General features: G+C 42.0%; 1 protein-coding gene across 1 annotated transcript; it reads left to right on the forward strand.

Moving 5' to 3' along the window:
- Positions 1–29,843: 29,843 nt before the first annotated feature.
- Positions 29,844–110,186, forward strand: Hhip (hedgehog interacting protein). The gene is made up of 13 exons (XM_070022136.1): positions 29,844–30,128; positions 35,428–35,620; positions 41,957–42,113; positions 42,819–43,020; positions 81,802–81,953; positions 82,306–82,479; positions 83,035–83,178; positions 87,526–87,647; positions 90,219–90,342; positions 91,358–91,488; positions 92,157–92,238; positions 106,983–107,131; positions 109,851–110,186. Exons 1-13 carry the CDS (start codon positions 29,844–29,846, stop codon positions 110,042–110,044), a joined length of 2,109 nt encoding a protein of 702 aa, XP_069878237.1. The 3' UTR covers positions 110,045–110,186.
- The last annotated feature ends 33,993 nt before the right edge of the window (positions 110,187–144,179 follow it).

The following is a 144,179-nucleotide window of genomic DNA, read 5'->3' on the forward strand; positions in this document are numbered from 1 at the left end:
AAAGTCCTGAACTTCGAACCATCTAGTCATGGTGACTTTTTCTGCTGAAGGACTGTAAACCCAACCCCTCCTAAATTTCTGCTGTTTACTCAATAGTTACCTTATTTATTGGTTGGCATCCCAAGCAACCTTACCTTTGATCTTAGGCTGATAACTGGTTCACTGTTGTTTTGTGTTCCCAGTGTGGACAGGTACCTTGAACCAGATTCATACTCCAAAACAACATCTGCTGAGATAAATATAATGGAGCAGTAAAACAAACTGAAGTTGCTAATTATTTGGGGTTTAACTCAGGGGAGACAAATAAGGAGATCAAAGTCTTCTTAAAGCTGGAGGTCTGTAACTTGCCTGCTGTATTTTGTCCACTGATGGTGGGTGCCACTGGTGCTTGCCCATGCTCCCCAGCAAAGCCTGTGGACCAGCACAGCCTATCCACCGGCAGACGGAAAGCAAGTCCTTGCTCTGGGCTCTCGGCCAGGGGGGCAATAAGCAATGTTGGCTGAAGAGCAGAGCAGCTGCTGAGATGCAGTCATAACTCATAGTCCTGCCCAGTGAGAAATGAGCCCGCTTCCCCCCCAGGCAGCCCACGCCCTTCTCCCTCTCCCAGCCTGCTGAGCTTCCTTTTAGGCCAAAGCACCGAAACCACCCAGCCTGCCCAGCAGTGGGAAGACGCTGTTGTTCCTTCAACATATACGTGCCAATCATTACATCAGAGATGGAGCCTCCATCAGTGGACCACCTTCCTGGAACCATCCAGACTTGCTCAGTGCTTCCTCTCACACAGTTCATGTTGAGTCTTTCTGATGCTCTAATTCTTTCAAGTCTCTTCTGAAAACCCTGTGGTATGACAGATATGTACATTAGAACACTGAGGGCTGAAAGAGACATGGAAAGGTAATTTATGTCAAATCTATTTCAGACACTGACACATTTAAACAAGGTGTTGAAGATTAGACTCTACCACCTGTAACCTATATTGCTTTAAACCCTGGGGAAAGAAATTCCATGACCTTTCCTAATAACCCGTGTTATTGATAATGATGAGGCTTTGGCTTCATTAAAAAACATAACCCCAAGAGTTTAAAAAGTTATAAAGGGCTTGTGTTAAGGAATTAATGTTACATGGAAGTAAAGTCATAGTATTTAAGTTATTTTGTGTTCCTGGCTACAAATGTCTTCAAGATGATTGGTATTGGAGTCTGAAAACAAAATGACGAGGATATGGCTCAAACTAAAAAATCATGAAGCTTATTGTTTTGTTTAAAAACAAAATACTTGTTACAATTTCTATCCTCCTGCCCTACAAACATACACACCTGTGTCTCAAGTTATGTTAATAGCACACTTGCTTCGTGGGCTAGCTCATGGTATCCATAGCATTATTTGTAGGTTTTCGTCAGAGTCAATAGATATCATTCCTCTTCCTGTCTTAAACTCACAGTGTTGGGTTCTCTTCTTCCAGGGAGTTTGCTAAGCTATCTTTCAGGTTCCTCTTCAGAAAGTTTTTTTCCAGTCCTGGAGCTTGAACTCAAGCCTGGGCACTGTCTCCAAGCTTCTTTTTGCTCAAGGCTAGTGCTCTACCACTTGAGACACTTTTTCTGTTTATGTGGTACTGAGGAATGGAACCCAGGGCTTCATGCATGCTAGGCAAGCACTCTACCACTAAGCCACATTCCCAGCCCTTAAAAAAATATCCTTATGGAAGAAAAATTAAATGGGCATGTATATATCTATGAAGCAGAGTCACTGTCCCTCTTTCTTTGAATGATGGCTATAATCCAAACTATTAAAAAGTCAACATCCAAAAGCCCAGAAAATAACAAATGGCTGGTTGAGACTTGTGTCACAGAGTGAGGGGCCATGGAACCCTGTGCAGAGGACTCGCAGCGAAGGAAGGTGCAGTCACTGCCACCAGCCAGCCCTCTTCAGCCAGACCGAGGTCTACGCCGCCCTCTCCCTCTCCAGCAGCCTGTGAAGGGACAAGGCTGAAGCCTGACAGTGCTCTGCGGGGATGGAGAAGAGACCACATATTCACATGAGCGTAAGGACCTGAGAAAAGTATCATCAAGAAGGAGGCATTTTAACTTAGTCTTGAAAGATCTTAAACATTTTAGTATCCTTCTGATGACTTAGAAAGAAAGAGCAAAGACTCAAGACATGCTGAAGTCTGGAAAGATGTTTAGGAGAAGACAACGAGCCCGATTTACCATGGTATCAGCCAGGCTATCCTCAACCACTCCACCCTCTGAGGCACTCCTATGCCTGCTGGACACTAGATCAGACATCATATCCAGATAGAACCAAGCCCAAAGAAGATGAGGGACCGCCTGATTCATTGAAAACTAAGGCCGTCAGCAGCGTTGATTTCCTCTGGCAGTATCTCCAGTGGCCAGGGGACCAGATCTAGTTTCCTGAGCCAGCTTCTTTCATAAAGGGTTCCAGGGTTAGATTAGCCTGTCCAGGGGGCAGTCACCACAATGTATAATAGTTAGGAACTAAATAGGTAGTTCCCAAATGGTTAGGAACTAAATAGGTTGGACTAGGCCTTCTCAATAAAAGAGAACACCACCGATAAATTCAAAGAACCAAGATAACTGGTGTGAAAATGAGAATTTGAATACAAATAAGACTCTGAAAAAAAAATAGAAAGAGGAGGTAAGGATGGAAGAGGAAAAAAGTAGTAAAAGCTATCATTTATCCAGTCTCTTTTGACCCCAAATTTACACAGATCATATTTCATTCTGGGAGATACTATTACTTTCAGTTTACAGACGACAAAAGTAAAACTGATGGCGAATGTCCAAGTTCACATAGCTAATAATTAGTGGAATTTGGATTTAACTGCAACTCAATTTTGATTCTACAACTTGTATTTCAAGGGACATAGAAGTCTAAGTAAGCTGAGAACAGAAAACATGGGGAGAAAGCACTGAATAAATCAAGTAAGGAGGTCATTGGGCCTGGTTTGTGGAGGAATTTAATAGCAAAGCAAGGAGTTTGGGCTTTACTCTATGGCTAAAGGAGATAAGGAGATAAATGAACATCTTTGAGTAAAGAAAATCCAGACTAGAAGTGTGACGTGCTTCAGAGGGAGTGTGGCCATAAGTGATTTGTAGGATGGATTATGATGCAAAATCAGACAACTGAATGACCTAAGAGGCAGTGGCACCAATCTGAAAAATCATAACAAAGACTTGAATTAAATTAATGACAGTGGGGTTAGGGGAAAATAAAAGATGAATTTGTAGGAATCTGGCAACTGAAACCTAGGATATGGGGGATTAGGGAAAGGCAGGGATGGAGTGACTCAGAACTTTGAAGTCTTGGAAGCTGCACCAATGGTGGCATTATCCACATTCGACAGAACATCAGGGGGACTGTATAGATTGGGCAAAGACAGGCAGGGCATTGTTACTCACTTTTTAAAATCTGTCCTTGACAGACTCAACTTTCCAGGTTCTGACCTGAACATTTAAAACAAGAGAGCACAGACCAAAGCTAGGAAGTGCAAGAAAAGAAACACCCTAGTTTTCATTTATGTTTTTAATTTCTCTTTTCTTAGTTCTTTCATTGTATGGCAACTCTTCTATCAAAACAGGGAGCAAAAGGAAAATGAACTCCAAGACATGGAAACAAAAGGGTTTTTTGTTGTTGTTGTTGTTTTCAGTGTACTATGGGATTTCTTTTTTCTTTTGTGTTTTTTTTTTTTCTTTTTCCTATGGTCCCCTGTTGTCACTGTATTTGATTTGATTTTGGTACCTTGTGTCTGGTATATACATTTATCTGAATTAGGGAAGGGAAGGAGAACAGCAAAATGGTGAGACAAAGGACAAAGGGCAAACCAATGCAATAGCGATACTCACAAGACAATATATTGGAAATGAACTGTACAACTTGGGGGCAGTTTACAGGGGAGTGAAAGTGGGAGAAAAGAGGGACAATAAAATTTAAAAAATGAAACTAAATGTTTCCAGACAGTGGAATTAACTTTAAAAAGTGGAACAAGTGTGGAATTTCACATGCATTTTCCTAGCATTTGGGAGGCTCAAGGCAACTGTGTTACAGAGGGAGAACTTGTTTCAGAAACACCCCTCCCCCAAATAAAAAGGAATAAAGTATTCAGAGAAGATAGAATTTCAATAAGTCCATTTTGCTTTTTATGAATAAAAGTTTTGACAGCAGAAGGAATTTGCTTACGGAAACCTGAGATTCACAAAAATAAGTCAGTAACAATCACATGATAGGCAAAAATGTTTTCTTTCTTTCAAAACAGTTGATCCTAAAAGGCCCTTTTCAAAATTTTTTTCTGTACTACTTTTTTTCCTATTTTCTTTTTTTTAAATTAAATTTACCATATTTAAATAGTTGTATGAAGAGGGTTCATCTTAACATGCTAACTTCTGAGTATCATGCATCTTGACCAGTTCCATGGTTGAGGAACACCCTCCCAACAGTAGGACAGCTCAAAGTTCCCTTTAGTAGCTCCTAGTTCTCTTAAGCAAAGCCCTACATGTCATGACTAGGTTTCCCTAAGACTCAATTCAGCTCGCTGGCCTGCTGAGTTTGGCCGTTGTGGGGGAAATCCACTTCAAAGTTCACCTCTGTTGGTACAATGGAGTCACAGGACTGAAATCCACCCCTCCCTGGCTGGCTACTTGCAGTAACTAGAGGTCATTCTCAGGGCCTGTCCTGTGGCCCCCCCTTGGCAGTTCACAACACCTCTGCTTTCAGTCAGGCCAGTCAGGGGGCATCTTTATGGCTCCTCCTTTTATTGCCAGCCAAGAAAACTCTTTGTTTTTACAGAACTCATGTAATTAGATTGGGCCCACCCAGATAATCCCTATTTTACCATCAACTGATCAATAACCTTAATTACAGCTTCCAAATCCCTTTGTCATGTGAAATAACATAATTACAAGAAAAAAAAAAGGCACTGCCATCTCAGAATTCTGTCTACAGAACATGTTGTGTTATAGCTACTAATATCTAATTTCAGCTGGTATTTGCATTCTTGTTTTTAATGGCGCTGATAAATTCTGAACAACTTAGTCTGTTTAGTTATTCTCTAATAACTTTCTCTGTCTTCAGGGAAAGATATTGTCATGTTGAGTGCACTTTATACACATGTATTCTATAATTAGGTTTAATAATATGTTCTACTTCTACAGAGTATCATCAAAAGCTCAAAGTTTACAAGCACTAATTACACCCCAGTGTATTGGGGGGGGGGGTGGCCACTCTGCTTCACACAGGAGAATATTAAGATTCAAAGAACTTGAAACTTAATCCCTAAATCACCCAGTTAGCAGTGAAAAAAGAAGAGCTGAAGTCCAGTGGCGTTTCTTCCTCTGCCCAACTGCCTGCCTGTTGGGTGTCTGAGTTGACAACTGAGATCTCCAAACCAGGGAAGTGGAGGAGGCAGGCATGGTCACCCAATCTCTGCCATGAAATTCTCACTTGACAAGTGATAAAAATGAGGTTCTGCTAGACATGGTGGTGCAAGATTATAATCCCAGGATTGCAATCCTGTAAATGCAGGAGGATCCTAAAGTCAAGGCCCGCCTGACTGTATGATGAGATCCTATGTCAAAACAAAGCAAATGAATTTGTGGTTCAGTAGAGTGGGGTGGCTTAAACTTTATTCCAGCATGAGCTTGGAGATAAGCCAGGTATGGGGTGCCCAGAGCACAGCCTTTCCCAGGATCTGGCAACCTGGGTTTCTCATGTCTATTCCCCACTGCCTCCCTGGTGATAAGAGGAGGAAGTAGAAATTAATCATCAAGATGTTGCCATTGATTGTAAATATGAGTCTTGGGTTTGGGGTGAGAAAGGGAGAAATGGCCTTGAAACGAAGGTCAAATGTATACTCATCCAATGCATTTCTAGAGATCCAAGCAGAAATGCTGTCTCGTGCCCACCCATGTCACAGAGGGTAACAAGCCCTTTCTCCATCAAAGGTGGCTGCACTTGCAAAGAGAAGTTGATCCTACTTTTCCATTTCCCCCTTTTGGTTTCTCTTAAAATCGTTTTGTAATTTCAGAGTTCTGCATACTTTCCCTATTTTGAATTTCTAGATCCTGGTCTCCAAGTGAAATCCATGAAGGGCAAGAAAAAAAAAATGGAAAGACCAGAAACTTCTGAAGCTTTGTGAGTTTATCAGTCTCTTTACTTTTTGTTGTTGTTTACAATTGTCTGCTAAAAGGAATAGTGATTGATTATAAGATACATTGTATATTTCTTTCTTTCTTTTTTTTTTTTTTTTGTCAGTCAGCTCTTCAGCTCAAGGCGAGCTCTCTACCATTTGAGCCACAGCACCACTTCCAGTTTTCTAGTGGTTTACTGGAGATAAGAGTCTCACAGACTTTCCTGCCCTGTCTGGCTTTGAACCGTGAATCCTCAGATCTCAGCCTCCTGAGTAGCTAGGGTTATAGGTGTGAGCCACTGGCACCTGGCTTACATACTTCTAATATTATACTTCTAATATTATCTTTCTCAAATAAGAAAGTATCTCTTCCTATTGAAGATAACTTTTGACAGCACACACTCACTTGCTCTTGCAGTGGAGAAGCGGCAGTGGGGTCATGGGGTAACTACTTTACGTTCTCCTGTCAAAGGATGCTCAATACTCAATCCAGAAAATTGTAAAGCAGCACAGAAACGGCAAACTTTGCAGGTTTTCTTTGTGTGTGCCTGAAATCTTAAAGTGACTGTGACATTTCTTTTTTGCGTGTGTGATGCCTTAAACATTTTTTTAAACTATATTTAAGTAGTTGCATAAAGAAGATACCATTGAACAAAGCAGTTTATAAGTATAGTGCATTTTGATCATTATCGCTTCTTTCATTTCTTGAATGGAGTTTTGTGGCTTCCCTTTACACCCACAAATCATGATCTACAGTTATGATCAGCTCAGCATTAATACTGTAAATGCTCTATGTTAATTCAGAATAATTATGACACTCAACCATTTCATCTAAGAGGAAAGAATGCTTAGAATTTCCTTCACAACTTTCAAAGTCATTGTACATTTCCCCTACAAAGGTTTTCCCAAGACATACGATTAGTGGCATCTAACTGTTCAACTATTCCTTAACGGCATCTCTACTATAGTTTACATGCTTCTGTTGGTTCATATGGTGTAACTCTTGAAAAACAGCAAAAAAGGCAGTCATAAATAATATTCAATGTTGGTAGGTGAAAATGGAACTAGAAAACAGTCTCACAGACTTTCCTGCCCAGACTGGTTTTGAACCACGATCCTCAGATCTCAGCCTCCTGAGTAAAGAATTGTTTTTTATAAGTTGAAAGAGTATAGTTCAAAATAATAATAAAAATGTAGTATAAAAATAATAGAAATGTAGTATAGTGACTCCATGAACCAGTAACATAGTCATTATCAAATATCATGTTCTGTGCATCAATTATGGGCCATATTTTTATATGGCCGGCAGCACAGGGGGCTCATCTGCACCAGCACTACCACAAACCCATGAGCATTGCCTTGCACTGTCACCTTTGGATGGCTAGATCATCACTAGGCTATAAGAGTTTTAATTTTGGGCCATGACAATTTTATGGGACCAACATCACGACTGTTATAGAATGGCCTACAACCATGGCAATGAGCAAACGCCCACAATAAGAAGTGGTGTGTGTAGACCTGAGAACTGCAATGCTGAGCATAACAGCCAAACGCCAAAAAATAACTACTGCATAAAATCTTGTATATAAATTAAACAAGGAAAATTGGCTTATGGTGTCACAAGTCAGTATGATAGTTACCTTTTTAGTGGGACAGGAAAATAATGACTGGGAGATACACAAGAAGGATTTCTGGAATGCTGGTATGTTAGTCTTTGAAAGATTATTAAGCTATACGCTTGAGATTTGTGCATGCATTTTGTGCTTCAATAAAAAGCTTCCTTAAATATATGTATATATATCATCATTTAGTGACATGTACTGAAAAGAGACTTAAATGATTTTCTTACAACAGCATATACATGATGTATGAAGGAAATTATGGCACAGGCTTCCAACCTGGCAGAAAAATGAGTCTCTTTTTTTCCTCTTTCAAGCAGGCACTTCATATTACATCAAGTACAAATTGTTAATGGTGGAATTTCTCTTGGACAGAGGAAGGAGGGGAAAAAAAATCAAGAATTCCTCATTCTAGAGGAATGTGATGGCTAGACTAGGTTTAGGAAGTTTGAATTATCCCTTCCAGGTCTTACAATGCAGTTTTGCAGAAAGCATCATAAATTCTCATTAAAAAAATAAGATTAATGAGATAGCCTGTAGATGTTTAGAATGATGAGATAAAAGCCAAAGACTTGTCCTAGAGACGAATTCCTGAAAAAATATAAGCCCAGACTGAAAAACATTCCAGCGTAGTAGCTAGTACAGTCCTTGTGGCCATTTCCCCTTCTCTGATTCATGGGCCTGCCTATAACCTTCAAGAGACATTATTATTTTTAGGGTGAGCTCCCATATGCTATGTTATTTCACAAAGTTGTTCTGGCAAGTTCATGGGATGGCACACCATCAAACAGAGGTTTGTAGGATGGTAGGATGGAACTATACCACACATCTACACTCCAGTTCTGTCTGCTCTGGACCAAGTCAAAACATATGCAATGCCTCCCCGCGCCCCCTACATCTACAGAGCAGCAGACAAGCTTCTGGCCAATATAGTTTTCCTCTGGTACTGCAGGGACTCCAAGTGAAATATGAAACACACTAGGTGAAAATCTTTGATATTTTTGCATTTGGCATACTTATGAAATATGATGCATGTGAAGTCAAAATACTTAAGAAGAGAGATTTTTATGGAATGTCTCTTACTTAAGTGTGTTTGCCAAAATAAACACAGTGTATTTCATGTCCAGCTTCATGCCCTACTTAATAACTGTTGTCCCTGTTATAATTAAAAGTCAGCAAAAGTTTGGGCAGTAATTTCTCAATGTCCTGAGTTTTAAGTTATGATTTTGAAGATTCATTTTAACATATATGCTGGCTGGGGATGTAGCTCAGTAATAGAGTACTCACCCAATAGTCACAAAGCCCTGGGTTCAAAATTCAAAGCACCACAAATAAATAAAATAAAATGTACATGATGTCAATGGCAAATATAAAAATGACAAAATATATAAAACATAAAGATGCAAACCATAACGATCATATATAGGGAGCTAATAAACAAATTTCTATTTACATAGATAGAAATTTCTAAAGAAAAAATATCCTTAAGAAGTTATAATAGCCAGGCACCGGTGGCTCACACCTCTGTAATCATCTACTCAGGAGGCTGAGATCTGAGGATCATGGTTCAAAGCCAGCCTGCGCAGGAAAGTCCGTGAGACTTTTATCTCCAATTAACTACCAGAAAACCAGAAGTAGCACTGTGGCTCAAGAAGTAGAATGCTCACCTTGAGCTGAAGAACTCAGGGCCAGCACCCAGGCCCAGAGTTCAAGCTCCAAAAAAAAAGAAGTTATAATACAGTATGTTAGCATATACTTCCTCTAAATAGCTGTCAAAGAAAACCAGTAGAAAGTTATGTAACTGAATTTTTCAAAGGAACCAGACAATGTATGATTATATCAAATAACTTTCTAGGGAATACATGCGTAATTTATCTATTAAGAGCTTACATTTCCTTTTCTTGTAAATTCTATGAACCTGATAACATGAAAAGGAAGTAACTCTCAAAATGAGTTCAAATATTAGGAATAGAAATATGTAAATCATTTAATATATACAAAGGGAGTTTTTCCTCATGTCAAAAATTGTTTTTAATACCATTTTAACTGAAAAGGAAGTAACTTTAAGAGAAAGTAGCCATCAAAATGAGTTTGAATACTAAGAATAAAAATATATAAAACACTTAACATATATAAAAAATGTTTTCTTATGTCAGAAGAGTCTTGCATTTGTTTTGTTTTGTTTTGGCACTGGGGTTTGAACTCAGGGTTTCATACCTGCTTGGAAGGCATTCTAGCACTTGAGCCATGCCCATAGCCCTCTTTGCTTTAGTTTCTTTCCAGATAGGGTCTTTTTTTTGTCTATTCTGGCTTTACCAAGGATCCTCCCATCTCTGCCTTCTGCATGTTGAGGATTACAGATGTGTACCACCATGGCAGCTCATTTTTTTGAGATATGGTTTTGCTAACATTTTGCCCGATTGCCACTCAAATCATGATCTATGTCCACCTCTTAAATATCTAGAAGTATAGGCATAATCCACCAAATCTGGTTCCAGAAAATATTCACAAAAGTGTCTTTATATAAGAAAATGATGCATTATTTAAGTTGAAATACTAGGTTTCCTTGGACCTTAGTTAAAAATTGTGTTACATGAAAAGATGCTCATGTATTTCATTACTGCCCCGTAGGTCACAAAAAGCTGAAAGCAATCTTTGGGAAAAGAGAAATAAATGAGACGCTGAAACTTTAAGCTGGAGAAACTAGCTTATCTACACCAGCTAATAAGAGTAGACACATTCCTAATGTATGCAATGGCAAAAAAAAAAAAGAGAGGCAAATAAAAATAAGATAGAAATAACCTCAGAAAGTCAGCACAACTTCAAGAATTAGAATGACACAAATGAAACCCACCCACACTGAGATTATATACTATAGTCCCACTGGAATAGCTAAAGCAAAGAAGGCTGATCAGTAACTGTTGACAAATATGAAGAGAAACTGAAATACATTGCTGGTAGGAATGAAACCCAAAACCATCTTATATGTGCACTAATCACATGACCCAGTAATTCACACCTAAGGTTTTACCTAAGATGATGAAAGTTTATGTGCATAGGGATTCATGGCAGGTCTGCTTGTACTCAGCACATCTGCATGAATCCCCAACAGGTGAATGGATGAACTATGACAAACCAATGTATCCATATAATTAAACCTTACTCGGCAATAACAAATGTCTGATTATATCAAACACCATGGGCTAAGGTCCTCGCATGACACTATGTGAAAAAGAGCCAGACACAAAAGAACAGATACAGATAATCTCACTTACATTAAAAAAAAACTCTAAAAAAATTAATCTACAATGACAGGAAACATTACTGTTTTGTCTAGAGCAAATGTGACTGATTAGAAAGGGAAAAGGAATAGAATTTGGCGGGGTGAAGGAAAATATACTACACCTTGATTATAAGAGTAGTTGTAAGCTGCACACCAGTGGCTCATGCCTGTAATCCTAGCGACTCAGGAGGCTGAGATCTGAGGATCATGGTTTGAAGCCACCCTGAACAGGAAAGTCTGTGAGACTCTTTATTTCCAATTAACCACCAGAAAACTGGAAGTGGTGCTGTGGCTCAAGTGATAGAGCACTAGCCTTGAGCTGAAGAGCTCAGGGACAGCACCTAGGTCCAGAGTTCAAGCCCCACAACCATTAAAACAAAAAAAGTCACCTTAAGCCTAGCCCAATTTGGATTTCACCTCTTCCTACCTATGGAGCCCACAGACTTACAATCACCTTCACCTTGAACAAGGCCCAGCCTCCCACCACCACAACCACGCCTTTCAACCAGCCACTTTTACATATCTGACCATTGTCCATGCTGAGAGAAAAATGACAACATGTGTGGGAGAGTCTTCATCTTACACAATCTGCCTACCTTAAAAAAACAGCTGTGCCTACCTTAAAAAAACAGCTGGAATAAACAATTGCAACAGTTATTTACCTACTTTGTTACTATATGCTTTTCTTTCTATAGTACTTGCAGCCCTTTTCCCAATATGCCATTTCATTGAAAGTTATCATATACATTTGTTTTCTTTTTCCTTTTACAATAAAATATAAGCACACAAAGGCAGGAATTTTTGTTTTGTTCACTGACATAGTCCCAGTCTGTAGTCTGTAACTGTGTCATAGTAGTAGCTGATATAATTTCATTAAGCTAGCTTTCTGTATCATTCAATGGATAGAGGCCATGGCTACTCAAATGAGTTAACTAACGTTACTGAATAAACTGAAGGCAATGGTCCTACCTGACTACTGGACTGCTTCGTAAATTAAATGGGATGGTGTGGTTCAGGTACTTAGAACGCATTGCCTGGCATAAAGGGAAAACACACTATCAGCTAGAAACACAAAGAACACAAGCAAAGTTGAACCCTGTTAAGAAGGACAAACTCCAATGAAGCATTTCTTCTTTCCAGTGGTCCTTCGGTCTTTATTTCTCTTCTCGCTTCACAAACCCATTCTTATGAGCTAATGCCTTGTGATGGGGTGAAAAGCTGACGGTTCTCAAACCCTGGTTAGGCTTTCCGTAGTTCTTTCTTCTACAGTGTTAGTGAGAGCGAGTCACAATTCTAACAGGGTCTGAATTATATCCTGGCTCAACTTGAAGACTGGCCTCCATTTGAACATTGAAAAAGATTAAGATTACTTACTTCCTGAATGCTAGCTTACAAAGGAAATTTCAGATAAGAAATGGCATGAAGCATTCTTTCTACTACATATATATTTAATATTTAGTATATAAAAATAATATATAAATGGCATAAAGTAATATGTATTAAATATGAATATTATGTATGTATATATATATATTTTTAAAAAACTTGGTACTTCCCTTAATTGGAAGTGGATGAGAGGATAGAAGAAAAAAATTGCAAAACAATATGGGTTGTACAATCATAGTGAAAAAGGCAACAGCCCAAATAGGGGAGTCATAGACTCCCACTAATGCTTGAAGCAAAAATAAATAAATAAAAGAAATAAACAACAACAAAAGCCACCATTGTGCTTAGAAAGTATCAAAAGGAAAACAGAAGTCTTTGGTATTGTGTGGATACAATATAAAAGGGTTCAAGTTAGCCAGAAGAAAAGTAATTAAATCATACAGCTACTCCGGAGCGTGCCCAGTGGCGGCAAGATTAAATTTTCTCTTTTCATATTAAAGCACCCTGAGGAAAAGAAAACAATGAGGACCGAGTCCGGCAAAGTTCACGAGCTGTTATTCCTTCCAAGTTTAAATGGATAGATGGAGAAATGGAATGGCCCCTCTTTTCAATGAGTTAAGTGTAAATTAACCTGAAAGAAGCAATTTCGTCTTGTCAGGGTGCTGCTAATTTAAACAAGATGACCGCCGCCCCGCCCCCCGCCACGCAGGGTGCGGCCCACGCCACGCAGGGTCCGCCCCCCTCGCCCTACGCCACGCAGGGTCCGTCCCACGCCACGCAGGGTCCGCCCCCCTCGCCCTACGCCACGCAGGGTCCGTCCCACGCCATGCAGGGTCCGGCCCACGCCACGCAGGGTCCGCCCCCCTCGCCCCACGCCACGCAGGGTCCGCCCCCCTCGCCCTACGCCACGCAGGGTCCATCCCACGCCACGCAGGGTGCGCCCCACGCCACGCAGGGTGCGTCCCACGCCACGAAGGGTCTGTCCCACGCCACGCAGGGTGCGCCCCACGCCACGCAGGGTCCGTCCCACGCCACGCAGGGTCCACCCCCCCCCCGCCCTACGCCACGCAGGGTGTGCCCCACGCCACGCAGGGTCCGTCCCACGCCACGCAGGGTGCGTCCCACGCCACGCAGGGTGCGCCCCACGCCACGCAGGGTGCGCCCCACGCCACGCAGGGTCCGGCCGCAGCTCCCCGGGGCCTGCGCAGCCCTCGGCCGCTTCCCCGAGGGGCAGAACCCACGACGCCCCGGGGCGCCGCTCAGGACCACGGCCTTCCCCTCGTAGCTTTCCGGCCGCCCTGAGGGGGCGCGGTGTGTGGACGTCCACGTGGACGGGGCGGGGGCGCTCGTGGAGCGTCCCCTCGTGGGGACGGTGCCAGCCGGGGCAAGTCACCCGCCAAGGCGGCGGCCGGTGCTCCTCCCTCCGCTGGACGCGCGGGCAGAGCTGGCCCTGGGCCCACCGGAGACCATCCGGAGAACGCGGGCATTCCACGCCACACTGAAGTAAGAAGGTCGGGTCTGGCCGGCGCCATCTTGGCCACAGGGCGGATGGTAGGGTCGGCCATCTTGTCTCCGCGCTGGAGGAAGGAAACGCCTGCCTCCCAGGTGATGGGCGGACCCGGAACCCGGGAGGCAGGGGCGGGCACTTGGCTGATAGGTTACTGAATCTGTCAGTCCCAGGGACTGGGAATTTCCGGTGGGCCCGCCCCCTGCGCGGAGCCTGTTCAGGCCCGGACCAGCACAGGCGCCATTGCGCCCTGCCACGCGTGTCTCCACGATCGTGTCCTGTCTGCTGGCTCGTCTCCGGTCGCCATGGCGTCCCGATGCAGCGCGCCATCGGGGCTGAACTGGTTCGTTGGTATTGTGTTTGTTCTTTCTTCCCTGTCTGGTTTGTTTCCTAACCGTGTTAAGTAACTCTGGGGCCGCAGGTCTCTGTAAGGGCGCAAGGCCTGCAGCCTGCCACCGGATACTAAAGACTCCAGTATTCCATCTTCCCAAGTAACTGCACCTTACCACAACAGGAAGGATGAAGAGCAGCCCGGGACACACGGAGAAGGTGAGGCGCGGGCCCTCGGATCCCGGACTCCTCCCGTCTGGCTGTCCGTAGGGCTCCCTCCTCCCATCGGGCTCAAGCGCCACTTGCCCATCCTCCCCTCGGGGAAGCCGCCCTGCTGAGGTCTCAGCTCTGTCGGGTCTGGTGTGTTTAGGTGGAGTTGCGATGCTAAGCTCCAGAGGAGACCGCAGGCCACAGGCCGCAGGCATCTCCCCTGAGGAAGACAGACAGGGCAGCTCCATCGAAGAGAAGCGCTCCGAACTCGGGCTTGGCCCATGCAGAAGAACTTGAATTCAGGGTGATTCGCATTTGACCCCCAATTAACGATTTTCTTATCTCCTTTCAAACACATGGACGCTTATAAATTGGTTCCAACGGCAATTCTAAGAAAGAGCATAAAATGCTGAGTACAGGAAGCGTTGGCCGCATACAATACCACCTTTTCAAGTTTAAAAAATAATCATCATGTGCAGGACTCTAGTAGCTCACTCTTAACATCCTAATTATACAGGAGGCTGAGACCCAGTGGATCATGATTTGAAGCCAAGTCCGGCAGAAAAAAGTCTAAGAGACTCCATCTCTAATGAACCAGCAAAATGCCAGGCTAGAGGCATGCCCTAGTGGTAAAGCATTAGTCATATACAAGAAAGCCACATAGACTCTGAGTTCAAACTCCAGTACCAGCACCAAATGAAAAAAAAAAGTCTAGCAATTTTCTTATAAGTTATCCATCCATTACTCTTTAGCAGTCAAATAAGTTTTCAGTAAAATAGGGATCCACATCATTGGTTTTCATGTTACTGGTTTTTATCGCAGAACAAGGAATAGAGGATTATTTTGATTTGTGTTTCCTTGGGAGTGTTTTGCATTTTCTACACTGAGGCCATATTTCTTTTGTAATCAGAAAATAAAATTAATAACTATTAGCAAAATAAGTTTATTGACATTATGCTGTGGGGTGTTAGGTAGTACCATTATTCTGAGAAAAACCATAATTTCCTTTCAGAAGGAAAAACAAAAGTTTGTAGAAGAATTATATAACCAAACTCTGGTTAGCATCTCACTGAAAGAATTCTCTTCCAATGTCTTTTATGACCCCAACTATTAATTCAGCACATTTCCATGTTCTCTGCTCTGGGTGGCACATTAATTTCCTCCACTGACTTCCAGGGCGTTCTGTGGGTGGACAGGGCTTCTGGCGAGAGGAACCAGCCCGGCCTGGGAGGCCATCAGCATCTTCCTAATTCTTTTCATTGTTTGCATAGCACAGAAATATGATTTATTTTGGCCAAGGAAGCATTTGTTTATTAAATTCTTAAAATGTTGGTGGCCTTCAATTATGGAGGACTTCATTTAGAAGAAAACACATGCTGGGGGTTGGCAGAGCCCAAAACATTTAAAATACTAAAAGGGATAGCGATCAAAAGCATTTGATGTCTAATGTACTGCATGAGGACAGCAGTCAATGAAATTGTGTTGTGTTCGAGATTTTGGTTAAGCAACTACTGTTTCACTGCTGCCCTCCTACAATGAGGTTGGAAGTGAGGAGAGCCATGGTAACATGTCATTACAAGGTCCATGTCTCCATCTCTGTGACTCAGAACTCAAATAGGCACAATAAAACACACTCCAAAACGATTAGTCACATTTGTCTCACATTCAGTCAGGTCACTTGTCCCACTTGAGATGTGCATACATTTGTTACTTATTTCGTTATTGCTGCTGAGGATGTTTGTAAATGGCAGTCTATTAAAAAAGTATTCCATTAAAAAGTATTCTACATATTCACAATATAATTTTTTTAAAAGGCCTCAACTTCCCTTGGGAACTTCTGATTTATTCCTATTCACTCTGACACTCCTGGTGTGCAGAACAATGTAAAACCAGATGCAAGCTGTCATCCACTAATGAGTGAGAATAAAATCATGAGATCCTTCTGGTTTTTTGTGGGGGAGGGAGGGAGGGAGGTCCGGTCGTGGGGCCTGAACTCTGGGCCTGGGCATTGTCCCTCAGCTCTTCAGCTCAAGGGAGTGCTCTACCACTTGAGCCACAGCACCACTTCTGGCTTTTTTCTTTTTGCTTATGTGGTGCTGAGGAATCAAACCCAGGGCCTCATGCATGCAAGGTAAGTGCTCTACCACTGAGCCACCTTTCCAGCCCCTCCTCGTTTCATAGTGTTTCACCAACTCCATAAGGAACAATGAAGGATCAATGAGCAGTATTTCTCTGAATTTATGATATAATAATTTGTCCTCTAAAAATGTCATAGTCACTTTTCTTTATGGACACTGACACCTATCTAAATAGAAGGTGCAAAACAGTATCGGCTAAGAAAGTGTTAACATTAAGGGGCTCTGAGCCACTCATAATACACAATGCCAAGGTTGACTCACTTCTCCAGATTCTCACTAATACGTACTATTAACTAAGTAATATGTTATGGAATGGACATGTAAATAATTATATGCCCCAAAACATGATGTATAGCTACTACAGTGCAAGTTCATGATGAAAGTATTAGAATTATGGAGACAGGATAGGAACTGATGGCTCACGTCTGTAATGCTAACTACTCATGAGGCTGAGATCAAGAGGAACATGATTTGAAGCCAGTCTGGGCAGAAGAGTTGGTGAGACTTCCTCTCCAATAAGCAAAATGCCAGGCTACAGAATGAAAATGCCATGGTCACCATACTTAGGGCCATGAAATGAAATCTCATAGTGCTTTTAATAGCATATCTCATAACATTGCTTCAAAGATTAGTTAAGGACAATTTTATATACCTTTAGTCATTTTTAAACCTTCTTAGGAAGGAGGTGTTTAAGTCCTTTGCCCATTTTTTAACTGGTGTGGCTCAAGTGGCACAGTACCAGTTGTGATTTTTTTAAGCCAAATTATTCTGTCCTGTGAGTTTAAGCCTCAGTATTCCCCCCCCCCCCCCCCCCGCCATCTTCCAAAGGTAGACAGAATAACACAAATAACACATTGGTAGCACATACCTTAATCCCAGCATCAAGAAGAAACAAATTCCCCTTCAGACATAAGGGGCTGAGGTGAGAGGATTACTAGATGGTAGTGGGCCTGAGTTACATAGTAAGACCTTGTTAAAAAAAAAAAAAGAGGAAGGAGGGGGGATTAAGAAGGAAGAGAGGGAGGGAAGAGAAGGTGAGAGGAAGGGGGTAAGGAGGGAGGGAAAAGGAAAGGGAAAAAGACAAGAAGAAAAAAAAATTCTTTTTCAGGTGGGTCACTGATAATCTGTACAAGTGATACTGCTTTATTCTGCAACTTCACAAACTTACTGATCTGAACCAGTTTTTGTGGAACCTATAGTTTCCTACATACAGGATCATGTCATCTGCAAATAGAAATTATTTTACTTTTTCTTTCAATTTGGCTTCTTTTTTGTTTCTTTTTCCTATCTGGTTGCTCTGGTGACTATTTCCAATACTGTGAGGAATAAAAGTGATGCGAGCAACCATCCCTATTTTGTATTGGGTCTTCATGGAAATGTTTTTAGTTGTTCTACATCAATTATGATGGTAGGTATAGTGTTGTTTTAATAAATGAACTTTTGTGCTAAAGAGCATTCCTTGTGTGTCTAAATGCTGAGAGTTCTTTTCAAGAAAGCATGGTGAGTTCTGTCAAATGCTTTTTCTGCCTCAATTGAGATGATTATGTAGATTTTATCTTTCATTCTGATGATAGGAACATCATACTGATTTATTGGCATTTGTTAAACCAGAGTTGTTTGCCAGTGCCGGATTCCTCTTGGCCATGATATAAAATCTTCATGATGGGTTCAATTCAGTTTGCTAATATTTTACTAAGGATTTTTGTGTCAACATTTGCCAGATATTAACATATTTAAATTGAACAATATACTACTGAAAAGCCAGTGGGTCAAAGAAGAAATCAAAGGAGAAATTAAAAGATACCTTGAGACAATTAACCATGAAAACCCAATGTAACTAAACCCATGGGATGTAACAAAAATCCTAGGGAAACATTTTCATAAATGTCTACATTAAAAAGAAAAATAACCAAAACAAACAGCCTAACATTTTGACTCAAGAAGCTAGAAAAAGAAAAAACTAACCCCAAATTTAGCAGAAGGAAGGAACTAATAAAGATCAGAACAGAAATAGAGAACAGAAAAACCATAAACTGTATCAATAAAACTGGCTCTTTGAAAAAGAAATCAACAAACCATAATCAGACTAAGAAAAAAAAGTCAGAAATAACAGTGGAGCCATTACAACAGATGCCTCAGAAATAAAGAGGATCCTAAGAGACTATTATAACATTATTTGACAACAAACTATAATCAGGAGGAATTGGATAAATATCCACCTATTAAGATTATATTGGGAAGAACTAGGAAGCTTGAAAAGACCAACCATGAAGAGACTGAAGAAGCATTTCAAAATTTTACAACAACCAAAAACAACAACAGAGCTCCGGAGCACATGACTTGATTAGCACCAATTTCTTAAACGCTTCCTCCTCCCAAAAATAGAGCTATAGAGAATATTTCCAAACATGTTTTATAAGATTAGTACCACCTTGATACCTGAGACAAGGACAAAAAATTCCAAATAATACAAATAAAACCCTATAGTTCATATATTTTAAAAGCCATTTTGCATTATTATGTTAGCATTTTGTAAGCTGTATATATGGGTCTATAAGCCTTCTTATTCCTCAAAATAAAACCATAATTTTAGCTGGGTGCTGGTGGCTCGTGTCTATTATCCTAGCTAATCAGGAGGCTGAAACCTGAGGATCATGATTAGAAGCCAGCTTAGGCAGGACAGTCCGTGAGACTCTTCTCTTCAACTAACCATCAGAAAATCAGAAGTGGAATTGTGCCTCAAGTGGTAGAGTGCTAGCCTTGAGCAAAAGCATTGTATCCAGGCTCAGAGTTCAGGTCCCAGTATCAGCACACACACACACACACAATTTTTAAAAAGTTAAAAATACTTTCAAAAGTGCTCTACTGAAAGGGTCTGACATGTTCAACCTTGGTTGTCTTTTTGTGTACATAGTAAAGAACACTGATGAAATTACTTCTCAAAACTTCAGTTTTGGATTATGCAGGTTTACTCTGAAGTTTAGAGGCCACACATTCTATCAAGGCTGGAGAGTGTGCCCATCTTGTCGGTTAGCCAACTACACTTTTGAAACTATCTGAATCGAGTGGTTAAATCACATATCCAAGAATTACTTTCAGTTACAGTGAATAGGGACAAAGAGCCACTTTTTTTTTTCAATAGCTTCTTACTATTAACTAAATCTTGGTTTTTTCGATGTACTATTTCTGGCATATTCTGTGGACAATTTAAAAAGCCACCAGCCCGCCTTGCTCCTTGGCCAACAGGGAACTCATTTGGCTCTGGCCAGTTATTCTACAGCTACCAGGTACCAAGGGTGTTGAATTTTCCAGACCCTGTGCTAATACTGAGAACACGATGTAAGATCATCTCAGGCCTACCTACAACCTAAGGGGAATCAACAAGAACAATAGTACCATGGAGACATGTATAATACTGTGAATTCCACAAGAGAGAGACTTAGTCTTGACTTGGGTTGAAGGAAAGGCTTTCTGGAGGAAGTTGTGTGTAATTTAAAATCTAATAGCAGTTGTGTTCCAAGATTGGTCTTCCTTTGATTCCCCAGTGGAAACATTTTATCTGGATACATACATATTCTGAATACTCTCTATCTTCAGTTAAATTAAGTCAAATAATTAATGTTTAACAAATGAAATATGAAGAGGAACTCATGGTGCTTCCGAATTTTACAGTCATCTTCCCTTTCCTGATTTTCTGCTGTCAGGATTGCAGTTGTGGTAAGACATGCTGGACCAAGGCTATTGGCCACGTCTGTATTGATACAGAGCTCTATGGCTTACTAACTATGTGACCATGGGCCCTTTTCTTTCTTTCACTGAGGTTTTGTTTCTTATTTAGAATATGTATTGATATCACTGTTGTGGTTAGAGGTGATACTAGGTACAGAATAATTATCACTACATCTACCAGGAATAAAGGCTTGAATCTCACTTTTCCTGTTGGCTTTTCACTAGAGAAGCTGGCCTTTCCCAAAAATAATGGACCAAACAGATTCAAAGACTGGAAAGAAATGTCACATAGGATGCTGACAAGAGAAAGCTCTTTGAAGAAACAAAACTATGTAATTCTAGGTAGCATAACACAAGAGAAATTGAGACACGACACTCCACTATGTTCCCTGTTGGCCTAGGAGAAGGTGGGCTGGTGGCTTTTTAAATTGTCTACGGAGTATGTCAGAAATAGTACACCTGAAAAATCAAGATTTGGTTAATAGAAGCTACTGAAAAAAAAAATCGCTCTGTCCCTATTCACTATAGTTCACTGAGGAAAAGCTTAGTTGTAGACAGAAGTAAAGCTGACTACCACTGATAGAATGCTTCCCTGAAATGAAAAAATATGATCTCAAGTTGCCTCTGAGGAAGTACTAAATTGACCTTCATCCTTCCACAAAATCAGCACATGTTAAAAAAACTCTCTTTCTCAACTGAGTATAGCTCTGTTTGGAGACTATGTCATGACTCCAGTGGTAGTCTCGGCTTCATGCACGGGATCTGTGACTTTTTCAAGATGGAAACTTACTCTTCTCAGGAAGTTTCTTAGTCTTAAGCCTTTTTAAAAAAAAAAAACAACAATAAACAATGAGCATGTGACGATTAAGATAGAATTCTTTTTCATAGGAAAACAAAACATGTCTCAGTGTGCTTTAGATTTCTACTCATAAGAAAAGAACCCTTGATGTCTTTCTTTACCCTTTAATAAAAAGGAAAATATATTCTGTCTTAAAGGATATGGAGCCCTGAGTTCCATTTGAGTTAATATATACTAATAACTATTCAAATATACTTGAAATACATGTTTTTCTGATATTTTAAGTAGATAATCGCCTCATAGCTAAGGAAAACAAATGCAAACACCAATGGTTGAATCAAGTGAAACTTATGGTCACATGAAATTTTAACATAAGAAAGCATTCCCTTATATCCAACATGTATTCTAAGCTTACATATATAAAAATATCTGTACTGTCTATAAAATAACCCAGGTGTTTGCAACCATTAACAAATGAAAATGCTTGCAGAACCCCAAGGCCTTGGCCAGGGCTAAAATTTAGACCTGGTTCCAATAACAACAACAACAAAACAGAACCAAGAATTCCTGTATTAGTATACTAGTTTGAAAATAAAAGAATATATGCAATTCATGAATTTTAGAGTAAGGGAGACTTGTGATCTTGAATTGCACCATTACAAATAATTGCTCATTGTATTATGTTCTATTAAATAAGACATACTGTTGCCTTAAATTTAAGCATTCCTTTAACCCAAATATTTTACTGCTAAGGTTTTGTTTTAATCTGTCAGAAAAGTCTTTCAGAAATGTAATTTGTCTCCTAGACTAAGTAGGTAAATACTATTTCAAAATAACATTTAAGGGTCTTAAAGATTTTTTTATAATATAACATGTTCTTCAATGTTTTCTAAATGACGCTTGAAATATTTAGTTTACAACAGTTAAGTGATCATATATTTAAGTTTAATCTAACTGAATTGGTGTGCTTATCTCTCATAATTTAAAGAAGTGTTTTGCCAGCCTGTCAAGTTGCCAAAATCACACACATCTTAGACTTTTTGAAGATTAAGTGTATCTTGATTAAAGTAGCTTGCATTGAATAAGCAAGTCTTGATATTTTATACTACTCTTGAATTTAAAACATCTAGAATTAAAACATTTTTCATTCAAGCATAAGTAAAGACGTGTTTTGGCGGTTCAATTTAGTTGCCACACATTTAGTTAAATAATAAAAACACGTATTCATTGAGGACTTAAACTTTCCTACAGGGTGGTCTTGATATGAGTCAAGCCAAGAAATTAATTCTTAGTTTCCAAAACACCTAACGCTTACAAAAGTAATTCTATAGGTGTGTGGGCTTCAATTCTGTGAATTTCTCATATCTTCCATATTGTATTAATTGTTAAGAGTTAAGCATTATTCTGTAGGGCTGAGATAGAGTTAATTTAATTGACACAGTTGTGACCACTCTGTTCATGAGGTAATGTCATGATACAGGCTGTTTTCCATTATTTTATAATTAAGGACTATTCCTGCACACCCACTGTCCCATTAGCTCACCCTTTCAATTCCATGAAAAGAAAATGGATTTGTAAATCATAGTGTTGCAGCAGATTCACATATTATAGGAAATCAACATTTTCTAAAGAAAATCTTTAGCATATGCTGTAAAAATCACAGATTACGTAATGACCACTAAAAGAAGGCTATTTCTTTTCATGTAATATGGACTGACAAGATGCCATACGAGAAGACAAACTTCCTGCTATTTTGAGAAATCTACTCAAGCAATTCTTGTTGCAGGCACCAGGGGCTCCAGCCCAGCCCAGCTCCCTCGTGGATGGACTCCAATGTGCAGAGAGCAAATTGGTTAAGTGGGGGCATCCACAGAGCCTTGGGGAGATCAAGCTAAATGGACAGAGACTATAGTGACGATGGCAGATCACAGTATCTGCACCTGGCTGCAGATGATGGAATTTTCCATTGTGATTCACTCATGATTCAGGACCAATTGTAGCCATTTAGCAAATATACTTATCTGTAAGAAATTCTCATAGATGCCATCTACCAGCTGGTATTGATGTTCTAGGAGTTTTACATCTAACAATAATTTTTTTGAGTTAACACAATATGTATAACACAATGAGACAAATATTTCATAGTCTTCTTTGTGATGAATTAGTTACAAAATAGCTTTCATAGTTGAATTATAAGTGGCTTAAATATAAATGGAAGATAAATCAGTTATAGAGTTTGTATGAATTAAAGTGTAATTGTATTCACATAGTAAATTTAAGAGAATATAGTATGAGAATGAGTCTTGAGGACAATACAACCTAAGTAAATGTGCCACTGATGGACTTAGTCATTGCCTCTTATCCTATGTCCTTCTCCTAAGTTCCTTTCCCTGGGCTCAGTACATGGGCCTTCACCTTGAGCAGAGAACATTGCCACTGCAGGTGGGCCAAAGACTTCTCAGGATGCTCAGGTTCTGGATGGCAGACATGTCATTGCTGTTCGAAAACACCTGCTTCTGCCTGCCCATCAGCAGTTCATCAGTTCCTTCCTCCATTCTCATCAATGCCAAGACCACATTTTTGTAACAGCTCTACCCTGAGAAGAATACAATTTCAGAAAATTCAAAAACACTTATAAATGGAAATCTTGTCTTTCCTATAGAGTTTGGATTTTATTCTGGACTAAAAATTCCATGGAAGGATTCCTGCAAGAAAGTCACATAAAATGACAGGTGGTAGTGGGTACAATGGAGTAGAGTCAAGGAAATGAAATAAGTATGGAAACAGCAAGAAGTTGGTAAGAGATGCCAGATCCTTAATTATGTACCTATTATGTACCTAGACAATGATTACTAATAGCAGTTGGAATTATTGTATGCAGGGTTCTAGCAATCTTTGTGATGACTAGATTAACAAAATAGTACAAAAAGACTCAAAATCTTATTACAAAAAGAAACAGCCATATACTACACATTTCTTTGTATGGGGTAGGAATTACCAACAAAACATGAAAAATTTCAATTCAAGCCTCTACGTTTTCAAAAGATACAGAAATGGAGAAACAGTTTAAAGACACAGAGTAAATCCACAATGTAAAGCATTCTACAGAGCAGTGACCTAATTTGTTCAGCAAATAAATGGAAGCGAAAGTGAGTGGGGAAATTCTCCAAACTAAAGAACCAAGGAAAGTGTTGTCAACCAAATGCGGTGTGTGGTCTCACTTAGTTCTGGATATGAACTGAGTGTAACCGAATATTAAAAAAAAAAGAAAAGAAAACCAAGGAAATGTAAACACTTACTGGAAATATGAACACGGTTTTCAGAAATCGTATTTTATTATGGTAAAGATTTTGGGTCTATGTGTTTGAAAATCTTTATTTGGACAAGAATATCCAAATGTTGGCAACTGGTGAAACTGAGTGACCAGAACATTTTGTTATATTTAAGTTCATCTGCAATAAAAAGTTTAAATGTTGGATGAAAGAAGTAATAGCTGAGAGAACATGAAGAGATGAAGTTAGGAAGTATGACAGATAGGACGTAACAGCCAATCATCTGTAATGTGCAGTGAAGATGGTTCCGAAATCTACGAATTGATGAGTAGAATCCTGAAAATGCTACTCAGGTGCAGAAGGTGCATGTGTAGGGACAGATTTAGAAGTGAGATGACAGGCTCAGTTTGGGGTTTGCTGAGTTTGAATACTCTTGGCTATATAAGCAGAGATGTCGAACTGAAGTGTAAAAACACACATAAAGATTTAAAGAGGAAGTAGAGAGTGAGAAATCACATCCAAATGAACAGAAAAAAAACCTGTTAAGATTGGAGCTGACAAAAGAAGGAAAGACAAAATTAAGGGAGGAAAAACTGATCAGTAGTGTCGATGAAAGAAGAAAATGAGAGTTTCAGGAAAAACATCATCTCCAGTTTCAGCAAAAAGCATCATCTCCAGTTTTATAAAATAACTGGCAGTTGATGCCAGTTCAGGACTGCCAGACAAGGCCATGAATGAATCCACTACTACTTGTTCTTGGGATCCTAATTATCTCTCAGTATAAAGAGGAAGGGATAAATACAGAGTAGGGAAAAGAACAGGAGGGAGTTTGCCCGTGGGCGAACTGCTTCCACTTCTTCCTAAGGTGGAAAGCAAATGGGTAAGTCCAGTGCAATGGTGCACAACGGAAAACACGGCCCCAAACAAACATGGAGCACCCAAAGCCAGAAGGGAAGCATTCCTCCTTTCAGGACTGGAGATAGGCCAGGGAGGCAAAGCTAACACTCACCTGTCAGCGTGATGGGAGACATAACTTGGCAGATGCCTGGAAAAAGGGAGCATTTATTGACAATATTCCATGGCTTTCATAAATTTAGAAAATAAAGAGTGATCAGCCATTATTATCTGTGTTTAAAAAAAGAAAAAAGTAGAGCTGGGTGCTGGTGGCTCACGCCTGTAATCCTAGCTACTCAGGAGGCTGAGATCTGAGGATCCAGGGTTAAAGCCAGCCCCGGCAGGAAACTCCATGAGACTCTTATCTCCAATAAACCACTAGAAAACCAGAAGTGGCGCTGTGGCTCAAACAGTAGAGCACTTGCCTTGAGCTGAAGAGTACAGGGACAGCTTCTTGCCATGACTACTACCACCACCTCCTTCTCCTCCTCCTCTTCCTCTTCTTCCTCCTCTTCCTCTTGCTCTTCCTCCTCCTCCTCCTTCCTCTCCAGTTCTCTGACACGCAGTTCATTATCCAATTCCTTATATTTAATTCACTTTTTTGTAACAGTGAACAGCTCATTTCTGATAATACTTCTGGCCCCAAACCATCTCACTCAGTGAGCTTAGGTCTATAACAGAGCTCATGGAATACTACAGACTGGGCCTACGCTACCTCTTTGCTTCATTCCTGTCATTTTCTCAGTAGGCTCTGCTCTGCCATGCAGGCCTCTTTGCTAATCCTTGAACATACCAAGCGTGCTTACCTCATTCCCTTTGGCTGGCGCATCCTATGCTTACAGATAGCTGCGTGCACATTGCTTGTTGCTTGAGGAGGTGTGCCTAAAGATCCTCTCAGCAGACACCTGCCCAGACAAAGTCGATAAAATGTGATTTCCTTCACCCCTGTTCCCTCTTTCCCCATGATTCCTTTTCTCACCATCTGGCACATTCTGTATCAATTTGCCAATCTTTAGAACAAGTGTTTGTTTGCTCCCTTCTGTGTTCCTAGTCCTCAGAGCACACAGGTGCTAACTTTGAAAAGAAAGAATACCTATAGATAAAGTCACAGTTATTATCTATGTATCTATAGAAAATTTATAAAAGATCTATCTACTATGTCTATACCTACTTTTCTGTCTCTATTATAATCTCCCTATTTTATCTATCTATCTATCTATCTATCTATCTATCTATCTATCTATCTATCTATCTATCTATCTATCTATCTATCTATCTATCTATCTAATCTATCCATCCATCTCCCCTTTGACCTAATGAATTGGCTCTCCTCTATGGGATTACACTGTAGTCCAAGTTCAGGAGACCTGAACCTAGGTACACTTTCAATTGTGCCTTCCCTTCTATTTAACAAAGATTTAGAATGTAAACTTTAAGCCTTCAAAAATTGTCACACCAAACAAGGTCAGCCAGTCAAAAGCATTTATTGAGAGGTTGATCACTGTAACCACACAAACTGACCTAGACTCAGCTGGGGTGTAATTCTTAACTCCTACTGACATTCAGTTCACACCTATTAAAAGTCTGATGGTTTTCCACAATGCACAAAGGAAAATCAATGTAACACATACATGCTTGCTAAATAAGATGCAGTGGTCAGAGGGCCTCTCCAAAGGAGAATAATGGTTAGAGGAGATTGTGTTAAGCCAAGATTTAAAGAAAGAGGCAAAGATGGATGGGGATGGAGTAGGAAAGAAGAAAGAGTACTTACAAAAGCAAATGACATTTAAATGACAACTGACTTCATTAGCTACCTGCAGTTCATAAACTACAAAACTATGAATTTGACCTCTGATCTCTCTTTTGTTCCTTTAGGTACTTGATTCTGTGCCCTCTCTTGAATGTATAGAAATCTATTCTGAACTCAAATGCTTCTATACCTTGAATGGCAGGTGGAGTCACTTCATAAACTCTCGTGTGATTTTCTCCAAAGACTTGCTTCAGTCACTTAATCTGAAGTAGAGGTGTTTTGTTACTCTCTATCTTGGCAAACCTTTCATGGTCCTGATCACAATTTATCACATAAATTGATCTGTGATCTTCTCAGGTGTCTTCCTTATCAATTAACTATCTGGAGACAGGGGATTGGTACCATTTTCCTTACTGTTTACAATTTATTGCTCAGCACCATGACTAACACTATAATCTACTGAAATGGAATTCAATAGTACATATTCTGGGAAGGCCATATATATATAAATGGTGTCAAAACCCCAAATAGCTTTATTTTAAACCTTTACCAAATTTGAATTGCCCTAAATTCTTTTACTTTTTAAAGCTGTCCTACTTTTAATGTATAGAAATATATAGCCATCTTACTATATATACACACGTTTACTCACATAAATAACTCCCATACACGGTGATATTTTTAGCTTTACCTAGGAGGTTAATTTCAACTTATATCAAACACTGCATTTTTGATCATTTGTTCATGAGGATCATTCATTCATTCACCTGAAGCCAGGCAAACAACTCTCCTTAGCTCCGGTGGGTGGGGTGGTGCTGTAGGGCTTGTCTACAGTGAAATGAGTGCAGCAGTGACCTCTGGTGCAGCTCTATTCTCGCCAAAAGCCTGCAATTCGCTTCTCCAGAAGAGTCTGACCAGACTAGGATCCCATCTTCTGACCCCTTCTGGAAGTCCGGCTAAGGATGACTTTCACATCCAAGCGAGGGGACGGCCCGGGTCCCCAGTGGCAGTCTCCAAGGGAAAGTCCCAGGGTTCATCCTAGGAAATGATCCTGCGCCCGTTCTTGACTCCTAAGAAATTATACTGTTGAGCTAGCTGCGTGTGCTTTCATGTTTCCTTTGCGGAAGTTGGTGTGCTGGGTAGCGCTGCTCTTCAGAAATTCTATCCATGGTGCTAGGTTCACGCGTGGGCCAAGGCTTTCACGAGGAAGGCAGGCGCACGACGAATGTGCACGTGCTGAAAGAGGATTTTACACGGATCTTTACTTGGGGAAAAGAACACAGCTGATGGGGGGGTGACTAGTGGGGAACACTTCAGACTGGGTTCTGGGGGTCGCGAATCAAAGGCGACCGTGTAAGTGGCTGGAGCCTGGGAATCCCGCCCCGGATCCACGTGTGCTCGGCGGTAGCGTCCTCCAGTGATTTACAGTGGAAGTGGCCCGGACAGGAGAAGCTGTGGCCGGGGTCCGGGGCCCTGCGGCGACACAAACACCCCGGCAGGCAGTTCTTCCCAGATACTCTTTAAACACCAAATCCATCAATAGTAAATAAGAAGTAAAACCTCAGCCACGCGCCCGAGCCCGGGACCCGGGTCTGGAACGTGAGGGGGTGGGGGCCGCGCCCGGCGAGGCCGCCGCGCCCGCGGTGCTCGCTCGCGCCCCGGGCCGGGGCTCGGACGGCCGCGGGGTGTGCGCGGCCACCGACCGCGCGGGCAGCTCCTGCGGCCGGGCAGCACCTCGGTGCGCACACCCCGGCGGCGGGAGATGCACCGTGGACGCTGACAGAAGCCCCCCCCCCACGCCCCCGGCAGGGACAGGTGTCCGCGGGCGCGGCTCAGCCCCAGGGCGGTGGTGGGGTTCTCCGAGGAGGCGCCGGCACCCCGCAACCCTCCGGGAGGCGGACTGGGGAGGGGGGACCTGCTACCCCGAACCCCCAGCGCCCTCCCAGCCCCGCACGCGCACGGTGGTGTTCGGGCAGCCCCACGCCAGCTCGCGCCGCTTGGGGTCCGCCCGCAACCCGCCCCCCCCCGGGCTGAAGATCAGGTCCTGGGGGACCCCTCCCTCCTCACCTCGGGCAACCCCGCTCTCCCCCGCTCTCCGGGCCGGGATCTCCAGATCGCGCCCCCCCGCCCCGCCTCGGGCTTGGCCTGGCCGGGAGGGAGAGCCGGGCCGGGGACACCCCCGACGGGGCGCGCGGGGCGCGAGGCGCGCGCCCCCGCCCTTCCCTCCTCCCACCTCCCTCCCCCCCAGCCCGGGCGGGGGCGCGCGGGAAGCGGTGACGTCACGGGGCGCGCGGTGGCGGCGCCTCCCCGCGCGCTGGTTAAAAAGAAGAAGAGAAGAGCGGACGAAACATGAGAGCCGCGCGCGGAGCCGCGCCGCCCGCCCAGGACCCCGCGGCGTCTCCCGCAGCATCTCCCGCGGCGCCTCGCGCGGCGTCTCCTCCAGTATCTCCCGCGGGCCCCGCGTGCGCCCCGCCGCCGCCGCCGCCGCCGTCCCCGCCGCCCCTTCGGTGCCTGCTACCGTCTCACCTAACCGCTCCCGGTCCCGGGACCAGGGGACCTCTATGAGCCGCGGCTCCCCGTCTCCTTCCTCCGCCGCCCGCCCCGCCGCCCCCGCCGCCCCCCGCCTCCCGGCGGCCGCGCCGAGCCCCTGACCCCCGCGGCCGCCCGACCCCGCCGCGCGCGCCGTGTCCCGCGCACACCCCGCGCCGCCCCGCCGCCGCCGCCGCCGCCGCCCGGGGGTCCCGCGGCCGCCCGCGGGGGTCCCCCCGCGCCCGCGCGCGGACCATGCTGAAGATGCTCTCGTTCAAGCTGCTGCTGCTGGCCGTGGCGCTGGGCTTCTTCGAGGGGGAGGCCAAGTTCGGAGAGCGGGGCGAGGCGGCCGCCGCGCGGCGGAGGCGCTGTCTGAGCGGCGGCCCCCCGAGGCGCCTGAAGCGGCGGGAGCGGCGGCTGCTGGCCCAGCTGGAGCCGCTGGCGGGCGGCGGCGGCGACGTGCTGTGCGGCGGCTTCTACCCGCGCCTGTCCTGCTGCCTGCTCGCCGACAGCCGGGGCCTGGGCCGCCTGGAGAACAAGGTAGGCGCGGGCCGGGCCCGCGGGGCCGCTCCCCCGGGGCGCGCGCGCGCGCGGCTCCGCTCGCTCGCTCGTCGGGGCGGCCCGGCTCCCACCTCCCGGCCGCGCGCCCCGGGGTGCGGGCGGAGGCGCCGGCGGCCGCGACCCCCGCGGGCGAGCGGGGCTGCTGGGTCGCTCATCCTGATGAGGAAAAGAGAGGCGGGAGCCTCCGCGCGGGGCGCCGGGCCGCGAGGGACCCGCGCCCCCGGGGGGCCGCGGCTCCTGCGCGCGCGGGCAGGGGGCGTCGCACCCCGCTGGGGGACCCCCTGCCCCCCTCGGCTCGAGGGGGGACCCCACGCCCCTTAGCACCCAAGACCAGGTCGCTCGCTCCCCCGTCGGGCTGCAGCGCCGTGGGGTCCGGCTGTCCGCGCCGGCCAGCCGTCCAGGGGCCGGCGTCGGGGCGGGGCGGGGGGGGGAGGACGGGGAGTCCCCCCCGGGGTGCGCACGGTGCGGGGTGCGGCACCGCCCTGCGGGGTGTGTGTGCGCGCCGGCGCGCGTGCTCACAATCAAACCATCAGGTGTCCCTGCCCTCCCCCCTCTCCCCATTTTAGGTTTCTTGGGACGTTGCAGTTGTCAAAGACCTGAGAGACTTGGAAAACTTGTGCTCCAGTCTGGCCGGCCCAGGCACTAAAAAAATACCCGGCTGAATCTAATTTTTATGCTCAGTTCACGGTAGATTTCCCTCCATTCTCATGTAAACAGCTCCGACGAATCAACATATGTGTCTGGGTGGTATCTCACTTTGTTTTGTAACAAAAAGCCATATTGCATCATTTAATTTGCTCAAGTCATGCAAATAGGGAAAAAAATCAATAGGACAAAAAGGGGTCGACTTCTCCTCCTCCCCACTAAACTGCTGCCCACACACGGAGCCCTGTTGCTTATGGCAAAAGAATAACAACAACACCATTGTATTTGTTAGTTGGTTCTCTAATGGGTGAAACTAGAGAACATCGTTCTCTTTCAATCCCCGGCTCTGTCCAAATGTCCATGCCTTTTGAGGGAGCGTTTGTCCAGCTCGCTCTATTCCCAGATGAGTGAGAACTGTCTTGCCACAGGGCTTCGGCTGCAAGCCACCCTTTATTCTTACCATATGCAGCCGCCGCTGTGAGACCCGGGGAACGGATACTAAAAGCGTTGTATTCCAAACAATGTCATTAAGCGCCAGGATTCTAATTGAATTAAGTTACAAAGCCAGCTACATTCAGATTTCTTAAAGGTTTTTCCCAGGAGCCCCCCAAGAACCCGGAAATTCAGAGAAGGTTTAGAAACAGTTGTCAGGAAAGGTCCCCGGGTGTCTCTGGATGCCTGGAATCTTCCAGGAAGATGCAGAATGAAAACTTTGTTCTCAAATAAATATAGTTGGGAGAAGAGGATGGGTGGTAGGACGGGCAGGGGGAGGGGAGGTTAATCCCTTAAGGGAGCCTATATTTGATTTTCTCTTGAGGAAATAATTTTTTAAGGAAGCAATCTGCCATGACAGCTATCCAAATTCCTTTCTGTTTTATGTGTTTCCAGTAGCCAACAACCCCTACTCTTTTGGAAAGTGTGTCTGAATTAAGTTAGGTCCATTAGACTTTCTTGGTTCCATTGCAAGTGGTTTATAAACGAACAGTACCCAAATTGTTCAAAACAGAGATTCGATAGAGTTGTGCAAAGGCATTCTTGACTTACGTGAGTTCTCAAATTTTAATAGTTTTTAAAACATGTTATTTTATAATAAACATCAGTGTTTCCCTTTTTTTCCATAAGCCTTCCTGGATTATAATATATGTTAGGGTCATATTTCATAATGTGTGTACAGGAGAAATGACGATCATTTGAAAGAACCCTGTTTTGTTTGTGAAAGAAAAAAATACGGATTTTTTTTCATTTCTGCAGCTTTTCTAGAAACTGCAGTAGTAGCTTTTTCCTCAGGAAAGAAATTTCTTAGACATATAAATAGCATCAAACTCCATAGGAATACTGGGCATGCTTAGCTATGCAAAGAAATCTCTACTAACATGTTTTCTTTAATGAGCTACCACTGAGTTTAAGTCCTTGGACATGGTATAGTCTCATGTTTTACATCTTGGTGTATTTCCATCATGTTACGTATTCTAGATTGTTAACTAACTACCATTAAAAAACAAGTTCTGCCAAAAGTTAGGACAAACATAAGTCTTCACAATATTTTTTGCAGCTCTTATGTGCAGCTTGTGACAAGGATCTAATTCCCATTAGCTAAATGGAATCTGGAATCAACTGAAACACTCTCATTTCTAAAACTTGTAGCCAAACAGGCACAGAAGTTCTCTCTACCTTGGGTGGTTTTGCAGCCAAAGCTGTCAAGGAATGGGTGAAAAGTAATTGTTTTCAAGTGTGCCCTTTTACAATCATTTGTTTGCTCTGGCTCTTTCAGGGACAAAGGCTATTGTTGAACACATCCAAAACTAAACAAATAACTCATCCTGGGGTCCCTTTAACAGCTGCCTTAGTACAATGATCTATTTACATATTAGCCTAAAATTGAAACTGAACTCTGTAATGACATAATCCAGCACTATAGTCCGGAGGGGCATGTGTTCTACCCAACAGCTGAACAACCTTGTAGGCATATGATGTTTTAGAAATAACTTGTGTGTGTGTGTGTGTGTGTGTGTGTGTGTGTGTGTGTGTGTGTGTGTGTGTGTGTGTGTGTGTGTGTGTGTGTGTGTGTGTGTGTGTGTATGTGTACCAAGCCATTTTAAGGCAATATCTCAATGGACTGTCACAGATTTTCTTCTCCTGTCCCTTCATTGAACCCGTGTGGGTTACCTTGTTTCATTCCTTTATAAATAAGGAGAAATACAGAAGGCTTCTGTTGCCTGTTTTACTGTTTATTGATAAGCTATCTTTGTAGGCTAGGCCTTTATTCTGTATTCTAGTATTTATCTCACCTTTCTTCTATGCATTTCACTTTCATAGTAGGCAGTGATTAAAGGATGACCTGCCAGATGTTCCAACTTAGTCATCAGTAGCCACAATCATTACTAAGCATGCTGTAATGATGTTTCAAAGTTTTACATGATTTCCAAAGTATATTTAGTTTAAATCACCATAATTTGATGTTTTTTTTGTATTTGGCTTTTAAAAATCAAAACAGGAAATTAGCTTAAATTTCTTCCTAAGATTGATGGCATTGTCAGACATAAAGTTGAAGATCTGCATGAACACAGACACATGGCCAAAAACAAGAAAAGGAAAGGAAAGAAAAAAAAAATCACTGCCCTCCCCCCCACCCCCACCCCCCCACTACTCATCTGTCTAAACCAGTGTTGCAGCTTGGGCTGAGTCAGTTTAATTGACTTCAGTAAGACCATTGGTTCATTGAAACCAAAGCCAGAATGATGGCTCTATCTATCTTCAAATAGGTATGCGCTGCAGCCCTCACACGAAGCAGAATGTGACCATCCTGCTGAGCCGGAACAGCATGCAGCGTTACAAAGAATAATATTATACTTTATTTCTGATACTCGATTTGCTGAATCCTCCTTCTGAAACTTTTGATGGGAGAGCTTGTGGCCAGGACACATTCCAAATTGTAAAAGATCAAATTCTTTAGGCACTAACATCAAGCTCCTCCTGAACAGCAGCTGGCAGAATATATAGGGATCATGTTGTGTCAGTTAAAAAAAAAAAGGAAGCATCCATTTTCTCCATAAAAACAAAAGTTATTACAATCTAATTTCAGGCAGCAAGAGGCGGTAGCTTCAATGATCTGCAGTTGTTTTATTCTGAGTGGATTGCTTTCTGATAAACAAACAGAATCAAGATGAACTTTATTAATATTGAACAGGTCTGTTGAGATTTGCCAGAGTATGGAGAATAAAAGATATTTGAAGTATTCTTGGAATGCAAATTCTAGCTGTCTGGTGTATGTTTCAGTTTACAAAATTTGAAGTATTCACCCAATTGTCAATTAAATAAATAGCTAAAATAAAAATAGGACCATAACTAATAACTTATTTTGAACATTGTAGGTAATTCTAATACATCAATCATATGGTTGGATCTTTTGCCCCCTGAGATAGTATAATTTCTACTGGACTTTAAAGTACTGCATATCAGATTTCAATATGCTTGTATTCAATGTTTTTTTTTTAAAGTTGTCTTGCTCTTTTGGATCCAGTTTTTTTTAATGATCTCTGTAATATCCCCGTCCAAAAGCCATGTGATTTCTTCAAACTAGAAACTTAACTTGTAATAAATATTATCCTTAAGCAATGGTCTGGCACTTAAAACTTTTAACTTTGGTACATAGTTCCAAAGAAGTCATTTAGTAGAAACAAAGTTGGATAAATGGGGAAAAAGATAAATTTAATTCACTTTATATTATATCATATTCTGAAAAAAAGAATCCATGCTTGAGATAGCATGTTTTCTTCCTCAAATATTGAGCTGACATTATCTTCTCTATGTATTAAGGAAACCCCTGATCAGGTTTTCAAAATCGAATATCAAGGCCTCTTCTACCTATGTATTGCTGACATCAGTGAATCATAAGTCCCTAATTGGTCTTACTGAAATAAAAGACATATCGTTGAAAAAAAATAAAACTAAAAGTATGCCTTTTCCTTTAAAATTCACTACTATACAAAAGCACTTTCATTAAACTCTTGTGTTTGTTCATGTTTATAACATACCTGAGCAGCTAGTTAGAAAATTTTTTCCTGGCTATGATATAATGAATAATAAAATTTGGTCTTAAACCTATTTAATTCAGCTTCGGGTATTTTTATAGAACATGAAAGGCAGTTTAGAAAACTTTCCCCCTGGAGTTTGCAGATTGAAAGTTAAAAATGTAATTCACATATAGGTTTGAGACTATCATATTAGGAATTTCAGGTATGAAACAGATTTTCACCTAAGACAGAAATAAACCATATCTTTAAAAAAACTTGTGTTAAAATTGTTGAAGGTTAATAAAATTTAGTATATAAGGCAAAAATGAAGTGATAAATAATTAAGCGGTCTACATGGAATTGTCTTTGAATTTTCCTCACTGGAAAACCAGATTCATAGACTTTAATTTGCATGGGTCCGAAGCATGTGTGTGTCCTGAGGACCATACAAGATCCCTGGAGTCCTTATCAAGGAACCCTGTATAAGGTGGCACAATGAGTCTTTCCAGAGAGTTTCATGGTCTGAAGAAAACTTCCCGACTTAAGTGATTTCCAGACAGCCTGTCATAACCTCATGCATCAAAAAAAGATGTTCAATTTTGATTTTTTTTGGCTTTCAGATATTTTCTGCTACCAACAACACAGAATGTGGGAGGTTGCTTGAGGAAGTCAAGTGCGCACCCTGTTCTCCGCATTCTCAGAGCCTGTTCCACTCACCCGAGAGAGAAGTCCTGGAAAGAGACCTAGTACTGCCCCTGCTCTGCCCGGACTACTGCAAAGAATTCTTTTATACTTGCCGAGGTCATATTCCAGGTAAGAAAAAAAGAAAAAAAAAGCATAAATTAAATTAATCATTGCAATATACCCTGATAAGACAGCTGGTATTAAATGCTTATTGCTGAGCACTCACCTCTCAGAATCCCTGCTTTGCTTTCTAAGTAACTTTTATTGCTGTGAAAAGTACTCTAATATCAAAAAAGTACTATAATATCAGTCTACAGTATGGGAGGTAAATCAATACTATAGAGCTGAGCACTTGTGGCTTATCCTGTAATCCTAGCTACTTGCGAAGCTGAGATCTGAGGATCCTAGTTCAAAGCCAGCTCTGGCAGAAAAATGTTGTGAGACTATTATCTCCAATTAACTGGCAAAATGGCAGAAGTGGAGGTACAGCTCAAGTGATAGGGTACCAACCTTGAGTGAAAATTTTAAAAAAGCCAAGTGAGAGCACAGGGCACTGAGGTCAAGCCGCGGAACTGGTGTGCATGCACGCATGCGCGCGGGCACACACGCACACTAATATACGGGGCAGACTTTATACACATTAGCTTATCAGTACAAATTTCTTTTTTGATTTTTTTTTTTGACCTAAGGACTGAACCCAGAGCCTTGAGCATGCTAAGCATGCTCTCCACCTCTACTCAATACAAATTTTTTGTTGGAGTCTTCCTTCCCTCCCACGGCCAATATTAACATAGTCTCTTCTACACAGCTGACATGTGACTGGAAAAAGCCCACTGACTTCTAAGAGTTCTCTACAAATTGAATATGCCTAGGAATCTCAAAATGTCACATGTGACACAGCCCTTTCACATAAAATGCCCAGTGCTAAGTCTCAGAAACCTGTGTGAAGGTTGGAAGAGTGGACAGAGGATAAAATCCGAGTCCCTCCCTTATTCAGTGAGTACACAGAGAAGGCTTTGGATAAATGCAGAAGCGTGTGCCCGTGGTCTCACAAACACACCTGGCCATCATCATATTTCAGACTCTGATAAACATATGCATCCCTAGGCTGTGATTAAGTTTATCATCAGAACCTTGTGAATGTGGGTTGTTGTTGCTTTAATTGGAAAAATCAACACAGGAAGAAACAAATGTAATGAGACAAATTATGTTTAGTTAGGCAATGTTACACAAAGCAAACTTTTATGAACTGTTGCATGTACTCAACAGATTTTTTTTGTTTTTCAGTACTGATACTGGGGCTTGAACTCAGGGCCTGAGTGCTATTGCTTAGCTTTTGTGCTCAAGGCTGGATCTGTACTACTTAAGCCACACCTCCACTTCTGGCTTTCGGATGGTTAATTGGTCATAAGACTCATGGATTTTCTTGGCCAGTCTGGCTTTGAACCAGGATCCTCAGATCCCTTCTGCATAGCTAGGATTACAGGCGTGAACCACCAGCACCTGACTAGAGATTATTTTTTAACTGCTCTATACATTTTAATGTTTTTTTTTCCCCCTGACATTTTTATGGTCAATAGAATTCTCTTATAAGTGCTTTTGTAATAAAGAAACATTTTGACTAGTAGCTTCCTCCCTTTGGGTATAGCACGAGGTATACCTAAATCCACGGAATGGGAAAATATTATTATTGTTTTTATAAACTACAGCCACGTTCCTAAGACTTTTCTTAACCCAGCTGTTTCTTCCTCTTGACCACATTCCCCAAAGCACGGTGGAGTAGGTCAGAGTTGCTCAATGGCCTGCAGAGAAGCGATAACAGACTATAAACCAGAAAGGTTCAAGTCTGCTTTTCCTGTCACACCTTGAAAGGGACACCAACCCTCTTCCGCTTCCCTTTAGCTCCCCTTGAGAAACCCCCTGTGCTCTCTGCTAGGCATGCGGGCCCCTTCACGGGACGGGGGGGGGGGAGCTTTCTGTATTTCGTTCTTTTAGCATCCTCCCCCTCAGAAAACCCCCACGGCATCCCCCCCCAAGAGGAAAGCTCAGCCGACAGTGCAGAGCGAGTCCTGCAAGCAGGCCTGCCGCTCCCCGGGTCAACATATGTGGTGACGAATGATAAATTTATTTTTCTCCAAAGTTTGTATATATGTAAAACTGCTGAAGTGCATCAAGATGTCAAGTGCTCTTGGTGGCCACCCAGGCTGCCTTGAAAGATAACCAGATGAAAGCTCTCCTCTCGAAGCAGAGAGTGCCCGGTGCCTTCTACACAATGGAAGGCATAGGCCTTAGCCACAGGCAGACAGGGCTGTCCTTCCTAGGCTTACACCAATAATCATTTGAAATACTTGTCCCCATGCATGTCCCCAAGGTGAGCTGCAATAAGGTACTCTATGCATCATTTGATTGATACCCATATTTGTGTGTGTGTGAGAGTCTGTGTGTGTGCGTGCATATGCATGTGTCTGCAAGTGTGCCAGGGTGCTTTTCCCTCAAGACTGGCATTCTACCACTTGAGCCACAGCTCTACTTGCAGCTTTTGCCTGCCCCAGCTGGTTTGATCCTCAGATCCCAATTTCCTGAGTAGCTAGGATTCTAGACATGAACCACTGGCCCCCTGCTTTGTTAGACAGATTGATCCTTGAAAAGCAGGTTGCCATTTTCTACAGTAGAATGCACAAGGTGGGACTCTCTACCCCCTCCCACCTTTGCTGCACAGAAAAGTATCTTTAGACTTGTAGAGTGCTAGTTTTTCAGAAATGGGTATATGAGCAAGTTTGTCAGAATTTTACCTTTCTAAGTCCGTATAATAATATGGTTTACTTTTTTTGGTAGTTCAAAATTGTGGAAAACAGCTACTTTGAAATTTTTTTTTTAGAAGGAAAGTTGTCAACATATCTCACTTCCCTTACAAATGGCCTCTTCTTTCTAGAAATCAAATCCTTGAAGAGAAGGAAGGCATCCTGGGGGTGTTTTTTTTTTCTAAAAGAAAAAATTTTTTAAGAGAATTGAGAGAGAGGGAGAGTCATTTTTCCCTCTGTTGCTCAGTATGTGAAGAAATAAATATATAAATGACCTCACCTGTTGCTTTTCTTTCATAGGCTAACGATAGCCCGGCCATTTCCAAATACTCTTATAGCCTGAATTTAGTTCATTTCTAGACATATTAATTTAGAAACAATCATGAGTCATTTATTTCCCTCCTAAAAATGGGAGAAGAAATTAAACAGCAATATAAGTAAGCATGCATAAGAATTTTATTAACCTCACTATTCTCTAGTTGTTAGGGAACTAGCATTTCAACATTAGCAAAACAAAACAAAATGCTGAAATGACATTAAGGTAACACAGGAGCTCTATTCTTAATCCCCCCAAGTTTTTTTCTTTCACCTGAATGAGCAGAGTAGAAACTCTGTTGTTCATTAAAAGGTGGCGTAATACTCTCAGTGGAAAGCATGCTAATGGCCACCCATTCACCAGCCCTCCTCCTTTCTCTCTACCTGTTATCATAATGGTTTTCGTCAGTCATCTCTGCAGCCCTGGTTTATTGTAGTGTGAAAGGTCTGCACCCAATTAGTTCAATTGGCTTAATCCTGTCGCTAATGAGGCCAAGGTCAAGAGTTTGAGTCTATTGAGTTTCTGGAACCCACAATGGCTCCTAACTACATCAGATCCCTTACACAGATGTCCTGTTAGTCCCAAGGACAGCAAGCCAGTGGGCATGGACGGACACTCCATTAGAGCGCGCTCTGTGTGTGTGCAGCCCCTTTTGCACAGGGGGCTCATTTCCCTCTTTTCCTTTTCGTGGTGGACACACATATAAGGAAGAGAGATAACTTCTCTAGAATACACGTTGAGAAGGGAAAATTTATATTACAGAATGCTCCCTAGGGATAACTGCTTTGCATGTCAGTAGTCTGTAGAGTTTTCTGTGGTATAGCGGAACTAGAATCCCCACGTCAGGAGCCAGTGGCTCACACTCCTAATCCTAGCTACTCAGCAGGCTGAGACCCAAGTCAGTCCTGGCGGCAAAGTCTATGAGAATCTCATCTCCAACTAACCAGCAAAAAGCCAGAAGGGGAGCTGTGGCTCACGTGGATGTGAGAGAATGCTAACCTTGAATGAAACAGCTAAAGAACATCACCCAGGCCCTGAGTTCAAGCCCTGGTACTGGTGCACTCAGACAGCAACAATAAACAAAAACCGCTGCAATACTTTGTGAGTATGGACAGTTCACACCCATCACGTTCTACTAATCTGGAACGGGCTGAATGCTCGCCTCCAGCCAGCCACTCCTCAGGGAGCCTGTGGAGGGCTGCGGAAGGGTTCATCTTCCCTTGCAAGACATGTTGATCAGTGCCTTGAAATCAGATGCTTTTTGAATCCTCACTACAAGATGGGTCTGTTTCATCACTGTCCACAGCAAAAGCAGATCCTTCAAGGGAAAATGACTAATGCTACTTTTAAAAGGATTTACTTCATTCCATAAATCATGGTTGTAAGAAAAAGGTGCACATTTTGTAGTAAAAGCCTCCGGCACTAGCTCCCTCCTTCGCATTGCAGTTCCTCGCGTGGGCCTAGGGTTTGTGAGATGAAAGGAAGGATTCCTTATTAATGTTTTTTGTTTGTTTTTTTGTTGGTCGTGGGGCCTGAACTCTGGGTCTGGGGGCTGTCCCTGAGCTCTTCAGTTCAAGGCTAGCGCTCTACCACTTGAGCCACAGCACCATATCCAGCTTTTTCTGCTTATGTGGTGCTGAGGAATCCAACTTAGGGCCTCGTGCATGCAAGGCAAGCGCTCTACCACTGAGCCACCTTCCCAGCCCCATTTTTTGTATTTTTATGATTTGTCAAGACTACCTCCTGGGCCACAAGCTTATGGATATAGATGAATGTGTTCTCAAGAGAGACTATTTGAAAGTGATTTCTTATTTCCTTCTATTTGTCCCCAGCTATAAGAAATCCTTTTAAAAATGATATCAGCATCTGGGTGCTGGTAGCTCATGCCTATATTCCTAGCTACTCAGGAGACTGAGATCTGAGGATCATGGTTCAAAACCAGCCCAGGGAAGGAAATTCCATGAGACTCTTAGCTCCAAGAAACCATTCAGAATCCTGGAAGTGGCACTGTGGCTCAAGTGGTAGACCACTAGCCTTGAGCTGAAGAGCTGAGGGACAGCGCCCAAGCCCAGAGTTCAAGCCCCACAACCAACAAAAAAAAAAAATGGTATCAGCCACCAGCATTGCTCATTGATTGCTCCTGAGGTGGTACTGATTGACAGACTACAATGTTGGAATGTACAGATTATGTGCTGAAACAAACTTGAACTTTCCCTCCCTTAATTTTACTCAAGGAGACTTGTTTACCACCAGTAGGCAGTTGTCATCCAAGTGCTTAGCCATTGAAGAATGGAAGGAGAAAAGTTATCTCTTGTAGTAAATTGCTCAAGACAAATAAATGATGCTACAACCTTTGGTCCTCTCTCCAATTTCGAATGCTTGAATGTTTGTTCAAAGAAAAGTAACTTTCCAGTTCTTGGCCCCTTCCTAGGGGTGTTTTAGTTCAATGATATGTCAGCTTCTCTGCTTGAGAAGATTAGATAGGGTAAGTTACAAATTGCCATTTATGAAATAGAATTTTCGAATTGCAAAATCATCATTATCTATACATAAAGTACAGGGAAAAGGTTTTTTACTTATTTAGAAACAGAGGCCTTAGTACTAGCCTCTACTTACCACTTGAAGGTCACACAGGGAGTCAGTCATTTAGTATAAAGATTTTTAAAAATATCTTTAGTTGTTCAGAGGCATTTCAGTTCAACGTATCAGTTTAGGGGTGCAACAGGTCTTGACCAGTGCCACCCTTCATCATTCTTTACCCATCTGTCCCCACCCCACTGGTCCCCTCAAGTTACCTGATTACATTTTCCTATGTGTCCCTTGAATAGGATGATTCTGTTTTCCCTCCTTTTCTCTCTCTTATAGGGCTCCTTATTGAATGGCATCTGAGGGGCAACCCAATACGACTTATAAAATATCCCACATTGGTCCTTGATAGCCTCTTCCTTGATTGTAACTTGTCTTTTTCAGGAAGTAATTTAGTAGGGGAAAATGCCAGAGAGGGAGGAAGTCAGCTCACCGCTCACTGAGGAAGCTTGGAACGACAGTGCAGTAGTTACCAAGCATCCCATAGCTGGTATCACGTGCATTTCCTACCAGCCTGGGATATGCCGCGCACAGGCCACTTTTTACTGCAGTTCTTCATCTTTTTCTTTCTGGTTAAAGAAGAAATTATCTCCCCTCCCCCCCCCCAACCCTCATGCAATTCCAATTGTCCATCCATCCTTCTATTTCCATTACTTATTATCCTAGCATATTTAGATACTTTTTAAAATAAGACACCAAATGAGGTAGTTCAGCTGCAGTGCCGTATTTCTGATGAGTCTTTTCACCATTTTTTTTTTTAAGGTTTCCTTCAAACAACGGCTGAGGAGTTTTGCTTCTACTATGCCAGAAAAGATGGTGGGCTGTGCTTTCCAGATTTTCCCAGAAAACAAGTCAGAGGGCCAGCCTCTAACTACTTGGATCAGATGGAAGAATATGACAAAGCCGAGGAGATCAGCAGGTCCATACATATAAATGTTCTTGATTCTTGAGAGAGAAAAAAGTGACAAAACTGTGGTTTTAAAAACAGTCCCTCAACTGTGCGTGCTTATTATGTTCAGCAGCTAGCTCTATTCCCCAGTCGCTTGGTGCTTTCTTTTGGGTAGTTTGCTTTTCTAAAATCATAGCTTAAATGCTTTTAATACTTAGACCACTAATCCCATGTTACGAGCTTGGCTTCTCTATGACTCATATGAATTTTATGGGCATAGTTTTAAGCTTGAATTTTATGATTGTTGTAAGCTTATGGTGCTGTGGAAATATTCGGTACAATTATTATTAGCAAATCAGATTTTTATAAATAGATCTTAGAACCTTCTCAGTCCCTTCTTGTAAGGGGTTCATTATTGTCAGTAAAAGCCCATTTTAATTATAGCCACTGCAAGATGAGATAATGAGCCGATGAAAATGTTAAATACTCATGTTTTGGATCCTCACTTTGGCTTTCTGAGAGAAAGCCATTTTACTGTTTTCCATTAAAAAGTTGAAAAGGAATCACAAGAATCACACAAAGGTGTGAGTTGGGTGAGCTACTCTGTGTCTTTGCAAAACCATTGGTTTCTAGAAGAAATGGATTTTGGGAAGGATGATGAGCGCCTCCCCTCCCTCCTTTGTCTCAACAAAGACACACAAGCCTTACTGTTGGTGTCATTTTCCATTCGTTTAGGAAGCACAAGCCCAACTGCTTCTGCGTCCAGGAGGTGGTGAGTGGGCTAAGGCAGCCCGTGGGTGCAGTGCACAGTGGGGATGGCTCTCACCGGCTCTTTATTCTGGAAAAAGAAGGTTACGTGAAGATTCTGACCCCTGCAGGAGACATTTTCAAGGAGCCTTATTTGGATATTCACAAACTTGTTCAAAGTGGAATAAAGGTTGGCTTTTCAATTTTTATTTATCTTTGCAGTGGCTATGTTGGTGTTTTGTTTTAGAGTTCATTTTCCTCATGAAGGTATTTCTCTATAACAAAAGAAAGAATGTTGAAGGAGAAAGGTAGGCAACGTAAAAGAACAATTGGGGTAGCCACATTCAATGTTTATGCTATTTTCTAGCAATTGGAAAAATGCAATTTGGTGGATATTTTAGCATTTTTTCCCTAGGCAATTTTCAAATTTAAAATGACTTGACTTTGTAAAGAGTTTGTTTAGATATTGTTTAGTGGGCATAACATTTGATGGAACATCACCATTTGTTAGCACCAGAAGGTTTTTGGTTATTTGACAATTCCACATTGTTCTTTACTGTATCTATTTTTGAATCTGTCATGTAAAAATGTTTCTCACGCTGTGGTGTCCATGTACAGTATTTTGCAGGTAAGTCAAATACTTTTATCTACAATAAGTCATTTATGTAGTATGTGAGCACACCTTTCCCCTTCTCTTCCAACCTCTCTCAATTTGGCTTATCATGCTAAATAATCTAGACATGTGAATAAAGATTGTTTCCCATGAGCGAAATGGCAATAAGCTACACGTTGTGGCCTTCTAACATCCAGACACATTTAACAGCTCATGAATATTTTAGAATGGAGAAATGGGGAAAACTATCTATTCTGTTTTTTTAACTGGAAAACATTAAAGGAAGGATGTATCTTTTGTAGAAATGAATTCCTTTGTCTTTTGTATTCTACTTAAAGGTCTGATCACCAGAGTCAGGAGAAACAAGTCAGGAAAAAAATACAGAGATGATCCTAAGACCTAGCTAGCACCTCTACATTAGGGAACAGTAGAATGAGTCAATTAGAATGCAGATAATGCCGTAGAGTTTGGAACACCCAGGCTCAAGCTGGTGAAGTGGTAGTGTCAAACTCAGCCATAAGAGAAGTAAATATTTTAGCTGGGCTTGGTAGCTGTACACCCAGCATTAGGAAGTTAAGGCAGGAGAATCAGAAGTTTGAGGCCAGCCTGAGTTATATAATAAGACCTTGCCTCAAAAACCCAACAAAATAAACAAACAGACCTCTTATGGCAAAGGACTTTGGCAGCAAAAGACAAATCATTTGGGGGGGGGGAAAAATCTTCCTTAATTCAGTTTAAACATTCTCCCAGTAAAACTTCTCATTAGAATTCACAGCAAGGAATCAGAGTGAAGCATTGATATTTTGCATATCAGGGTTCAATAAAATACCTGCTGAGTTGCTTCCTGATAAGTCACTGCCAGGTGTTAAAAGCAAAGTTGAAGATACAAGTACAATTCCCTAGCCAGGGCCCAGGAATGTGCTCTCTGAAAAGAACAAATGAAGGAAAAGACCATCCTCTCTGAGCCCAATGATTAACAACTACGTACACTTTGATATAGTTCCTTCTTGTTTTTATATTAAAACTAAATAAATATTTTTCTTACAAAAACATGCAAGCACATGTTAGCAAATGGGAAAACAGACAAGCACCTGTTACTATTTCTATTTTTGAGGGTTTTTCTTTTTCCTCTAAGAAACTTTCAAACAAAATTAAGATAAAAGTCACACATACATGATATATGTTTTCTGTGTATCTCTTCATAAGTGTTTCCCTTTGTATGTGCATGTGTATGTGTGTGTCCCTTCATGTATATTTATGTGTGTTCTCTTCAGCCTCTTCTTTTCACTTAACAGCATACCTTGAGATCTCCCACATTTGTAAAATTTTCTCAAAAACTTAAACTTTAAATCTTTTGAAAAAGGTGTTACATATTTCCTTGTTGGGAAACATTTAGGGTGATTCTAGTACTTTGTTCCTTACTTTTTATCCGTAAAAGCATTATGGAGTTAAAGGATATATACTTTAACACACATAACCAATTTACTTTTTTAAATGTATTTTTAAATACCTGAGAAAGTAACAAACAGCTTTTAAATATTATTTGAGTAAAACGCTAGTATCAAAAAGATTTGTGTGGGTCAGGCATGGTAGTACTCACTTGTCATCCATGTACTCAGAATAAATCAGAGAATCAAAGTCCAGGATAGTTGGGGTAAAACCATGAGACCCTATTTGAAAAATAACTGAAGCTATCATTATTAAAAAGGATTTACGTGGCTCAAATGGTAGTGTGCCATAACAAGTATGAGGCCCTACAAACCTGAGTACTACCAAAGAAGGAGGGAAAAGAGGAAGAAGAGAAGGGGAGGAGGAGGAAGAAAAGGGAAAAGGAAGAAGAAAAAGAGGAGGAGGAGGAAAGGAAGGAGGGGGAGAAATAATGCAAAAACTAATACATGCAAAAGGGGCTCGGGGTTCTGACAAACTACTTAAGAAATAATAAAACTGATTTCTTACTTCTACTTTAACTTCCTAAAGAATGGCTGGCTGCCTTTTGCTTTAGAGTCTCTCTCCTTTACTTTGCACCCATCCATTGGGCTCATGATTGAAAGCTTCACTGGGATAGTTGGTCCTGACATGGAGACATTTCATCACATAGTAAAATTGTACAGCCCCAGGGTATGGCAGTCCCATTTTCTGTGGTATGTTTACACTGCAGGCCCAAGCAGCGCAGTAGAATTTGGCCAAACCCATAAGAAATCCTGTAGAGTCTGGTGTCCTTTTTATCCAGAAGAACTTTAGGGTTTCTGGAGCGTAAACTTCAAAATCCATTATTCTAGTAACTGATAGGACATATTTTCAAGTGTAATATTTAAATTCTCTTGAGTGTTCAGCACTAAAGACGTCAGTGAGTGAGGAATCTGCCGCAAAGGTGTGAGTGTGTATTCTGAGACCACATCGTGGCTGCCTCATTCTCTTTCCAATGCTTAGAAACATTGAAAGAGGAGGCCCCTGCTGCTGGCTCATGCCTGTAATCCTAGCTAGGCAGGAGGCTGAGGTATGAGGATCGAAGTTTGAAACCAGATGGAGCAGGAAAGCCATGAAACAATTTATCCCCAATTAATTCCCCCCCCAAAAGCAGGAAGTAGAGCTATGGTTCAAGTGGTAGAACGCTAGCCTTGAGCAAAAAAGCTCAGGGACAGTGCCCAGGCCCTGAATTCAAGCCCCAGGGTGCCTCCCCCTCCCCCCAAACAAACAAAATAGAGACTTCTGCAGGCAAAGGAGCAGATGCCAACACACTCATGAGCTGATACCACTGATTGTGGCAGTATAGGCTCAGCAGGAGAGCAAGCGAGAGCACTCCCATGGCTAGTTTACAGTGAGTGATTTCTCTGGCTTAAATATATATATATGTGTATAAATATATATTTATATATATTTATTTACATATAAATACAAATATATATATGAAGTCAGAATGTCCATAAAATTATTTTTGTGTTCACCAACTATTATTTTTCATAAGAGATGCAAGTAAGAATTTTCAAAAATTATTCTACATATTTTTGCCTCTATTCTTGAGGTTTTAACATTCTAAGAGAAGGCATAAAGTTGCTTAACAACTTTATGGGTTGCAATAGCCAGCTCACAGAATTAATAACACATACAAAATCCAACTTCTACATGCCCAAAATGAAAACTCTATAAACCACAAAGGAGATCCTGACAATTATATAAACCACAGTAGAGATTAATGACTAGTAGGAGTCAATTAAATCAGACATAAAGAAGAATCTATGATTGTAAGCATTTCTAGAGGTACTAGCTTTTAAAAATCTGGAATGCTCTCTGATAATTGTCCCTTATGAATTGACAGTGATTTTTTTTTGGTGGACAAAGGTCTGCAGTTGACTGATCTCTTAAACTTCTACCAATCCTGAGCTGTAACTGCTGAGTGGAAGGCCATTGGCAAACAGCCAGGCATTAAAGAACTTGGACATGAGTCCTGACTGAAGTTAAAACTATGATGTCTCATTTTTAAACAGCAAAACCAGACTGTTCTGTCTAAAATTTAAGAGATTATAGTATCGTGTGGGCTTAACATATTGTAAGAATTATCTGGAAACTTGTAAAGCATACACTAAGGAATAAAGTATTTCTCTGGTGTAAGAAATAAGCTGTGGAGGGCTGGGAAGGTGACTCAGTGGTAGAGTGCTTGCCTTGCATGCATGAGGCCCTGGGTTCCATTCCTCAGCAGCACATTACCTGAAAAAGCTGGAAGTGGCGCTGTGGCTCAAGTGGTAGAGTGCTCACTTTGAGCTGAAGAGCTGAGGGACAGCACCCAGGCCCAGAGTTCAGGCCCCACAACTGACAAAAAAGAAAGAAAGAAAGAAGCTGTGGAATTAAAATTAAAAAGTAAATAAGAAATATGTTTTAAGAAATATGTAGCAATTAGCCAGACATTGGTGCTCACACTTATAATTCTAGGTACTCAGGAGGCTGAGATCTGAGGATTGTGGTTCAAAGCCAGCCCAGGCAGGAAAGTTCATAAGACTCCTATCTCCACTTTAACCACCAAAAATTTGGAAGTGGGGGTGTAACTCAAGTGGTAGAGTGCTAGCCTTGAACAAAAAGGCTCAGGTACTGTGCCCAAGCCTTGAGTATAAGGCCCAGGATTGGCCCCAAAAGAAAAAAAATGTAGTTATTTCCTATATTTTTGGTGGCTAATTGTTAATACTGACAGAAAAGAGTGGCCCAGCGATCAAAATGGTTAGCAATGTCTTCATTGTGTGTGCGTGTGTGTGTGAGTACACACACACACGCACACACACACACACACACACACACATCATGCTGTTTAATCTCAAAAAGAAAACATTACAAAAATTGTAGTATGGGGGCTGGGAAGGTGGCTCAGTGGTAGAGCACTTGCCTTGCATGCTCGAGGCCCTGGGTTCAATTCCTCAGCACCACATAAGCAAGAAAAAAGCCGGAAGTGGTGCTGTGGCTCAAGTGGTAGAGTGCTAGCCTTGAGCTGAAGAGCTGAGGGACAGCGCCCAGGCCCAGACAGAGTTCAGGCCCCACGACCGGACCCCCCCAAAAAAAATTGTAGTATGTATCTTGAGGGGAAAAAACATCTTTAGATACTTGGTGGTTTGAAATATTTAAGTTGAGTTTATATCCGATTTTTTTTTTTTTTTACTCAGAACTTCTAGCAAGTACTAGAGTCCACTTCTTCTGTCTAAAGTCCTTGGGAAAGAGAGACCAGTGGTTCATAAGAATGGCTGTCTGGTCAATATAATATCCTGGGAGTTTTCAAAAACTCAAACTTCGTTAAGTCAGAATAGAGTTGGGCACCAGGCCTAAAGCTTTAGACAGTAATTTCAAAGCATAAATAATTTGCAAACCTCCAGTTCAGACTGAGCCACTTCTTGGGTCAGTTACACAAAGAACAAGACACATTTTCTCTGCTTGATCTAAACCATGCCGTTGCTGGCATGACCACTGAAGTACATGGCTGCTCACTGGTTGTCATTTGTCCCTGTACCTTTAGTTATCCACTTAGCTTGTACTTATTATTTTGAATAATTTGAGTAACGAGATGAATTCACTGTGGTAATGTGAAGGCACTTGATATAAAGTTTTGAAAACAGTGTTTTGATAGTGAATTCTAGCTGGGCACTGGTAACTCATGCCTGTAATGCTTGCTACTCAGGAGGCTAAGATCTGAGGATCATGGTTTAAAGCCAGCCTGGGCAAGGAAAATCCACGAGGCTCTGATCTCCGAATTAAAAAACCACCAAAAAGCAGGAAGTGGAGTTGCCATGCCCAGGCCCTGAGTTCAAGCCCAAGGCCAAGAAAGAAAAAGCAGGGGACGGAGGGAGGGAGGGAGGGAGGAAGGAAGGAAGGAAGGAAGGAGAAATGAATTCTAATTAGTAAATTGCTTTACCCATTGATTTTGCTCCTTTTTATTTTTTTCCCACTTCAGATTATGGTGCACAGTTTGTTGTCAAAATTGTTAATTGTTTTATTCTTAAAACACCTGATTTGCTCTTCTATCAGGAAACTTCTCAGTAAGCACCAGCATCCTCTAAGGTATGCTTGCACAATTTCCCCCGAAGTACTCCCGATTACTCAGGGCCCAGGAGCCATCTCTAGCCTTGCACCTGCCACCCCCAGGGACGCCACCCCTGCAGGAAACTAGAAGCCCCATTTCTGGTCCCCGGGTTCTCACAAGTGGGCCCAGGACAGAGTGCGCCTCCCTCCCCGCCCCTAGCTGGTAGCACGCAGCAGACAGAGCTGAGAGACTTGTCTATCATTGGAGTAAGTGTCACTGGACCTCTGTGCTTCTCTATCTACTTGGATCCTCACTTCAAAAGATGCTTTTTGAAGGAGTCCTTTCACCACGGGAGGAGAGGACAGAAGGCTGAAAGCTGCCGCTTGTCCGGGTGACTGAGCGCATTGAGGTAGGGCTCTTGAGAGCCAGCAGTCCGGCTGCCCGGCAGCCCCAGGGGCATTTGGAGAAGGCTGGGGGGTCTGCCAGGGAGCCCAGCCTGGGAAGCCTCTGATTTCACAGGCCTGTAAATCACTCACATCATTATGACCATTGAAAGTTTGGTGAAATCCAAGGAGTCATCGAGCAGAAGGTCTATTTGTGGTGAACTTTGTCAGAGACCTAGCCTGTCATATTTTTCTGATTCTGACGTATAGTCCTAGGGCAGCTAATGAAATGGTGGTGGTGTGATTTTGCTTGAGTGAAAGGAGTCAAAGCAGACGCGAGAAACAATTTGCTTTTCCAAAGTAATTTTAGAAACCTAGCATACATACATAGATATTAGGTATGTATGTATACGTACAGGGTGAAGAATCTTGGAATATATAGGAGATAATTCCAAGAAAAATTGTTGGAACTAAAGTTAAACATGCTTCAGATTGAAAGAAAGCACATGTTTGGCTGAAAAGTGAGAAATTATATTTGTAAAACCTTATAATAGAAGAAGCACTATTCTCGAGGGTTTCTGTATACTGCATACATTTAAACAGTTTTGGACATACCAAGTTTGCACTGAGAAGTGATTAAACTTCATCAGAAAGTGTTGTGATGCAATGGTAATAAACATTAAAGAAATTTGAAAAGTGGTAGAAATTATCTTCCCCTCAAACAAACCAAAAAAAACACCTTTTTGTTTTGATAGTTTATAGAGTTTTGGTTCCAAACATAAACATAATTTAAATCTGAAAGTAAAGTTTGTGACTGAGGCAGTTTTTACTATCAAGGTAGAAGTGGAAGAGTTTGAATACAGTTATCTTTGAGTGCTGCTGAGACTTCTCTAGAAATGACCTGTAGACCCCATCATTTTCAACTTTAGTTTTTCCAGCTGAGTCGAGAAAGGCCTGCGTCTCCTCTGCATTAGGTCTCATAAGTCATGGGTGAGGTGAAGAAAGTTCTTACATTAATGTCTTTATATTTATCCAAGACTTGAAGAGCAAAGGAAATAGAGGCAATAAATCTGAGAAATTTTAGGGTAATCATGTAGTTGAAGTGAAATGTGAAGTCTAGAGAAGACCCACACCACCTTTGGAAAGCGTTTCTCCTGACATGTTATGCACTGGCTCCTACCTACTATGTGACCAGACCAGAGAAGTCCTGCCAATGTCAGCTGTCATGGAGCTCTGCTGGCCATGTTGCCTCATGACAAGAAAATATCAGGCACCACAGAGATGTCTCTAAATAGGGCACACATCGAAAGATACATAGTATTCTTTTCATGCAAGTTCAATTGTTAAGAGATACACTGGTCTGTCCTTCCTTCCTTCCTTCCTTCCTTCCTTCCCTCCTTCCTTCCCTCCTCCTCCCCCTCTCTTTCCCACCCTCCCTCCCTCTTGAACTCAGGCCTTGAGCTTGCTTTTGCATAAGGCGCTACCACTTGAGCCACAGCTCCACTTCTAGCTTTTTTTTTGGGGGGGGGGTAGTTTATTGGATATAAGAGCCACAGACCTTCCTGCCTGGATTGGCTTTGAGCTGAGATACTCCTCTTGCACCCTCCAGAGCTGCTAGGATTACAGGCATGAACCATTGGCACCTAGTTTTATTTCTAATTAATCAGGACCATCTATTTTCAAGCAGAAACTTTGCTAAACCATTATCTAGAGCACTTCTGTAATCTTTATAGTAACCCCATGAGGAAAGAGGCATTTACACCAAAATGCTGAGACGGTCCCCAGAAACCAAGTTAATGGATGCACATTGAGCAAGGGGGCGGTTCTTTACCATTTACAGATTGAAATGTGTCCCCAAGAGAAACCACACCTTCCTTTTGCATCACCCTTTGACATCAGGTGTAAGGCATCCCTGCCTATCTCAGGATCAGAAAGCCCTTCCCTACAAGGGCCTGGAGTTTCTCCCACCGCAAGCCTCCTGATGATTAAGCACAAAGCAGTTTACCCAGGAATTCTGCCTCAGCATTTAATCATAATTTGCTTGCTTTCATAGTAGTTTTTCCCAACCTGGATATTATAGTAATGTAGGTCTTTTTTGTGTTTATTTTGGAACATGGTTTATGTCAATCTGCCATAGAGTTAATAAATTGTAGGATTTGCAAAGGAAATATAGTGGTGCTGAAAACTTAAGAAGGCACTTTTTTTTTTTTAACCCATGAGCAACTGTTGGTCAAAGTACAGATTCAGAATGTCAGAAGTTGGAAGGGGCAATTGGATAAATCTGCTATAAAATTAATTTGTAATGTCATGTTCCTAAGTGCATTACTCAATGAATTAGTTCCCTAAAATGCTGAGCAGTAAAACAAACCATGAAGTCAGACAAGAACTTTTTTAAAAAGGTGCTAAAGTTGAACACAATAGGAGGTAATAATAGGAAATGTGCTGAGTTCTGTCAGAAATAAGAATGAGTAAAGGGATGCTTTAGTTCCTACCCTCTTAGCCCTCAGGCCAGAACAGACCCTCTTCCCATCACATTAGCTCAGGATTTCATAGACAGTCTCTGAAGTCTCTGTGCACATCTGCTCTTGGGCTTATTTCTACCTTCCATGACCAACCTGGAGAATTTGCTTATACAGCATACAGCTCTCAGCAGTTCTTTCTTCCTATTATTTATATGATAAAGATGTATCCCATAATTTTACATTACATATGTATTAACTAGATATACATAATAAAATGCACATATTATATGTACAGTAGACATGTACAGAGATATTTCATCAATTACTATAATACATTTAAACAATGTCATAGACAGTATATATCCATGGACATTTAGTTATTTAAGAGCATATAAAGTCTATGATTATACCAAGTTGTCATAAAATCAGAGGGGTCTAAATTCGAGGCATATCTCAAAGATTCTTAAAAATTAGAGCACTGGCTAGAAATTAAAATGATCATTTCACTTCTCAACTCAAATATGCTTATTTATCAAGAACATCCAGGGCACATGATCACATCAAAAGCTTGAGAAGAGCCGAGCGCCGGTGGCTCACGCCTGTAATCCTAGCTACTCAGGAGGCTGAGATCTGAGGATTACGGTTCAAAGCCAGCCCAGGCAGGAAAGTCCTTGAGACTCTAATCTCCAATAAACCACTAGAAAACCGGAAGTGGCGCTGTGGCTCAAGCCATGGAGCGCTTGCCTTGAGCTGAAGAGCGCAGGGACAGCGTCCAGGCCCAGAGTTCAAGCCCCACGACCGACCAAAAAAAAAAAAAAAGCTTGAGAAAACGTTTTCTTTCTTTCTTTCTTTCTTTCTTTTTTGGGGGGTCTGGTCGTGGGGCTTGAACTCTGGGCCTGGGCACTGTCCCTGCGCTCTTCAGCTCAAGGCTAGCGCTCTACCACTAGAGCCACAGCACCACTTCCGGCTTTTTTCTTTTTGCTTATGTGGTACTGAGGAATTGAACCCCGGGCCTCATGCAAGTACCACTGAGCCACCTTCCCAGCCCAGAGAAAACTTTTTCTAAATCATAGAATTTTCTAGGCCCACAAGATTTTTTGACCCCCGGTCAGTGACAAGGCCTGTCTGTCATCACTGTGGTGCTCAGTTATCACCAAACGCAATAAAATTTTAATCCTTTAACAAAGTTTCATTTTATTCTATCTGGATGTGCCATATACAACTTACTTATAAGTTTATCCTGTCACTGACTTTAAACAATGTTTGGACCTAAAGTCCAAACCAAGAAAAAGCCTATTGAAAACAATTTTCTCAAAACAAATAGGTTCTGATTACTTTAGCATCTCTCTATGTAGTAGGACAAGAATAGACATGATATGAATTTCATCTAATTCCATCAGTGGTAGCAGTTGAAATTACTTCATCATTGAACTCAATCCAGCAAACTGAAGCTAACTCCCCCCCCCACACACACACAGAGGCAGAAAGGATCTTAAAATTTTACATATTGCCACCAAAATTCTTAAGCAAAAAACATTCAAATATTCAATTATCAGATTTTCTGGCTTGTCTCATACAATAACTAAATTATTTACTCTTTTTAAAAATTCTGTTAAGCTGTTTCTAAATGACCCTCTTAGCCTAAAGCACCTTTGATCTAAACACCACAAACCTAAATAAGAGACATCTGCCTCAGGCATTTCCAGATAGGGTGAGCAGGCTGCTCCTCCCCTACGAGGAGAGTTAGAAACTCTTCAGAGGAATTTTTGTTGTTGTTAAAAGGAGGGGAAAAAAGGAAGAACGAGTAGAAAGTATGAGTGCTGTGAATGAATAGAAGATGTGGTTGAGTGCTACTCTGAAGATGATAAAACTAGACAAATGTAACTGGGAATAAATTCCTAGCCCTCCTAAGAAAGATCTGATGATGCCCACCCCCCAACCCCCAGAACAAAACATCTTTGGCGATGGATCTGAACACACCTGTTCAGGAAAAGTGAGACACAACTTTAGCCAATTTCTGCCCTCCCCCACACAGGTCACCAAACATCTGTCATAAGTTATCAGTGACTACCACAGACTAGACTCCAGCCTGTGACCTGAGGTTGAAAAAGCCATGTAGCTCATTCTTTCCTCCAGTGCTGGTGTCTCCCAGTGTCATCATGAATGCTTCTATTTACAGCTCTAGGGATCTTGAATATCAGATGACCCCAGGACGTTAATAATATATTTACACCCAAGTCCTCTGTGTGTATAGCCCCAGGCCTCAGCCACTTGCTGTGGTGGGACTGGTTCTACCAAAAAGGCTTTAACTCAATAGCTGGCATACTTCCTTAATTGCAAACTACACCTGTTGTCTCTTTGTCTGAGGAGGTTTACTGTTGTTTTAAGATTCTTGGCTGGATTAAATGTCAGTATACATAAAACAATAAGCAAACAGAAGGACAAAGTCTCCTAGATGTGTCTGCGTGAGACTCTTCCCTGGGAAGAATGCCTAGAAGGGCTGTTCAGTCACTTCTGCCTGCAGCTTCAGTGGGCAGGATCTTGGGTTCCAGATGGATCTGCAGTCCTAAACTTAGCACCAGGTTAGGGGTGGGTGAGAATGAACCGCTGTGTGGCTGAAATCATCCATCAGCACCTGTCCTTTGCCAAGACAAGGGCACGTGTTTTGGCACATGTTTGGCTGTGTGGCATCACCTTGCAGCATCTCTACATGCTCATTGTGAAGTCTAGAGGAAATGACAGCCTTAGTGCCCCCTGGTTCCAAAATTCTGTGAAACAGGAAGTCATCCAGGAGCATTGCGTCCAAGAGAAGAGGTCAGAGAGACCACGGTTTACCCAGCTTCAGGGAGGGTGGGGCTTACTCTGCTTTATTCTGATTTTTGTTTCTTTTGTAATGATGCAGAAATCCAGTCAACCACTGTCAACGAGAGCTCACTGGGTACCTGGTGTGCTCTGCCACATGGGCCACAGCTCCACTTCTGGCTTTTGCTGGTTATTTGGAGATAAGAATCTCGAGGACTTTTCTGGCCATCTGACTTTGAAACCTTGGTCTTTAGGTCTCAGCCTCGGGAGTTGCTGGGATTATAGGTGTGAGCCACGCTTCAGCTATGCCTTAGACTTTTTCAACAAGTTCAGGAACAGTCAGGCTGACAGAGACTTGGAGCAGCAAGGAGGGAAGTGGGGCGTGGGAGGGTCACATGCAGACTTCTGCCTACTTCCAGCTCTGCTATGAAAGTCTGTGTGCCCTGGAGACAGCGCCTCACCACTCCAGGCCATTTTCACCTGCAGAGGGACAAGGTCAGTAAAGCCAGAGGCTGCGTCAGCTTCTGCTTTCAGTGGGTCCCTACGTGAAGGAGTAGTTAGAAGTTTTTCTCATCTTTTACTTATTTATTTATTTAGGTCAGTCATGGGGCTTGAACTCAGGGCCTGGGCACACACTGTCCTCAAGTATTTTTGTTTTTGTTTTTTTTTTTTGCTCAAAGCTAGCACCCTACCACTTTGAGCCCTAAGAATCTCATGGACTTCCCTGCCTGGGCTGGCTTTGAACCCTGATCCTCAGATCTCAGCCTCCTAAGTAGTTAGGATTCTGTTACAGGCATGAGCCCCAAGCACCTAGCCTATCTCATCTTTGTAAATTGCGAGTTTTGAAACTCAGTACTTTGGAATCATAATATAGTTAATGGACTGTGGGGAAAGCTTGTAAATTACTGGAACTATCCATTGTAATAAAGAAGAAAAGTTTTTGCAGTATCCAGTTGTAAATGCTAATTCATGAAAATGGTAACTGCAGAGACCGCAAAGTGATATATACACCTATGTTACTCTTGTGAAAATGCATGTTTAAAAAGATAATGAGGGGGCTGGGAAGGTGGCTCAGTGGTAGAGCGCTTGCTTTGCATGCTCAAGGCCCTGGGTTCGATTCCTCAGCACCACATAAGCAAAAAAAAAAAAAAAGCCGGAAGTGGCGCTGTGGCTCAAGTGGTAGAGCGCTAGCCTTGAGCTGAAGAGCTGAGGGACAGTGCCCAGGCCCAGAGTTCAGGCCCCACGACCGGACCCAAAAAAAAAAAAAAAAAAGATAATGAGATCCCTTTGCATAACTACTTAAAGATACTAAAAAATGATATAAATAAAAAAATGGAAGCCAGATGTCGGTGGCTCATGCCTGTAATGCTAGCTACTCAGGAGGCTGAGGTCTGAGGATCATGGTTCAAAGCCAGCCCGGGCAGGAAAGTCTGTGAGACTCTTATCTCCAATTAACCACCAGAAAACCAGATGTGGTGCTGCGGCTCAAGTGGTTGAGTGTTATCCTTGAGCTGAAGAGCTTCGGGGACAGTGCCCCACGGCCGACAAAAATTAAATAAATAAATAAATAAATAAAATGGAACAGGAGGTCAGATGACAACTTTTCAAAAGAACACTTACACTTGGATTGAGTGTATAAGAAAGGGCAAAATCTAGATGTCCTATAGTTACGATTTAAACGACCATGGAGTATAAAACTATAGACTTCAAAAAAGGAGGATATGGAAATATTATTGAAAGGAATTTTTAACTTTAAATGATAAAATAATGAGCTCATAATTCATTCTCAAAAGTAGAGCAGTCTCAAATATACTCAATAGCTCTCATCTTGACTGTTGGCACTGGAACAAATAATCTCATCTAACAAATCCAGCTTTTCGTGTGTTTGTTAAGCTAGCAAAGAGCTGTCTCCTTTTCTACCTGCGTCCAAATCTACAGAAGTGCCTTTGGTTTTGCACAGTGTAAATTAGATGTGAGAATCTGCATGAGGAAAGAGGGCAGCACTCGATCATTCCCCTTGCACACGTGGGATTTCTGTGCTCTGTTTCCTTGAGAGAATTCCCATGGTGCCAATTAACCTAACTTATTCCAAAACAATTCTCTGTTTGGAAAGAATAATTTTCATTGTGGGTGTTCCTTGAAATTGTATGCCTCGTCCCCTGTTATTACGGCGATGTGTGCTGTGCAATTGAAAGCCCCAGCTTGCTTCCCTGCTCTGTCGATGAGGCTGTATCCCACACACAGTGTCAGAGAATCTGTTTTAATTTTATCCTATGCACAGATAGTTTAACTTCTCACAATTTTTTTCAACGAGCGCCGAGCCAGCTCTCCTGAATGTGAAACCAAATATTTCATGTCAGAATAATTTAACAGAAATAATGAAAAGCGGGAGATTGGTTTTAATCAGGAAATAGTTCTTCTTGCAGCAGTTTTGTTAAGCCAACTCTTTTGGCTTGATTTAAATGGCATCTTCATTTTCCTTTGAAATAATGTGAATGCACTTTTCTCCAGTGTAAGAGAGCACTGGAACAGAAAAGATAGAAAGGATATAACTAAGTTGGTAAATGCTCTCTGTCTCTCTCTCTCTCTCTCATTGGGTTTTGAGGTTTCTGGAACATTTTGTAAAAACCTAATAAATCAATTAACCAATGTTCATCCTAAGATTCAATTTGGTGAATAAGAATATATGTGCTTTTCATCAGGGCACACATCTTTGTAAGTCTGAAACCACCACACACAAAGAATTTAATTCTGACAGACATTTGTTCTCAGCATAAATACTTTGGGGCCAGTAGTTGTCCCTACTTAATCATGCTTCTTAAAAGTAAATTCCAGAAAACTCAAGGCCCCCGGTGACCCCTGGTAAGGTGAGTTGTCAGTAAATTACTTTTATGATGTGCCCTAGGGAAGCAGGTCTGCTAGAAACTTCGTAGGGAGCTGGCCCCTCTTGCCGGAGGGTGATGACCTTTAACTTTCTCTAACCTTTGCACAGCTAATTCTAAATTTCTGGGAGGCAGTTAGTCACATTGTTGAATATCATATTAAACGAGACTTCTCTACCCAGAAGACTGTTAACCACACATTTGTTCTTTAACTAACAGATTTTTAGCATGCCACTAAGCATTTTAATTCTACAATTTAATTTTAAATAGCAGACATCTAATGAATTGAGAGAGAAATGAGTTCAAAACAGATCATGGTTCAATGATGACTGTTTGAGGTAACATTTGAAAAATGCGGTGGAAAATTTAAATCTTCTAATTTTTGCTAATTTGAATTTATTGTGGCACTTGAAATTTTATAGGAAACATTAGAAATGAATGAAGATATTTTCAGAATTCATTCATTCACTTATTTTTTTAACCAAATATTTAGTTATTGAAGGGAAGATTTTTAAGGCATGTTGAGAGAGTAACAAATCTAGGAATTTAGATACACTTTTAGATGAAAATGGTGTATTTATAGAATATGAAATACGAAAGGTTATTAATCATCCACTAATGTGTAGGTTATATATATTAGACCCTAATTTCTGTCTTTAGCTCTTATTAGTTTTGGCGGACATGAAAATGGGTTAGTATTTCAAATTCATTCATAATGAAAAGTGTTCACAGGCTCAGCTGAATTGTCTCTAAAGTTTATCATATTATTAAAAAAATACCTATGTATACATATAAAACACTGTGTGACTCAGTGAAATATTACTGAAGATAAGCCTTGCCAAAAGTTACACACCTAATTTTTAATCAGACAATGTTTAGAGATAAGAATGCATAGACTAAATGTCGACTTCTATAATCTCTTTAGTTTATGCTTCATATGTAGCATAAACAAAGCCAGGCAGTCTAAACTTCTTATTTGATATCAACATTTTTCAGAAGATCAGCAATAAAGCAGTCACAGAAGCAGAAATACGTCAGTAATTTTTCATTGGCCAAAGAACAGAGATCAGCAAATTCTTGCCCATCAACCAGTGTATTCAATGGCTCAACAATGTATTCAAACATGGTGGATATTTTAAGTGAACCCTGATGGTTGGCAACGCAAAGAATTATCGGCAGAGTAGAGACAATCTTTAAATGATATGGAAAATATTACATTGGTGGCATTAGTGCTGTGAGTACAGTCATGGCTTACAAATAATGTAGCACAAGATCCTTTCCAACCTTAAGTCTTCCCGCATCCCCTGCAGTCCCCCAGTTGTTTATCTTTGGATATTGAAAAGATAATTGTAAAATAGAATTTAGATATCAATCTTTGATAGCCCTAAAAAGATTTTACTCAAGAAAAGGGCAAATCAACTCAGAATCTTTTTTTGCTGTTGTTTTTGGTGCCAGTCCCAGAGCTTGAACTCAGAGCTTTGAGCCCCAATGTCCTGCTTTGTGCTGGTTAGAGGGAAGAGTCATTGGGATTTGTCTGCAAACCTCTCTCCTTAGATTTCAGCCTCCTAAGTAGCTGAGCTTACAAGCATGCGCCATTAGCACCCAGCCAAACTCAAAATCTGGAAACTATAGTTAAGTAAAATAGTTAACTCTCATGGCATGAATATCCAACCTTCCTTAAGCTATTGGCTTATTTTAATCTCACACAGTGCATTCAGCATTCATTGTGTACAAATGAAGACAGACTTGTATGGCCAGATGTTTTATTTGTTTTTGTTATGTCAAAAATTTCAAATGAGAATACTTGGATAGTGTTTAACTATTACAGTGAGCTCTGCATTGTCATTCCCTAGAGACTTGCTGTTCAATTATCATTAAAACCTAGGCCATGAGGTACAATCATCCTGTGGGACAGGCATAGAAAGGGCTCACCTCTGAAGCTGTTTCTGGAGCTCAACCCAAAACACAGGACATAGAATGTGACAGGCTGCTCCCCACAGCAAAATCTGAGTGCTTTGATCAGAAGTAGAGAAAGAGACAGTGGCCAGGGAAAACAATAAGGATATCAGAAACTTAAAGGGGGGGCGGGGCAGACTGTAAGGACAGTATGACCATCCCCTAGTAATGTGTCATGCCCCTGTAGACCTGGTCTGTCTGTCTATCTCTCCCTCCCTTGCCTCTCTTCTTTCTTCTCTCTCTCTCACCCTCTCCTCTCTCTTGCTCTTTCCCTTCCTCCCCCCCTTTTTTTTTTTTTTTGTCATCAGTCGTGGGGCTTGAACTCTGGGCCTGAGCGCTGTCCCTCAGCTCTTCAGCTCAAGGGAAGTGCCACAGCGCACTTCTGGTTTTCTGGTGGTTTATTGGAGATAAGAGGCTCACAGACTTTCCTGCCCGGGCTGGCTTTGAACCACGATCCTCAGATCTCAGCCTCCTGAGTAGCTAGGATGACAGGTGTGAGCCACCGGCGCCCGTCCCCACCCCCTCTTCTGTCTGTCACACCCCTCTTTCTCCTGCCAGTACTGGGGTTTGAACTCAGGGCCTTGTACTTGCTAGGTTATGGCTCGCTAGGTCTCCAACCCTTTCTATACTTCTACAGATTCTGTCTCACTCTTCTTGTCTGTGCCGCATTGGGAGTGCAGTATTTCTCCTTTATGCTTCTGCATAACTAGGATGACAAGTTCGTATCCCTGTGCCCAACTTTGGACTGGTTGAGATGAAATCTCCCTCTCTTTTTGCTCAAGCTGGCCTCAAAGTGCAGTGCCCCCTCTCCTCACCTCCCAAGGAGGAGGCCTGAGCCGTGGTGCCTGGCTCCCAGCTGCTTCCTTCAGAACACATCCCCAGAGCTGCTGTGACTGCTGTGCTGATCATGGGAGCATCTCCTTGCCAGGATGGCAAGAGAGCTTCAGAACTCAATTTAAAAACCAAAACTCAATTCAGACCAGCCTAATAAAAGAACAGAACAGCTCCGGTCTTTCCTGGATGGCCAGGTGCTTCGCCCTGTGCACAGATTGTAGCTGCTGTGGCTTCTGTCCTCAGGCGTGGCAGATCCAGGGAAGGAGGGCAGCCCCTCCCTGAGTACCAGTGCAGGACTTGAAAACAGTGTCCCAGGCTTAGGAACACCCATTGTAGGCCACACAGCCTGCACCACCACGAGAGGGTGGGCTGGGTGACTCTCCAGGAAAACCCAGGAAGTGGTTACCTGGATCCCAGGCAGTGGAACAATGCAGATTCACCACTTACTGGGCTGACAGCCACTCTGAGTCAGAGCCTGCACGTTCAGTGTTCCTTCCTGCCTTCCTTCCACTCCAGGCTCCTTTACTGAGCTTGCTCCTAAAACATCGTTTTGAGACTTTGAGGGGTTGTAAAACAACCTGCTGACGCTTTCCATCGGCCTAGTATACAGGTGACCTCCCAGTAGTCTTGTCATCTTCACAAAGTACTCTTCTTACAGGTTTTTATCTGCCTTGTGTTTTTTTTCCCTTTTCTTTTTTCTTTTGTTGGTTGTGGGGCTTGAACTCAGGGCCATGGTGCTATCCCTAAGCTCTTTTTTGCTCTACCACTTTGAGCCACAGCTAGTTAAGAGGGGACTTTTCTGCCCCAGCTGGCTTCCAATCACAATCCTCAGATCTCAGCCTCCTGAGTAGCTAAGATTCCAGGTGTGAGCCACCGGTACCTCGCTGTCTGCCTCATTTTTAAAGACATGTGGAACCAGGCACTCACATTGGATGCACAATCAGATGTGCGACATTATCACTGAATCTCTAACAGCAGGAAGGTCAAGAGGGATTCGACTTTTCAGTTGTAAAAAACGGCTTATCACCTTGTATGAAATACATGTACACACTGCAGTCTTCTCCCTACTTTTGAAAGACTTTGTGAAATATCTATTTTACTTCCATCCATTAATCACATTTACTTATGAGTCACTGTAGACTTCGCAGCCAAATCTGCAAGAATAACAGAAGTATGTAGCAAACTGCCCCCAAATGTGTTAATGGAGAATATGAATTATCTCATGATAACAGTTTGTAGTACGGTGCATGTACTTCTGGAATATTTCGTACCCTACAGCTTTAAAGTTCACACTTTTTATTCAACACTGTTGAGCTCCATTCTGTGCAATTTAATTAACTTTGGTAAGCAAGTATGACATGTTTTAATTTGTCTTGAGTCATAATAGTATGATTAATGGGCTGTAGACTACTTAATGTGAAAGATGGTCATTATTTCTTTACATTTTGAAATATGTAAGATGTTCCTGAGTATCCCCATGAGCCTGGAAGCATGCCTTTGCTACATATTTAATGAGCATATTAAAATCTGTTCTCATTTATTCACTTAAGGAGAATACAAGAGAAAGTTTGAAAAGCACGAATCTTGACCCTACCCAAGAAAGGCGTGTGTTTTTATTTTATCTCTCTAACAATGAGGAAATAAAAAATTTAACTAGTTATTTGTTTTCTCCCTGACAGCCTTTGTCACATTTAAACATGTCCTTAAAATTAATGCAAGCTAAAAAAATTAATGCAAGCTATAACATAAGCATTCAAAAGGAAAAAGCGAATTTATTCTTAATAAAAACACAGAACTAGTTTTGTCTTACATGAACTGGTTTTAAAGAGGAGCCTATTGTGTATGGAGTGACAGACTTTTGCTCTCATCCTTTCTGCCTAAAAGCATGTCTCTGCCCTGGTGGTGCTTTCCTGAAGTGTTTAATTGTTTTCTTTAAGGTCTCCTGTATCATTGTCTGTCATAGCCATTCCTTCCAAAAGCAGTATGTAATTGGCCCACTTAGAAGGCAGGAGTAACTTGACTTTCTTCATGTCCACCACCTTGACCCCATGTCCTGTCCATTCGGCCCCGTGGCCATGGCCAGTGATGAGGAGTACATTTTTTAAAATTGGTTCTTTACCATGCAAACTGCACTGGGCTCCAGAAGCTGGCTACCATTTTTACACTTTCTGTTGGATCAAAAAATTGGCAAGAGTTATAGAATTCAGATCTCTTCCAGAGGCCTCTGTAGAGGAGCTAACAGATGTCTCCATGTGCTTTGTAGTTCTGCACACAGGGCTGTAGGGTGGCCGTTCACTGACTCACTGGTTTGTTCACTATGAGTTCATTCATTGGGCAAATGTTTATTGCACATTGTCTTACTGAGCCAAAGGAAACTAAGGAAAGTCTTGAAAATCTATCTTTGTATGTTGATAAGGGATAATAAATGAACTGTAAATGTTCAAGGAGATTTGTAGTAGGAGAAAGATGACTTGCATCCCAGATTAATTGTTTCGCAGTTTCAAATGCCTTCCTATTTATAGGGCACATGTAGACTCTGACGCTGACTTGTTGTCTACACTGGCTTGCAAAATACATGCATATATTTCCCACTTACCTCTAGGAACAGGAACTTCTTGTTAACAGAATATTTTAACTCATCTCCTTTATATGAAGGCCTTTAAGACTAAATAAGTTGCAAAGTTCAGAGATTCTCATATTTGTGTTAAGCAGATATGATCCATATATATCTCTATATGTGATATAATGTGTATATAGGTATATATACACACATACAACAATACACACACACCATATCCACAATACACAGCCCCCTTTGTGGACGCCGCAAGCTGTGCTGGGAGCAGGATCTGGATGCATGGAACAGCCTCAGGCACAGGTAGGTGGTGAACCTCAGCAGGGCACAGCCACCGAGGGCTGGCTGCCCGGCGATGCCCTGCAGCAGCTCACCAGACACAACTCCTGTCTTCTAAAACACACAGCGGCAGCAGGAACTCCCTGCAGACCTGATGGCTGCACTCAAACTGGACCTCAAACCCCAAGGCCTTCCCCACGCTAGGCAGGCTCTGTATCACCCAGCAGCATCTCTGGTTCCTGTGAGGACTTACGCTTTAAATACAGATTCCTGGGCTGTCCTTCCAACATATCCAACATGGTGAGATATCGGAGAGCATTTCATTATCAAAGCATTATTTTTCTATAGAAAATGATCTGAATTTTCAGGCTAAATGGAACCAGTAATGATGATAAATTGCAACACAACCATTCAGAAGTAGTTGTGTTGGTAAATTAATCACACTAAATCTATTTTTATAAAACCAAACCTTTTGCTTTTTTTTTTTTTTAAATGGAGGTCTTGGGCTTGAACTCAGGACCTGGTTGCTATCACTGAGTTTCTTTGCTCTACACTAGTGCTCTACCACTTGAGCCATAGCTCCACTTCTGGCGTTTGAGTGGTTAATTGGAAATAGGAGCCTCATGGACTTTCCTGCCTGGGCTGGCTTTGAACAGCAATCCTCAGATCTCAGTGTCCAGAGTAGCTAGGATAATAGATGTGAGCTACCAGCACTCAACATAACTTTTGCTTTTTCAATGTATTTTTAGAGTTCAAAATTCTCCAGAGGGGCTGGGAAGGTGGCTCAGTGGTAGAGTGCTTGCCTTGCATGCATGAGGCCCCGGGTTCCATTCCTCAGCACCACATAAGCAGAAAAAGCCGGAAGTGGTTCTGTGGCTCAAGTGGTAGAATGCTAGCCTTGAGCTGAAGAGCTGAGGGACACTGCCCAGGCCCAGAGTTCAGGCCCCATGACCGACAAAAAAATAAAAATAAAAATCTCCAGCGCTCACGGACCTCTTGTGCCAGGCAATGTGCGTTCACATCTCATTGTCTAAGCAATCAGATTTCAACATCAGCTTTTGGGGACAGAGCTGGGAAAGCAAAATTGAGCAAAAATAGCTTCTGAGCTTCAAATAGCATTGTATTGCATTGTTGTACCATGTGCTTGAGTTACAAAACCAAAACTTCTAGAAGTGGAAGGGGCCTTTGGAATCATTTAGCCTAGCTCTTTCATTCTACAATTGAGGAAACCAAAGGCTGGAGAGAAAAATAATAATTTCTTGAAGGTTGGCTAGCTACACTGACACTGAATTTTGGTGTGTGTGCACTTAATTTTCATTGTGCAATAAGTCTGCTGTTTGGGTTTTAGTCTTCCCAGTAGAGCCAGAGCTCTTGTGGTAGTAAGCGTTGGGTCAGAAGTATGGGAGGTATGGAGGGTGCTGGAGACTTAATTCACTAATTCTGGTAGCAGAGTAAGCAGCAGGGCAGAAAAACGCTCCATAACATGCTTGGAAAGCTAGACAGCATGACTAAGAAATCCATTCCAGACCAGCAGTACCTGTTGGGTGCTCAGGTGCTTAGAGCCAAAGGAAATACAATGTTTTTCCATGAAAACAAAATGAAGGTTGACATGGTTTGCCAACTCATTCATCCTGGTCCAGATTTATTTCCGTCAAAACATCCCCAAATAGCATAGTAAAAAAAAAAAAAAAAAAAGTATTGCAAGGCATTAGGATACATGGGAAATTTCCATATCTCCCACACAATTTTCCTGTCTAGTAGAGAAAGAAAGCCATGCATTCATTTCTTAGTAATACTGCACTATTACTGTATCTCAATATTACTCAATATTTCATCTCTGTGTGTAAAACAAAAGAGGAGACTTTTTTTTAAAAATGACACTCAGATTAGTTAAAATGCTATTACCAAAAGAAAGGATTGTGAACTGTATGTTTAAAGATTAATCATCAGCCAGTGTTTAAAATTAGCATGATGTCTGTTAAAATAAAAATGTTCCTGAGAAAAATGATACCTCAAATACAGATTTTGATAAAGAGAAAGCTTAGGAAGCTTTAAATTCTGACAGAAAGGAATAGACAACTGTTATGCAGAAAGACTTGGACTTAGAAAAAGTTTATGGTTTTGCAATCTGGCCCACAGCTTCTAGAATCAAGATCCATTGTTAGGTCATAAGATTTTATGTTCTCCTTCAATATTTCTAAAACTATTAATCTCATTGACTGCTGACATCCAATCTATTCTTCTTAATTTCTTTTTAAAATTAAAAAATGCTTAGGTTGAATAGTGATGAAAGTATTTTTAATCTCAGTCCTCAGCCTTCATTTTTATATAGAAAATAAAGAACAATGGGCCATGTCTGAATATAAAAGATGAGCCCTGGTTTTTAAAAAATGGACTAATTACAACCCTGTCCTTTTGTTTTAAGAACATTAAGGAATTAACAAAATACATGTGGTCACAGTAGTTGATCTTTTGAAATTAAATTTAAGATTATAGTCAAATAATTGAAATGTAAGACTTAGGATAAATTATACTAACTACTTCCACATACATGGATATTGTATAGTTTACAGGCCAAAGTGAAGTATAGTTAAGACATACTAGTGTGATAATGCTTAGAATAGGGGTTGATAAACTACAGGATGAATCTTGACTACTGCTTGATTGTATAAATAAAGTTTTATTGGAACACAAACAACAGTTTGTGTATTATCTGTGTGTGATAATACACAGTGGTGTATTATCTGTTGTACTACAACAGCAAAGTTAAGTGGCTACCACCAGATTACATGTCCCCCAAAGCCTTAAGTATTTACTATTTGGCTCTTTAGGAAAAAGTTTGCGGATGCTACATTTGGATAACCAATTCGTACTTCTCAGTACACTCCTGCGGCCAGTGTTGCTTTAAGTCTTTGTAAATACTAAAATATGATTTCTGCAAGGGTATTTTAACAAAGTTAAAGACATCTTGAATTGGATTTCTCTTACTGCACATTTTCGTTTTATTTGAAAGGATCTTAATGTTTTATAGCTTATATAACCCAGATATTTGATTTTTTTTTTTATTTTTTTCTGGTCATAGGGCTTGAATTCTGGTCCTGGGCGCTGTCCTTGAGCTCTTTTGCTCAAGGCTGGTGCTCTACCACTTGGAGCCACAGCTTCACTTCTGGTTTTGAGTGGTCAATTGGAGATAAGAGTCTCAGACTTTTCTGACTAGGCTGGCTTTGAACCACAATCCTTAGATCTCAGCCTTCTGAGTAGCTAAGATTACAGGCTAGGATTACCATGCTGGCACCTGGCTTTGATATTTGAAATATTTAGAACGTCTTTACAAAGGACTATTTTTAAGAGTCCAGTAGGTGATACTAGTCAAAAGAAAATAACCTGGGTGCTTTGGAGTGCAAACTGTAACTCTCTACTCTAAATGAGTTGGGTATGAGTGTTGCCAGTCCTTGGCACCCCTAAGCATTTAGGCATTGTATACATCTTTCAAATCCACCTCTTTGTTTTGAATATGCTATTTATTGGTTTATTTGTTTAATTTTTTACTATTGTCTTCAAATAGCCACACAAGGGGGTTTCAATGTCATGTCCACTTATATGTACAATGCATCTCAGCTGAAGGCATCCCTCCTTCCTTCTTCCCCTCCTTGAATATTGTTCTCATCCACCTCACCTCCAAGAGACATCAGTATCTTGGTCCCCTGGCTGTATCACTAATCTGTCATTCAAGTGCGCCATCTGTATGCCCTACAACCTTATGTACTGAACGAGGGTCTTCAGATCTGCTGTCTATGACTTGTGTCATAGAGTGGTTACTGTGCTACTCACTGCCTCACCTTGCCATCTGTAGCTTCTCAGGGGACCCATGACCCACCGGAGGAGATACCGTCATGTCCGGAACGCTAGCTTTTGCCCCATTCATTATACAACATGAAACTGATGTTTTTATCCAAAAGTACACTTAGCGAATTCTTTTTGCTTGTGCTTGATAACTGAAGTATACATCAAGATAAGCTTCTTCTTAATTTGTTATTAAGTTAAAATATTTTTGCGAAGGTAGGAGAATCTGCAAAGTTTGACTAAAACACAGACCAAAATTGTGTCCAGGAAAGCCAGGACACCTGATCACTCTACTTTTTGCACACTTAGAACCTAACCAATTTTCTTAACTACATTTGAATAGACATTGAAGATGGCGAGGAAATGACTTAAGACCAACATAGTTTAGAATGGAAGGATTTCGGGTTACTTGGCAGAAGCCTCACTGGCCGATCCTCTTCCTCCTTGCTCTACTGCCTCCATAGTTCCTTCCTCTCCACTCTGTCATCAGGAAGAGTGGGGCCTGGTATGGGCTTAATCCCAGCTACCCAGGAGAGTGGAGGTAGGAGGATCACAGTCTGAGGCCAGCACAAGCAAAAACTGGAGACTCCAGCTGGAAAACTACATTTTAGTTTTGAGGTAGGAGGGGTGACTCAGTAGGTAGTGCTTGTCCAGCAAGAGCAAGGCCCTGAGTTCAAGCTCCAGTCCAGCCAAAAATGAAACAAATCAAAGTAGGTCACTGCCACTATAGGTAATGGGGTCAGGGGCAGGTAAGGGGAGAATCTACACACACACACACACACACACCAGGTGGGTAAGGGGAGAATCTACACACACACACACCAGGAGTAAGAATGGGCCAGTGTAGGGTTGTGTAAGGATTAGGAGGTGATGCTGAGTACCAGCCATCTTGTTTCATGTGTTTCCCTTTTAGATCAGTTTTTGCTTTTTAAAAAAAAAAAATTTCTTTTTAAGCATCATGGGGCATGCACCGATCTTGCAGTAGCAGTAGGGCTGTCCTTGTACAGTAACACTTGAGCACATTTTAAATTCTGCAGTTCACTATATTAAGCCTGGACTTTCCAGTCCACCCCAAGTTTCCAGTAAAGTTCTGTTTGACCTTTGTATAAAGACCACCTTTACTAGGTGACTTATTTTTGCTGCTCTCTTGGGTGGTCGAATGAGGCAGATTTCCCTGTTGAACAACATACAACCTTCTTTTTTGCCAACTGAACGTTACACTGGATGTGGCTTGGAGGAGCAGTTTCTCAATACTATAAACAACTGCTTTCTTGGAACAGCTTGTTGCTGAAGCATAGAGGTCACTCTTGGACTCGCCCTGCATAGCGTATGAATTGGTTCAGGAAGTGAGTGTGGCTGGCCTACCAAACGGCAGTGCCATAATATAATTAAGTTCAGTAGCCTCCCTAGGGGCTTGAGGCAGTAGTGTTATGACACCAAGCTTTAAAAAGAGGACTTTTTGCAGAGCCAAGAAATTACGGAGACTCAGTCTTTGGGACAAATGTGGCAAGGTTTAAAAAAAAAATCAGAAATATATTAACGTTATTGAAGAATTAAAGCTGGCTCAAATGGTGCCTCAGTACTGTTAAGTCAGTATTTCTCAAAAAGGACAGAGTGTCTTGATACCAAAGATGCTATTGGAATTTGGATGGGGGAATTAAAAGTATGTTAGAAATAAAGGAAATTAGAAAATGTTCCTAAAAGGAATTACTGGACAGAATTTGTTCTCTGCCTATTCAAATTAGAGTGTACTAAAAATTTTCCTACAATAACAGAGAGCACTAAGTATAGACAGTGATGTTACTGGGGTTGTTAAAAATGCAGATGACTGAGTGGAAAGGAATGATAAAGCTCTTCACTAGCACATCACAACCACAGCATTCTTTTTTCCCCCTAGTTCTGGGGCTTGAACTCAGGGCCTGGGCACTGTCCCTGAGCTTCTTTGGCTCAAGGCTAGCATTCTACCACTTGAGCCACAGCACCACTTCCAACTTTTTCTGTGGATGTGGTACTGAGGAATCAAACCCAGGGCTTCATGCATGCTAGGCAAGCACTCTACCACTGAGCCACCTTCCCAGCCCAAGCCACAGCATTCTTAGCAAAGCAGAATCAGTCAGCAGAGGCTCTCTGATACGGTCCTACCCGGGGCTGTCAGTCATAGAGACAGAAGATTTGAGAACACAAGTGTAATTATGTGTCTAAAAGACAAAATGCAGACAATGCTTAGATCTGTATTTGGTCCCAATTCATTGCTATGACAGGTTGACTTAAAATGATTTATCAAGTACCCATGGCAAGAATGATTCTTTTTTGGTGCTGTGCTACAGCCTTGTCACTCTATGTCATTTTTAAACACACCCAGTCGGCTTCCCATTGGTTACAACTTCACAGTGCAGCAGGCAGTCCTGTTTATGTTTTTTTGGGTCCAGTCGTGGGGTCTGAACTCTGGGCCTGGGCGCTGTCCCTCAGCTCTTCAGCTCATGGCTAGCACTCTACCACTTGAGCCACAGCGCCACTTCTGGCTTTTTTCTTTTTGCTTATGTGGTGCTGAGGAATTGAACTCAGGGCTTCAGGCATGCAAGGCAAGTGCTCTACCACTGAGCCAACTTCCCAGCCCCAGTCCTGTTTATGTTTAACTGTCCAGACATCAGCCTGATATCAATGCAGTCACTCCAGGGATAATCTCATAGTTGTTGTTGTTGTTTTGTATGGCCTGCCCAGAAGCTCTATTGCCATAAACATTGCTTTCCTGTAAGGAGAATGCCTTAGGGTGGAGAAGGAATTGGAAAGAAAGTATGAATTCAGGAAATGATTCTGGTCCAGCAGATTGAGCTGTAGGTAGTATCTGATAAATTCATCTTTTATACAGCAAGTCCTCTACTTTGGTTTAATAAAGTATACATCAATTCATCGGCTCTGGGTTGGTGTGAGTGAGTTTAATGCTGCACATGCATAATGCTGCTACTTGCTTTGGGTCTACCGACCTCACAGAGACTGTTCCAGCTTTCTGGAACATTTGTTAGATGTGCCTGTAGTTCCATGAGCCTTACACAGGGAAGAGGAAGCCAGAAGCTTCTAAGCCTTTGCTTCTATGTGGATTTGGACTAAATTAAGCAGTCACTCAGATCCCTCATATAATTCTATCACCCTCCCAGCCCTGATCTGTAAGAGCTGCTGACTGACACTGTGTCAGTGTCAGTGTTAGAGATACTTTGTAACCTTTCCACATCTTTTTCCTACTGGCCTGTAAACCATCCCAATATTACCAAAGATAAAGTTGCTACTTTGATACTTGCCTATGCCTTCTACCTTGTTAGGGATGAAGATTGCCTTTGTAAAGTCCCACTATATTTAAGAGGCGGAAAGAACCAAGATTAGTGCCCTAGATGTGTGATTATAATAATCAAGAATGTGGCTTAGTGGTAGAGTGCTTGCCTAGCATGCATGAAGCCCTGGGTTCCATTCCTCAGTACCACATAAGCAAAAAAAGCCAGAAGTGGAGCTGTGGCTCAAGTGGGAGAGTGCTAGGCTTGAGCCAAAGAAGCTCAGGGACAGTGCCCAGGCCAAATTCAACCCCAGGATAGTGTTCAGGCCAAGTTCAGCCCCAGGACTGGCAAGAGAGAGAGAGAGAGAGGGAGGGAGGAGGGTGAGGAGAGAAAGAGAGAGAGAGAGAGAGAGAGATTATGTATCCATGAATCATCCAAAATCTTAGCTTGCAAACACATTTGAAGAAATTTTGTTCCAGAATCAGGACTGATTTTAAATTGTGCTGTCTTGTACAAGCATTGCACAATAACTAACACAAAGCTAGACATACACCATGTTTCTGCTCCAGGCAGCTTCTATTCCCCAAAGTGGATCAATTTTGGAATAGCACATTGCTGAGAAAGTCTTTGCTTGGTTTGCCCATGAGTAGCAATATGAATTGGAAAGGAGTTAAGGGTCACTTGCTAGAAGGTCCCCAGTGTGATGCTGGTTGTCAGGGGACCCTTCTGGAGAACTAACTGAATATTCTTTTCAGTTCTTTCTTTCCTTCCTTTCTTCCTTTCTTTTTTTTTTTTACTTCTTCCTTCCTTTCCTTCACCTCTCCCTCCCTTCCAGAAATCTTCTCTTCTTCTTCCCTTCCTTCCTCTTTTACTTTCATACGTACCTCTTCAGTAGTTTTTAGCCAGTCAAGAGGTGACATGCATAATTCATGCAACACTTAGGGAAAGGCTCACCTGTGCAGAGAGAAGGTTTTTCCCCACCCTGGTTGAACAGGAAGTTCAATGTTTCTACCAAAATAAATTGAGAGACTAAATGCTGGAAGTTACGCATATGTATTATCACTTTTAATGAATGTATTTGAGGCTCTTGTTCCCTCTTGTTAATCTCATCTCCAAAAGAAACATGCCCGGGGCAGCTTGTTAAATACAGAAAAAAGATATGAAAAACAGACGGGCACTGGTGAAATGTGCCACGTGAAACAGTTGCAGAGGGGAGACATAAGAAAATGGATCACCCTAAGAAAGTATTCGCAGGAATAGAAAGTTTGAAATTTTGTCCTCATACGCACAAAATTTCTCAGTGCCCTGCGTCTGCTATTCTTTCTACATTGTCAATTATTTGTGCGTGGATGAAGGCCATGGAAATTTTTATGAATTTAAAGAACACCAAAACCTGTAACTATAAATGTCAGTGGAGGGCTCGTTTCTTCAAGTGCCATATGTCATATTAACCATCACCTATGCTCCATATCATATGAGTAGGCAGATACTATTTTGGAGCCTTAGATACAAAACCCATTTCACTGACAAATGCATTACTTCTCAAGAGAAAGAAAGAATCTTTTCAGAAACTTCTGTATCAGATGATGGAATTGTCTCTGCCAATGTCACTAAAACCTATTTCTACATCAGCACATGGGTAGTTTATAAAGACAGTTTGACTTGACTTGAGAGAGTTTATACTAATGTATTTTATTTCACACCAGTGGTGTCCTTTGTACCAAATAAGAAACTTCATTAAATTTAATCCAAAGCTTAAGCAATGGAAAGGCACATAGATGATGTCGTATATTATAAATATTTTTTGTACTTGCTAGTTTATTTCAAAGGAAATTATTCAGATGACTTAATGATGATGGGTTTTTATTAATGTTTTTGCTCTGAAATTCGAGGCAAGTAGTTACAAAAAAAACAAATTGTCTAGTGTTATCCTTTAATATGTGATGTTTTCTAACCACATTAATACTGAGAAATGCTTCCAAAACTACTCTATGACATTAGCTCCTTTACACATTTATCATGGGAAAAAAAGATGATGGTAAAGCATAGTATTTCCTAAAACTCAGAAGAGAAAATAATTACCTTTAATTGTTGTCTGAAGTTGGATTCATCTCCAACTTGAAAAGCAATTTTACACTAATATATTGTAAATCACTACTAGACACTACTGGAAAAAGGTATTTTGCAACTGTTTCTGACAAATTCTAGCCACATATGTCTTTGTTATATTATGTTTTTACTGAAGTCTTTAGTACCTTTTCCAGATAAATGTTTTTAAATTATTTGTTTGATACCATTATTTTAAAAGAGAAAAGCATGAGGTAAAGGCGTATATACTACAAGAAATAGAACATGCATACTTTATGAAATAGGACTACAGGTCTTTTGTATTTGAATGCCCCAGGTTTACCAGTGTGAGTTCTGGATATACCCAGTCTAGGTTCTGGGCAGAGTCAAAGAATAATAAAAAGTTTTTCCACTCAAAATTCTTTCTTTATAGAGGAGGGAGTGTAGTAGGTAGAACCAATATAAAATGGTGACAGTAGTATAAGGTCCTAGGAATACACAAGAAATGCTGCAAGGAAGAGAGAGAGGCGTGCTAAACTTGAGTCAAGGAGGACTTAGTAGGAGAGTATGAATTGGGTCTTTAAAGATCAGTAAGTTCTTCTTCCAGAGAAAGTAGAGGGAAATGGCCTTCCAAGCAGAGGCACCAGAATGTGACCGTGGATTCTAGATAGAAAGGTTAAGTACGTGAAATAGAACCCTGGAAGAGGCTAGAACCATATTGGGAGGGTCTTGTATTCCCGATGAAATAATTTGGGCTTATTTGATAGGTACTATGAATCAAAAAGTTTTGCTTTGTTATTAAAGAGATAAAATGATACAATAAATAAAATGGGGCAAGAGATGGACTAGTGCCTTATCAAACATGGTATGAACCATGACGATGGAAAGCTAGTAACTTGGGAAATTGTGCTTTCTGTGTTTTCCACTTTTTAAAAAGCACCTGCAAAACAGAAGTTATATTGCCTTTACAATAGGAAAAAAACCACTGAGTGTTAAAATTATTTCCCCTAGGTCAAATAGTTTGTAGGTCATAAGAAGAGGAGGATTCAAACTATCTTGTAATTCCGTGTGAGAACCAACTTGCTTCTGTTGTATTTACCCATTCTCTCTAGTTCTGACAACAGAAGCATCAGAGAGCGAGAGTCACACACTCCAGACTTTGTGTGTTCCCTTACTTTCCTCTTTTCTCAAAGAATCAATGCTCAGTACCCCGATTGTGTCTCCAGGAGGGACAATATGCTCTCTCTCCCTGGAACTGACTTTCTTCCAGCTCCTTCTTATCTTGAATGTACATCTGCAGAATAGAGGTCTTCCTTGACCCCCTAAATTAAATCACACACACACACACACACACACACACACACACACACACACACACACACACACACACACACGATTCTTTCCCATAACACTTTGTTCTTTAATGTTACAGTCCTCTCCAAAACTGAACTAAACATTGATTTATGGTCATACTTCTTTTAAAGTCTCCTTCCCCAACTAGAACCCAACAACACAGACTATGGCAACTGGGAATCATGTCTAATGTGGACTATCGGGGGTCATTTCACATTCTTTCCTCACAACTGAAGAGGCAGGAAAGGCTTCCATTTGAAAGTAATGAAACCGGCAGACAGACGTTAAGAATCTATATGCTAGCAAGTAAGAAGCCAATGTGCAGACTGGGGTGGCCTAAAGCCCTGGGTGCATGCTTTCAATGCCATGATACAAATGAATGGGAATCGGATGCATGATGACACAGAAACAACTGGTTTACCATATTTCACCCACAACGACTGAGTTGAGGGCTGAAATGTGAGAGCAAGCTCCGTGATGAGTAAGAACGAGGGTTCATGATGCTGCAAGTGCTGGAGGGAGGCGGAGGCTGAGAGGTAGAAAACAAAACGTCTACAAATATTGCATCCAGTTTAGAACTTGACTCCAGGTGATGATCCTGGGATTTAGAACAGGAAGCATTTCTTTGCCGTCCATTTTGTCCAAATGGAAATGCATGTGGAATCAGGAACATTCTAGAGCACACTGGCCTGTGTTTCATGGTTTGGTCCTTCCTTTTATTAACTAGGAATACAGAATTCAGCCCTTTGGTCCAAAATCATATTACCCCTAGATAGTCAAAGTAAAATTTGTACTCAATATATTAAAAACTGTGGGGATCAGGGTTCTGCTAGAAGAATTTCCCTGGAAAGGCGAATGGATGGTGCACGGTGCTATTCTCCTTAAGATAACCCCTGGTGGATTTAGGAAAGGTTACAGGTGCACCTCATTTTCTTTTTCTTTTTAGAATGTACCAAGTCCAAAACCCTCCTGGAGTCATTCTTTATGAAGCCTATTCTGATTTGATAACAACTCCCCTGTCTTTAATCTACTTTACCTAGATTATTCCCAGTCTACGACATTAGTAGAGGTCCCACATTTATTTCGTCTTCATGGAATAGTATCAAAGTTTCCCTGATGATAGAAAATGGGGATGTGCAGTTCTATAAACATTGGTCTGTAACTAATGATACTTTGCAGGAAGAATGATTTTCAAAAAGTGGAGAAATGACTCACGTAAGCAGAGTGCCAGCCTTGAGTGAAGAAGCCAAGCAAAAGCTTGAGCCCCTGAGTTCAAGCCCTAGTACTGGCACTAAAGAAGAGAGAGAGAAAAAAAAAGAGAGAATTTTTAGTATGAAAACAAATGCTTGTATTTAAGTATTTCAGATGCTGAGTTGCTAAGAATCTTATATTAGATCATTTTGTTAAATAGTGGCTAATGAAAATAGGAAAGATTCAAATAACCTGATTTTTCTGTTTTGGTGAATTCCAAGTTTAATTGACACATAAATCATGTTAATACAAACCCCAACTCAAGAAAATAATTTTTAAAGTACCATAATTTTTATATGACCTTGAAGTCCCAGCAATCTATTGCATAACTTTTCAAGAGAAGTCACATGAAGGGAACCTCATATTTCCTTAAATTTATTAGTGCTCCTTGGTGGTCCAGGCTGCTCAGGCTTTTCTTTCTTTCTTTCTTTCTTTTTTCAAGGTTCCTTTTCAAAGCAATAATCTTACTTAATTGCTTAATGTGTGCTCTCATATACGTCAATTTGAGCTCCTATTTAGAGTAACAATAGGAAATTCATAATGGCAAGAGTAGCAAAACGTGATGGGTGTACCCGTGTCCTGTTTCTACATAATGATGTGAAGATAATGCTTTTATCTGCATGACCACCATATTAGCCACACATCATAAAAAAACCCAAACTTTATAAAAGCAAGGGGTCAAATTCATTAAAAACAATTTTGTACCCTTTGCTGTAGTTAAAAGCATTTATGGTTAATATTATGACATTTTTTTTTCCTTTTGTTGAAATGATCCTAGATCCATTTTCTAGCCAGGAAAAAATATTTTTCAATGTACAAAGGTATAAATCAGAGGCAAGTAGGAAGGAAAGATACTTTATATTCTTTAGTTTTAAAGACACAATAATTAGACTATACCTCAGAGCTTTTAACTTTAACATGGGAAATGAACTTCTGCGAGTCTATTTTATTTCATTGGTTCTTCACTATAAAAATATAGTATTCCAAATAATTACATAAAATCGACTTTTATACTTACAAAAGTTAATATGTAGTCTTTGGTTTGTTAAAATGGTTACTAATAAGGTAAGAGGAATTCTTAATCTTTATTATTTTAAAAAAGTCTTCTAAGAAAAACATTTCTAAGTTGCAAGACAACAGAGCATATAATTATCAATGATAAAAAGAGTAATCATTACCATTAATGTGTTTTCTAAATTACTCTATTTGTCTCGAGGAATTATTTAATTTTATAACAAGATTTCCCCAATATTTGTAGATTTGGTAATATGTTAACGACTTATACTTTTAGAACTATATTTAAGAACTATCCATAAGGAGTTCTTGAGAGTTCTTGAGAGGGTGAGAGGAAAAATACGTACATGCATCTTGATCAGCATTCAGTCCTTTGTTGTTTATATAAACATGAGCTATATTCATTAGTACTGCTGTGATTTTCACAGCTATTTGTCACTATGTGAATGCACATTTTTTTCTATCATCAATCTTGGGAAGTACCTTGTCTGTAGGGTTTATTTTTGGTGTAGGACAAATGTCATTGTGATTTGCCATCAGTACTCTCAGAGAACACACAAACGGTGGATTGATTTGTTTCTTTGATCTCCTCTTTGCTTGCTAAATAAATTGCTTTATGTTTAACTTGGGAATATATAAACATGTTATTTTTTAAAACTGAAAGGGAAAAAAAGCAAGTGAATTCCAACCATAGCCTAATGTATATGGTTCAACTCCAGAATAATTATTCCCATTACATTAAGCCTTGCAAATTATTGATAAACTACTCACCACACACCACACACACACACACACACACACACACACACACACACACGCACACACACACTCACACCAATATCTGGAGAAGATACATTACACACAGATAGTCTTCAAAACTATGTTGTGAGCCTGGTGCTAAATATAAGTTAAAATCTTCCTTGCCATGCCTGTAATTTTCTGAAGTCCTAAAGTGCTTGGGATGGCAGTGACAGGAGAGGACTCCACAGAGCGGGAATGCATTTCTCATCAGATCCAGATGCACACTCACATTCTTCCACAGTCACATTCCCTTCTTCAACGTCTTGCGACTTTCTCAGACAGCTGGATGTGCTGATGGCACTCATCTTTGTCAAGCTTTGTCACAGCCCTGGCTTCAACTCAAATAGTACTTGGAAGGTCTTGATGTCATCTCTCATTATCGTCCTTAGCTGTGTGAGCATCTTAGGAGATGACTAGTTCTCAGGCTTTCAAGTATAACACCCCCACTCCCACATTCAATAACCCAGCAAATTCCATGCAAAGATCTTTGGGTGTTCTGCTCTATTTTGAGGCTGGTGTACTAAACTGTATAGATGTTAAGTCTAAAATCTAGCAAAAAAAAATGTTTCTTGCTTTATGTTTAATTAATCAGTTAACTATTTTAACTCTTGGCATAATTCACAAAAGGATTTGTGGTACACTGAAAGAATATGATTTTAAAATAGGAGGAGAAGGAGCAGAGCACAGTAATCACGGAGGGAAGGATTAAATCTGGAAGAAAACTGAAGTACTCTACAGTGGCCTTCATGGGCTTTGAAGAACTGATTATACACATTGCCAGCTAGTGGCATCCGGCTTGTGCTTAGCTTTTTTTTTTTTTTTTTATTAATACCTAAGTTTCCTCCCCTCTGAAACAGTAAAGAGCGTTGTTACGTGGAAGCTAAATTACTTGACAGATTAGGCAGGGTGTCAACAAGAGTAAGAGCATCCTCAGGACAGAGGGATGAGTGAGCCTCCCTTAATCCTGAAGGAATTAATGTAAGAATGGTGTGGCGGCGTTTTGTAATTGTCTCTAAGACATACTTCTATTCTAAGGCACGTTTTTAGCATTTCCTTCACTGTCATTCACCTGTCTATGCTTTGCATAACGTGAAAGGAAAGAAGAGACTTGGTGACTCACCAGGTCCACTAGGAGCCTGTTGTTTAGAAATAAGAAAATGTCATGGTAGAACTGTCAGAAATAACGCAATACTAGACTGTATCTGGTGTCTATTGCCGCTGCAAGAATCTACTACAGACTTCAAATAAGATTTGTTATCTTAGTCTCTAGGTCAGAGACTAACATGAGGCCCACATGTTAAAATACAAGTCAGCAGAGACTCGTTCCTCCCAAGAGGCGGCAGGCGGCAAGCCAACTGCCTCTCCTTTTCCAGTTTTGTCTCCTGGTTCTGTCTTCTTTCCTCCACCCTCCAAGCCAGGTCTTGTATTACATTTAAGTCATCTCTTGGGGAGGAGTTAGTCTCTTTGACTTTGACTCTATGAAGGGCATTCTAAGGAGATGAGAGAGAGAAGACCAGACAAGTAACTACCTATTCAACATGCCCAAGGAGGGATTCATGTGTAGAGATACTATATTTAAGCCTTCAGCACTACAGTTTTGAGAAGTCATTTGTGGTTGAGGTGGGCCTGTCCAGAGCTGACACAATATTGGGAGAACTGACTAGAGGAGAAGGGAGGATGAAGTGGTAGCTCATGATGCTAGAAGGGCGGGCTGTGGTCGCAGAACTGAATTGATGTATGGTGTTGCCCAGCTGGCTTCCAGTTCAATTCTAGCAGTGTTGTCTGTGTGTCCCAAGAAACACAGTGTCACACAGTGTTGAGTGTGAATAATGAAGTATGACATGAATATTTGGGAACATCAGTGCTTTCCACGTGGGTAACAGTGAACATGTTGGACACCAGTTAAAGGTTTTCAAAGGCAGAACGTGAGAATTCAGTGTGTTTTTAAAATGCATGCTTCCCTGGACCATGAGTCGTCCACTTGCCATTCTACCCATGTACTTCTGTCAGGGTTCTAAGGGAGTACATGATTTCCATTCCAGTAACTCTGAGCCTGTGTGAAAAGGGATGGAAAGCCAGTCAGGAGAGGAGTGTGGACTTTGCCACAAGGGTTTGGTTCCTTTTTCTTTTTTCTGCCAATCCTCTAAAGCCAGGTTATCAGCTGTTGAAATAAAATGAGAAGAGAGCCTTCGGAATTGGGATGCTGACATCAGAACAAGGCTGTGGGTACACACAGCCAGAGCTGGGGTGGAAGGGCCGAAGATAACGGGAAAGAATGACTGGAGCCTAGGAGAGCTCGCCAGCAGCCAGTCCTGGTTCTAGTTGCCAGCATCGGGTTCCTGGCTCCCGGGCTGAGATGATGCCCTGCTGGAGACTGGCACTGAGGCCCTGGAGCTTAACTGTGTGGGGTGCGACCTCAACTGGTCCTGGTATAAAGTTCACCCCTAATGTCTAATCAGCGTATTTCTTCACATAGGCCTTGAAAAATGACCTAGACCTCAAAATAGATGTTTGTGTGTGAAAGTTAAATCATGATTTGTCAGTAACGTATTTTAATTAAAGAGACACCATAAACCCTGATGGCTGACTCAGGGGAAATGTTAACCTATCAACACCTTAATCTCCTGGCAGGAAACTATCTGTCCCTCCTAATCTTCTGTACATTTAGGGGTGCTATGTGGTAATTTTTAAAAAGATGACTTTAAGAGACAGTCTGAGGTATTTGTATAACATGCTCGTTTTTTAAAATCAAGTCATGAAAGTATTTCTTTGAAGTTACTCAGTAGTCAAGTTTCTCAGCCAAACAGAACATCACTCTAACTTTAAAGCTGAGATCATGCAGAATACTTAATTAAATGTGGATGCTATTGGCCTGAAATTGTCAGAATTATTGACATTTTTAACATTGCATTTCTGATTTATGTCCCTGTCATCAAGATGTCTGACTATGTTTCCGTAAATGTCAGCGATGCTCTTTACTTCATTCCTGTGATAGCCGGGTCTCTGAAGGGGACCACTGTCTACAATTACCTTTGGATTTTGTCCAAATCTCATTCCCTCTGCCCTCGTGGCGTGTGTTAATTTGACATCCCAAATTCCTGAAAAGCAACCAGCACAATTTGAAACCAGGTTGCTATCCAAACCAAATTGTATTTTTAATGATTTGATTGGAAAGTACAAAGAATGACTTTCAACTAAAGCTTCTTACCGTGAATACAAACGTTTAATAAAGCAAGGCAGGCATGCGGTACTTAACCTGCCCTCCCAGCTTCAGAGAGAAATATATTCAGGAAAGGAATTAATCACACATGAAATCCCAGCCGGGGCCTGCTTGTGCAATCTGTCAAGGAGGTTTAAATATGCTGGGACTTCTCTTCAGCTGAACCTTAGTCAGACTTCCTAGCTCCCAGAGTCTCCTAGGAAAGTCAAGAGATATTTATTTAATGACAATACAAGAAGAAAAATAGCAACCTGAAATCAGTACTGAAGCCATCATAACAAGGGAACCCAAGACACCAAGGCTCATTACAAGATCGCAGTCATTACAGTCTTGCCCTAGCGAGTAAAAGCTAAAATTAAGTATATGATGATATGCAAAAGGGGTGACATTTTTGCCATGTGAATAACGATTTAGGGGTTCCCACTTCCAAAAGTTTGAGCGCTTCCCCGCTGGAAGGAGTTAGGGCTAAAAAGGAGTTAGGGCTGAGGCAGGAAACAAATCCAACAAGGTTTATTACACATTAGTGTTCGTTCCAGATCAATCGAGAATGTCAGTTGTGTTCTGCAGATGGGTCTGAGCATTGCTGGGGACGCGGGCTGTTCAGTGGGATATGCGCACCAGCGTTCCATCGCTCACTCAGTGTGATCTTGCAAAGAAACTATGCAGATTTTTTTCCCTCCTCTTAATACTTCAGGAGTAAGCTCCCCTAGCTTTGCGTCTGAACAGATGTGGAGCTGTTTGGTGGGATTAATAAGGTGATGTATCATGGGCAGTCACTGTTTTTCACCACTGTAGATAACTCGTCAGACTGCGGAGAAAAACGTTCACCGACTTACTAGAACATGAAATTTAAATCTCTGATCTAGATAATTTTAGATGCTTTGATTTCATTATAGAAATTCCTCAACTACTTGTGGATAAAACAAATGCTAAGATCGTATTGAGTTTCACCAAGCTGAATTAGCAGAAAACAAAGATAAAATGCCTTTCTATTTAAGAACATGATGATGTTTTAATTGTTATAGCATTTGGCATGCCTAATGTATACAATCCTTGACATTCAGATAATAACAAAAGAAAGTTGTTTGGGATTTTTCTTTTATTTCTTAGTGTCCGCTTTCCTCTCTGGTGTTTCTTCAACCCCCATGCTGGCCCTGGCCTTTGCCTCTCCTCCCACCTCTTCATCCTTCTGTAAAGAAAACCCTACACAGTGAAGGGGGTGCATGTAAAAATACCTCATTTCTATATAGATGGGCCAAGGCTGCCTGTTACCTAGCTGTGATACACAGACCACCATCGTTGTGACAGCTGATGTCCGTGCCTCTGGCTGAAACAAAGGTTTACATATTACACAAGCAATTTAACTGTTTTCTAAACAGGATTGCCAAGACAGTGGGAACTGGCAGCCCACACTGGGTTTGGGGTTTGGGAGATGTGGATTAGAAGTGACTGTTGATTATGAACCTTTTTATTTGTCTTCTATCAACTCCAAGCACCCTAGTAACCCAGGAAAGAATGTCTCACAACACTTCAGCTTGTCTTCCTAGCTTCCCAAGATCACATACACAAATCACTTCACAAAAGTGGTGTTAAGACTCTTGCACACAGATAACCACACAATCGGTAGAACAAGACAATTGTTCGTAAATTGTCCTTAAAGAGTTCCACACAGTGAAATGTTTTATAATCCTTTTTTGTGTAGTAGGCAAGGAAAGGAAAGGGAAAGAAAAAGAAAAGAAAGAAACAAAGAAATGAGGTTAGTTGGGCAAAGATTACCCAGAAGCAAGAAAGAAACTCTTTTGGAGTCTCAGTTGAAACACAATAAAGAACATAATTAACTTCACGATTCTTTGTGTTTTTCATTTGACTGCAGGGTGGAGATGAAAGAGGACTGTTAAGCCTTGCATTCCATCCCAATTACAAGAAAAATGGAAAGCTGTACGTGTCTTACACCACCAACCAAGAGCGCTGGGCCATGGGGCCGCACGACCACATCCTCCGAGTTGTGGAGTACACGGTCTCCAGGTATGGCTGAAAGGCCCTGCGCAGACAGGTGTGTGACTGTGCTGCTCTTCCTCTCCTCACATCCGCTTTGTTCCTAGCCATCAGGCAGGAGCAATGAAAGGAAAACGGCTACCTTGTGTGTATGTTTTTAAGAGGAAAAGAACAACGATGGCCTTTGACCCCTTTCCTCTGGTATCTCCCGAGTTAAATGCTACTTTCAGAGTATAGAAATGAGCAGACTTTTACGGGCTCCATTCCAAGTATAGGTTTCTTATTTCTGGGCTGGATTTGGTTTTCCTGTGTGCGTGCTGCTCTCCGGTGGCTTTGCCTGTGTCTTTAATGGTCACGCTGTCTTTCCTTTCCCCCAATGTAGGAAGAATCCCCACCAAGTGGATTTGAGGACAGCCCGGGTGTTTCTGGAAGTCGCAGAGCTCCACCGCAAGCACCTGGGAGGACAGCTGCTGTTTGGTCCCGATGGCTTCCTGTACGTCATCCTCGGGGACGGGATGATCACACTGGACGACATGGAAGAGATGGATGGGTTAAGGTAAGGGACACCGCGGATGGGTGCCTGGTGGCCGAGAGCATGCTGGCAGGGCCGGGAGAAGGGGGCTGAGCAGGGAGCCACAAACCCACGTGGCTTCACATCACCTGGCTTACGTATCTGGCAGTTGTTGTCCCGTGTCCATATTTGCAGAGCGCAGGGGAGTTCAACCTCAGGCCGAGGCACTGCTCCTCTCCTGGTCACGAAAGGAGGGGCTGCAGTGTCCCCCTGTGCCCGGCCTCTGCTGCCCTGAGCCACGCCCCTGCTTCCTGGGGGCACCTGCTGCTCAGCACCTCCCATGATCCTTCACTTCCCTTTGCGTAAAACTCATGGGCTGACAAAAATGGAAGAGGACAGATGTAGGAAAAGAAAAAAAGAAAAAGCAGTGTGTTAATGGTGCCACCGTCCGTGGCCAGCTCCAAGCCGAGGCTGGGCACAGTGGAACTGGGCACAGTTGTGTCTCGGATAAGGGAATGGTTCTTCACTGCCTTGCGGCTTCACCACACAGCAGCCAAACTTAAAGCACTCACGCCCTCCCCCTGCCCCCCCATCTCTCAGCGACTTCACAGGCTCCGTGCTGAGACTGGATGTGGACACAGACCTGTGCAACGTGCCTTACGCTATCCCTCGGAGCAACCCCCACTTCAACAGCACCAATCAGCCCCCAGAAGTGTTTGCACATGGGCTCCACGACCCAGGCAGGTGAGAAGGTGACCCGCTTTGAAGGACCAGCAGGTACTGCTAGGAGAAAGAGGGTGTGGGGTCGCTGGGCAGACAAGGTGAGGCCAGAGTGTGTGCCTCTAAAATCAGACGCGCCATGGGCTGGGCAGGTACTCGCCCCCTTTCTTCTATGACTGTGTAAGTCATTGACAACGCAGATTAGACCAAAAATAAATAAATAAAAGGATAAGTTATAGAGAAAAAAAATGACTTCAAATTGGAGGAGACTACTGCTCGGTACAAATTGCTGACTGGTGTAATGACTAACAACATCACTCCTTTGCAGAGATAATGAACCTTTGGACCTCTTTCCTTAAGCCCTTCTAAATATTATTTTACTTACTGTGCTAGTCTGTTTTGTGCTACTGTAACAGAAATAAACACTATGGACCGGGTAACTAATAAAGGGGAGAAATTTATGTGGTCATGGTTCTGGAGGCCGGGAGTCCAAGTGTTTCAGCTTCAAGTCTTTTGAAAGATTCTTGCTAGTTCTTCCCAAGGCAGAAGGCGAGAGGGAAGGAGAAGGAGAGAGAGAGAGAGAAAGAGAGAGAGAGAGAGCGAGCGAGTGCCCAAACCATCCTTTCCTTGGGATCGCACAGCGGCCTATGGGCACCAATCCCTTTTTAAGGGCAGAGTCCTCATGACCCATTTGACCCTTAACCATTCCACCTCTTGACATTGTTTGCTGCAATCGGGATTAAGTTGCCAACACGTGAACTTTGCAAGACACATTCATACCACAGCCCTTATATACTAACTCTGCTGTCAGGAGGCTGTCAAGACTGGATAAAAAAAAATCTAGAGACAAAGCACAAGGTGGGGTGTCTGACACCTGGAAGTTCTTATTACACAGCTTCACTTAATATAGGATGATGTAGTGTTAACGGTTTACTTCGGAAAAATTACAAATACTAAAGGAATTCAGGCCGGCTGCTTGCTCTACTATAAAGAAAGGAGAAGTTAAAAGGATGTGGAGTGAGAAAGTTTGGATATATTATTTTTAAAATACCATGAAGTATAATATAGAAATTCTCTGATGAAAGCTTCACCCCACCTGTGGTGTATTATTCATGCAAAAGATACCAGGCTACATTCATTCATTTATTAGCGCAGTTATTCTTGCTATTTAATGTTTATTGAGTGTTCGCTATGTGCAAGGTGAATGTTTCTCAACCTTTTTATTTTTTATAATCCTTCATGCCCTTCATCTCCCTTCCATCAAAGCCCAAATCCACAGTTCATTTCCCTTTTGGCATCTCAGCAGATCTTAAAATCTGTTCGACGGGGAATACTTACGGTGCGCTCAGGATGTGGAGGAAACTGTCACATTCCATTCCTATAGCTCACAGCTCACGGACACCCTCACAAAGCAGCACTTTGATGCTGGGCGGTTCGAGTCACCACGACCCTGCTTGGGGCCTCCTTGTAACCTCCCTGGGGGTCCTGAGCCTCAAGTGCAAAAATATAGGAAAAGGCATTTTATGGACCGTGTTTGGGGCAAAATGGCTATACAGTGAATTTCTACCTCCACTGGCAGTAGGGAGCAGAGGAGAGCATTTATATTCTGCCTTCCTCCAGGAGGATCTTAAACAGAAAAAAAAAAAAGATGCAGTAAAGCAGAAAAGGAATGAAAATAATTATTAGCAAAAAGTAAAGCCAACTGTTAAGGGCCTTGTATCTGAGCGAAGTATCTGTCTACAGTATCTCCTCCATGCTTCTCAGGACTAGGTTGCAGTACCCGGTGATCTCCCTCTCCCACATCCTCTCGTTCTGTAGACGATGGTACAGAACAGTGATAGATTCAGAGCAAAACAGAAGAGAAGGGAGGGGCGCTTGAAGCGTGTGCCTCCCCTTGCATGACCTCTCCTCAGCCTCATTTCCTTAGCGACACCACTGTGCGACACTGAGGACCCAGCCCGCTGGGGGGAACCTCCCCAAAGTCTACAGTTTGCACGCGGGTCTGCTATTTGTTTATTTGTTTGGTACTAGGGTTTGAATTCAAGGCCTTGTGCTTGCTAGGCAGGTGCTCTAAAGCTGAGCCACACCTCCAGCCTCACTTTGCACTGGTCCTTTTTGAGGTAGGGTCCGCCTGCCGGCCTGGATGCACACTTGGACTGCAATTCGCCTATTTTCAGCTTCCCATCACTGCCAGGATGACAGGCAGGTGCCACGGTGTCCAGCTGCAGAGATATGATGGAGTCTCAGTCTTTCCTTCCCAAACTCACCTGGAACTTCAGTCCTCCCAGCCTCAGCCTCCCTCATAACTTAGGACCCCAGCACACCATAGTGGCCAGACAGAGCTGAAAGGGGTTCTGCAAACACCTCTGCCTCGGCTGACCTTGAACCTCACTTGTCCATTTCTCAGCCCCTCAGTAGCCAGGATTACAGGCATGGGCCATCGGCTCCTAGCTAGTGCCCACTCTTGGCAGTATCCATTCACTGGGTGTGGACAAATGGCAATGACACATACCACTGCCGGAGCACCACTGTGGTTAGTTTCACTGACTGCCTCCTTTTTCACCTCAGAAACTGGAGGTTAGAAGGTCAAGAAGCTGTCCCTACACCTCAGATTCCACCAAAAATAGAGCTCACGGCCCCCAACCCCACCCCAGCCATTCCACATTTGCTGTTTCTTGTTGGAAAGAAATCCAACTTTTTAAATTTTTGGTCAAGAACGCTCCATCTTCAAAGGATAAGGCAATGCAGGGACATTTTCTCATTCCGGAGGGCTGCAGCTCCACCTCACGCCACGCACTGCTGCCTCCTGGTCCCTGCCAGGCATTGTATTCTGTGAATCATTGAGTTAAAGAGGACAATGGGGGACTGGTGCCACCGAACCACTGCCCCCGCCACCCCCCTCCGCCCCCCCCCCCCGACTTCGGCAAGCCTGTCCTAGAGTTTCCCTGTCATCGGTGGAATCTTTCAGAGCCAAGCGTTGTTGCATGTTTAAATAATTGCTACATCACTCTCACGCCTCTGAAGAACAAGCACCTAGTCTCATTTTTTAAAATTAATAGTCCAAAGATTTGATTTTGTTTGTGAATAATTAATGTATCTTGCTGCCCTAAAACAGTGATTCTGAATGGAAAATGTTTTCATGTCTGGAAACAATTTTGCTTTTCGCAGCTGGGGATAGGATAGGTGGAGTCGAGGACGGAGTGACATGACTGCTGTCCAATGGGTAGAGGCTGGGATCCTGCTATAATTCACACAGCACCCCCTCAACACATATGACACACACACAATCCAAGGTTGCCAAACTTGTTTCTCACATTTCTAAGAACTCCACATGTATTATTCCACTTCATTTGTCCAGAACCCTAGTCTGTCATTGATAGCAATATTCAACGGATATGAAGCCCCTCCTACTTATGCACTTTTGAAGTGGGTCAGAGGTTCTAGCAGTAAGGAAGCTAGAAGGGGGGCTGCCCTGTGGAGTTCACAGACAGTGGTTTACCCATAAAGACCTGCAGGTCCCCAGATCAGCGTAAAAGGCCTCAGCACATCACCCCATCCAGCTGCATTTGGTTTCCCTGAACTGAAACGTGGGTTTCCTTTGTTAGAGAATCCTGAGCATTAGAGCATAATTCCACAAAACGAATACCATAATGCTGCACTCAGCATAAATGTGAGTTGATGACACTGATTTGTTCCCTTTTTTCTGATTCTTATTCTGTTATTTTGTCAATGTATATGTGAGACATTCCTTAGCAACAGGATAGGAAAGGGTTTGTCATTGTTTTGTGGCTGGTATTGTTTGTTGTTTCAGTAATGGCGCTTAAACTCAGGGTATTAGTAGCCTGCTGCTTCTGCCACTTGAGCCATGTTCCCATGTGCTTTTCCTTTAGTATTTTTTCATATGGTGTCTTCTGTTTTTGCCTGGGCAGGCCCTGGACCACAATCCTCCCGTCTTCACCAATCAAGCAAATGGGATTACAGACATGTACTACCTAATACCTGACTTGTTTTAGAGACAGGGTCTTGCTGACATTTTGGCTGGGCTAGCTTCAAATTGCAATCCTTCTATGTCTGCCTCCTGAGTATCTGGAATTAAAGGCATGTGCCACCTTAATGACCCAACCACGCACATTCATAAGGAGGGAGATACCGAGAGAAACTGAGGAACATACTCAAGGAATCATCAAGTTTCAGCAGAGTAAACAAATGCTTTAGAATGCTTCCTTCCATAGTTTGTAGAAAAACCTGAATAAATTATCTCACGGGATCTTGGCCAGCCCACAAAAGGTTCCAGCCTACATCAGGAATCCCAGGTAAGCTGGGAAGATGCTCTGAGGGAATTCACGGGTATCTCCCTCTTCTGTCGTGCAGATGCGCTGTGGACCGGCATCCCACTGATATAAACATCAACTTAACAATACTTTGTTCTGATTCCAATGGAAAAAACAGATCATCAGCACGAATCTTACAGATAATAAAGGGCAAAGATTATGGTAAGTCAGGAACGATTTGTTGGTTTTGCTTTGGTTTGAGTTTGCTTTCAGTGTATGCATTTACAATAAAAGAAATTCTGTGAAATAATCATTTGAGGAAGAATACAAATATTGGCCTAACCTGTGGAAGTGCCACTCTGTGCCAAGTCACTCTCTTTTTAAAGACACAGGGCCATTTATACGCCCCAAGGTTCTATCTGCCTCCCTTCCAAGGCTTGAATGGTTCTCTATTAATGTCTTAATCACTGAATAGCTTCAAAAGTTAGAGATTATACTTGGCTCGTCTGAGAACCAAAATGCACAACTTCTGCTTAGTTAGTTTAGAAGACAAAAAACTTGTTCTTATATCTTTCATGCAAAGAGAGAGAGGAAAAAAAGTCTTAAGGATAATAAGTTTTTCAATACCAAACATGGTAATTGCAGCAAATGGGAAAATTGTGTTTCAAATAAGAACAGAATATTTTAGAAGGTGTTTGTCCTGGAGAAGACAGTACAAAATAGAGTTGTAAAGATGAGTCATGGAATGGGATAATTAAATATCATTTCTAATGGCCTGATTACTAGAGTGCTTAGAGAGAACATAAAAATATAAAGCTGTATATCAATGAGTCTAAAATGCTTAGTATGTTTAACATTTTATATGTGTGTATATATTTCTATATACATATATATTTTGGTCGGTTGTGGGGCCTGAACTCTGGGCCTGGGCACTGTCCCTCAGCTCTTCACCTTAAGGCTAGCGCTCTACCACTTGAGCCACAGAGCCACTTCCGACTTTTTCTGCTTATGTGGTGCTGAGGAATCGAACCAAGGGCCTCATGCATGCAAGGCAAGCGCTCTACCACTGAGCCACCTTCCCAGCCCTTTAATATATATTCCTTCTGAAGGAAGCAATATACTCAGCATTATTATGATTCAGGGACCATAGTAGATTAAGATTATTAACTGATTGCTCTTCTTATTTGCCTATTCAATAAAGTTATTTATTCAGCAGTAGGAATGAAGCAGCTGTGTTAGTTCATGTGGTATTTAGTTATTTTTACTTTACTTTTTCAGGTATTTCTGTGTGTGTGTGTGTGTGTGTGTGTGTGTGTGTGTGTGTGTGTGTGTGTGTATTTCTGTGTGTGTGTGTGTGTGTGTCTTTAAAAAGCCAAACCAAAGAGTAATGTGGTCTAAGAAAAGTCTGTAAGCTACGGGCTCACTGGTATTTGGGCTATCTCAGAAGATTAACTCAAATTATGCAACACATTGAGATTCAAACAAAACCAATTACAGTGTGACTAGCTACATGTTAATGTCTTTTAAAGTACACTGCAGTGCTTACTCTACTCCAGACATTGTGTAACCACTTAGAAACTTTCCTCATTGCAGTCACAGAAAAAGTGTCCATGTCCATGATGAGCACTGTAATCAGCCAGAGTACACACAGGGAAACCGAGGCATGGAAAGTCAGTACCACACGCAGCATGTGGTAAGGGATGGACAGGAATGGGAGTAGCTCAACCCCAGAGTTCACGTCACACTGTCCCTTGGGTGCTATGTACTCAAAACGTTTATTGCAGGCAAAGAACAGTGCATTTCAAAATTACTGCATTTTCCCAAAGGTTTTGCATAAAAGACACCCGATTGGTGGCCGTTTTCACAATAAATGTATAAGAAATAATTTTCAGATTAATTTGCAACTGGCATGAGAGCTTTTCCATTACAATTAGCATACATACCTTCAAGTATGTACCCACATGTATGGAAAGACTGACATAGACTACACACATATAATTGAAAAGGAATTAATGGAATAGACTTTGCTAACCACACAACTATAAACTAAATGATTTTTAAATGAAGATATGGCTTAACAAAGTGGCAGTGTTTTAAAATATGTAACAAATATGGTTTAAAACCATTTATGGTCTTTAACTTTTAAACAAACATTTTGTATAGTTTTACAGACAGAGATCTGGTTTGTTAAATATAACAAGAAGCATTTTTTAAAAAGAAAAATTCAATGGTTAAAAATGAAGCTGGGTACTGGTGTCTCATGCCTGTAATCTTAGCTATTCAGGAACCTGAGATTCGAGGATCACGGTTCAAAGCCAGCCTGGGCAGGAAAGTCTGTGAGACTCTTATCTCCAATTAACCACCAGAAAATCAGAAGTGGCACTGTAGCTCAAGTGGTAGAGCACTCTCCTTGAGCTAAAGAGCTGAGGGACCATACCCAGGCCCAGAGTTCAAGCCCATGACTGGAAAAAAAAAAAAAGTGAAGTTGTCTTTTCAAGTAGCTTGGATTTTAAAGTCTATCATCAGGACTTCCAAACTACCCAGATTTTATTGATATATCCTGTCAATTACAGCAGGAAAAAAATTGAAAAACATGCTCATTTCATTAAATTCTGCCCAGAGGTCTTTTACATTTTGCTCCAATTGGCACAAAGACTGTGGATTCTCACTGACTACCTCTTGTGGTGCAGGACACATTTCAGAGCTGAGGGGAACAGTGATACCACTGCTTCCCTCCCATTACTGTGCCATGATGACAAGATGCTCTTCTGACCGAATGCTCTCTCTTTCCAGAAAGTGAGCCCTCACTTTTAGAATTCAAGCCATTCAGTAATGGCCCCTTGGTTGGTGGATTTGTTTACCGCGGCTGCCAGTCTGAAAGACTGTATGGAAGCTACGTGTTTGGAGACCGGAATGGGTATGTTCCTTGATACCACAAGTTGCGATGGCAGATGACCCATCCATCTGTCCATCCATCCATCCATCCATCCATCCATCCATCCATCCATCCATCAGTGGGCCATGACACTACCACGTCATGGCCGCCTCACGGTGGGGTCAGACTTGGAACACAGGAGAACATTAGAACTTCCTTCCATTCTACTTTATCTGGAGGTTAATTCGAAGGAGATGCCTTTCAACAGGCTTGATCCATAAATAAAATAATGCATAAAAATAATTTTGAGGGAAACTGAGGCAGGACGAGGCCAGCCAGAGTTACCTCGGGAGACACTTTCTTCAGTAAAAATAAAAATAAAAATTGTTGTTACTGTGTAGTAATTAGATATTATATAGTGTATATATCACATTATACTATTTCATAATTTTATTATTGTAAGGACAAAGAAGTCTTCAGATAGACTTTCTATATTGTTTTGGTCGTTCCTTTCCCCCTCAATGTAAATTTACGATTGAAAATGAATAATTTGAAAACTGCCATTTTACATGATTAGACAAATATTTCTAAAACGATCTTGGAAGTCTAAAGAGTCTCAGTTTTGCCAGATTTTCAGCAGAATGTGGTTTGTCCACATGGGTAAGTATACTACGCAGTTCCATGTTTTGAGGTCACATGCAGACAATTATGAGGTACTGCATGATGAGATCCACCCCGAATCCTGGTTTCCAGTCGGCTGGCAGGCGGAGAACCAGCTGGACAGCGCCAGGAGCCTGGAAAGGACATGACCCCGTGGTCATTCTCCGGACCACTGGACTGGCAGGGAGGGCTTTCCTCCTGCCCACATTCCCTTAGTGCCCCTCCAAATGCCCAGCCCCTCTCAGATAGGGAAAATTCACAATATCGCACACTCTGTGGGCTAAAGCGAGGTCCATGACCCAACAATTACCTTTGCTTTCAGCATTTAAGAGTGGACTTTGGGCTAGGGCGTGTTTTCCTTATAGACTGACTGACTGACTGCACAATTTTGTTGTAGGAATTTTCTAACTCTCCAGCAAAGTCCCGTCACAAAGCAATGGCAAGAGAAGCCGCTGTGCCTCGGCACCGGGGGGTCCTGTCGAGGATATTTTTCAGGTCACATCCTCGGATTTGGAGAAGATGAATTAGGTATGGCATAAATTACTTCTATCCAGCTCCATTCCTGCTGGATTTTTCCCCCTCCAGAGTCTTGGTTCTACCCTAAAGAATAATACATTTGGCCTCCATTTATTGGAAATGTAACCTGCAGCAAGGGAAATTCATTGGAAAGTTTTAAACTGATCCGGTTTGTATATTCTCTTCCAGTTACATTTCCTAAAAAATTGTTACATCTTATTTCCAATTTTGAAATACAAAAGTAATAAGACAGGCCAGGCACAGAGAGTCACACCTCTAATTCCAGCCCCTGGGAATCAGGCACAGATCTGGAGGATTGTGGTTTGAGTGAGGATGTTGAGAATACAGAGAGGAGGAAAGACATGGGAAGTTTGGTTAGAATGCTGTTACCATGATCCATGTCCTGCTTGTACTGCAATGCTGTGGGAGACACAGGAAGTGACTGGAATCTGGATGTCTGGTGAAGGGGGTTCCTGAGATGCTGACACACCTGAGGATGGGTGGGAGGAGGGGATTGTGGGGGGGAGGAGAGGAGATGGGAGGGAGAAGAAGGGAGATGAGGGCAGAAAAGGGAGGGAAGAAGAGGAGAGGGAGAGAGGGGCAGGGATTGGAAGAGAAAGGTAGTACAGGCTAGCCAGTAATGCCCTTCTGGGAATGAAGTTGTTATTTCTCCCCAACAGGCGAAGTTTACATTTTATCGAGCAGTAAAAGCATGACCCAGACTCACAATGGAAAACTCTACAAAATTGTAGATCCCAAAAGGTAGGATTTCTTCTTTTAAAAATCCATGTAAATCACGCGAGTCTTTGCATTGAAGTTCATTCAAATTTGTGATAAGGGGTAGATCTTTTGCCTTGCAAATACAAAATCCCCAGTTCTGAGAAAGATAGAAGTGGGTGGGGGGGAGAATCCATGTTCAAAATAAAACAACACATGCACATGTGAAATACCAAGGGGAAACCCTTTGGACAGTTAATATACATTTAAAAAATGGAATGACAGGAATGCAAAACCAGCCCTGCCTAGGGTGTGTGTCCTTATGGGAGGGAAGAGGATGGATAGCGAGGGCAAAAGAGGGTGAATATGGTAGAAATACCGTGTGGGAAGGATAACAGTCAAGGGCAGGGATTCAGTGGATAGGGAGACTGGCGGAGGGAGGGAGTCTGATCATGGCACACCGTACGCATACATGGACACATCAAAATGAAACCCCAGTGCACAGCTACCTGCATTAATAATTTTAAAACACCAAATAAGTGAAAGCACAACTAGACAATCAGTAAGAAAAAATGATTTCAAAAAACAACAGTGATAGAGGAGAGTCAGTCAGCCAGCAGCCATCTGAAACAGCTCCTGGGTGTGACCTTAAACACTCACCCATGTCGTCGTCGTTGTCATCCTAGAGTAGTGTTGTCCTTAGGGAACCAGAGCTCTCCGCTAAGTACCAGGGGAATACCCCCAGGAGGTGTGGTGGCTTCCGCTCAGGTGCTGGAAACCATAAACCTTATTTTTGCAAGAACAAGAAGTATCCTGGCAGACATTACTCTGTTTATTGTGATTATTTTGTTATTCAATAATCAGGAGCTGTTATTTTGTCAGCTCCCCATCTGAGCTTCATTCCAGAACTGTCTGTCTGTCAAAGCTGACAGCTCTCATGAAGATTGCTAGGCCTGAACAATGAACATTGAGGGCCTCCCCTCCCCACCAAAATGATTTGTTACTCACCTCAGCAAAAAACCAAGTGTTTTCATCCTTTCAAGAATATGTTTAGTCAGTATGCTGCCAGTAGCTCACACCTGTAATCCTAGCTACTTAGGAGACTGAGATCTGAGGATCATAACTGAAGCCAGCCCAGGCAGGAAAGTCCATGAGACTCTAATCTCTAACTACTCAGAAGCTAGAAGTGGCAAAGTGCAAGACTAGAGCACAAAGAAAGCTCAGGGACAGTGCCTAGGACCTGAGTTCAAATCTAAGGGCTGGCACAACAACAACAAAAAGAATATGCCTATCTGCTCCTGTTCCTTCCCATCCTCACATCTCTGCACGGACACGCCTACAGCGTTCATGAATAATGTCAACTTCACATGTGAGAGCTGAACGGTCAGGGTTGCTGAAATCTCTGGCAGAAACTGAAATAAAACAAAACCTACGTAATCCTCACAGATGCAACCAGGCAGCATTAGAGACAATGTCACTGCCCACAGCACCAGTGCTGCACATTTCACGTTCTTTCTGCATTCACTTATTTGAGTTTCCAGTCTCTTCCAAGAGATCCTCACAATCCAAAGAAGTTAACCAAGGCATTGACAACATTTGAGTTGAAAGGTATTACTCGGAAGTTGTCACGTGTGCTATCCTGAAAATGACAAGACAGTATTTCCCGACTGGAGTAGGAGTCAGTGTTGGCTGCTGCAGAACGAGAAGGCTCTCCGCAGCTTCCCATGTCATATGTCATCTCCGGAGGACATTCCTTCGCTAGTAGTTTAGTAGTCTGTGTTCTCACAATAAGAGAAGTACCTGTTGGGACAGGTATGGGGATGGGACGTGTTCCCATCTTGAGTAAAATCAAGTGTTCTGTTTGAGAAAACTCACAAAATGGTCAGACAACTAGGTGATCGTTGAAGTGCTTCATGGGCAGCATTAAGAATAGAAGTCAGCTGGGCATCCATGGCTCACATACGTAGCTACTCAAAATGCTGAGATCTGAGGATGGTGGGTCGAAACCAGGAAAGTCTGTGAGACTCTTATTTCCAATAAACTGCTCAGAAAAAGCAGGAAGTGGCACTGTGGCTCAAGTGGTAGAGCACTAGCCTTGTGCACAGAAAGGCTCAGGGACAGCACCCAGGCCCTCAGTTCAAGCCCCAGGAGAATAGAAGTCAAACTAATGTTACCTCATAATACAGGCTCATTCTAATGATGCATAATGAGGTGTTGGGATTTCACTCCCATCCAATGCAATTAGTAGTAAAAATAGTCGTCGTTGCTCCATTATGCTGTCAAAGCTGATGTGCTTCCACAAACTTCCCAGCAGTGCTCCAGTGAATTCTCTCTCCTCACAAAAGGTCTTTCTCTCCTCATCTGGATTGTTTAGTCTGTTGGTGAGTGGAGGTGAATTTTACACCTTCAGCCCATTATTAGGGTCTAATTACCAGGGTTGCCATAGGAACATTGGCTTTGTGATCTTTGCGCCCCGTCTAGTAGGGTGGTCTCCGAGTGACACCTGAAAACCCGGCTTCTCACCACGGTGCCTGTTTCTGGTGAGTCACGTCACGCGCAGGGCCGGGGGTGAGGGTCTGTGTTTGCTTTTGGGGAGGTGGGGGATGGTGCAGAGGCCCGAAGACACCGTCCTTGCACACAGGCACACATTCCTAAATTAAACTGACTACAAGAAAACGAATGTTCTCATTGACCTTTCTGACAGTCTCATGCCTCTGTCGGTGCGGATGCCAGTGTTTATTATTACAGTCCTTCTCCCTACATGAGCTGGAGTTTGCATAAGCATGCGCTTAAGTGTGTGTGAACAGGATGAGTTTGGAAACGCGAGCTAATTAGTAGCATGGTACTGCTCAGGACGTCAAGGCAGAACTGTTTGAGAGTGTGGAGCCAAATTTGAAAAAGAACCTCACCCACTGAAAAATACAATGTATGGACTTACTGCGACGTGCAAGATCTGACTCCCAGTAAACAGCTGTTGTCCTATGCAGGGCCATCAGACTCGTTAGCATAATGTCTTCTAATAACTTTCAAACATCAACTGACTAATGGCCCTAGGGGAATTTCTTCCTCTACCAGATTATAAGGGTTTTATTTCTATACTTGGTGTCAATGAAGTTATATTATGTTTTTAAACATATATATTAAACACACCCAGGGGAAGACAGAGTCAGGAAATCATATGTAAGATCTCACAGATGAGGCTCCAACATTACTTCAAACACTGTGAGGACACTTTGGTCTAAGGCTATAAATTACACCATCGTCTGCATAAATGCAAATCATTTACAGTAGGACACATCCCTCCAAAAAGAATGGTGAGGTAGGCTGTTAATAACTACCAGAAGATATCATTCCTAATAAAAGCAAAAACAAATTCAAAAATGAAAGAATCCAAGCCAGGCTTCCCTCAGGCTGACCTAGGACTCCGAAGTTATTTAAGGAAAACCCTTTCCTATGGAAATAGCCCAGGAAGGAGCAGACGCCATGTCAGAACACTGAACACACCTCAGTAATAGCTGTAATGAGAGAGCAAGTAATTGTGTCTTATGGCAGAGTGGAGTTGGGGTCAGGTCAGCCTCAGTCACCCAGCTGGCTTAACCAGCCTAACAGGGTCCAAAAAGTCTCTAGTACTGAGCTCAGTCCTCCGGAGTGCCCTGGCCTTGGAGACTCCTTCAGTTAACAGTTTCAGAAAAACAGGTTTCCATGGACTGAGCACAAGATCTGGGCAGTGATTGCATTTTCACTTAGTAGTACCACCTATGAAGAGGCCATCCTGGCAGGATAGAGAGGCGAAGGATCTGGTCTGGTCTCAAGTCTTCCTTAGTGTAGGACACTGCATATGGTATTTCACCATATTGTACCGCTTTGCCCATCAAAAAATAAAATGCCCAGAAAGGACAGAGGATCCTTCTTTCTCTGCCTCATTTCTACCAAGGGCTCTGAAGTGAGTAAAGTCATGTATTTAAAACATTTTAGGGCCGGGTGCTGGTTGCTCATGCCTGTAATCCTAGCTACTCGGGAGGCTGAGATCTGAGGATTGCAGTTCAAAGCCAGACCAGGGAGGAAACTCCATAAGACTCTTATCTCCAATAAACCACTCAGAAAACTAGAAGTGGTGCTGTGGCTCAAGTGATAGAGCACTCACCTTGAGTTGAAGAGCTGAGGGACAGCGCCCAGGCCCAGAGTTCAAGCCCCATGCTTGACAAAAATAAATACATAAATAAACAAACAAACATTTTAGGTTTTCTAATATTGCTGGTGCTCACTCCATGCATTCCAGAATTATTTTCAGAGACCTCTCAACCATTGAAGTTCTCTCTGTTCCAAAACTGGGATAAAGATATACATGGATCTTTAATGAGTTTTTAATACCTAGTTCTTAAATATTCAAGTCATGCCTTTTTTTTTTTTTACTAATTTTTTCAGAATTAAATGCTCCTGGGGGTAGAAATTTCCAATACCTAACAGTTATATAATTTCTAAGTTTTCTTTTCTATAGAACAGAGCTTTCTTGTCTCTCAACAATCATGGATTTTTTTTTAATTTTGGGGAAACTAAATGATTTTTTTAAAAATCCAAAATGTTTGTAGGGTTTATTTCCCCAAGAATATGGAAAACAAATTCTTCGTCGTCCTTCTGATCCACTCGTTATGTTCCAAGCCTCACTCTATCTCTGCCACGCTGATCTGTCACCCAGCCAGGTCACACGCACGATTCTCCTCTGAAGTCTACAAGTGAACAATGCAAATTCCAGGCCGGAGCAATCCTTCTCTCTCTACTCCTCTGAGACCAGTATCAAAAACTGACCCTCCCACCTTCTGCCCACCCTTATTAACGCTGGGTGCCAAAGAGTGCTTTTATTAAAAAGAAACAAGAATCACTCTTACATAAGGGGAAATCAGTTCTGTTTATGCTTCACATATGTCCCAGGGAGCAGGCAGGCAGCTCTGTCATCCTAAAGAAAGCCATACATAATAGAGCAGCTTTAGCCTCGTAAGCCAGTCTAGTCCCAATTCATCAGTCAAAGTTTTATGCGAGTGGCCCCCTAAGTTGATAAATTCCCACAGTGCCTGTTGACCCAGCTGCAGTCCTCTGCAGCAGGTGGCAGCCCACGGCCACCCTGACAGTAATACAAACTGTTTAGCAGCTCCATTGACCTTTCAGCTGTTAACAGGGACACAGGCTCCACGAGGGGCTAGTTTTCAAACATGACAGAATTTCTTAACACTAGAGGTCATGAACAAGTATATGCCCTGTAAAAATCCATTCAGCACGGCGGGTTTGAAGGCTAAAAGACAAGGAAGCATTTTTTTCCACATTTTTGCTATGATCACTTTGCATACCCAATAACCAGAAGTGGTTCTTAACACCTACCTGCCTGCCCTCATTTTATTCTAGTTGTACTCTAGATCACGTGAGAAGTGAGTCTACACCTCTCTGCCTACTTTTATTTTATTCTTACTGTTTTTTATTTCATGTGTGGTAGGAATATCTTTTTAACTGATAAATCTTTCCTAAGCTGTGACACAGCATCTGAAGCTATTTTACAAAATACTCGGGCAAGATCAAAATCAAAGCTGAATGAGTGGATAAAAATGCATGTATAATTTTTTCTCTTTTTATAGGTAGTGGGAGGCTTGAACTCAGGGACTGGGCGCTGTCCTGAGCATTTTCACTCAAGTCTAGCACTCTGCCACTTTGAGCGACAGCACCACTTTTAGTTTCCTCATGGTTAATAGTAGATAAGTTTCACAGACTTTCCTGCCTACGCTGGCTTCAAACCTCAATCTTAGATCTCAGCCTCCCGAGTAATTAGGATTATAGGCGTGAACCAATGGCGCTCCACTATATAATGTATTTTAACAGTTTAGTATAGCTAAAATTTTGTTTATGCTTTAACAAGATTTGCATGTATATTTACAGATGTAAATATTTTTAAGTAGTACATGCAGTGTTACATAGGGCCAAAATACATAGAAAATGTCACATTATAATTTTGAAGGTAAATTTAATGTTGATCAAATTATATGTTTTCTTTGGGAGTGGAGAGGTTTCTGGAGATAGGATCTCTCCTGTATAGCCCCAGCTGTCCTTGAACTCATGATCCTCCCTCATTTATCTCCTGATTACAAGTGTGCGCCACCATGCAGGTGTATCCTTTTAAAAAAAACAACCATTTGCCTTTATTGTAAATGCTCACAGATGCAAGACTAATTCTGTTTTTCCCCATATGAAATCTCTCACCAGTTTCTCAGAGTCGTAAGATGAAGCTAACACTAATAAGAACGGTGTATGCTTACAGTCTTCATTCTCCTCCATTCTCTGAAGGATATGTTCCAAGACCCTCACGGGATGCCTCCAGTATAGGCAGCATAAAACTATATGTGTGTATAGCTTTTCCAACATATACATATGTGTTACAAATTTTAATTTACAGGTTAGGCAAAGTAAGAGATTAGTAACAACTAATAATACCGCAGAACTGTTATAACTATGTTGTAAAACGTTCTTTTCAAATGTATTAGTTGCTTACTTCTGGAATTGCTAAGTTAGTGTTTTTGGACTACAGTTAACCCCAGACGGAGGAAACCACAGAAAGCTTTTGGGAGGAGGACACCTGCGCAACATCGTGTTTTGTAAATATGTATAATACACAATTATATAATTTATATCAATACTAGAAAGGGAGTTTAATGGTGAAAACATATATAAGACTTCTTATATGTATAGTCTATTTTCTAGGGATAGGACCTATGGTAATTCAAAGGAATTTTCTGTTTGATGGTAATTATAGTCCCTCTTACCTAGCAAGTTTAAATATTAGAATGTTCACCTCTATACTGACTGCGTAGAGATCCCCATGAAAACTTGATCGAATACACAACAGTATTTGTTTTAAAATGCAGAAAATGGAAAATGGAAGTAATGGAGGAATATGTTTTTCAAGTTAAGATTAATTTATTAAGACTCAAAATCTCTAAAAGGGATTTTGTTTACTTGTCTACCCCTCCATGCTTATGCTCCTAGTGGGACAGTGCGGGAGCCTGATATTAATAGGCCTGCGAGGATTTGTACGCTTTGATTATAAAGCAAGGTAGCATCGCATATTGCAGTGTCTGAGAGGTCAGACGGATGTAAGTGCTGGCGCTGAGTGTCCCTCCATCCGCAGGGACACCTCGGCCTGTCTGTAGTTTGTTCGGGACCTGAGTTCAGAGCTCCACTTTTGGGACCACTTTGTTTTTGTATGTTTCTAATTGCCAGTGATGACAAAGCAGCTCACTGAGTTGCCAAAATCATGTCCAAAGTACCAGAGCCTTGTTTCAGTTAGCGCTGCAGCTGTGACCATGCACAGGTCCGGAGGGGCGGGCATACCTGTGCACACTGCACACATGCCCAGGGAACACACAATCTGGATTTTCCCTTGTAGTCAGCTGGCTCCTATAACAAGACACTTGAGTGACTCCAGTGGCGGATTCCTGATCATCTTGCTTTTGATTCCTCTTAGTTCTCCAAACTGGGAAATTCTAGACCAGGTACCTGCATGGTTCCAGTGAAAGCTCTCCTCGCTTGCAGACAGTTCCTTCCTTGGGGTGTCCTCTCGGGATGGAGAAAGGGGCGGGGCACAAGGTCTCTGGTGACTTTTTCCCCCCAAAGATTTCCGTATTGAGATTAAGTAACTACATAAATTTCACAGTGCTGTGGTGCAGTTATACATAGCTAAAGTCACAAACATCTGGTGAGTGGAGTGCCTGTGCCAGTCATCTCCCGAGTACCCCACCCCTCCTGTCCATTAGGGACCAGGACCTGAACGTGGGAATGTGGTGGGACACAACAGGCACTCCATAACACCACCAGTGTTTCCAGTATGTGATCTTGGAGAATACAGGGTTTTCAGGAAGGGGTGCTTTGAATTAAATACGCAACATCTTTTTTAAAAAAATATTCATATCACTCATGCATATAGTTGACCCGTTTCTAAATTTTAGAATACTGCACAAGTCACGTGGCACACAGCTAAGGCAATTTCATAAGCTCTAGACTGTCTTTGTGTCTAACTGCACCTGACTTTGGTATTTACTTTTGTTGACCATTCCTGGGGTTTCCCTTTAAGAAATCTCACAACTTCCCATGCTCTGCGTTTCCCGTGGGAATAGAGACATTCACTGACACAGTTCAGTAGGAGAGATGCACACACCCTCTATAGCTGTGTGTGTATTGGGCTCATGGTAGATCTGAAATGTGGGTCCCTTTCCGTCTTTTTCTTAAAGAAAGCCAGTTGAGTGGGAAGAATGGAAAGCGTGGGCAGTAAGAGCTGTACAGAGGCCTTTTAACCTCTCCTGTGACAAGGCCGGCCCCGTGCCATGGGGATAAAGTTAGATGTGACAGTTAATAGAAAATGTAAGCGGCTTCACAGTTTGCTTTCATTAGGGCTGCATCTTTAACCACAGCATAAAACTGAAAGGGCATTTGTGAAATTCCCGATAATCTTAGGAGCATGAGACTGCCAAGGAATATATTCAGGAACATATTAGCAGGAATATATTCAGACGTTCCTGCAGCCCACGTATGGCATGGTATCAAGGAAGGTCGTGGCGAATGAAATGCACTCAGCTCCTCATAAGGCATTCAGTTTCTTGTTCTAGTTCAAACAGGAAGGTAACGTGAGGAAGTGTATTGCTATCTGCCCAGCCACGAGGCTCCAAGATCAACACTGCATGGCCACACAGGAAGACTCCATTTCTTCCCTTCTACCTGGATATGAGTTCGCTAGAGCCGCACAAGAATTCTCACAGCCAAATGGCATTTGTAAATGTCAAATCCAGTCTTAAAAGCTGCTAGAGCCAGGCAAGGTGGTAATCCCAACTATTCAGGAGACAGAGGCTCGTGGATCAAGGCTAATCTGAGCAAAATTCATGAGACTATCTCAGAAGCAAAACAAAAACAAAAGCGCTGGGGGCTGGCATGGCTTCAGTGGGAAAAGACCTGTCTCGCATGCTTGAGGCCCTGGGTTCAATCCCCATGTCTATTACAGATCGCCTATGTATAGTCATACATGCACTATAGAACATTGGCATTTACTATTCTACTTCTTATAACAACTGACTTTGAAAAGAGAGATGTTGAGATGACCCTTGGACAACCAGACTAAAGACAAAAAGGGAAGCAAAAATAATGTCTGGAGGTTGACCTTGGAGAAAGGCACTAAAATGATATTTATAAAGTGACACAACCACCCGTAGACCAGAGTTTATCTCTCTGCCTTGAGCTCTACAGATGGAAAACACTCACATCTATCAAATCATAAGAAATTTTCCACTTGCCTTTCCCTTGTTTGAGGTGCTGAGTAACTGGCTTAAAAAAAAAAAAAGAGTAGTCAGTAATGCTCACTATTACCCTGTATCCTGCCTGAGGAAGTTCATTAAGACACAGGATCTGCTGCAGCACAAAAAGATGGCTGCCGGACCCCACCACTTAGAAGGTGTCAGAGCACCCTGAGCTAGGAAACTTCTGAGCATAGTAATTAATGACCACATTAATTACTTTTGGCTGGGACGTGGCAGAGTTTAGAACAGTGCCTTTGAAACTTAAATATGCTTGTACAAATGTCTCAAAATACAGGCTTAAATTCTGAAGCTCTGAGGATAAGGCTCTGTTCTGTCTGTCTGTCTGTCTCTCTCTCTCTCTCTCTGTCTCTGTCTCTCTCTGTCTCTTTCTGTGGCCCAGACCCAGTACTTGTGCTTGAACTCAGGGCCCCGGCATTGTCCCTTAGCTTTTACTCTCAAGGCTGGCACTCTACTGCTTAAGCCACAGTTCTACTTCTGGCTTTTTGGTGGTTACTTGGAGATAAAGAATCCAATGGACTCTCTTGCTCAGGCTGGCTTAGAACCATGATCTCAGCCTCTGGAGTAGCTTACAGATGTGAGCCAGCAGTACCTGGTAGATGCTATTGTTTTCTTGAAGACTCTCCCCTTGTCCCGTGGGCACTGCAGGTCTAGGTCTACCCAGTGAATGCAATGAGGATGACATTTCCTGGGTTTTTTTGTTTTTTCTGAACTTAGGAAGATGAGGGAAAGCCTGGAGGAAAAAATAGCCTTGTACATGTGACACGCATCACCCAGTGATTATGGCTAACGGAAGAAGGCAGTCCATTCATCATCCTCTCCCTAAGGAGATTACTAAGACGGCCACAGGTGGTTACATCTTCTAAAACCTCCCAGCTAGCATTTCACAAAGGAGTACTACTTAACAGTCTATGCATCTTGTTTTACAATGACATAAATTTAACGTTGTATACTTAACAACCACCTCAGAATGCACCCTTCTGCAGAAGCTTTGTGAAAGGCAAAATGGATTTCTGCATTGCTTATTCTGCGAGGCAGCATTTATCCGAGTACTTCACCCAAACTCACCAGGACTTTCATGTATTGATTTATTTACTCAGTTATTAGATTAAATGTGACTAAATTAGAACCACCATTAATCCCCCCACGCAGAGACACTCATCAGCTTCTCCTGGTCACAGACAGCCATCACGTGCGATGTATTATAAATTCCTTGTGCTTCCCCACATTCCTATTTCAACAAGTATCCAAACCTTTCCCTCACTACACAAAGCCAGCCAAAGTAGGCATCTAAGAAAATGTCTTCAGTCTGTGAAAACAATGCTTTATATATTAAAGAGTATTGGGCAATTTTCTACACTGTCCCCTCTGTGTGTCATTGTCATCTGAGGATATTAAGAAATAACTTTTTTTTTTCTGGCTTAAATTAAGTTAGAGTGCTGGGGGGGGCGGTAGCTGTCAACAACTGGGCTGGATATATCCTCTTGTCTACACTGGCTAGTATGAAAGCTACTTCTGACTCCATTCAGACAGCTGAGGCTCCAAAAGCTTAAAAAGTAATTGTTCAAAAGAACAGAACTATGTAAATGATTCTAACTAGACCGTGCACAACCTTCCAATCCAACAAAAGTAAGCATTAAATGGGATGAACCTCCAGAGATACATACTGTAGATGATTGTCCAGGCTGTATTCTGGTGCCTCTGGGTAGTACTCTGGTACTCCTAAGATAGGCTGTTTCAAGGTGGCAACAGAAATAAAGCTCAAGCGTATGCTTCATCTCCTTTCCTCCTTAATTTATGGGTAAAGGAAGCCGTTATCTGGCAGTTGAAAGGAGAATGTCACCATCGCAAACATCTGGAGAGAATGGTGGGATCACTAAAAATCATTGTCATGAAAAGTGAATTTAAGGGCATTGACTTTAATTCTCATTACAGAAGGAAATAAGCAACTCTTTAGTCCATGTCTCCTTGGTATTTTAGCCTTTCTTTCCTTTTCTTACAAGGATTCTAGTTAGCATGAAATGCACCACTTAAAATGAACCTAATTATTCCTTTGAAGAATTTTCTAAGAATTAGAAATATATAAGTACTTTGAGTTTTATGCTTAGAATCCCAAAGTATAGCAATTAAAATTTCATGATATCCTTCCTTCCCTTGACTGGACTATACTCCTAATATCCTTACCTAACAACATAAAAAAGAAATACCCTTTAAAAATTTCATACTGTTCATTCATTCATTCATTCATTCACTCAATGAATTTTATGGCTTACATACTTTTGTTGGTCTTGGGGAGATAAAAAACATTCATTCTTGTGGTTTTAAGAAAGTTACTAAAGTATGCATACAGTGAACATTTATTGACAGTATTCTCTTAGTTTCTAATGTCACCTCTGTATATAAGTAGAGAACATTTAAGCCACCATGGTATTTTATCATCATCATTTATAATTCTGAACTGTAGATAAAATGGTAACATTTCACTTGACTCAAAGCGAATTGCTACGGCATCTACTACTGCATCTGTATTCTCATGATGCTTCCTGGACATCTGTTTCTAGCAAAGGCCACACGGCGCTATCCTCTGGTGTTTTCATGTCTGTCTCTGAAATCAGAGCCCTGTTTCATTCATATCTTGCTTAAATGAAGAGACTTGACGATGATTTGGTGCATGGCTTCTGCACTGAGAAAATGTTCATTTGAGTGCAGGAGGGGAGAGGGAAACAGAATTAAACAAGGGAAGGCCTGCAGGCCGGCAGCTTTCATGTGAGTCTTCATGTCGAGGGTAACAGCTAAAAGAAAGGGCAGTGATTCTGTTCCAAACAATAGATGAGGAACATTAGTGACTAACTTAAAGGAAGAACTAGATTCTTTTCCCCAAGTATTTGCATTAAAATTTGAGGAGATCACATTGTTTATATGCATAGCTTCATCGTAGGTAAACCAGTGATAAATGAAGAGAAATTAGATGCACAGAATTCTACCATTTCATCCACTAGTGAGATATGAACAGGACCTTTCTACAGAATGTCACCTACTAAATGATGATGGCCTGTGAGTCAGAGACTTCCATAGATGTTTTTCTCATGGTCAGAAATGTCACCATTATGTCCCAAACCAAACAAATTTAATATGAGAAAAAAGTGGAGAAGACATAGGATATAGGATAGTCAACAACAGCAAGCAGGCAGGGAAGACTTTTCTTGGCATAATCGTTTTAACTTTTATTTATCCCAACCATGCCCTTATTTCCCAAAAGCCTCGCTGAGGGAACACATGGAAAAAGTTTGTTAATGTGTCCTGAATGGAGGACGTCCGGTCTCCAGGACATTTTACATAAATTGGCCATTTCCAGATTTAAACAAGAGGTTGAATAAAACTAATGGATTTTTCAGAAATTGCCACAGGAGTTGCAAAACATAAGCGCTTTCAACATCAAGTGGGACTCTCATTGGGAAGAGATAGTGGTGGTTATGTAGTTAGTGTTTTTGTTTGTAATATATATGGTTTTGAGTCATGGTAGAAGCAGCTTGAGGCCAGGCCTGAAATTATTACTGTTCGTATTGCCATAGAGACATAACAAGATAGCAAGTTCAAGAAAACTAGGACTGGTAGGACATATGTATTGACTTTTCTGCACAGTAAATTGCAAGCTCTGACCTGTGTTCTTAAGGACCTACCTGCTTTAGCTACCCTAGTGCAGGTGACTCGACTGATGACATCTGTGTATATATTCCATAGCGAAAGGGCCTCTTCCTTCCGTCACTGCAGCACAGAGACCAGTGACTGAGGAAATCCCACTGCATATCCTCTCCCTCTCTCCCCCCACCCTCCCACCTCCCCACCCTGCTCCCCCAAAATTGTGTCATGAGCAGTCAGGACTGTGAGCCAGCCCGGTCCAGCTTGAATGGCATAAAGAAACAAGAACCATAAAAAGACTTCTTAGGGCTTTCTCTGTAACCGATGGTGGTTGGAGAATTTTAACAAAGCCTAAACAGCACATAATAGCACATGCCTGTAATGCCAGCCCCTGAGACACTAAGATAGTGGTATCAGGAGTTCAAGGCCAGCCTGGGTTACAGAATGAGAAACTGTCTTAAACAAACTCTTTTTGTCAGATCATTCTGATACATATGACAAAAGTTAACAAGAATTGAAGCCTGAGCAAAATTAATTTATTCCAGTCTTTGAGACAATTCATTTACATGATTTAACTAATCAAAATCCATCATTAAGAAAAAGTCCATGACCTTTTCTTATATTGCAAATAAGATGCCTTCCTTGGCTGTTATTACATTTGTTTTGCTTCACAAAATAAACAAAGATGCATATTATAAAAATATATATTAGCACACAAAATATTATATATGGCCTTTCTTTACATAGAGGTTCTTTTGCTTCAATAATACAAATATACCCATGCATAATACTGTAATAACCTTTCAAGAAAAATGGGTTTGAAAAATGTTATCTGTGAAAAAGGCATTAAGATGAAAACAATAATTAAATTCTGAGTTTATTCATTACAAGGGTTTATCTTGACCAATGCAATCAGCCTTGTGATATTGCCACAAGCCAGTGACAAGAGAAATTAATTGGTATATCCAAGTAAACTGTATTTTCAGAGAAGCTTTAATTGCTTTAAAAAAATCTACCTTCCAAGTATAAAATATCACTGTAATTATCTTTGATACATCTTGATTGCTATAGAGTTTCTTAGAATGTCTCATGTGCTTGTTTTGGTTATCATTGCTTTATATTTTTCTGTTCTTTCAAACATTGAGCTGCCAGTCAAAAGGAAAGGATCGGCTGGGAAGGTGGCTCAGTGGTGGAGCGCTTGCCTAGGATGTACAAAGCCCTGAGTTCCATTCCTCAGCAGCACATAAACAGAAAAAGCCAGAAGTGGCGCTGTGGCTCAAGTGGTAGAGTGCTAGCCTTGAGCAAAAGACGCTCAGGGACAGTGCCCAGGCTCTGAGTTCAAGCCCAAGAACTGGCCAAAAGAAAGAGGAAGGAAGGAAGGGAGGGAGGGAGGGAGGGAGGAAGGGATTATAGTGTGGTTCATGGTTGTAATCCTAGCTCCTCAGGAGGCTGCGATCTGAGAATTGGGATTGGAAGCCTGCTTGGGCAGGAAAATCAGTGAGATTATCATCTCCACTAATTACCAAAAGTTAAAAAAATAGCCGGAAGTAGAGCTGTGACTCAGTGGTAGAGCACCAGCCTTGAGCACAAAAGCACAGGGACAAGTACCCAGGCCCTGAGTTCAAGCTCCAGGACTGGTACCTACGTGTGCACATGTGCGCGCGCGCGCACGCACACACACCCACACACACACACTGATCCATTTGAAACAAAGGTCTCTTGAAAGCAGTAAATACACTGAATCACAGGGTTTCCTTCCAATATTGACTCACAAGCAAAGTGCAATTCCCTCTCTTGTCTTGGCTGCAGACCATTGATGCCTGAAGAATGCCGAGTGCCCGTGCAGCCCGCACAGACGCTGACATCTGAGTGCTCCCGGCTCTGTCGCAATGGCTACTACACACCCACGGGCAGGTGCTGCTGCAGCCCGGGCTGGGAGGGCGACTTCTGCAGGATCGGTCAGTATCTCGGCTGTCACTCAAAAGACCAGAAGGTGGGACTGCCGGGAGGAACTCAAGAACTTAGCATCGGGTGTTTCCTTTAGAGTCCTCAAGTGTGCAGAACTGTTTAGATGTTTACAATTACCTTCATGCTCACCTTTCCTGTTTCCCACTGTTAGCTGTTCACATAGGTGAGTTTATTATGAGTATGAAGGACCTATAAATGACTGAAGTCTTTCAAAAGGTGAGAGAGAGAGAGAGAGAGAGAGAGAGAGAGAGAGAGAGAGAGAGAGAGAGAGAGAGAGAACGCTGCCCAGCTACTCAGCTATGTCATCTCCATGGGGTGTTCAGCCCTGAGCCCTCACACCAACCAATGACTTAGTGTTTGCCAACTCCCTCTCCAAGTGCTAGCATTTTCCAGACACCCCATAAATGCCTTCCCTGGCTTTACTGCTGGCTTTCTTGCTGAAGCACGCATGCGCGCATGCACACACTGTTTTTCAGTGGGTGTTACTAAATAAAAAGGGAAAATGCAATTATCTAGAGGTGTACTGGGAGATTTAAAAATTCTGTTTGTCACTCCCTCATGAACCGTCAAGCAGGTGTGTTGCTGCTGAAAGACAGCAAAAGAGACATATTTGTTCAGGGTCACTCTATCCTTTAACTCGAGATTTCCTCCATTTGGTTGAGTTGGTATGAAATAAGAAAACTGGATACATTCAGAAACTTAAGAGCTGAAGATACCCATGTTAGACATGTATATTCAACAAAAACCATGTGTATTAGAAACATTAGTAATGTTTTTGTTCTCCGCTTTTTTGTTTTCACACATTGAAGTGGCTTCTGCCAATGAAAATTCAAACTCCAAATTAATATTTAGTAGGATTCTTACCTTATAAATACCTCTCTTTATTCTGCAGGCACATTTCGTTCCCAAAATTGTAGCCACAACCTGTCTACTTTATACATTGTCTAACAGAAATATTTAACATAAAGTCATATATTTATATTTTAAGCTTGATTTGGTAGTTTACTAACATAACATCATTAACTGATCAAAAATTGTTCATAATACGATCAATAACTATAGATAGGTATCTAGGAGGGAGCTTGCTTAAAATCCAAGAAATTAAGTCATTATATTAATTTAAATTAATACAACCTATTGACTTATTCTCTTCCCTTCTTGTTAGATGACCAAACAATGAATATCAATGTCAAAATATAATATTCAAATGTCTGCTAATATATGATCCCTTGGCCTCTTTGGATGCCTGGCAGTGTCTGCTCACTGCCACTTTGTAAGAAGCCATCCATTCTGTTCAATTTCTATACTTCCTCTAACTGCAGTGTCATCTCCAATAACCAGTTCACAATTTCGGAGTGTCTTTTAGTTTGTTTAAACTAAGGGTGAATAAATTATTTTTAATACTGGTAGCAATATACCTATCTTAGTAGACGTTAACAATAATATGAGAGATGAATGAAAATAGACATCTTTGAGGTGACATTTGTGTTTTAGTAGAGTACTTTACTTTTTCCAATGAAATTTTCTTCTTTCTAATTGAAGTATTTTTTATGGATGAGATAGTTCAAAACCGTCTCATAAACGCAATCTGGGACATTTTGACCCAAGCTAGACCTTTATTCATACATCTAATGGTGTCTTTGTCTCCTATAGTTTAAAAGAGAATATAGGCAAGCCGGGCGCTGGTGGCTCACGCCTGTAATCCTAGCTACTCAGGAGGCTGAGATCTGAGGATCGCGGTTCAAAGCCAGCCCGGGCAGGAGAGACCGTGAGACTCCTATCTCCAATAAAACCACCAGAAAACCGGAAGTGGCGCTGTAGCTCAAGTGGTAGAGCGCTCGCCTTGAGCTGAAGAGCTGAGGGACAAACGCCCAGGCCCAGAGTTCAAGCCCCACGACCGACAAAAAAAAAAAAAAAAAAGAGAGAATATAGGCAATTTCTTCTTTGCTACCCTTCCTCCCTTCCTTCCTTCCTCCTTCCCTCCCTCCCTCCCTTCCTTGCATAAGCCTCAGACACCCTGATATTGTTTGGCAGCACTGCTTTGCCCTGGGCCTTGCCCTGCTTGGCAAGTGCTCCACCTCTTCAGCCATGTCTTAGTCCTTGATTTTATCTGCTAATGTGTGAAAACACATGGCAAAGCCTCTGCCGTCCACCTTGCGATGCAGCAGCTGGCTGGGCTCATGGATGTCTGGAAGGACGGGCTGCGGCTCCCCGGGGTACGAGGGAGGCACGTGCAAGGCCGGGATCGGCATCCCCCTCTCCGTCGGTGCCGTCGGCGCCCGCCGTGGGTGACCGGTGCACTGACCACCCAACGCGGTCCCCGGCCCCCTGGAGCAGCCGGGCCTGCCTCCCCACCGAGCCTGCGTGCAGGATTCCTCCATGCGGGGCTGCCAGGCCTCCCGCACTGCGCATGCTCCGCCCCTCCCACACCAGCCCGACCTCCTCGGTCGGTGGCTGCCTAGGTCTCCGGGCTGGCCTGGGGGGCGGGGGACCCCGAAGGCTTGACATGGGTGTGACAGGAGTCCGTTCTGCAAGACCGGCTTCTCGTGATCTCTCTAGAAATGGCTTTCATTCTGTGTCTAGTTGTGCCTCCCCCCACAGAATGATGATGATCGTGGCGATACGGGGGGGCTGGAAACCTCCCTCCCCGGTCGCGTGGCCTTGCCCCCCCCACCTCACACACACAGAGCGGTCCTTGCTTTCTTTCAGCCAAGTGTGAGCCGGCCTGTCGACACGGAGGCGTCTGCGTGAGGCCCAACAAGTGCCTGTGCAAGAAGGGGTACCTGGGGCCGCAGTGCGAGCAGGCGGAGCGGGGCGCGCGGCGCGCGGCGCGCGCAGGTATTCTCGATCAGATCATTGACGTGACCTCCTACTTGCTGGACCTCACCAGCTACATTGTCTAGGGCCCGCGCGCGCGGCGCATGCGCGCGCCGTCCCTTCCCGCGGGCCCGGGCTGCTTACCCCGCCATTAGACAGCGAAGACCGCTCCCCGCTTCCCGCTCCCGATCGCGTCCTCGCGAGTCGCGCGTGCCCGCGGGGAGGGCCGGCGGGAGGGCCCACCGCGGCCGGCCGCCCTCCCGCCCCCCCCCCCGGCGCGCGTGGACTCCCGCAGGCGTGGGCGCGCCAGCCGACGGCCCCCGCCGAGGAGCCGGGTCCGTGGAAGGACCCACGCGGGCGGCGGGCCCGTGCGCACCCCGCGCACCCCGCGCACCCCGCCGGGCGCGGAGGACAGCGCGCCGCCTCCTTTGCCTCTTGGGCCGCGATGGAGTCGCTTCAGCCCCGCGTCTGGGCGGTTCTCAGTCGTTTCCAATGATTAAATCATTTCAGCGCGTTGTGTTTAAAGCAGTCTTCCTGCAAGGCCTGTCCTCATTGTACATTTTATTTAACAATAGGCACTGGGTTCGTGTTACCTATTTATATATTTTTATTTTATTTTTATAATATAGACGTCACCTAGATGAAACACCTCTACCCTCTCCTGTACAATACTAAAGTTACGCTTTTCACCAACTTACAGTGGAAAGAAGGGGAGAGAGAAGGCAGGCTTTAATGCGCTGCGGATCTAATCTAGCCTTGTGTCCTTTTGCCAACCTGTAATCATTAACAACGGATGAAAAAGCAAGAAAGCAGCCAGTCCCTATAAAATCCCAGCCTTAAACATTTGTAAAGTGCCTTTCACCGTCGCGAGACTGCTAAGAGTTTGTGTAATTAGAACGTGGCAGAGTTCGCACTGACTCCACCCACTGGCAGGAGCTCGCTTGTTGTTAAGCAGATCGTGGCTGTGTAAGCTGTCGCCTGTACAACGCTTTCACAGAATAATTCTTGGCAAGTATGACTTAATGCTGTGTGTTCTGTCAGGACTCCATGAAAATAGCCTTTGGTTAATGTATCAATAAATTTCCTGTTAATGTTCTGTTCAGGTTTTGAAAAGAAATGACATGTCGGTCCAACCTAAAGCTACAAGTCTGATAGACATTTTTCGCACTGGCTTTCCAGGCCACCTCTCCACATTTGGATTTAAACAAAATTCTAAGGCATCACTGTACCAGCCCCAAAGCACACACCTATAGTCCTTTGTCCTTAGATAAATGCCTGGGCCTCTACAAATTCAGTTGTAGCGTGGTGTAGACAATGCAGCAAACGCTGACCTTCCAGATCTGCTCCCAACCTTAGGCATAGGAGCCTCAATTAAAAAAACCAAGTGTCACCGTAGCCAGCATTTGTGTCTGGTTTTCAAGCGAGAGATTGGTAATTAAAGCCCAGTGGGCATTTGTGGAGGCGCCATCATGGAGCAGGGTTGGTTAAGTACACTGCTCTTGTCTTTCCATATATGATTACTTAAGTTTCAAGTGACCTCATGCCAAATGGAAATGGGTTGAGAAACCTTGGTTCAGTGCTTGGTGAACAATACCCTGCATTAAAAAGTGCATGCATAATTTTGCACAATTTAGGTTCAATTGACAGTCTATTCAAAGAAGTCTCAGGATTAAATGAGCATGGAGACCAAATTGCCCCCTTACCCCAGAAAAGGGGTGGTCCCTTCTAGTCTCACTAACACTCCATTGGCCAAGACTGTGACAAATCTTGCAGTGAAGCATGCAGTAGCCTGCATCTGTAGGTTAATAGCCATCTTTTGTCTCCGTTGCTTTCTCTTCGTAGCCTTTTTACTGAATTCCATCACAGAGTTTTATAATTAAAAAAAAAATGTCCTGACAACCATTTTTGTAAATGGACCTTACCACCTAGCTGTCCCTTATTCAACGAGGGTGACAGTAACAAAACATGAACTTCTTGTGAGGGAGACAGCTGTCTACATCTGTCAAATTGTACAGTTTTATTACACATTCTCCCATTCATAGCTGGAGTGAAAACAATAAGGATACTGCTATACATTCCGTATAACCTTAAAAATGTAGCCCTACTTCTTACAAATTTAATCTCTCCCTCTCTTCCCCTAAATAAGAGGTGTTCTATTGCTGTTAGTCCTATTATTTATTATTATAGCTGTATTTAAAATAAAGCTATAATTAATAAATGGACCAGACCCAGAGTTGTTTTTTTTTTTTTTTAATCTAGCCTTTTCTCAAATCAAAGGTTTGAGATGACTTAGGGAGACAGATGCATCCAGGTGATATGGGATTTCCTGTTGTGATTTGCCAGAAGAAAAGGCCAAATTCTAAAAAGAAGAGAGTTAAGATCCATAGATATTAAGCCTAAGAAAGTAAATTCACTGGAATCATTTCCTTGTTTTCTTAGGAGAGATGACTAATTGATGGACACATATTTTGGGCTAAGTAGCCAACACAAACAACTCTCTGATCTTTGGCTTTCAGTGGATTTTTTTTTACATGCATAAGTAGAGATTTATTTTCAATGATTCGGTGATGATAGGCAGTGTAGGAACTAGTATAATTGTGTGGGCTAAGGAACCCTTATTGTTTATCACGTGAAAGGCAAAATATACCCAGCTTATAAAGCAAGCAAACTACAATGGAAGGAAAATGTCCCTGCTATGAGGCCAATGTGTAAGACAAAGATGAAATTTTAAAAACCACAAATACATGTATTATGACCCCTTGTACATTCTAGAGATTCAGCCTTGGGTGACAAGTGTATGTGAAATGGAGCTAGGTATGCTGAAGCCATCAGAGATAACCTTCCTATCACTATTATTTCCAGACTCTTGCCCTAGTCACACAACCTTATTTTCTTCACAGTTATATAAAAGAAGAAAGAGATGAAAGCTGAACCAACAGATCATTTAGTTGAAAAGGAAAAAAGATCTAAAAGATTTAAGTGATGATAACAGGGCTCAAAACATTTTCTTCTTTGCAATTTTATTTCAGTGTAGTTATTGTTATTTTATCACAAAGAATACTCAAATCAGTGCATCTTATCTCATGAAGAGCAAAGAAATCTACACATGCGACATATACATACAACCTGGCTACAGTTACTCTCTGTCATTTCTGTCCCTTAAAGCAGTCATTTTTTCCCTATTTGTTTGTTTGAAAATAATTACAGAACAATATACGAACAATTTTTTAAATTTATTTTTTACATTGTCTCCATCTCTTAATCATAAACTACAACAATTAGGTATAAACTACTGAGGTCAGATGCTGTATCTAGGGTCTTTCAAAGTCAACATCATTTAGACTTCTATTAGTCCAACTTTCCGTTGACTCTTAGCTTTCACAAATAAAAGAGAAAACAACTCTAAATTTTTAAAAGGGGGAAAATCAGTGTGTCACAGGAAGTTGTAGTTGGCTGATTACTGATTGCTTTCTGATCACCTGTGGAGCGCATGCTCCCTAAGCTTCTATGTCCTTGCCTCTCTCTCTCACTGTCTCTCCAAACATCTTCCTGTCTCCATACAATCAATCTACCTTGAACACGATGATTCCAAGGCTCTGAGAGCTCAAACAAATAGTTCCTCACAGACTTCAGAATGGTTCCCCAACCCCAGGAATGGCACTTGAACTTGCAGAGATCTCAGGTCAAAACAGAAATTTTCTTTTATTACTTCCAAGAAATTGGCGCACCTCTTACTAGGAATACTGACGGATTGGCATCCACATGTTTATCTTTGAAAAACCCTTACACGTTTGTTGTCATATCCTCTCTCTCTCTATCACAGTAGTACGAATTGGTCACACCTCCAATAATGAATACAGTATTCAAAAGCATAGAAGCATTTAGATATTAAAATTACGCCTTGAAATGAGTTTGAGAAATTGGCTTCCAATAACTTTTTAGAAGAGCGAGCTGCATTCGTGGGAGCCTGTGGGGGGCTGTGAAGCGGCATCCTCTCCCCGTGACGCTTTGCCAGCTGCTATAGAGAGGTTTGCGCCTCTAGAGATTAGCACTTTCTTAAATTCCTTAGTAAATATGAAACCAGGATACGCTCATCATTTACCTTGCTTCCACTTCTGCAGGATAGTTATCAGTTGCAAGAGAAAGGACAGATCCCTTTCACCAACAAGCCTTATGCCTAAAACCTGTTACTTTTGTTCTGTTTTGTTTTGTCTTTTAGCCAGACAACTGAGACATTTAAAAAATGGTATCAACTCAACATTAATTGTAAGATTACCTGTCAAGTATTTCACAAAGTATTTCATAAAGCCAAGTCAAGTATTTCATAAAGCCAAGCATTTTCATTCAGAGTTTTACTCCCTTTTGCTGGAACATACAGATCACTTATAGCTTCATTCCAAAATATGTGAACGTATATAGGGAAGTTAACATTCTTATGTGGAGTGTTATCTCACTGGACTAGAATTTTTTCAGGTTAAAAAAAAGCACATGTAGTGCAAAAAAATGTAGTACCGAAAAAAATTACATGTAATAAAGAAAAAAAGTACATGTAGTGCAAAAAACAAACATTAACAATGCCTGGGCAAAGATAAGTTTTTCCTTTACAGTTAGAAACTAATTCTTAAACATTTCCTTCTACCCTAAAAAATAACTCATCTAGAGTTTCTATTCACAGGAATGAACAAAGGTATGATCAGGCATGGTATGGTCTGAGCCAAAATTTATGTAACATACTTCTTCTTCGTATACTTAAATCTGAGACATGACTTTCCTGGAATAAGGTTATTCCTGTTAAATAGGGTCCATTTCATAAGACTACTATTAAGAAACCAAACTGACCACACATTTCCCATATCTCATTATGGTCACAGCACGTGTTCAGGCATATATCCCACCAAGAATATTGTAAACTAACAAGATAAGTAATGCTGAAGTACTCTGGAATTTCTGAAACTTAATTTCCCAGTACACACTGCAACAGGCTATTTATTGAAGAGAAACCCTACTAATTACAATGTAAAAAATATCAAGTCATTATAACTAGTAAGTAGGGTAGAATACTGAAAGCAAAAACTCATATCTTCCTTGACTTTACCTGTGGTTGACTTTTTCCAGTGTTAATGAATTCCCTTAATTTCTCTAAAATATTTTGCTTTTCCTAGTTGTTCATTTCTTTTAAGAGGTTGAAAGTTAGAGCAGTTGGTATATAACCTTTTCCCCAAAAGGTGCTAGAACCAATCCATACTTAGATTTCTGCTAATCAGTCAGAAGACCATTGAAACAGTGAGTAAATTCAGTACACATTTAAAAGATCAGGGTAGATTTATGAACTGGTTGCAATTTCTTTGAAATAACATGCAATGTTGCTGACTAGCATGGTCTGAGTTTGACCCAATCTGATTTATCTGATCCAGTTATATGATATAAAGTTCTGGACCCATCTACTATTCAACCAGCCATCCATTCCTTATCCCCCCCAAATATGTACTGAAGTGCCTACCATGATTGAATGCCATAGAAAAGACAAGGACTGGGTGATATGAGTTTCTGAGTATAATCAACACATTTGAAGCAAAAGACAATTTCACTTCTAAGTAGCTCCCACTCAGCTCAACATTAGACTCCAGCAGTAATAGATAGTACAGATGGCCTAAAGAACACCTGTGTGTATCTGTATGTCTACACACACCCGTGTATATATATTTATCTCTCTGTACAAACACTGCATATGTATACACGCTATCTATGTAATATATAATATATGTATAATGCATATAAATTCTAACAAGTGAATTCCTGTTATCTTTAAAATAGAACAATTGTATCTTGAAGTGGTAAATGCAGAGAACTGGTTTTATTGTGGATCTGTGGATTTAATGATTTTTAGGTGAAAAGGATGTTTAAGTGTATAATTTTTCTTAATTTAATATATTTATGTAAATGCATGCCTGAAATTTGGTTAGATTGGCTGTGTTTTGTGTCTTTTAACGTGATCAAATGTATTAAACTTTATCTTATGACTTGATGTATATGTGCTATTTTAAAATTCATTTTTTATATTTTAGAATTCTTTTTAAATTCCTAAATGTGCAGACCGATTATATAAACACTAATTTCTAAATACTGTATACCTAAGCAACTTCTAAAATTCCTTGTCTTGTCATTTTTCAGTGTTCTGACTTTAATCTTTTCTCCCCAAACATACACCGATGTCAGTCTATTTCAGTGTGTAGATGTATTAGGCAGCTCTGAAGATGTCCATCAATTTTACTCTGTTATAAATTAATGGCTTACACATGACTCTCTCAAGTAAATAAGAGCGACCAAGTCAAGGGTGTAGAAGAGCATTGACCAGGTCCTTACAGACAAAGTGTCCCAGACTTCAGGTTGCTCCTAGAAGTTTGGGCTGGGAAGGTGGCTCAGTGGTAGAGCACTTACCTTGCATGCATGAGGCCCTGGGTTCGATTCCTCAGCACCACATAAGCAAAAAGAAAAAAGCCGGAAGTGGTGCTGTGGCTCAAGTGGTAGAGTGCTAGCCTTGAGCTGAAGAGCTGAGGGACAGCGCCCAGACCCCACAACCGCCCCCCCCAAAAAAAATAGAAGTTTGAATTCAGGCAAAATGACACCATGAAAACTGTCCTCTAGCTGAGACCCACAAGTGCTCATGAAGCCCCTGGCGACCTCCTTCCAGCCATTACACTATGCTCCCTGGCCGTCTGTCATTCCTCACATACAGTGAATGATTTGCACCTTTTGAGTTCCTGCAGACCTAGAAAAGTGCTTCCAGACTTGAATAAAATAATAATATGTATGCACGCATGGTGCAGTGACGGAAGTGTGTTCTTGCTCATGTCTCTGAGTTCCTTCCCTGTCCCTTGTTTGGCTTTTCAGCTGTTTATTACTGTGAAATCAAATCCCTGCTTTAAATTCCCTGTGCCATAAACATATGAAGTGGTTTCAGGGCCCTTTCTCATATCGTGATGGACAAAGATATTCATAACAGTCTCTTAGCCACAGATGAAGAGTGTGGGGGAAGTGACAGAACCAGAAAGCAACAAGTTCGGGCTGCACAGGTAGCTTAGCGGTGGGGCGCTCGACTGGCATGCACAAAGCCATGGGTTCCACGCCCAGCACCAAAGAATAATAACGACAGAAGAAGACAGAATTAAATGGGACATGATGCGAGTCTTTCGAGGAACACATGAATGAGCCACATGTTGGATCCCTGTGTGGTCAGAGTAAACTGCGGTTTGGGTATCCTGCTTTCATACCTGATGTGGAGAACATTGATGTGGGACATTGTTCCCTTTATCACCACCGAGAATTCTCACAGCCCGTGGTGACACCATTGCAACTCTCAGCCCCAGACCTCACACCTCACGTGGCGGGTATTTGCATGCACTTGCTCCTCTACACTCACTTAATGAGGAAACTCTGAAGCTAATGAGCTATTTCAAATGGAAATACAATTTAACACACCAGATGCATTTAATCCCATCAGATTTTGTTTTCAGAATTGAGTTGGAAGGAAAAACCACTTGGATGAAATATTCCAATTTTCACAAGTTCACCTTTAATTGATTTCCATGTGATATTTTCTATGATTAAGACACATAGAATTTAAAAGGGGAAAGGAGGGGCCGGGGCCGGGAGGGGAAGGCTGCGGAGCGCCTGACTATAAAACTCATTCTTGGGACCACGCCAGCATCAGAAACTACTTGAGCTCACGCTTGTAACTTAATAAGATGTTGTCAGATCCCTTTGACATATTTATAGCCTTATAATTAAAACCCCTTGATGCAAAATCCATGTGCTTCATGTAAAGTAATTTAGCTTATCATAGGCACTCTGTTGTATGATCTATGACTACCAAAAGCCACCCGTGCCAGCTGGACTGGCAGGTAACAGGGCTAAGGCCAAGAGTTATGGATCCTGGGCCTAGGCCTTCAACCAATCAGGCAGCCTAGGATTCTGTCCACCTCACAGCCCTGGCAATAGCTTCCTCATGCAAAATAAATAAACACCAAGAAGAAATGTACCATGAAATATCTAACAGGTATCATGAAATATTACTAATTCTAAAATCCATGTAGAATTAAACAGCCAGGAATCTGTGACCTACTCCATTGCACACTCTGACTCACTTTTCTCTGTTCTTCCAACCCTCTCCCCCTGCTCCCTGACTCTCCCGTGGTTCCCTACCGCTTTCTCTGATGTACTATCTGAATGCTCCCTTTCTGTTCCTCCCATGGTGGGGTGGTTCAACCTACATTTCCCATCACTAGCTGGTCTGTGTCCATCATGTCTTTCCTGCTGAGGAAGTGCCCTCTACAGGGAGCTGCCGCGCTCTCCAGGATCCTTCCTGTCTGGTTTGGCAACTGTCACAAACATCAAGGTATGGGGGTTTTTGAACCATGTTCACAGAGGACTGCTCTCAGCACCCTACCTACCAGATAAAAGCATGATAGCACACAGAAGGGCACAAATGCCTGATGGACGTTATCTAAAAGGAAGGTAACTCAAGATCCCAAAAAAGCACAACTGTGATCCATCTGCTCAGACTGCCCTAACCAAGTACCCCACACCGGTGCCTCAGACCAGGGGAACTTATGATCTCACAGATCGAGAGGCTGGGAATCTAAACTCAAGCCATCAACGGGACTGGTTCCTTAGAAGGAGATGAATGAAGCATCTGACATCCTTTCCCTGCACCTCTCCACCTTCTCCCCACAGGGGTGCCCGCCCTGTTGGACACAGACACGGGTCAGATGAGAGTATGTTCTACCCTCATGACTTCATTTTTAACTTGATTCCCTCTACAAATCTTGTCTACAAATAAGGCCACATTCTGAGGTTCTGGGGGCAGGGGGCTGGACATCAACATAGGGATTTGAGGGCAGGGAGAGGAGGGAACACGATTCTGCCCATAGCACCGAGTCTCCAAAATGACTACAGACCTAGGGGAGGCTCATGTTCATGCTGTAAAGCAGTGCTTCCCAACATCAGGATGCCATCCGTCTCTCAGAGACTTGGCTAACGTACGGGTACTGATTCCGTAGGTCTGAGTCATACCCAGATTGTCTTTAACAAACTCCAAGGCTGTACTAAATCTGCTGGCCTATGGGCCACGCTTAGAGGAGCAAAGATGGACAAGTTCAAAGACGGACTCAGTGAAAACATAACCTTCTGGAAAACCCCGATACGTCTGGGCTTTCTGCTACTGTAACAAAATACTCGACACAAGCAACTAATAAAGAGGGAAAGATTTTTTTTTTTTTTTGACTCACAGTTTCAGGAGTTTCAGGTCATGGAGAGTTGGTCTGGTGGCTTTGGGAGCCTGTGGTAACATAGCACATGGTGGAAGAAGGAGGCAAAGGAAGCTGCTCTCCTCATGGCTGGAGGGAAAAGAGAGACAGTAAGAGACCACATCCTACGATCTCCTACACTCCCCTCTCACCCACCTGTTGAAGTGTCTCCACTATCCCAATCTGCCAAGCTGAGGACCAAGTCTTTACCTAGGGGACATTCCAGGCCCAAAATACAACATGGCCTAATTGTTATCTTGCAGACTTGGGCTTAGTTGAGTAGAGTATTGCAGCATCACTAAGCGTATGGGTCTGACAGTGGGTTGTTCCCAGGATGCTGGGGCTGTGTGTTGTCCCAATGGCTGCTGTTCCTATTTCAGCAAGAGCGTCATAACTCAACTAGGAAACTCCCATGCTGCAATTTGGCTGGCTGTTCAGATTACACTTTAGCTGGCCTGCTAAAGTAATGTATACTCTAGCAAAATAAAGGTTAACTTTAAGCAAGAAACTGGGAAGGACTGTTTAGAGAAAAAAGTTTTCAAATGAAAGTATTACTATGAACCCAAGTGCCAGTGACTCCAGCCTATAATCCTAGCTACTAAGTAGGCTGAGATTTGAGGATCAAGGTTTGAAGCCAGCCAGAGCAGGAAAGCCCATGAGACTCCTCTCTCCAATTAACTACCCAAACAAGCTGTGGTCCAAGTGGAAGAGCACTAACCTTGAGCAAAAAAATCTCAGGGACAACACCCAGGCCCTGAGTTCAAGCCCCAGAACTGACAAAAAAAATCACTATGAAAAAATATATTTAGATGGAGACATCGATTTTGAAAAACAAAAACAGAAAATGGGCTTCTGTATTATACTGAAGTTTACTACCAATTGTTACCTTTTGTATGATTATTTATTAGAAGGTATTAATTTATACGAAGGGAAGTTTCATTGTGACATTTCCATACATACACACACACAGAGCTTTAGGCTAACAGCAACATTGAAGAGAAAGTATGAAAATACTCTATGTGCTCCCTTCCTACATACCCTTTATCTCTGCAATCATCAGCACCCCACCAAGTTAATTGTCACATCCAATCATGTGACATGATTGACATACATGTCTACAATGACATGTCGTAGTCACCCAAAATTCATGGCCTTGGTTAGGGTTTATGCTTGGTGTTATACATTCAGTGTAATACATATTCTATGGCTTGTGATAAACAGATAAGTAGTTCCACTACTGTAAAAATCTGCTCTGGTTTTTTTCATTCCTCCCTACTGCTCTTGAGCTGCAATCATTCAGCACATGGCTACTAAAGACTGGACTCTTTCTTCAGTAATATCCATTTAAGTTTCCTTGGTTCATTCAACGACTTAAGGACACCTTTTGGTTCCTAGTTTAGCAATTATAGGTAAAACTGCTATTAGATCTGTGACTAAGTTTTGAGTGGACTTGTTTTAACTCTGGGTTAAAAACAGTTTAATTGCTGATCAAAGTTATAAGATTATATTCATAAGAAAGAAAACATGTTGAGCTGGGCACCAGTAGCTCACACCTACAATCCCAGCTCCTCAGGAGGCCAAAGCTGCACTCAATCACTCCTCCTCCAAAGAAGGTTTAGTACAAGTATACACAATTTTAATTACGTTCATTGTTCTATTTTAACTGTTTAATAGCCAGCTGGGCCGGAGGTTCATGAAACTCTTGTCTCCAATGAACACCAAAAAGCTGGAAGTGGATCTATGACTCAAATGGTAGAGTACTGGCCTTGAGCAATAAAGTTCTGAGACAGTGGTCAGGCCCTGAGTTCAAGGCCTAGGACTGGTGTGTGTGAGCATGCACATGCGTGTGTGTGTGCCGGTACTGGAGCTTAAACTCAGGACCTATGTTCTCTCTCAGCTTTCTAACTCACAATCTCTACCACTTGAGCCATGTATCCACTCTGGCTTTTTGCTGGTAAACTGAAGAAGTCTTGTAGACTTTTCTGCCCAGGATGGCTTCAAACCATGATCCTCCAGGTTTCAGCCTCCTGAATAACTGAATTACAGGCATGACCCACCAGCACCCAGCTCCGTGTTGCCTTTCTATTACCTGTGATCAAGAGTTCCTACTGCTTCAGATCCTCAGTAGTAGCTAGATTTGTCAAGCTGACAAATCTATCAATTCTGACAAGCAGAATTTTGCCGCTTTGTTATAATACAAAGATAAAATGATGTTGCTTAGCGTTGTACACATACCTGAAATAATGTCAAAAATGCCACTGAAGCAAATTGAGTGCCGTTTGTTGAAGAATAATACTTTCTAGCTAGCCATTGGTGTTTCCTGAATTGCACAGAGTAGCTTGGAAGCCACTCCCTCAATCCCTCTACCTCCAGAGAAAGTGCAGCATGAAGTACAACCATGTTAACTCGGCTCACTGGTCTATTTTAATTGTTTTATAGGATCAGCCCCAGAGGTTTGCTGAGAGGTAGATAGCATACAACACAGATGGAGGACAAGCTCTTGCTCAGGAGGACCTGGCGGGTCTGTGCTCTGCCACTCATTGTCCTTTCTCCACGGTGTGGCCAAGAACATTATTTATGCACCTTCCTGGGCTCTACTGTCTCCATCTTTGAAGTAAGGCAATAATCACCCTCTAAGGACAAGATACAATGATTTACGTAGGGACCTGGCACGAGGTTTGGCACATAGTTCATGTTAAGTAAATGTCATCATTGTTGGTAACTAGAGCCTATTTAGCAAGCAAGACCAAACAAGAGTTTGGTAGTAGGCCATTGCAAGCTGCCATTTGTTTTCTGAGGAGGGCTTGCTCGCTTATCTGTACGGCCCAATGTCACCCTCTAGTGCCAAAAACCTTGAACAGCAGACATCACCGACCAATCCACCAGAAAGCTATGTTTCTGAAATGATTATTCAGGTCCTCCAGTCCAGACACTCTGTGTGACCCAGTTCTACTCTACAGGTCCTGTTTTAGACCAGTCTTCCTCAGACTTTAATGTCTCACTTTTCAGTCACTTGGGGAGCATGTTAAGATGCAGGGTGTGATCCTCTGAGTAGAGAGGAGATATTACTTCTCAGAAACTCTCTCAGGAAATCCCAACGATGCAGTAGCATCCAGTGCTTTTCAGCACGGGATGTTCTAGGCAACTCTATTCACCAGCCAAACTCTTTCAAAAGAAACTGCCAGAAATTATAGAATTACGTGACATGAATAAGAGGAAAAGCCCTAAATGGGTACTCGAGCTAAAATATCCCTGGATCTTAAGAGAACAAGAGAATGTGCTGCAGGGAAAGTGCTTCAGAAAGGTCTGACCACGACGGGTGAGATGTGAGGTCATTCTTCACGTCTTTGAGGTCAGAATGAAATAAAGGTCATGGGCTAGACTATGACTTAATGCTGACGTTTCAAATTAGTCTGTGTCCATAGTTTGAAGCCCTCTGTAATAAAGACTAAATAGTGGCCCAGCAGGAAGGTCTAGAAGCAGCTGTGGAAACTGAGTCAGAGTCTCAGCATTCACTGGTTAGTAGCCTTGCCCATGTTTCATATTCAAGAGACACTGAAAAATCAACTTGCGCAAGAAATCACATCAGTGCTTGGTTTCATATTTGATCAAATAAATAGGATAATTGCTACAATATCTTAAATCCAGGAGATAATCAGTGACAATATCCTGTGGACACACACTTTTGGGGAAATCTGATACATCAAATTGTCTTCTCTTATTTGCATAGCAACCAATATTCATAATTTCTAGACACAAGAAAAGGGGAAAGGGACCTGAAGTTTATTTAAAGTTGTCCATTCAAAGAAGAAACTAATTGAGGCTAAGATGACTTAATTACTCAAAATTTCTAGATATTTGTGTTGCCTCCCAAGTATGACTGCCAAGTTAATGATAATATTTATTTTCATCTTTGTTTTTAAACATTTATTTCTGATGATGAGTTTAATAGGCAACCACGCAGTCACATTTTGTTGTAAGTTTGCTCTTATACTGCTAGACTCACTGTGTTACCAACTTTGGTAAAAATGAAGTTCACACAAATTTCCAAAGGCAGACAGAGCAGCACACACAGCCACCATGTGCATAGGCTCTTACATTCACCTCACAAAGCAGAGTGGTATCATGCTGGATGTGAACTCAGTTTAACCTACTTTCAACATTCCCTCCCTCCATCTTCCTCCCCAGCAAGATCCTTGAAGACTAGCCTAATATTTCTTTGCTTCAGTTAAAAAAAAAATTACCGGGTATGTCTCTATTGGTAGGATAGACGCTTGTTGTTTGTAAAGGCTTGTCCTTTTATTTTATTTTATTTTGCTTATTTTGACTTAGGATCGTATGTTGTGCTCCCACTAGTTGATTTTCCTCTCTGTAATATTAGATTAAAACCAAAAAAAGCTTTTCTGTCAATGTGATACAATGACTCCACATAGTGAGAATAAAGTTTAGTTAAAACAAAAGCAAAATAAACATCACCTTATATTTCTACATGGGGAAAAAGAAGATGGGAAAGAGAAGGAGGAGGAACAAAGGGACCAAGGGCAATGGGAGGAAAGGGGTAGAAAATAATTCTGGAGGTGTCCTTGCTATCATATTTTCTTTTCCTTGACACAGCGAAGCCTAACACTGGGATGGGAAACACTGGGCTCAACATAAGGTCATGTTAAGAATACTTACAATGCATTATTTGACTGGCAAATCTTTACTACTGCTTAGACTGAGCTCTATTGGGAAAGTAAGCTCTTCATTTTCACTATGCTCAGAAACAATATCCAGACATTGATATACCACTATTAGTGTATAAAAGTATTTAGTAGGCAAAGACATTTTTGGCTTAAATCTAGTCCTCTTTGGTTATTTATGTAAGGCCTATTTTATGGGCCTAGGTTAAGAGAAAAGGGTGAGATCTTAATTGCATCACAATTAAGATTCCAGGTGAGGTTTTATTTGGTCCACTAAGTGAGTGCATATCATTTGTCACCCTGAACATTGTTAAGATTCCAAACTTTTGCTCTAATCCCTACCCAAGATTGCTGGACAATGGGGCCAGGCAAGCAACCCAACCACCCACCATCAACATTAGTGTCCCAAGCTTGGAATTTAAATCTCTTGGCATATTTCACAGTAGAACATTATTGCTGCTCCTCTATGGGCTTCTGCGCTACTTTTCCTAGAAGCAGAGATGGCACCACAGAATAAATACTCAGATCCAGAAGGATTCCTGCAGGCAGGTAGGCTTGGCCAATAACAACATGGCCTTAGTGGCCTGCTCCAGGTGGAAAATAGTCAGTCAACTTTCTATACAGTCAAACTCCCTTGGGAAATGATGCACAAGAATGTTGCCACAAAAGGAGACCCAGCAGGTGCAGTTAGTCAAGAACAGCACTTCAGACTTACAGAAGGAAGGTAAGCAGTAGTAGTACTATTTGTGAAGAATTTCCCTCTGAAAACCCCCCACGTGACAAGACATCCTTACTACTCCCCAGGGAGATGAGTAAGTGCAGTGTTAAACATGTATTCCTAGGATCTCCAACTAGAATTTCAGAAGTCCACTTGGAAAGTCTTAGCTGGACTTACTCATCCTCAGTTCTACCTGTTTCCAAATGCCTTGAACAGGTAATTGAACAACACACTTGAAACCAACATGGTAGAGAGTTAGGCTCTTGAGGAAAACCAAGCGAGCCCCCAAATGTTCTGAAAACTGTTGTACAGCCAGAGCTGAAAAATTATATGGATATATCATCAGAAAACCCAAAAATGATATGGATTGTGCGCTGGCCAAATGTCTCAGTCTCCAACGAGGTGGTCAGGAATCAATCATCATTGCATCTGGCACCTGCAGCTGAAGATTCCTTCCACACAATCACTGTGCTGCAGCACCCACAGTTTTGCTGAAAACACTCGGCCAGGAAGAAGAAAGCTGGATGGAAGTCTCCAAGAAGTGGGCTGGGGTCATGAGCCCCTAAGGCCAGAAAGCCAAGCAACAAAGGGTGTATGTATCTTTCAAATGAAAACTAAACAACACTGCCTAAGGGTCAACTTAAAAGGAAGAAAGGGCAGGGGAGACGTTTTACTGTAGCTATGTAGTTATTGCTAAATCCTTTAGAAAAAAAGGGTGGATCAAGGGAGAAACACTATTTAAAAAGTTTTAGTTCCATAAAAATAAGTGAACAGAAATATAATTTATCTTGACCTTTGGGCATTTTCTCCCACATTGAGCTAATCAATGGTTGCATAAGGAGGCAGAGGAAGGACTCTGAGGTAGGAAGAATGAAGATGGATGGGACTCCAGCCCTTACACAGCGAGATCTCATACAGGAATTTACAGTAGGCACTGTCATGATCGATCTCATCAGTTACATTGGGACAGATGACATTGGCCAAGGTTGACTTCAATAAGACCTTCTATCCCACAAGCTTTCCTGGAGCCATTCCGGACTCGCATGCAATCTTCTTCCCTCACTTGTAAGTGTGAGCCAATAAAAAGTAGAAATGATGGGAAGTTACTTTGAAAGGTGATATACTGTGACACCTTGCTCACAGAAACTCTTGGCTTATGAAGACTTCAGCCACCATCTAAGCTGCTGCACCACTATGATGATGTTACGAAGATGCTGAAATGAGCCCACCTGCAGAGACCAGGAGAGCATTGGGCTGGTCAGCCTGCCCAGACAGTGCAGGCACAGGTGTTCCATGCCGCTCGCCACCTCCTGCTATGATTCCATGGGAGACATGGGGAAGAAGCCACTCAGCCCAGCCCTGCTCAACCCCTGTCCCAAAGAAAGGAGCTCTAACTAATGATTGCTTGTGCTGTGAATGACTCCATTTTAGAGCGAGTTTTTGCATTGTGATTGGTAAATGGAATAGTTGGGAAGGAAATGAACAGGGTGATGACAGAGGACAGAGTTACTGGGAGCAAGAGCCACGTTCAACAAGGAGGCGACACAAATCTCATCTCAGGAGAAAGAAATGAGGAGTGGAAGGAAATGCATCTCAAGCAGAAAGCAAAACCAAGACCGGGAGGAAGAAAAAGACCGGTCACATAGAATGAAGAATAACTGAAGTATTGGGAGAAGAAAAGAAGCTGGAGGCATGGGTAGGAAAAATGAGTCAAGGTCTTGTGGGACCCAGGAGGAGTTTGGTTTCATTTTAAATACATTAGAAAGCCCTTGGACAGTCTACAGCCACCAGCACACAGCGATCCACACCCATCTCTCCCCAGCTTCGCTTCCAAGGCTCTGCTCATCATTGCCATTCCTGTGGCAAACGAGCACTGACGCAAAAAGGGGCTTCCGTGTCTATTAGAAAGTGAAGAGGAGTGACGTCAGAACAACAGAGTGCTAGGCACAGAAAGCCTAAGATCCCCAACTGAAATGTCAGAAGTCCACTTGGAAAATTTTGTAGAGAGAGCTATCACTGCCATTAATGTGTTCTGCCCACGGGCCTGTACATCAGAAACTGCACCTCCAATCCAAACACGGTCTATTGCTGACCCCAACATCTGGTCCTCAGATCTCTCAACACGGCCCTCTGATTTTCATCAGTACGTTTGCCTGTTTACTAATTTATATCTATTTTCCGCTGGCAGGAGTTTCACTTTTCTTCCTCACTGTCGGCAATGTGGGTATAACTCATTCGCAAATGAATGACTTGCTAGAGCAATGCAGAACAATGACAGACACACCAAAGGTTCGGTTTTCTAGAAAAATCTACACGTGTAGTGAACTCGATCTTCTAATCCCTCCCTTCTGGTGTGGGGAGGAGCTCCGCAGGCCACCACCTGCTGTGTTGGAGGTTTGTGAGGTCTGGGTTGTTGTTTTTTTTCTGAAATCAGTATTTGTGGTTCTAAAGGCCCTCACAGGACTTCAAGCTCTGTGAGCAGAGAAGGGGGTGGGGCGGTAGCAAGATGGGGGCTGGGAGGTGAGCTGGGCCTGGACTGGGTGGTCCACTGGTTCCTATCATAACTATTTGAGTTTCATTTACATTTTTCTCTGGGTTGGGCAGGTCCAAAGCAGTGTTATTTGATGTTGAACACCTGCCTCTGTACACAGAGAGCGGCGGCCAGCTCTGCCAAGAGCAGTATTGACATTTCTGCCGTATGGAATTTATAGAATCGCACACTGGGGCCAAAACCTGGATGACCATGGCCTCCATCTGGTTCAGGGGATTCTGGCTCCAAAGGACTCGCCTGTTTCTGATGACACAGTCCCAGTCTGTCCTCGGGCTTTCAGCGCCTGGGGATGTAGGAGCAAGCATGTCGGAAGCCATTGGATTGCAGTCACTGGCCATTTTTATCAAGGCCAGACCCTGTGGTGCTAACCGACGTCTCGGGGGCTCCTCAGCCACAGTCAGAGCTGTAATCCAGCTCAAAGTTCCAGGGCTCCAAAAGCTCTCCATCCTGAAATGCCAGGAAAAACTCAGATAACAGCAAACCTACAGGGACTTCAAGAGGGGGCTTCTCAAATCCCAGTATCTACACCCGTCACCTAGAGCCTGTGAAACTCAGGTTCCGATAGGAACGTGTCTGAGTGGGGCCTGAGCTGAGTTTCCCCACACAGCAAGGCCCTGGTCTAAGATCATACTTTGTGTTGTGTCAGCCACATCCATTCCCCACAGTCCACAGCCCACGACCCTCACACACTCAGGACCTGAGGCCACAGCTCTACCCAGGGATTGTCTTTCATTTGTTTTGTTTTTCCGAGACCAGGACTCGAACTTGGGGTCTAATGCTTTTCACTCATTGGCTGGTGCTCTACCCCCTGAGCCATGCCTCCAACCCCTTGAACAGTTCATCAAGGTAAATAACTTCTCAGGCGCTACTCTAGACCTCCTGGATCAGAAATGCTAAGAACAGGAGCCCAGCAATGGGTAGGTGAATGAGCTCTGGGAGACTTGAACTGAGGGACCCCGATGCCTAAGAAACCAAGGTATAATCGAGATGCAATCGCAGGCTGAACTCAACATCCCTGGCTTCAGTCTTTTGAAGCAGACATTCAAGAACTGCCAAGACCCTGTGCGCCACCTAGCATCTCTGCAAGTGCAGAAGGGAAGATCACGCCATAGGTCGCCAGAGCAGGTGGAAGCCACAGCCTGTCCAGGCCGCATATCACCACCTGGAACACCTACTCCAGCTTCAATGTTCACAACTGGGACCACTTGGCCATTTCAGCTCTAAGAGTAATCTTGGGGAGAAATACATAAACCCCTGGCCAATTCCTCTTCAACTCTAACTAGGCTTGTACAAAGAGTGGGCAGCAGTTTGCGTACCACGGACTAAATCATGTCAGATTCTGCTAACCTTTTTCACCAAGGGGATCTCAAAGCACCCTTCCCCTCATGACCTCATTAATTCTTGAAAAGAACTTCTGTGAAATATATGGGAAACAGCATCATCTCCAGTGCTCAGGAGGCAAAAAAGAAAGTACCTAGACTGTCCACAAGTCATTCCCGGGTCCTAACTAGACACAAGGCTCATTAAGAGCAGCAGAGAGATTTGCAAGTATGGAGGGGCTCAAGAAGCAGCAGCATAGAAAAATGACAACTTTGGCTGTAAGATAAGCAGCTTTAATCTTGGTATTAGCAATAATTAACCAAGAAACAGGAAAGAATGGACTTTTAAATATCCTGCCCCAGGTCAAGTAAAGGTATTTTGGTTGTTTCAGTTCTGGTTCCGAATACAATTTTTTTTTTTATATCCTCAGCTTTGCTTTCGTCTTTATTTGGATTAATGTAGCTTTGGAAGGACAGCAGAAAGAAAGGCCCTGGCTTTCTCCCTCCTCTTTGCTCAAGTTCATCCGGAGAATTTCTGCCCAGAGGTCAGTAGCTTAGCTTCTACTTAACATTCTCATCCTCAGTTCCTGCCAGCAGTTCCTTGCCTTTAATTTCTTTCTCCCAATACTGCGTTTGTAATCCACATTTTATTTATGCAACAATTGCAAAAAGAACACTTTCCCCCCGGGGCTCACAGAGGAGATGGTCGAAAGTACCTCAGAGCTCCTGAACTGATAAGCTAACGTTTAAACTGTTCAGCACTCTGCTGATGACCATTTCCCCCATTTCTTTCCCATTCAAAATGTCAGGGGCTTCCTGACAGGCTCTGGCCATGAAAATGGAACATATTTTCTCCTTAGGTTAATTAATGGCTCTGCTTGGGTGGTATAATTTGGTGTAAGTTTCCTTTTAGAATTCTGTCATAACTAAAAAGGATCTTATTTTTGTTATGTTTTGTGGTGTCTTTAAATTTTTATGACTTCTACTTTGTTTAGTCTGTGTGTAATCCTTCTTTTGAAACCTAATGTCCTAGAAAATTTACAGTTTTCTCTCAAAACTGGCACTTTTTTTTACCTTTTACAGTGATTCCCATTTCTTTAGTTCTTGCTACAACTTCATTTCAAGTCCTTAAAGGTGTAATTCGCAGCTCCGGGAATTTATGATTACATCGTCAAAGTAAACTCCCGTAGTGCAATCTATTAAACCTGACAAGATGCTGTTCATTAATCTCTGAAATGCAGCCAGGTGTGATGGAGTGCGGAGAAGCTTCCAGCTAAGAGCGGCTGAAGAAGTGCAAGCTGGCCCCTGGAGAGGACCCCTCCCTGGGCTGCAGGGGCTGCCTGGGTGGGGATGCAGAGAAGGGCCCTTTCTTTGCCAGCCCTGGTGTTCCCTGTCCGCTGCTGCTATGGCCCAGCAGCTTCTCATCTTTCCACATTCCTTCACTCAACAAATATTTACTGAGAGCCGACTACCTGCCAGATGCCAGGTGGGCCTGGAAAGACAATAGTGTCCCAAATGGCTAGCCCACTGGGGCTTCTGACTTGTCAAGCTGTGAGCAGAAGCTTCAAGGATCCTTTATTTAAAAAAAAAAAAAGCCACCAAACCTATGTGGGCCAAACTGCACGGCGTGAATAGCGTGAATAGCGAGGCACTGCTGTTCTTCCCCTGCTAGCCCTCCTGAGCGAGACGGGAGTTAGAGCCGGCAGAGCTCACTGCTGCAGGTAGACCGACGGCATTGTCAAGTGCTCCATCGGAACAGCTCATCACTGTGCAACACTGCTTCTAGAGCAGCCTGGAAAATCCAGATACAAGGCGGTAGCTCTGAGAGTATTTGTGAGTCTTTACTGGGGCCTGTTTATTTACATACAGCAATGGGCTAATGCCTTCTGGGATCCGGGAGTGGGTCCTGAAACGGAAAAGGATGTAAATGGAGAGATGGGCGAACCGTGTGCGATGCCCAGAATTTCCTTCGTTGTAACACATCTTGGATTTGACAAATGGGCCGTGTAATGTGAATGCTAAACCTGGCAAAACAGGTGTGCATGACTTCCTTCCTAGTTTGACAACTTTTCTATAATTCCCAAAGCACTCCAAAATTTAAAAAATAAAGGTTATCTTTTTCAAATTGCTTATGAAACAGGATCTGTAGAATATATAATAAAAACTACTAAAATATTTTTTTAAAAAACACATAGTAAGCATGGGGAAAGGATAAAGCTCCTGATGACAAGCTACAGATCTTTCTGGAAATTAAGAACAAATAGATCTAGAAACTCAGAGCCCAGAAATGGCTATTCTTCGAAGGACAAAATTCTCATAGGAGTTTTCCTCCTTTCTCCCATGTCACTTGACTTTGTCTCATTGGGTTTAAGATCTGCTGTAAGTACATGAAAAAGAAACATATAGGGTAATCACAGTCCCAAGTAAAAGAAGCAAAATACCTGCCATTTTATTTCTTCACTTAAAGGCACTGTTCTTTAGATCATTGTCAACCTCTCCAATCCAAACACACCTACACAACACACACAACCTAAGACATCTAACTCCCCTATCTACACACACACTCCTCATTTGCATAACTTGTATGTGACACATACGAGTGTGTGCAGAGGGAAGCGATTCCATTCAAGAAGAGTTGGCATACGGTACCCAATGAGTGACTCCTGTTTTGTTAGACTTGCTACACTGTGCAGTTACACAATGTGAGCTAGACACACGCCCATCTAAGTCTTTTCATGGAGAATTTTCCGTTTCAAAATAGAGATGATGGTGATGAAAGCAATATATTTTTTTAGTTAGTTGCATGCTTGAGACGATAATGGTTATGTAAACCAAGTATAAACATCTGAACAAACTGCTGGCTGGGATAAGGGACTTTCTCGAAGCGCAGAATCCGCTTTTCAACATCCAAGTGGTGCCTTGTTAAGATGAAAAATTTATCTTCATCTAGGGAAATGGAACCAGACTGTTAGCACAGGGAGGATTCTTACAGATGATCTATTATAACTTTATTACATTAGAGATGTGAGGAAAAAAGAAAAACTAGAGCCTGGGCTTTGTTGCTATATTCAAGACTTCAGTGACTGAACTGAGCACCAGATGCCCGCGCCCAGTGCCTCTCTCTGAGCCACACTGGCTACCTCCTGTGGCGCACATCCTGGGGCTATGCATGTGTGCAAGAAGTGTGCCTCATGCTCCATATCATCTTTAGTTTGGAAAGAACTGGAAAGGCTACATACAGATTACTTGTAATTCTCACCACTAGCATTATCGTTCTATCTATGCTTGGCTTTAAGAGTGATGGAGTGAAGCTGGGTACCAGTGGCTCACACCTGTAATCCTAGCTACTCAGGAGGCTGAGATCTGAGGAACGAGGTTCAAAGCCAACCCTGGCAGAAAAGCCCCCCGGGAGACATATATCTCCAATTAACCACTCAAAATCCAGAAGTGGAGCTGTGGCTGAAGTGGTGGAGTGCTAGCCTTGAGCACAAGCGGTTCAGGGAGAGCGCCCAGACCCTGAGTTCAAGCCCCATGGCCGACCAAAAAAACAAGCAAGCAAAAAGTGATGGAATGATGCCTGCCAATTCCCCAGTGTCTCCATGGCATAGAAAGGCAATTGTGACAAGCCAGCCACTGTCTTGTGTTCTGTCTTTTCTACTGTGTTTCCCTAGGGTTACATTTTCTTGGGGTCCACTGCTCTCTTCAAGAATGTACTTCTTAAAATTCCTTTCCTTCTTTGGGACTCTCACTGTTTCTTCCTTAACATATATAAGCTAACAAGGAGGGCTCACTGAGGAACAGAGCCCGGGTTTCTAGAAATGCTCTGCAAATAGGAAGTAAAACCACATCACACCATGAATCTGCCAACAGTAATAAAGCCAGCCCGCCTCAGCGCCCTCTGGACTTGGTCAGCAGCTAACGCTCCTTATTTCTCCCTTTTCCTTGCAAAGCAGAGAATGCCAGGCCAGGCAAAGCATGGGAAAAATAACACCTTCAAACTTAGGGCAGAGCTCCCCTTTCCAGTCCTGTCTGCAGATGTCCTGTCCAGAGTGCCTGGCAGCAAGTCTGCTCTTAGAACAAGATAGAGAACACAGGTTAGAGAGACGTTGGTCAGAGAGGGCCTGTGAACCTTTAATTCATAGTTGTAAAGTCCAAGGAATCTCATTATGATTCAGCTTTAGGCAATACGCAAAACCATCCATGCAACTGAAATTTCCTCCTCTATCTTTAAGGAATGGATCTCCTGATGTAACAATAACAACAACAAAAACAAACTTATTTTAATGACTCCCTCAATTGAGTCAGTATGCACTTATCACTAATTGGGAGATCAAAGGGTAAACCTCAATATTCTCGTGTCTGTTCCAAGAAGAAATTGCTACGGATACATAAGATGTCCAGCCTGCAAAAGCCAGGCTTCACTGTTTTCTGTCTTGCCACATGTCTCTCCAGGAGGACAAGGGAAAAAAATCTCTATCTTCCTAATATTCGCTTTGTCCAGTCAAGTTAAGGTAGCAACTGAGAGGGAGATGAGGAGAAAGAGGAAGACGAGGAGACAGAGATGAAGATAAAGACCATGAAACATCCTTCTTGAAATAGAGTTGGATGAATGTCAAGGACGGTGAATTTGAATTTGAACCCCTCGTCTTCTGTGAGCTTGCTGCGCGGCATCTCTAGGTTCTCAAACTCCTTCTAGCCTCCAATATTCTTTTTTAAAAAAATAATAATATGCATCTAGTCTCTTCCAGTAGTAACATTCTGATCCAGTTATCCTGACATTAGACTTCTATAAAAATAGGCATGTGTTTAAAACAATGGCTGCCATGTGTGGGAAAAGGGTACAGTTCTATCTCGGGAGCTGGGTGTAAAAGAGGCAGTGGGGGGAAAAAAAAGGCTTCCTGGTCAGAATATTACCCAGTGTTGTCTTTTTTTTTTTTTTTTGGAGGGGGGGGCAATACTAGGGTTTGAACTCAAAGCTTCCCAGTTGCTAGATAGGTTCTCTACCACTTAGTCTACAACCCTAATCCTTTTGTTTGCATTAGTTATCATTCAAATGAGGTCACACACTTTTGCCCAGGAGGGCCTTGAACTGTGATCCTCCTCCTGCTGCCTCCCATGTGGCTGGGATCACAGACGTGTACCACACCAAGCCTGGCTTATTGATAGAGATTGGATATTGTTAACTTTTTGCCCAGACTGGCTTCAAACCACGATCCTCCCAATCTCTACCTCCCAAGGAAGTGAGATTACAGGCATGAGCCATGACACTCATCCTTTTACAGCAAAGTCTTTAACAGATGCTTTTCTGCCCAGGGTTTCTTCAAGGAAAGAGTGCTATCATCAGAAAACTCAAATGCATCTTCAGAAATTTTGTCCACAAATTGTCTAGAAATCACAAGGAAGATAATATTTTGGAAATGTGGCTTCATTCTTATCCCGTTTTGAAATCGATTCTCCCAAAGACTGTGGAAGAACATGCTGGTATCCATAGGGCCCACACTGTGTGTACGAGAATGCACGTGACTGTGATCGTCTGAGTCATAGCAATGGAAGAAGGGACAGTATTACAATCCCCTTAGACAACCAGGAGATTTAACGACTTTCCCAAACTCACATATTTAATAGATATTGGAACAAATTTAACCAAATGCATCTTTCTTTCTTCCAAGAGTGAATTTGCACAGTGTTTAGCTTGTTATAAAAGATTTAGCTTACGACCAGGCTCCACATTAAATGGCCATTCTCCAAAGCACATGCAGAGTCACGTGCATATGGCACTGTCTTTAAAGCGTCAAGCACAAACTACTGGATTATTCTTCATTTATATGCGAGTTAACCATGATCTCCCTTATGGACGATATAACCAGTGATTAAAAAGTCACCAAAGCAGAGTTCAAGCCCCACTACTGACCAAAAAGAAAAAAAAGTCACCAAAGGGGCTGAGAAGTTGGCTCAGTGGTAGAGTGCTTGCCTTGCATGCATGAGGTCCTGGGTTCAATTCCTCAGCACCACATAAGCAGAAAAAGCTGAAGTGGCGCTGTGGCTCAAGTGGTAGAGCACTAGCCTTGAGCTGAAGAGCTGAGGGATAGGGCCCAGGCCCAGAGTTCAGGCCCCAGGACCAACAACAACAACAAAAAATTCACCAAAGACATCGTACATCAGACCATCAGGTGTCCCCATTGGATATACTTTTCCAGTAACATTTCCCTCCTTACTTGCCTTCAGTCTAGAATGTATTCAAGGGCAGAAGGGGCAGGAAGGAGAAGCAGGACTGGCAGGCAATGGGTCAAAAGCATATATTTATATAATATATATTACATACACATAATGATATATATGTATATACATATATAAATAGTATAAGATATATAGTATATATGTATATATAGTCATACCTAGTATACATATTGTATACTAGATAGATAGATAGATAGATAGATAGATAGATAGATAGATAGATAGATAGATAGATAGATAGATAGATAGATTGTATACCATGTAGTAAGGTAAAAGGGCCACCAATGTGAACCATCCCGATGGCTTTGTTCTCAGCCATGAGAACATTTTTGAACTTCCCTGGCTAAAATTTAAACTCCAAACATCCCCTCATCTCCTTCACTGTCCATGTAAATATACAATTTACTTCTCTTCAACATTCCTCTTTCTGGCCCAAACCAGGAGCTGTAAGAGGGAAGAGGCAGGAGTTGCTTCTAGTTGGTTTTTTCCTGAGGCATTATAACAGCTCAGGACTCACCATCTCCCACCTGCTTATTCTCTCTGGACCCTCACACATCCTGTCAGGCATGCCATGTGCTTTGGGCTGTCTTCCTAGGAGGTGTCTATAAGTAAAGGCACCTGTTGTGAAGGCCAGACAGTCACAGGAGAGAAAACAATGGGCTACATTTGGGAAGTCTCTGTGCCTATAGTTTTCCAACAGCTGCATCTGCATTCTGTAGGCTTTTGTAAGATGTTGTGTTGAGAGGAGGAAACAGGTTCCTTGTCTTTGTACAATAGCCACACATCTGCAAACCTGCCACATTCAACGGCAAGTGCACCAAAGGTAAACAGTTAGCAGTACTTGGAAGTCTACCCACTCTCCACTGAGGAAGGTTCAAACATGTTGGTGAAATAAAAAGTTTGGCTGAAACTGGATTCCTCTCCAAAGACAAGAGAAGATTATAATTTCAAGCATTTTCCTCTTTGGATTTAATCATGAATATTAAGTATTGGTACCCAAGTGTCAGAGTAACAAACTAAAGACCACCCATCAACTTAATTCCAAAGGATTATTTCATGTAACTCAAGCTCCATTTATCAGGGGGTGAGTGATACTTTTCACAATTGCCCTTAACAAAAACTAAAAGGGTTTATAGCAATCTGACCTTTTCTTTTTCTTCCTCCCCGCCCCCCTTTGCTGGTTTATTTCCAGATAGCTGGGAAAAATATTTTCCACTTGTATTTAATGACATGACTTCAAAAGCATCCTGCCTAATCCCTCAATTAGCCAAGATCACCCCAAATGCCACTCACATTGAATCATGAGCCAAAAAGGCCATTATTCAATAATGAAAATTTAGCAGAACATAATTTGGCCCCGATGATCCACGAGACACTAATATTTCAAGGAAGCAATTCACTCTTCCCACATTTGTAGTGCCATCTCAATACCTTTCCTTTGAATCCTTGTTAAGCATTCTCATTCCACTCAGGGGGTCCAAACATTCCCACCCTCCCTTCATGCAAATGAATGATTCTACTCTTTGTCATTTTAAAGTGTAGAGCAAACACCCCTCTCTTTCTGAAAACAAGAAACCACAGATGTTTTGGTCAAAGAGCTGTGATGAAAATCATTTCTGCCATGGAGGTAGGATGCCAAATGTGAAGACACAGTCCTACCTCCCGGGCATTGTTAGCCTGGGAAAATAAACTGCATTAGGAAGAGGAATGTGGAACGAGGCAATTAGAAAAATCAGAGGCATAAGAGTGGTAAACTGCTTGACCTGCATGCAATGGTGACGGTTCCAATCACTGGGCCAAGGGGACTTTCTGGGACACGTTTGCAACATCGCTTAAGAGTCCTGCCACCTAGTGGAAGAAGTTAATAAACCAGACCTCAGGTAACCCACCAGAGGGACAGACTCAGAAAACCAGCTCCTCCACCAACAAGACTTCTGAAAAATCATACTGGGTTAGTTTTAGAAACGATTGCCAGAAGAGTCAAGTTGAATCAGATGGGTCATTTGGGCTATACGCTTCCTTGTTCAAGGACAGGAAAGACTTGATTTCAAGACATGAAAACTGTGGGTAAGAGCCACAAAAGGTCAATGGTGGATGAACATGGATTAATCTACTTTTCTTGGCAGTTTACAAAATGGAGTCCTGAGAATTAACCAAATTCACACCAACTTCCAGTTGTAGAGGGGACTAACTAGGTACTTAATCCCACAGTTCTCAACAGGAAGACTCTTGTTTTGTTTTGTTTTGTTGTTTTGTAGGTTGTGGGACTTGAACTCAGGTCCTGAGCACCATCCCTGAGCTCTTTTCCCTCAAGGCTACCACGTTGGGCCACAGGTGCACTTCTGGTTTTTGAGTGGGTAACTGGAGATAAGAGTTTCTTGGGGATTTTCTGCCATGATCCTCAGATCTAAGCCTCCTGAGTAGCTAGGATTACAGGCATGTGCCACCAGCACCCAGCTGGGAAGACTCTTTGTAAAAGGTATTTTTTTAGTCAGCTAAGGAGAAATACCTTGTGGCCAGACCTCACTGGTAATCATTATGTTTTTGAGAAATTTTTCTAAGGCATCAAGCCAAGAAGGAGCTCCCCAGAAAGGCTTTGAGCAAAGTTCTCTTCTTGATATACAATGGATGTTTGGCGTGACGAAGTTAACATATGTGTATGGCACCAACTAGCTCCTTGGTGGTCAGAAGGAATGGATTTGTCTCCCTGCCTACCTGGCTAGCGGAACACAAGTGGCCATGCTGAGATTAGTGCACAGTGAGGATGAATATGTACCTGTGCCACATGGCCACGGGCATTACCTGTGCCAAGACTATTTTACATTCTCCTGTGTCCACAGGTGAATGCAAATGTCCATTGGTTCACTCTACAAAGCCAAGATTATTCCAAGGAAATTAATATTTTCTCCTGGAAGAATATTATAATTCTACAAGTTGTGATCTTCAATGACATCTATCTCTGGGAAAATGATTGGCAGATACTTGTAGATAATGATCCACAGATGAACATGTGTGAGGTTTAAATTAATATGCATAAAAATTTTTGAAAGGAATTAGGAAAGACAATCTTCCCATTCAATATTCAAAAATTATTTTCTGCCTTTATCCAAACTTTCCATTATTTGTCCAGTTTTTAAAAACAAACACCATTGTTTATAGATCCAGATTTGATTTCACAAAGAATTCATTTCACAATTGAAGGCCAAAGTGCTTTCCATAATTTCATTATTAGTATTGCTACAGTCAAGAAGGGTTTTTCCATTGCACTCACAGCATAATGATTTTCTAAAAGTTTTTGAAATAATAGAACCTTTAAAACTGGTTCAGAAGAAAAGAGCCACAATATTTCCAAAGAAAGTGAAATACATTTTTAAAGAAGAAAAATAGCTGGTTTTTCATTTTTTTATCAGTTATTCCTAATGATCAGCAACTCTTATAGTTACATGATCTTGTTTCTGAAGGAAATAACAAAAAATAGATGAACCCAAGAACTACCCTACAAGAACTATTAGAGCCTTCAAGGTGAACTTTAATTAATTAATTTCAGTAAATTAATACAGTACAAGAAATCTATATGAAGAAATCCACAGTGCTCATCAAGAAAGTAACACAGGTAAAAATAAAAGACAAAATAGGCCTTTGCTTGCTTAAAAGTCAACGGTACAGAGCTGTAATTTAAAATATGAAAAAATAAAATATATATCATCAGGAACATAATGCACAAGGATACGTTTTTATGAAAATAACCCAGTGAAGAAGAGAGTTGTATAGGAATAGAATTGTTACATGTTATTGGTATTAAATTGGTACCATTCCAAACTAGATGGCTACATTTTAGTGGTTCTCAAAGGAAATCACTCAGAATATCACTGAAAAAAATATACATATAATTTTAAAAAGAGACAAATTAATTATAGATACATTAGAAAATATTTATTTGGTGCAAAATGAACAGGAGGAAGAAGAGAGGGGAAAGGATTAACCCATATAAGTAGAACATAGCAAAATATAGGTGTAAATCATTAGTGATTACATTAAACATGAATGGATTAAACACTGATTAAAATATAGAGATTAGAAGAATCAATTTTATGCAGCAATGTACTGAATATAAGAGACATATTTAAGATGTGAGAGACATAAGATACAACATTGTTGAAAGTAAAATAAATGAAAATAACAACTCAAACAATAACCAAAAGTAAGGTGAAATGCCATACTGTCAGGAAAAGTATAGACTGATAGTACAGTGTAAGAAAATTGCCAGTGGAGACCATCATCCCACCAAAGAAGCCAGGCACAGTGGTACATGCTGCAATTCCAGCTATGCAAGAAGCATAGGTAGGAGGATCACAATCCAAGACTGGCTGAGAATAACCATGATATCACATCTGAAAACTCCAAAGTAAAAAGGGCTGCTTGCATGGCTCAACAGGTAGAGTATTTGCCTAAAAAGCATGAGGCCCTGAGTTCAAACTCCAGTGTTGAAAAACAGAGAAAGTGAAGAAGGAAGAGGAGAAGGAGGACAAGCAAGAGGAAGTGGAGGAGGAAGAGGAAGAAGAGGAAACAGAGCAGTAGGAAGGAAGGAAATAAGACAGAAATGAATGACAAATTAAATATATAACATAAAACAGTAGAGAGAATTAACCAAATTGGCTCTCTTTAATAAAACTGAACAAGAAAGAAAAGCAAGAGGATTCAAATTACTAAAAAAAAAAAAAAGACATTATTATCAATCTTATAGACTGAAAAAGAATTATAAGGGAATTCTATGAACAATTATGCATGCCAACAAATTAAATAACCTATTTTAAATGATAAATTCCTGGAAAAGCCAGGTGCTGGTGGCTCATGCCTGTAATCCTAGCTACTCAGGAGGCTGAGATCTGAGGATCACGGTTCAAATGCTAGCCTGGGCAGGAAAGTCCGTAAAACTCTTATCTCCAATAAACCACCAGAAAACCGGAAGTGGCCCTGTAACTCAAGTGGTAGAGCACTAGCCTTGGGCTGAAGAGCTGAGGGATGGCACTCAGGCCCAGAGTTCAAGGCCCACAGCCGACAAAAAAAAAAAAAAAAAAAAAAAATCCTGGAAAAACAGAGAGTATAAAAACGACCTGAGAGAATATAAAATCGGAATAGATGTATAACAAGTAAAGCTACTGAGTTAATAACCACAAATGTTTCACCAAAAACTATCATAAAATCCTACTGACCTCATTTTAACATATTAACTCTTTCCAAGTCTTATCTCCAAAAAGCAGCCACCACATTCTGGGGGCTAATGGGGGGTTTGTACTTCAACCTATGAATATGAAATTAGGAAGATCCAATGCAACTCATAACAGTGAGTATCCGTATATTGTGGCATTTCTATTCTTAAAGACAAACAGATGATTTTTCCTGTCATAACTGCTCTGCATATAGGAATTACAAGATGGTGCCCTTTCAAGTTCAACGTTCAGCATTACCAAGAGCCACACAACTTGAGCAGAAAGAAATTGCTGCGCTTTCTGAGGAACATGACCAGGTTCTTGACAAATGCTCCCATCCCGTTAACAGTGAAAGGGATTCTGATCTGTTTGGTGTGAGGTAAATGATGCAGTCCCTTGGCTTGAACTCAGGGACTAGGTGCTCTCCCTTGGCTTTGTTTGCTCAAGGATAGCATTCTACCACTTGAGCCACAGCTCCACTTAATGGTTTTCTGGTTGTTAACTGGAGGTAAGAATCTCATGAACTTCCCTGCCAGCAAAGCTTTAAGCCTTGAACCTCAGATCTCAGCCTCCTGAGATTTAGGATTGAGGGGCTGAGCCGCCATTGCCTGGTCCTGATGAGATTTTGAGTGTCCAAAATAAATACTAGCTAACAGTGCTGGTAGTCTTCATCCTGTCACCCCAGAGACTTGACCCCCCCCCCCAGACTCAAGTATCTCAAGATCATGTTTCACGTTCATTCCTCCATGACTTAATGAGGACACCAGAGGCCACTGGACCCTGCTAGGCTCCCAGGGTGGATGAAGAGGGAAAATTATGTCTGGTTTCCATGATTACAGAGTGTGGTGATAGCACGATTTATAACCAACAGTGTGGATGTGGCTATTATTCAAGTGTTGACTTATTACTAAATGGAGAAAAAAAAATGTTCTCTGACTCTGTATCATAAGTATCATCTGAACAGGTGAATGATGTCACGACCCAGAACTCAAGAAGTATTTTAGTGAGGAGGTGGGTGGAATGTGAAGACATGAATATGATGGTTAAAGAGGCAGAGATTCGCTTACTACACCTATCACACAGCCTGTGCTCGGAGGCCATCTCTACTCTGTACCTTCTTGTGTTCTGATAGAGCAAAGCCATCTTTTCTTACCACTGGAATTTCTGGCTCTTCTGGGCTTCCTTCCTGCACATATTTTATGGCTGAGAAGGCGTGCTGAAATACAAATCAAGATTTCTTGGCCAGGAAGCCAAAGTAAGTTTACTTCCTGGTATATATCAGCAGGCCACACGACCTGTTGTTTTGTTAAGAGAACTTTCTCTAGGTCTCCAATCTTTTCTGTCTCTGGGAATCTGGGTCCTGTTTTCTCTTCCCCAGATGCACTTTCGGTTGTTGCATTTTTAAAAATCAACTTCCAGATGTTGTTGCTTATCCATTTTATTTCCAGCACATTTTAGCCTTTCCTCAACATCTGCATAATCCCCTCCCATGCCGCCCTTCCTGCTCTCATCCATCCAAACCAGGCAAATTCCCGAAAGCCACTGCAATTCCACCAGATTTCATTGGTTCTTCTATGCCCCTGGAAAGGGCGCCCAACTCTGAAGGCAGAAAGGATGGTCGTCTGCAGGAGAAGCCCGTTCAGGATGAGATCCCAGCTGACAGCCAGATGCTCTCTGGCTGACTATGGTGCAAAGGCCCTGGAGGGAGGAGGCATGCTCACTGGGGCCCTAAGTCTAAACCACAGTTTGTTTTAGAACTTTTTTTTTAAATCATCTTTGTGCAGTAAGCCAGAAACATTTTTTAAATTGTTGCTGAACAATATAAAATTGTAAAGCAATCTTGGCTTTCTGCACTACTTCATGCACTTGGCATTTGGGGGAGAAAGAGCTCTTCCACATGAATTAATTTTTGAGACAACTGAAACATGTCTGCAAATCCCAAAATGTTGCAAATAAAGTGTTAACCAGACGGGCGCTGGTGGTTCACACCTGTAATCCTAGCTTCTCAGAAGGCTGAGGTCTGAGGATCACAGTTCAAAGCCAGCCTGGGCAGGAAAGTCTGTGGGACTCTTATCTCCAATAAACCACCAGAAAGCCAGAAATGGCGGTGTGGCTCAAGTGGTAGAGCACTTGCCTTGAGCTGAAGAGCTCAAGGGACAGTGCCCAAGCCCAGAGTTCAAGCCCCACGACTGACAAAAAAAAAAAGTGTTAACCATCTACACTTAAAATGTTTCTAGAATGTATTATATTTTAGAGTGCAGCTTATGATAGAATGTCTACCTAATGAATGAAGTCCAGTGTTCTCAACGTTAACAACCATGTCCTAAGGTCTATAAGGTTGGTCTACTTTCGCACATACACATCAGAATTTTTCAACCTTGGCAGCATGGGCCTTCTGGTTGACAAACTCAGCACGTGGGAGTATGGCCTGGACTGAAGCAACTCTCTAGTAGATGCCAGTAGCAGTAGGGAAAAGCTACCACATTGAAGAAGGCATGTTTCACACAATATCCAACAAAAGACTTGTATAAAGAATATATTTCTAAAGAGTAATTTTAAATTGAGCTTACGACCAGGTATGCTATTTAAAAAAAAATAAATACAAGTGAATAATAAATACATGAAATGCAACTGAAATCAGGGAAAGCAAATTGAAATCACCAAACAGTGGCACCAGGTGTCACAGGATAACTGGAGGGCTGAGCACGCTGGTATGGAGAATGATGCCAGGCCACTGAGCTGCTGGAGAAAGCACACTCCTCTTCTGGAAACCCATTCAGCGTCACTCATAAAACCATCTATGAGCTCTCACCTCATGACCCAGCAATTACACTTCTGAGGATATACCCAGGGGAAATGACTAGATCCAGGAGAAATTAATGTAACACATTTGTTTATAGAAGACATGAAGCAGAATGTCCATGCTAGCTTTACTCATAATAAACAAGAACTATCTATCGAAAGGACTGTAGGCACGTAACACGGAATGTGTTCCTGTGCTGGCATGCCCTCACAAAGACTGATCCATGACAGTGGGGTGCTGATAAACACTGAACACTGGTTCTCTGAGTGGTAGAATTCTAGGTTTCGTGGTACAAATAGTCCTATCATGGCCAATTTGTAGTCATGAACACAAAGTCACAGACTGGAGAGTTGGAGAGAAACGTACACAATCACAAGCTGTGAACGCCAGCTCTAGCATTCTACTCTATCGCTGTGATACCTGCCACACTGGCGAAATTAAATGAGCAAGTAAAATTATTTGATGATGGTTGAACTACGAAACATAAAGTTACCAGGGGGAACTAGTGTAGAGAAGGACCAAACAAACAAACTTAAGTGCTAAGAATGTTTTATATCTCAATTTACATGGTGATTGCACAGAAATGTTATAGATTTATGCAAAAGTTTATCAAGCTATAAACTTACAATCAGTTATACTTTGGCTATTACTGTAAATATACTGTCCATGAATTTTAAAATTTAAAATAGGAAATGTAAGCATATGCATATATTTTTATTTATTTTAAAACCTAACTAAAGGGGCAGGGGGAATAAGGTAAATGCTCACAAGAATGGGAATAAGAGACCAGAATATACTTGAAGTTGAAAACTAGATGGGAAACAAATAACTGGTCTGAGAAAAGTACATCATAAAGCTATTAGAGAAAGCCAATACCAACCAACTTCACACAATAGACTCTCCAATTATTTCATAATCAGTGCAGACTAAGAAAGGTTTCTTGATGTTTGTAATAGGGAAAAAACAGGTCAAATATGAAAAATAAGCAATCAGAATGCCTTCCAAGTTTTCATAAGAAACACTAGATTCTACAGACAGCAGCCAAATATACATTCTCCTCAAGCTTATACAAAACATTTTCAAGAATAGAGCCTTTGTTACATTACAAACAAATACTAATATATTTAAGAAGGCTGAAATCATATGAAGTATCTTTCTTAAAAGACAGTGGTATGAAACTACATCAGTAACACGAGAAATTTCAGAAAATTCAAGGATGTGGAAATTAACAATCTCCTCTTAAATAACCAAGGCATCAAATAAGAAGTTTTAAGAAAAAATGTAAGAATATCTTGAATTAAAACCAGAAATACCACATACCAAAACATAAGGTACAGTCAATGCAATTCTAACAGGAAACTTCATTGCAATATACACCCCTATCAAAAAAATAAGG

Source organism: Dipodomys merriami, unplaced genomic scaffold (genome assembly GCF_024711535.1).
Source record: "Dipodomys merriami isolate MVZ:Mamm:240054 unplaced genomic scaffold, mDipMer1.0.p SCAF_15, whole genome shotgun sequence".
NCBI lineage: Eukaryota > Metazoa > Chordata > Mammalia > Rodentia > Heteromyidae > Dipodomys > Dipodomys merriami.

Coding starts and splice junctions, on each gene's coding strand:
- Hhip (XM_070022136.1), top strand. CDS start 29,844: ATGCTGAAGATGCTCTCGTTCAAGCTGCTGCTGCTGGCCGTGGCGCTG. Junction 83,179..87,525: donor GGGCTCCACGACCCAGGCAG/GTGAGAAGGTGA, acceptor TCTGTCGTGCAG/ATGCGCTGTGGACCGGCATC. Junction 91,489..92,156: donor ATTTGGAGAAGATGAATTAG/GTATGGCATAAA, acceptor TCTCCCCAACAG/GCGAAGTTTACATTTTATCG.